We start from the raw sequence: 137,513 nt of genomic DNA, 5'->3' as shown, positions 1-137,513 counted from the left end.
ATTATTTATTAAGTGTGTACTATGTTGCTGTGGGGGTTCAGAAGGAGCCACCCCCAGATATGCCTCAGTGGTATGTGTTGTGGTGTGGAATTAACCCCTGGTCATTCACAAAAGTTGAAAGCATTCACAGACTCTACAAAGGAAGTTTGTATTAAAGTTGAGGCAGACAGAGAATGCCCATGGCAGTGTCCAAAGATGATGGCTGCCTCAGGTAATAAGGAGAGAAACACTGGTGGGGTGCGGGGGAGGGGGATAGGAGGTAAGAGTTGCTGGGGTAGAGTGGACAGCTGCACCTAACTTTAGGTTAGCTTTTTCTTATATAGGAAAGGAGGACTTGGTCAGGAAAGTCTGGGGATCTGGGGGCTGACATCCCTTCCTGGGGTCTGGTCTGTTTGAAGACTGATGTTATCTCCGGACTCTGGACTCAGACTTGGACTCGGCCATCGAGGCCTGTGCTTTAATGCATCACCAGTAAAAACGGCAAGAAGTTGTAAATTGGATTCCAGTGTCCGGGCACCTGAGAATTAATTGTTCTTTTTAGGTTAGGATTTGTAAATTAACGAGGTATGGGTAGCCTTGAGAAAGGGAACGAACAGAGTTCAGTTAATCAGCAAGGAGAGAAACAGAAAGAAAACAGATGAATATCAGGATGGATCAAACTGCAAACAAAGTCTCATTACAGGTGGCTAGATAGCAAGCCATGCAGTGAGTTAAACTGCAAACTAGCTAAGTCTAACTGCTTTATGGATTCCCTGGATTTCACCCTTACAGTATGCAGACTACTTTGACTTAAAGGCAATTTTAGCTTCTGACTCAATAGAAAATTCGGGTCCTTCCTTTAACTACTATCTATAGGGCAGGGCAAAGTTTTAAGGCCCCAAGGTGCATTACCTCATTCCTTGCTCAGGATGTCTTATGTACCTCAATCCCCCTTTCTATCGCCTGACATGCATGCGGGGGTTCCCATACATATGTGTATATGTATTAAATTTGGTTATTTTTCTCTTGTTAATCTGTCTCAGGTCTATTTGTTTATTAGACCAGCCAAAAGAACCTTAGGGGTAGGGGAAAGCTTGTTCCTTCCCCAAACTGCAGACACTAAAACATGCTGAGAACACAAAGACAAAAATAGATGCCTTCACTGCACTCTAGGGCCTTATAATTCATCAAGAGAGTCGGAAGTCAAGGGTTCTCCAATATCCCTGTACATAAGAATAATCCAGAAAGTTTTTACTTTTTAACTTTTTGTTGAAAATAATATACACACAGAAATGTATACATATCCTAAGGTTGAGCTCAATGAATTTTGCACAAATGAACACCCCGTGTAACCACAGCACCTGATCAAGAAACAGAACGTTATCTAGGGAATTTTTTTTAAGAACAGATTCTGGGCCCAGGTCCATAGACTGATGCCATAGGTTTGGAGCATAGGCATCTGCATAGTGATGAGGGTGATGATAATAAATATACTTTAAATTAAAGAAATGAAACAGTAACAATTTTTAATGGGATTATGATGCACATGGTCTTTGCTTGGAGAAACAATGAACGAAGCAAAGTGTGCCACCTGTGCCATGGGAGGTGTGGATGAAAAGGGGGCTATGTAATAAATCTAACCAAAGTAACCACACAGAATGGTCTGATCATAAATTCCTAACTGAGTAGGTTGTGGTAGGCAGTGATGCTCCTGGCCTATAAAGGTTTTATCTTTTAGCAGACCTTGGGAATGCCTCTTTTTCAGATGCCTCCAAGGCATGACCACCCTCAAGGGGGCACATAGTCTTGTTAATTATCCTGTCCTTTGCTGTCTCCCACCTTCATGTAATCTTCCTTACATTCCCTCCCTAATTCTAAATGTTTAAAAGAAAACTGCAAAACTGTCATTCTCCAGAGCATTTCAGATCTCCTGGCATGTTGTCAGTTTGGCTTAACTAAATTTATAAAAATTAACTAAACTTATAAAAATTCTCTACAGGTTTGGACATTACTTATACAAGTAACTCCAGAGGACTCTCGAGTAAGCAATGATGGAGGAGGAAGGTGGTGCTGAGATAGATGTTAAAACAGACTTCAGGGAGGAAACGACATTTAAACGGAATTATCAATAACAACCAGATTTCTTCAGAGAAGAAATCTTCCTTCACAGAAGGAAATCCATTCAGAACTGGAGGGGCTAAAGACTCTGCAGGTGGGATTGAAACCTTGTGGAATGTTTGGGAAACTGCCAAGCATTCAACAAGGCTGAAGAACAGCTTATAAAGGGAGGAGGTGAGCAACGGTCCAAATCTCAGCTGGCTTTCTGTGCCAAAGGAAAGAGTTTATAGACTTTTTCCTGAGGGCCAGGGGAAACCACTGAAGAATTTTAGGCTGTGGAAAAACTACTGGATTTGCATTCTAGAAGGATCTCTGGTAGCAGCCTGGAGAATAGACTTGGGGAGGAGATCCCTAGTTGGGAGAGATCAGATAGGAGATTATTGGGAAAGACGAGATAACAAGTGATAAGGGGCTGAGTGAAGGACACCGCATTCAGAATATCATCAGGTGGATTTAAGAATTAGTTAAAGGTAGAATCTGTAGGACTTGGTGGCCAGTTGCAGTATGAGGGAGAGGTAAGGCAGGATGATTTCCATGTTTCCAGTTTGTGCAACAGGGAACATAGTGGTTTCAACATGCAAGATAAAATATGCAGAAAAGGAGCAAGACCTATCTATATTTTCTCTGGGTCTTACACTTTATAAAGAATGAGCCTTTGAAAATATAGTTCTGATCATGATATTCTTGTAGCAAAAACAGACGAAGTTCTTGCCCTTATCTAGATTACAGAAAAGACACAGGCCTTACGCACAAAATCACCACAAAAGCAAAGGTGTAAGTGCATTCTACAAAGTGCAAAAAGGTAAAGACTAGCAGTGCCATGAGGACACATACCGGGGTGACCTGGCCTAGTCTTCAGCAGACAAAACAGACAAAATGACATTTAAGCTGAATTCTGAATATTGAATAGAAGTTAGCCAAGGTGGAAGTGTGTGTGGAGGAGGTGTTCTTAGTCTACCCTTTATCATAAATATTTAGGCACTTCCTAAATACTTGCTGAAAGAAAGAATGAATTGCCCCTGTCCCTCTCAATAGGGCAAATCAAATGTAAGGAAAATTATTCACTGGAATGAACCATTGCAGACTAATTAGGCCAATCTCTTTCTCTTTCCTTTTCTTCTATATTGGTTGCTTTTCTCTCTGGTGATGGAGTATTTTCTACTCAATACTTTTGTTGCCTATTTAAGGTTCTTTTGTGTTTTTTTTTGTTTTTTTTTCCAGTCAACAGAGATAGAAAAATTTAGCATCAGCAGCTGCTACTACCAGTAATAACTGTGTGTACAGGAGTGAAACACAGCCCACATGAACAAACTTCTTGTCAGTCACTAATCTTTTTTGAGCACCTATTAATTATGATTTGGTGAAGGGGGAGGGAGTGTGGCTACCTAGAAAGCTAATAAGGTATAATCAGCGTGACCCCAGTATTGGGCATAATTTCAGGAATGGAGCTGGATTTAGCAAAAATTTAATAGTTTTATTATCTAACATTTATTGAGTCCTTACATGCTATACACTGCACTAAGCATACTCTAAGCACACTTTTTAATCAACACATGTGAATTGGCAACTATTATTAACCTCATATTCCAGATGAGGGAACCGAAGCTTAGAGAGGCTCGTTAACTTGCCCAAGTTCACACAGCAGACAATGCATAACTGACATTTGAACTCAGCTCTGGGCAGCCCTAGAAGCTGCACAATTCATAACTCAACTGTAGTGCCTCCCAAAAGGCAGTGTATTTCCCATTACCTGCAGACTTTGCACCATGATTGTAAACACCTGATCCAATATTCCACCCTATAGCATTGCCTTTCATAACAATTATTGGGTCCCTTTATTTCTCACGAAAATATTTTTGCAGTCTAGTATCTCAGATTCTTGTTTCCAAAAAAGTCTATTTTCCCTTTGTAAAAATTTCCTAGCTATAACAATCTCTACTATAGCAATCTCTATTTTGTGTCTTTATTCAACAAATATTTTTAAATGATGCTACCATATACAAGCCACTGTTCAAAGTACTGAGGTTATAGAGACGAGCAAGGCAAAAAAGGGTCCCTTCCATCATGGAGCATATGTTTTTCGGGGGTGGGTGGTGGGGTGAGCAGGGGAAGACAGAAAATGAACAAGTACAAGTAAATGAATAAATACAGATTGGGTTAAGTGATACAAAATTAAACAGAATGAAGTGAAAGAGACTAACTGGAAGTGGGGGCCAGTTTAGATGGGGTAACATTGGTTAATATCATTACATAAATTTCAGGTGTACACTTTACAATATGACATCTGTATACTCTATTGTGTGCTCACCATCTGAAGTCTAGTCTCCTTCCATCACCATATGTTTGATCCCTTTTACCCTCTTCTTCCTCCTCCCACCCCTCTAGTAACCACCATTCTGTTGTCTGTATCTATGAGTTTACTTATTTTTGAAACCACTATATTGAGGTATGATTGACATACAAAAAGCTGTTATATTTAATGCATACAACTTGATGAGTTTGGAGATAAGTATACACCATGAAACCATGACCACAATCTATACCATAAAACTATCCATCACTTCCAAAAGGTTCCTTCTGCTATCTTTATTATTTATTATTATTATTATGATAAGAACACTTAACATAAGATCTATCTTCTTAGCAAATTTTTAAGTATGCAATACAGTATTATTAACTACAGGCATACAGTACAGTAGGTCTCTGGGACTTTATTTATCTTTCATAGACATGTGACTTTGGATCAAAGTCAATGCCAATGGTGAGCAACTGCTTTTTACACAGGAGCCAATTTAACAACTAGGGTAGAGACATCACTTATTTTCAGCCAGTGTTTATCATTCAAATATCTTTTTAAAATCCCATAATGAATAAGGAAAGGTTTTTGTTTGTGTAGTGGCACTAAACAACATTTTTTTTTTTTTAAAGATTTTATTGGAGAAGGGGAACAGGACTTTATTGGGGAACACTGTGTACTTCCAGGACTTTTTTCCAAGTCAAGTTGTTGTCCTTTCAATCTTAGTTGTGGAGGGTGCCATTCAGCTTCAAGTTGTTGTCCTTTCAGTCTTAGTTGTGGAGGGCACAGCTCAGCTCCAGGTCCAGTTGCCATTGCTAATTTCAGGGGGCACAGCCCACCATCCCTTGCGAGAGTCAAACCGGCAACCTTGTGGTTGAGAGCCCGCACTCCAACCAACTGAGCCATCCGGGAGCTCAGCTCAAGGTGCCATGTTCAATCTTAGCTGCAGGGGGCACAGCCCACCATCCCTTGTGGGACTCAAGGAATTGAACTGGCAACCTTGTGGTTGAGAGCCCACTGGCTCATGTGGGAATCGAACCGGCAGCCTTTGGAGTTAGGAGCATGGAGCTCTAACCGCCTGAGCCACCGGGCCGGCCCCAAACAACATTTTTTTTATGCTCCTTATTTTGTGTATCTGGAATTTAGACAGGGCTCAGGGGAAATAACTTGTCTATTTCATGATGACGGGATAGCTGGGATGGCTGAAATGGCTATAGATATATGGAATGGTTCAACTAGGGCCGCGTATCTGAAGGTTTAATTCTGGCTGCAGTTTGATCCCAGTGTTTCTCCACATCATGTCTACTAGAGGTAAAATGTCCAAGATGGCTTCTTCATTTCATGTCAGCACCTTGGTTGGAATGGGTGGAGCTCCTTCTGTATACCAATATTTTCCTTGGGCTGGCTGGTCATCATTCTCTTTCCATATGCTATCTCTGTCTGTTGGGCTAGTCTGGGCTTCCTCGCAACATGGCATTCTCAGGGTAGTAAGGCTTATGTGGTGGTTGGCTTTAAAATGTGTATTCAGACTGCTTAGATTAATCTCCTTTATGGCATAAAAGACTGTTATTGAGAAGACTGTAATTTAGCCACTAAATTATTAAAGCTTGGACATTTTTGAGAAGAAGGAACATAGAAGTGTTTTCCATTCTTTCATCCTAAAATTAGATCAAAAGCTGTATTGTGAAGTTAGGCCAACTGCTGGCCAAGGCTTGTTCATACCAGCTTGCACCTTCTTGCACTTGTCCTGCCGTTATCCTTATTCTTCAGAGTACTTGACCCAATCAGCCTGATCACGTATCAACTGGCATGGCTGCTGGTCTTGACACTTTCACCTCTTTGGCACAAGCTACATCATGTTTAGTAAAATTGTAAGTGGACATATGAAGATTCATAAAAATGGACTCAGCTTGTACTGCATCTTTAAATTCTACTCATGGCAATTTATAGCAATTTATTTTAATCCAAGTTCAAAAGAAGGAAAATAAGCTATATATATACAATTGTGTTACAGTGCCATCTGAGAGAGAGAGAGAGAGAGAGAGAGAGAGAGAGAGAGAGAGAGAAGAGAGATTGGTTACAAGTAACCAATGTATTCAGCAATAAAGGGGAATGGTTTACTTTCTTTGTTTAAGAGGTTGTACAGTGTAGTGATGATTAAGATTATGGACTCCAGAGTCAGAGTCACACTACATAAGTTCAAATCCTGGTCCTGCCAATTATTAGCTGTGTAATTTTGAGCAAGTTACTTAACTTCTCTGTACCTCAGTGTCTCATCTTTAAAATGGTAATAATAGTACCTACCTTACAGGGTTGTTTAGAGGATTAAGTGAAGTAATATGTGAAAAGCAATTTAAATAGTGTCTGGAAAATAATGCCGAATTAGCACAGTAGTTATAATTATTAAGTTATTGAAATATATTTACTGGGACTTACTATGTGCCAGATGCTGGCATGCTGGAAATAATACATTGAATAGGACATAATTCCTATCCTGGTGAGAGATAAGTATGAAGCACGCATGAGAAGTACAATATAAAATGAAGAAAAGTATAAGGGTGTCTAGGAATGTGGAAGTGGGAGCATCTTCCTCCTTATGGAGAGGACAGGAGATGCTTCCTAGAGGAGGCAACGTTTACATCAACCCTAAAGGAGATGTAGTAGTTTGCGAAGTAGACAGGAGAGGAGAGGGGTAGTAGGTGAGTTATTCTAGACTGAGTAACCCCCATACACTAGGCCGTGTGCTTTTCAGGGAACACAGGCAATATGGATTGGAGGGGTAAGTGAGGCTGAAAATGTAGGCAAGAGCCCAAACCAGTCAGGAAACATTTGCAGTAATCTAGGCAATGAGTAGGCTGTTCCGAACTAGAGTAATGGCAGGAGCAACCCAGGTGTAGCTCAGGTTTCTGGCTTGGGTGTCTGAGTGGATGGAGGAATGTGGTCAATTAGATAGAATGTCATATAGTCTTTAAAATGATCATTATGAAGACTATGTAGCAAGATGAAAAAATGTTCCTGTTGTAACAGTAACTGATGAAAGCAACCTACTAATCATGTCTGTACCATGTATGACTATGAACCAAGCAAATATATTCAAAGATGAGGTGAGGAAGGGACAAGAAATTATCAAAATAGTTTGATTTCTTAGGATATTAAAATTGTGGATGATCTGTTTTAATTTATATAAATGCTCTTGTAACTTTGAAGAAAAAAATAGTACACAAAAATTAAAATAAAATATTGTTTGAGATTTTGCCGTTGTTTTAGATTTCCTTTAACTCCTAACTTTTCTTTTGCTAACAATTGAATGGAGATACAATTCATAGACCATAGAATTCACCCATTTAAAGGGTACAATTCAATGGTTTTTAATATATTCACAGAATTGTGCAACCATCACCAAAATCAATTTTAGAACATTTTCATCATCCCAGCATGAAACCCCATACTCATTAGCGGTCAATCCCCATTTCCCCTTAAACCCTAGCTCTAGGCAAACAGCAATCTACTTTCTGTTTCTATAGATTGCCTATTCTAGACATTTTACATAAATGAAATCATACTGGCTTTTTTTACTTAACATAATGTTTTCAAGTTTCACCTACTAGTATTGTAGCCTGCATCAATACTTAATTTCTTTCCATGGCTGAGTAATATTCCACTGCATGGATATACCATTTGCTTACCCATTCTTCAGTCGATGGACATTTGGGTCGGTTTCACTTTTGGGCTATTACGAATAATAGTGGTATGAATATTTGTGTACAAGTTTTTGTGTGGCTGTATGTTTTCATTTATCCTGGGTATACATTAACTTTTAAAATATGAAAATGCAAAGGGACATGAGGGATACTTTGGGGGCAATGGATAGATTATATCATGATTGTGATAGTGGTTACGTATCTCTTTATATTGATCAAAACTCACTGAATTGTACACTTACATTGATGGAATTAATTCTATTTAGGTTATATCTCAGTAAAGATGACCCCCTTCCCCCCCAAAAAATAAAGGATGGGATTGATTTGGAGGCATATTAATATATATAAAATGTTTTAAAATGACATAATGCTTTTCTGTATACCAATATTTTCACATATATTGTCTCACTAAAACGAACAAAAACTATGATCATTTCAATAAGCCAGTGAGATTAGTAAGAAGGTATTATTGTGTCCATTTTAGATATGAGGAAAATAGACCTACAGAAGTTGGTTAAGCAGTTTGTCCACTGTAATAGAACTGATAAGTAGCAGAGACAGAATTTATTCCACCTTTCACCTCTGCAGTTTTCAAATGCTTAATCATAATTGCTTAATCACAATTGCTTAATCAAATGTTTACAAGGAGAAAGAAGCTACACTTGCACAGATTTCATATTTGGACACAAGAATAAAGAAGTTGCACCATAAGCTGGCTCTTCCATGACCTAGAATAAAAATGAAAAGGTGATGACTTAAAATCACAGTAACTAGAACAGAAACTCTGAAAAGCAAGAAAATGTTAAAATACTCCACCTTTGATCACAATGCTCTTTTAAGTTTCTTTAACACTTGAACTTTGACTTTTTTGCTTCTGTGGGTCCTACATTTATGTGTGCTCAAATCCTTTGCCTGCTGTCCCTCTGCCATGCTCAGTAGGGCCATCTGTCCCCTGCCTTTCTCAGGTTTCAGTCGTCGTCCAGCTGGCTTTGTCCATGGGAGGTACTGGTAAGAGAATGGCAGGGTCCACTTCTCCTTCGCTCATTGCCTTGGGTGACATCTCCAAAACTGCTGCTCCTCTTCTGGGGTCTCCAAATACCTACGGGATATGTCTGCCTTGATTCTGTCTTCTGCTGGGTGATCTTAACTCCTGGGCTCCAATTATACCACCTATTCCCTGTGTTTCGTCAGCCTAAGGGTGGTGGTGGCTTTGTGCATTTCCTCACGGTCCTCTAATTAGCTTCTCTGCCTCTTTCTTCTGAACACCCAGGGTGATTTCTCTTCTCTTGGTTGGACTTTGAATAATAGACAGTCTGTGATATTGACTCAGGATTTGACCCAGGACCATACCTAAACCCAGTTTTAAGGCTTTAACCACTTCGCATCTTTTTCTGTCTCACTCCTCAGGCACATTTAGAGATGACATCCATTATTCCATTGTGGGTGGGTCAGAAATTCCGTTGTATTTGTATCAGAAAAGCAACTCTTAGAAAATTAAAAATGTATTTATCAAATTGGCTGGTCTGCCGTCATCCAACAGCTGAAACAATGTCTATAGCAGGTCTGGAATCCCTGAATAAACCTTCAGTTGCCTATTTGTCATATAACATTTAGCATGTTAAATTAATATAGTGGAGATTTTATTAGTCAGTATAATTAACACTAGTTTCTGTAATACATAATTCTAAAATCTGAGTGGCTTAATAAACATTTATTTGTAGCTCACAAAGAGTTCAAAGGGGTCAGCTGGGGCTTTTCTGCTCATGCAGTCATTTAGGAGCCTAGTATTGCCCTAGATGTTGACATCCAGCTAGCAGATGAGGGATGAAAGCGAGCATAGAGGATTGTGGGAGATGTTTTAGGGACTAGGCCTGGAAGCAACATACATCAACTTGGTCCATGTATCATTGGCCAGAACTCAATCACGTGCCCCCACCTAATTGCAGGAGAGGCTGAAAAATTAAGTTTAACTTAATGCCTAGGAGGAAAAAAGAAATGAGCTTAGAAAACACATGGTCGGTTTCTGCCATTATTTGCCCTTCTGGTCAATAAATTTCTGTTTCACTCTTCTTCCCATATATAAAATAAACTCCTCCAACTCCCATCCTGCAGAAAATTATCCAAAGCCACTATATCCAGCTAAAAGCCCTGGGTGATTGCTCACTCATCTCCATCTGGTTCACATGTGGTTCTTTTTGGTTGAGTAATTTAAAAACTGAAAAGAAGAGCCATCTGCCCCCTGCTCCTTTCTCATCCCCAAATATACAACGGCTAGCAGAGACAACTTCAGTGTCCCATTTGGAAAGAGAAGAAATGAAAGATACAAAGCCAACATCAGTTTAAAGCAGTACGGCAGGCATTGTAACATTTCGCTGACCAGGAAACTTTGGGAAATGTCTTTGCTTGGACTCTATTTCTCCTTTACGATAGGAATTATTGTGTTCATATTTCTCTTTGACACTTCATTCCACACTTTGGGAATTCTCTTCACTGTTCGTTATCCTCTATGTCAATATCTGAAGTGGGTGATTAGGAGTAAGTTATCTCTGGGGCTATGCAGATTTTGAAGTCTGCTTCCTTATCATGGAAAGCTGGGAGTCCAAGGCTAGTTGTTGTTTTAGGCCTTTGTCCCAGACTTTTGTTTTCTTTAGAAATACTATTTCCTCAGGAACTTAACAGGCTTCTCATTGATTTCCTTCTATACGTTTCCTATCCACAAACTACATCCCAAATACTTTCCTAGACATAGTTCTCAATCTTCTTTATGTCTTTCTTTTCCTTATGCTTATGTCTTTTTCAACTTAATGGCTGCCATCTTGATGCTGTCAGGTTTGAGTGGGAAGGCCACAACTGTAATGCCATCTTTGCTATAAGGTGGTGACTTAGACGGCCTTTGTTGCTAACAGTTTTCTCAATCTTATTTCCTACTATTTGGGGTCTAGAAGACTTCAAGACTTCAAATTTATACAGTTTTCCTATTTTCTTTTATTTCTTCCTTCAAACTGCCCAAACTTGCCAACCAATAGTGGCTAATATACACTAACAGTTTGGTTCTTTCTAGCTGTTTCTTTTGGAGCTGACAGGTTAGTAAGCATATGGCCTACCTCCTAAGTTATTACAAGCGAGAATTTTTGCCAAATGTTTTGCCATTGCACAACATGGATTGCTACCTTTTCTGCCTCTGGAATCAGTTTCCTTTCTTCCCACAACTGATATGCTAAGCCAGTGCCACTTACTTTATATTTTTGTTTTAGGAGCATTCTGCTTTAACGTCTCATTTGGGGTTTTCATCATAGTATTAATGCTAGTTGCATAAAATGAACTTCCAAATCTCAAATCTCAGAGGCTTAACACAAAAAACACAATAACACAATAAAGTTCATTTCTCACTCTACAATCCAATGTAGGGGGACGTGGTTGAGAGGAAACTGCTTCATGCAGTCAAGCTAACAGAGGCTCCACCATCTTCAATGCATGAGTCCCAGGTTTTCACTGAGCATGAATATCCAGTTAGCAGCTGGGAGAGGACAGAGAGCATGGATGGTCAGATAGGATGTTTAAGAAGCCAGGTCTGTGAGTGGCATATATATATATTCAATATTCTCAGAAAAAGCGTTCAGGGATCAGCTCTGATTGGTCCTGTTGGCTCATCGCCTTCCTTTAAATGATCCATGTAACTAGGGGAATTCAGACTTTTCTTACCAGGACTGTGTTTGTCACATGCTTAATCCTAGAGCTAGAGGCCAGGATCAACTCCATCTGAAGTTACACTGAGAGATACACAAAGTGGTTTCCCCCAAAGAAACCACCAGAAGAGGGGAAAAGAGATACTGGAAAATCAAACCAACAAATATTTATTATGTAAGCTAAAAATCTGACTGACTTCTCTAGGGGCAATTCCCAAACACAGCCTCATGTCACAGTGACTATCAAATAAAGCAGGAGAGAGTAAAAATGCAGGTAGCAGGTGGGAAATAGGGAAGGGTGATAACAGCAATTCAACTAAGGGAAACATGGGGTTCCCAGAAAACCTTACTACATCATTTACACTTTTTCCCTGTTATTAAATTGCCCCTCCAATCTGCCAAAGACAGGGGAATCTTGGGCATTACTTTTAGCATGAATCAGATGCCACAAGGCCATATAAGTTGAGTAAATGAGTTGAGTAGGAAGCAGGATGAATCCAGGAAGTGCATGCTCTTTGCAAAGTGAACAGTAGCTATTCAACTCCAACTAACTATTGTCAAGTGGGAATGCAGGCCTGGGGTTGCCAGATCTGGTTTTTCAAGAGAAGTCAGAAATCCAGATTTTTAAATGAAATCTTACGATGTTTACCTGTACATGTGGTAGTCAGTCTCTGAGACTGCCTCCAGTGATCCTCTGCCCATGGTATTGAAATACTTGTGTAGTCACCTAACAAGGTGTATCACTATATCAGGGTTGGTCTGAGTGATTAATAAAACATGGCAAAACTGATGATACACGACCTACTTCCAAGGGTAGGTTATAAAAGATAAGAAAGACTGCCTTGCTTCTCTAGGATTAGGTACTTAGGGAAACCAGCCACTCTGAAATGAGGGTACTCAGGCAGCCTGTTAAGAAGCCCACGTGGGGAGTAACTGGGGTCTCCCAGAGACAGCCCGTACCACCTTGCCCGCCCTGTGAGTGAGCCAATCCCCAGTCAAGCCTTCAGATGATGCAGCCCCAGCCACCATCACATCTGAAAACTCATTGTTGACCCTGAGCCAGTGAAGACACTGAGATAATAGATGTTCACTATTGTTTTAAGTCACTAAGTTTAAAGATACATTGTCATACAGCAACAGGGAACTATTAATGGTCATAGTAAATTTAAAATTTTTCAAAAATTTTAAAAGCCATGCGAGTGAAAAAAAAATAAAAAAATTCCTTGGGCTGAATTCAGAGTGCCAGTTGATAATATCCATAGACAGGAAAGCAAGAAACCAAAGCTGCCTGTTTTCTGATTCTTGTTTGCTTTGAATTGAATTTTTCAACCACAATGAATCCAAAAGGAAAACTGATTTAATAAACGGAATTATTTTTCAGATGCAGTTAGGTTTGTGTTCAAATATGATTACACCACTTACTGGTTATTAAGACCTTGGAAAAAAATTTACTTGAACTCTTTTTGCTACAATTTCCTCATTTGTAAGAGGGGAGTAACAATAGAAGCACGTCTGAGGAAAAATTGTGAAGTACTTTGAAACGATAATAAAAAAAGATTAGTATGCATTCTAGCTAGTTTTTCCATTCAGATTATCTCTGCATTTTACTGTCTTTGAGCTATTTTACAGATTTATAAGTTGTAGGAAACAGGGTAATGCATAGACATATAAATTGTGCCTAGTGGTGTGTGACTGATTATTGTCCTGTGACTATAGACCACTTTGTCCCTATAAAGTTCATTTTAGCATTCCTGATGAGTCAATGTATTTGTATGCTTTTTGGATTCTCGTTTGAACTGGTTGTAATGGCTTCCTTATTTCATCATTAACTGATATGGTAAATAAAATCACAGACACACGTTCATTTTATATTTGTATGTGAATCATGATTCAACTTAAAAATTATCCTTGAACAGACTTCAGAGTGCTGTTATGATGATTAAATTAATTAGTGCAGGTAAAGCCCTTAGCATAGTGCCAGGTACATAGTGCTCAGTACTATAGCTCATTTTACAAGGATAAAAAAAGGGCGGTGAAGAAGCAATGATGCGAGGTCACCAATTTAGGTCAGAAAAAGGTCTACACATTCCTGTTTTCTGAAAAAGAGTACTCAGAGACAACAATTTTGTAAATCAAACAGCAGTCAAAATTCTAACATAGTAATTACATAACTACAAGATCTCAGACAAGTCTTGTAACCTCCCATCCCAATGAGAACAGTAAAACTTCCTTCAACAGTTGTGGTGAGGGCTTACAAAAGTGACGTACATGCAGAGAGGGTACTGTGAATGTGCTAGAAAGGTTGTTGATCTACAAACAGATTTAGAACGCACATGTCTGAGTGTTCTTTAAAATTCTGTGCCGTCTGGCAAGTAACTGAAATGCCTTAAGTGGGCTAGGTATGTGTAACAGCCAGCTATCCATTTGTTTTTGTTTTAGATAGAGATTAAATATTTGATAGAAATAATTTTTTTTATTATAAGATCAATAGAACAAACCTGATGATCATTGGAAATAGATACTGTGGTCTGGCATGAGAAGCAGAATGGAATGGAATGTTACACTGGATGGGTAGCTCCAGTTAATTGCTGCCACCCAGGAATTCATACCTAGAGTTTTATAAGACCAGCGAGAAATCTCAATTATTACATGATATTTATTAGTTCAAGCAATTTATTAAACATCCATGCCAGCCAATCTGAACACAGCTACCATCCTTGTGTGACCTTTGCCTTAGGTCATGATGTTTTGGATGTGCTCTTTGGGTGGCAACGATTTGTTGGTGATACTCACCAGGAGTTGCTTATCACTGTTTGAAGCCTTTTGTTACTGGTGTGAGTAGAAGATGAAGTGCCAGAGAACTGCCTGGCCATTTTTGCCAATCAAGCTGGAGTTGTTAGTAGTCAACTAATATTTGTGGCTCTGCTGATAAAGACATTGAACACTTTGTTTCATCCTTCACACTTAGCTTTGTCCATCACAATGTGTAAATGTGAGGAGACAGCATTCTAAATATGTTAATCCTTTTAGGAAGCTTTGTAGTACAGTAGAAAGTAGATGACTTTGGAGTCATACAAACATAGATTTGAATCCCAACTGTACTGCTTAAGAGCTAACCGACCATGAATATTCTGTTTATGTCTCCAGGCCTCAGTTTCCTCACGTATAAAAAGAGATTAAGAGCTGCACATGGAACCAGGATCCTTTCATCTTCTTGCTCTACCATCTTTTGTGTGCAGTTTTTATTATAGTTCTTTGGTTACAAGGTGGCTGCTGCATCTGTAAGCATGGCTTTTGAGTTCCAGGCAGGAAGAAGGAAGGAGAGTGAAGGTTAAAAAGCACATGTCGGGTGAGTAGGTCTCTTTTATGAAAATTCAGTAGCTTTCCTAGGTGTCATACCTAGCAGACTTTTGCTTATTGGCTTTATTAGCAACCCTTGGTTGCAGGGAAACTTGGCAAATAAAGATTTTTTTTAGCTGGGCACATTTCCATTTACATATACAGTAGAGTTCTACTACTGCAGGTGGAAGATCTGCTACTAAGTAAAAACAACAACAAAAACAGCAAAAACCCAAAAAAAACCCCAGCAATATCTGCCAAAGTGCTCAACATTTCTAGATATTATGTTTATATTAATTTTATGTCAGCTAGTCTCTCTCTTTTGTTATCATATCCAAAATGCTAGGCATAGGGGTGTGTGTGTGTGTGTGTGTGTGTGTGTGTGTGTGTGTCCATTCTGTTTTCTTGACTATATAGCTGGTACATCAGAAGTACATTCCCTTTTGCCACATAAGGACACAGAGAGGAGATGGCCATCTATGAGTCAGGAGACAGGTTCTCACCAGTTGCTGAATCTGCTGCACCTTGATCTTGGACTCTTCAGCCTTCAGAACTAGGAGAAATAAATTTTTGTTGTTTAAGCCAAAATTTAAAAAAGTACATGCTTTTCAAGTAGATTTCAAAAAGGCTTAATTTGTTTTAAAGAAGAAATTTTTTATATAAGTAACTATGCCAAGAAAGTACCTTAGGGTTTTCTTTCTGCTAAAAGTTGCTACAATAACAAGAACTATTTTCATTCAAATAATAGCTAAAATTTAGTGAGCATTTATTGTGCGCCAGACACAGTGCAAAGTGCTTTATGTTTATTATATTCATCATAAAATCTCTGTAAGGCACACTCCATAATCACTACTTTACTAATATGAGAACTGATGCTCAAAGAAGTTAATTTACATAAGATCATACAGCTAATACATAATGGAGCCAATATTTGAATTTGGATCTCTCTGATTGCAAAACTCCTGCTCTTAGTCACCAGATTATAATCAGACTACGAGACATTTCTCACTTACTTTTGGGGAGTCATTCCAAACTTAATTCTAAAGATCGAATATTGACCTCACCATTTGGTCAATGCCACATTGATGATTGTTGTAGGTATGAATTATCATAGGACGGTAAAATTACTGGGATAAAGTGTGATGAGAAATAGGATATATGCATATTTTCAAAATCTCCACATAACATACTTATTAATTATAAAGGCATAAGAGTAACTTTACAGTGGAGAAAGCAGGCACACCCCACTGTAACCAAGTAATCAAAGATAACATCATTAGTAAGGAGACATATCAACATCACATGACTCCTGAAAGGATGTACTGAGAAGGGCACAGCATCACTTCTGTGTACTTTTGCTAAAAATGCATAACCAGAATTTAATCATGAGGACATCAGACACACCTAACTTGAAGGACATTCTACAAAATAACTGTCCAGCATTCCAAAGTGTCAATGTCATATAGGACAAAGAAACATTGAAGAACTATCTCAGATTGAAGCAGACTGAAAAAACATGAGGACTAAATGTAATGTATGATCCTGGATTGGATCCAGGACAATAAAAAAAAAAATAGTGTGACAATTAGTGAAATTTGAGTAAAACTTGTATATTAGTTAATAGGATAATATTAACGTTAATTTCCTGATTTTCATAGTTGCATTATCATTACGTAAATTGTGAACATTTGGGAAGCTGGATGAAAGATATATAAGAACTGATTTTTGAGTTTTATGGTGAGTTTTCTTTTTCATCTTTTTTGCAAGTCTAAAATTATTTTAAAATGAAAAGTTTAAAAATACCCTTATCTCCCCTCTTTACTTATTAAAATGGTTTACTTATCAAAATTATGTCAGAACAAAAAGTAAATGGACTATAAGTATGTGTCCACCAGCTTTCTCATCCACTCTGTATTTTGTGTTCTGTCTCTAATAGGCTGCCACGGTCCTTTGTCCAGATGGTGCCACGCTCAAAGTTTCCAGATCTCAGAGAGAGCTATTTATACCCTAGATAGCGTACACTTACATAGTCATTATGACAATTTTCTGGCAAATGAAAGAACAATGTTTTGTGCTAACAAAAATCAATGTATTATGACAGTTTACCATCATATGGAAGTAAAGTGTCTTGGGAAGGGCATATTTTTTTATCTTCTAATTCACATAAAAGCACAGAATTGGCTAGCAATGCCCTGAGCACCATCACGTCCAAAGCCACAAAAAGGTACAACCTATCCTCCTGTAGACTGGATCTAGTCACAGGCCATCTCCTGGCAGGAGGGATAATCCTTTTCTTAATCCAACCTTCAGCAAGAGAATGGAAACTTCCTGTAAGATTTTAAAATGTCCTGAGGCAGACGTCCCCAGGTTGGTTGTGAGAAGACTACATTGACTCCCAATGTGTAAAGAGGAAATGCAGCAGGAGCAGGTGTTAGACCTCAGAGTTGTAAGATAAATAGGTGATTCTCAAATTGCCCCCAAAAGTTCCTAAACAGTAGAGGAGAATTCTATCAGATAGGATGTTTTGGGCTGCAAGTAATGGAGAACCCAGCTCAAAGTAGTTTAAACAATGAATATGTTTATTAACAGGCAGTACAGAGCTCAGAAGTGCCCCACGGCAAGTACCATAAGGCTTCCACTTCATTACTTTGGCATTCTCTTGCTTCAGTCTTCCTTTGTGTATCTGTCTTGTCTCGAGACCAGGGCACTCATGGTTACTAAGTGGCTTACAGGAGGAAATGGAGACACATGTATGTTTGTTCATGTTCTATAGGAGAAAAAGAAAACTTTCTACCCAACTATACTACAGAAATCTTTCCCTTCAGTCTGATTGGGCCAACTTAGGTATATGCCCAGTCCTCTGCCAATAATACTCCTAAGGGAAAGCTGTACTCTTAATGACTGAAGTCTGAGTTCCTACACCATCCAGCGGCAAGATAGTGGAATTACTTTCAGTGGCTTAAAGTAAGCAAGATACACTCCCAAAGCTGGGGATGAGGTTAAAATCCTTTGAGTCATGAGACTTCTGAAGGAAGAGTAAACACCTGAACAAAATCAGGGCTTTGTCAGGGAAAGGAATGGGGACAGTGGAAGCTGGGGAAGTGAATTCCTGCCCCTTGTGAATCTAAGTTGCTGGTCTAAAGCGATTCTCTATAAGCAGGATATTTGCCAGTTCTTCTTTTTAAAAAAATGGGTTATACCACTATGGAAAATAGTATGAGGTTCCTCAAAAAATTAAAAATAGAACCATCATATGACCCAGCAACCCACTACTGGTTATATATCCAAAGGAATTGAAAACAGGATTTCAAAGAGATATATGCACCCATGTTCATAGCAGCATTATTCACAATAACCGATAGGTAGAAGTAATCCAAATGTCCACCAACAGATGAATGGATAAAACTTGGTATATATATACATATACATATATATACATATATATATGTATATATATATATGTATATATACATATATATGTATATATACATATATATATGTATATATATATGTATATGTATATATATGTATATTCAACCTTAAAAAGGAAGGAAATCTTGTCACAAGCTACAACATGGATAAACCTTGAGGACATTATGCTAAATGAAATAAGTCAGTCACAAGGAGATAAATATTATATGCTTCTATTTATATGAGGTGTCTAAAGTAGTCAAATTCACCAAAAAAGAAAGTAGAATGGTGGTTACCAGAGGCTAGGAGGGGAGAAAAGAAAAGTTGTTTAATGGGTACAGAGTTTCAGATTTGTAATATCAAAGAGTTCTGGAGATCTGTTTCAGAACAATGGAAATATACTTAACACTACTGAATTGTACCTTAGAAATAATTAAGATGGTAAATTTTATGTTACATGTTTTTTAAATCACAATACATTTTAATCAATTTTTAAACATAAAATGTTTCCAATAAAAGAGAAATAGATCCAGAAAAGGAATAAAACTCACTTTAAATGATGTAAAAAGAAAAATAAGAAAAACTGCCAAAATGTTGAATAATAAAGGGCTCTTTTCTTGTTTTATTATATAAAATATAAGCAAAAGATACACATTCTTAAAATGTAGGACGGGAGTGATACACAGTCCTAGAAATTCTTCAACAAAAGGTTTGGTTTCATTTGTTTTCTTATAAATCCATACAGACACTGCTTTCTTATGTGTAGATCCAGAAGATGTAAAAGTAAGTATTATAAAAGTCCATCACATCGTTCTACTAATGCAGGCCGCATCTATAATTCACAAACACGTCAACAAAATCATTTTCTTTTCAACCCCATTTTAATTTGTAAAATCCTTTTCCGACTTCATCTTAAAAATTCATATACATTTCTAGCTCTATTTCATAATATATCTGGGTTGGGTTTATTTTAGAGCGAATCACCTCTTTCAATTTTGTGGAAAATTGATTACTCTAAGAATATATTTATCCTGTGGCACCTAGAAACCCCTGGCACTTGGCCATGTACACCAATGTGAGTTTGAGAGGCAAGGTATGGCATCCAGAGGAACAGATTTTCTGGAAGACAATCCCTCTGTCTAATAATAGGGAACTAGTTAAGGGACTTGCAATGCCGTTGCATGACAGGCTATTAGCTAGCCATTAAAAGGCTTAGGAAGAGCCTGTTTTTTAAATGCAGAAAAAGCTTACTTTTAATAAGTAAAAAATAAAAAGAGAATATAATGTTGACCCTGACTATAAAAGAAACTGGCAACACTAACCATAATGGAAATTTGAAACACATGTACGTGGAAATACCCCAAAAGAAATAGATGAAAATGTTAACAGTAGTATTCTTTTGGGAAAATGTTAACAATAGTATTCTTCAGGAGAGTTTTTCTGTGTACTTTCAATTTTCTTGGATATTTTTTCATTATTTATATGATATCTGAAATATTTAGTAAGGGAAAAGTGAACTGGGGTAAACACACAGACTGTGGGCCCAAGGGCCTCACTTATGAAAACCTGAACATTACAACCCCTATTTAGGCTGCTCAGAGGACTCCCACCACCTCCAACATCCCTGCTGTTTTATTTTTAATGTGTTTTTGACAGTTGAGGTCACTATAAAAATACCACTGTAAACACAAAAATAAAGATAGATCCAAAATTAAAAGATGGATCAGTTTTCTGAGTGATTTAACTCCTTAGCTATATAGAAGTTTATTTCTGAGTAATAAAAAAATCCTGTAAACAAATACAAAGATAGACCCCAAATTAGAAGATGAGTCAGTTTTTCTCAGCTATTTAACTCCTTAGCTATTTAAATTTTTATTCTGAGTAATAACAAAAAATTCCTACTAGTATTGCAAGTAAGCTAATTTAGAACACAATGAAATTCTCGGTTGTTTGAAATAGGATTAAAATAAAAGTCTTCCACCTGGAAATATGAAATTGCTGTTCAAAGGGATATAATTCAAAAATCTCCTGAAAGCACATCTATGTGTGAAAAGTCATTTCATTTTACCCTTCCCTTACATAACGCATGTATTACAAATTGAGAAGGTGCCAGGGTTTGTTCCATTTAAATGCTCTTTAGTAGTGTTGTCATTCTGTTTCTGGCAAACGCAGTTTTACACAAGCATAAACCATATGGATATTCTGAGATTAGAATAATTTAGATTCTGTCCTTTGGACACAATGTGTATATCTAGCGTAAGACGAGGGAATGTCTGTTTGTAGGTAAGACAGTTATGGGTTTGGATTATAAACTGTGTTAAGACTCAAGTCCCCGGACCTTGTCCACTTGCGAGAAAATCAAACAACAAACATTTCTTTCACGTTTGAAATGTTCACCTGAGCCTCTATTTCTTCATACTGGAAGATCAAAACACCTGCCTCATACGGTCCTTCTGAGGATTAAGTAAGGTTCACCTGTGAGGCCTGGGAGAGTGCTTAGGCATATTTACTAGGTGTTCAGTTGCTGTTGATTCTTTTACTTTTTTTTTTCTGATAATTTCTTTTTCTCCAAGATGGGACTGCTAGAATGAATGGCAGAAGCTGGTATCAGCACCTATGGAAGGCTTTGGGCTAGGGAAGTTCAAGGGGCAATGTTTCTCATAGCAACAATAATAACAACGATAATGTCTGCTACCATTAAGACCCTATTATAAGCCAGACACTCCTGGACAATAAACTATGTCAGTGGTGTGGTTGTTTTTTTTTTTTTTTTTTAAACTTGAGTTGTTTTTTTAAAATTTTTATTGGGGGAGTATTGGGGAACAGTGTGTTTTTCCAGGGCCCATCAACTCTAAGTCCATGTCCTTCAATCTAGTAATGGAGGGCGCTGCTCACTGGCCCATGTGGAAATCCAACTGGCAACCTTGTTGTTCAGAGCTCGCACTCTAACCAACTGAGCCACCCGGCTGCCCCATGTCAGTGGTTTTTAAACTGTTCTGTGGAGTTCTAAGATTCCATAGAGGGGCTCAGGGGCTGCAGTGGAGAGCAAAAGGGAGACCTAGGAGTTCTCCTTCAAGACTGTTTCCTCTGCTTCAACTAGAACAGTTTTGCTTTTACCTGTTTAATATTTGATCCTCTACACAAGATTTTGTTGGAACCGTAGTATGTCTGTTAAGATATGTTTGAAAACTTCTACAGAGATATTGAATCAAGCTGGCAACATAAACAAACACATGTTCATCTAGCTTTCGTCTCCTGATTTAAATTCTAAAACTAACTCAAAGGATATACATAAGTAAGTAAATAGATATTTTAAGATCATGCTGACTTACAAGATGAATTACTCTGGACCAAAAATCCTGGGGGAACTGCTGGAAGACAGAAAGTAGAATTGGGGTAACACTGAAGGAGGGAACAATCACTGTCCCCACATAATGAAGACGGCACCTGTAAATTGTGAGACAAGCTTAGGTGTTGCTCCAACGTTCAGTATGAGTTTTGAACCACTATAGCGGTAGGAAGAAGCAGGCCGCTTCGCTCCTCCATGCCTCCTTCCACCTGTGCTATGCAACCAACAGCAAAGGCAATTCCAGTAAATGGGACTAGTTGGGCATTACAAGCAGGGTAGTACTCGAGAGGTGTTTGTACCCCACAAGAAAGCAGAGCTCCCATGCCCAGAAGATGAGCTATTGATCCACTCAGTTTGGTGGTATGTCCTACCTCTCCCTTACAACCACAGGAAACAGAAAACAATAAACAGATAAGCACTCACAGACCTTCAGGCACGCTAACAGTAGTAGAAAATGCAAACATAAGGATAAAACCAAGGATCAGCAAACATTTGAAGAAAATCTAAAAGGAGTTTCCCAGGAGAGAATGGTAGGAATGGAGGATAGGAAATATTTGAAGAAACAGCAGAACAAAATATCTCATTGCCAATGAAAGACATAAAACTTCCAATGAAAGAGCCCGTGAGTGCTGCATAGAATGAATAGAAAAATGCATTTAAAAAAAACCCAGATCACACCTACACACTGGATGATAAATTTCAGAAAATTAAGGATACATGACACTTTTCATTATCCCTAGATAAAGAAATTAAGAGCTAACTAACATAAAGTATATTATTTGGGAGAGGAGGGAGAACATTATAATTAGAGTTTTGTAAAAATTACAGAAAAAGTTTGATATACATAGAAATAGGGTCCAAAAATTCAGTCACATGAGGCCAAGGGACACAAAGTTTAGTGTCAGCTGCTGGTTGGTTTGTTCACTCTGGCTTCAATGTCAGTGGTGCAGACTTTTAATCAGGTGCCTGGCTGAGATTCCCAGGGCAGCACAACGACTCCAGGCGCCTGCTGGTTAGTTCACACCTGTCTCAATGACTGCCTGTGAGACTGGAGTGGATAAGACTGCAGTCACAGGACCCACCCTCCACATCCCTTCTTACCACGATGGAGTTGCTGCTATTTCTCTCCCTGCTGAGACTCTCTCCCTTCCATGTTATGCTTCTCCCACACAACTTGAGCTCAATCCAAACCAAGAGCAGTACTCAGGGGAGAATGGGAACCAATCGCCACTCAGTTTATACATGAGTTCACGTGACATGAGGGTATACCATACCTTATAAGAGTAGCTAGCAGAGAGCTGGGGCTTGAGCTAATGTGAAATAAGAGGGGCGGCAGTGAGGACAATAAAGAAAGACTGGTCCGGCAGAGGGGCTGCAAGATAATGTTTGTCTAGAGTCTGGGTGTAGTAAGCCCCAGAGGTAAAGAGGATAATGTGAAAACAGTATAGAAAATTGGATTTTGTTAGATCAAAAAAGATTGTTGAGAAAAAATGCGCACAATATAGTGTCAACTAAAAATAAGATGGCCCCAAAAACCCTGTAAATATAGTTTGATCCTTGAGTGTGTACTTAAATCTATGCCTGCTGCTGTGAAATGCTGAAAGCAGGGTAGAGAAAAAGAACGAATGGACATGGTTTCTACCTTCATAGGGCTCAGAATTTAGCACAATAGACAGCTTTGAAAGTAAGCAAATATTAAGAGTGATTATCACTGATTGTAAGATTACAGGTGAGTTTTCTTTTTCATAAATCATATTTTCCATGTTTTCTACAATAACTACATATGCCTTTTATAAGAGAAAAGCAATAAATCATTTTTTTTTACATTTTTTGTCTTAAAAAGTATTTTTTCTAAATCTTATATTTTTAAATGAATAAATGCTACAAAGAAACCAAAGCACAGGAGGCCAGGTGATAAAGAATCAAATCACATTCCTAAAGTTAACAATAGCTTTATTTATAAAGCAGAATACCAATTTTATTTATTCAGCTCTGTTCAAGGCCTTATGATAAGCACTTGAGGTTATACACAAAGGCTCAATAATAAATTCTTGCTCACAAGCAAGATTAAATTATTATTTATGTGGTACTTATGTTAGAGGGAGCTGAGGGAATGGTCAGCAGACAGATAAGAAATTAATTATATTCTTTGATAAGGGCTAACTGAAGGTGTATGTATTTTATAAACACACAATGTAGCTTGTTGTAGTGTAACATTTTTCTATCCTCCAATTTGAAAAATACTTCCATCTCTTGGATGAAGATTTAGGAGATACTCTAGCACATATTATCAGCAGCACATTGCCAAAGCATCTCTTAGTGTGATAAAATTTAAAAAAATGTTTATTACTACCTATGCTAAGTCAACTTATTAACTTCAAAAAGACCTTGTCTTAATTTTACTCTTAAGAGTAGGGGAACGGAATAATAAAAATTACACTTAATGGGCTTTTCCTTTGTGCCAGGCATTTTATACATTATCTCATTGGAGCTTCACAACAAAACTGTAAGGTAAATATTACAGGTCCACAATCTCTTATCCAAAACCCTAGGGACCAAATGTGCTTTGGAAATGAGACTTTTTCTGGAATTTAAAAAGAAATTGGAATTCTTTGGAATATGGTATATATACCATAGACTCTGTAACACTCCAAATAGACAGGAAACACAAGATTTCTGCAGAGAAATATTTGAAAACTCACACTAAGTGGAAAAAAGACCATAAATAATACTACAACTTATATACATAAACAAATTAGCAAGTTTATGGGTAAATGAAATAGCAGGATAAATATAGACCTTATTTAAGCATGTAATTTCTTTTGTCACTTCTGATAAAGCTTATTTTTAAGAATAATTTTGAGTAAACTTTTAAATTTATACTGATGAAAACTAACCCGTAAGACATGCAATAAATATTTGTCCTTTCTGGTTGCTTGAGAATCTTGGAGAAGATTACCGTTGTCTCTGAAACCACGTTGGAGCTGGATATCTAATGATGAGCCAGAAGCAGGATTCTCAAGTGATGAATAGGCATTACCACAGAGGGCCTTTTTAAAGCCTTTCCTCACTGTCACTGATCTCAACACATGTTTCTGCCTAAGCAGTTTCTCTTTAATTGAATGAATTGACGTGATCTCTTGCTCACTGATAAATGTACATTGTTCAAGGCTAGCAATTAATCAGTCACACATTTTCACCATCTGGCCTGTAGAGATTTTTTTCACGTATTCTCTTAATGTCATTACCACGTACTGCCACTATCTTCATACTGATCTGTCCTGAACACCAATGTTATCTTGCATGTGCCTGTGGCACTAGCCCACTCAGGAACAATCAACCTTTGCTTGGCGTCCTTGAAATCTGTTGGTGCCCTTTCATCAGCCATTGTTAAGGTTTATCTAGGAACGTAGCACCAGTACAGAACTGTTTCATCAGCCTTGAAAATGTGTTCAGGGCTAAAGTTTTCATCATATTCTTAGCAAATTCATCAATGTAATTTTCAACGGTTTCATGATCAGCAGAAGCTTTTTCACCACAGATTTTAAGATACTTGATCCCATAACACTTCTTAAATTTCTGCAGCCAGGCTTCTGAATAATCATACTCACCTTCAATGTACCGTTCTTCATGGTATATTCTGGCTTGTTTCATGACCAATAAACCAGTCAGTGGCGTATCTTTACTTCTTTGTTGTTGAATCCATTCAATCAATACACAGCCAAGGTCTGCATTTTTGGCCTCATGCAATGTTTTTCTATTTTTCATTAGTTCTTGGTTGTCACTGTCACAGCAAAATTTCAACAACTTATCGTTCTGTTTTTTAAAGTCATATATGATAGTGGTTCCCACACCAAATTCTTCAGTAAGACACCTCAAAGACACACCACCATCAAGCTTCAGCAGAACTCTACTTTCTGAGCTATTGATAAAGACAGACGCTTCCTTTTCTTCTTCTCACTGTTACCTATAGGCTTGTTTTTAACTCTTTTGGGCATTTGCACAGTGCAATTAATCCCCAAGTCACAAAATGTCAGCAAACAGCAAAAAGAGTGTAACTGATGGATATGAGTGCTGAGACATAACCGAGGTTTCACTTTTGTCCACAGCGGATTTTGCTGCCAAATAGTCCTAATGCTAAACTTACAAAAACACTTTCAGGTTTCAGAGAGTTTTTTTTGTTGTTGTTGTTGTCTTATTTTGGAATTGTGCAATAGAGATTGTGGACCTATGTGAAAAATATCACTTTAATGATGAAAAGATTGAGACTCAATTAGCAGCTTGCCCAGCTATTACTTACTTGTCTTCTCTGCTCTATTCAGTCTCCTAAAATTTACTTTACTGGATAAAGAAATTTGGAGGGTGGTGTTATTGCCTGCCAAGAAAATTTGAGTTGGAATATTTTTAGCAAAGGAACCTGATACTCTGAGCTGTTAGATCGATACAGTCAGTAGCTGAGCCCCGTGCTGCCTAACATGAAGATGCCTTGGCAAGAAGAGGTTGGAGACGCTAAATATATAGTCATTGAAAATAGATGTTTCTTTTGTTTTTTCAGTTACAGGTGACATTAAATATTCAGAATTATTTTACATTCGTTTCAGGTATACAATATAGTGGTTATATAATTTACATAATTTACATAATTTACAAAGTGATTCCCCCAATTAGTTAGTACCCACCTGGCACTATACGTAGTTATTGCAATATTATTGACTATATTCCCTATGCTGTACTTTACACCCCCTTGATTATTTCATGACTACCAATTTGTACTTCTTAATCCCCTCACCTTTTCCACCCATCCCTCCTATCCCTCTCCCATCCAGCAACCACCAGTTTGTTCTCTGTCATAGATGTTTCTTTTTGTACCAAATTATGTTTGGTACTCATCTGCCTAGTTACATATTGCTCCACAATGAGTAATCAGAAAAAAATGAAAGAAAACAGCTAATTTCAAATATGTCCCAAACATTCCCACGAATTTCCCCTAAATATCCATTTATTGGAAAGGTTTTCTGTTTGTCTGTTAACTGTTCTACAAATTTTACATCCCAACTGTGACTCACAATTATTGTTGATCAAGTCCAGAATTAAAATATATTTTAGGCATCCTCCTAAAATATTTCCTTCAACTTAGAAAGAACTCATTAGAATTTTGAATGACTTTCAAGCTTCTGTGGTTTGGGGCCCTATTTCATGTTCTATATTCTGAGTTCTTTTTGGAGAGCCAGCTTTTCTTTCTCACTCTCATCACCCTCATATTTGTTTAGATCTTCATCAAACATCTAATAATATGAACTATTGTAAAAGACTTAAGACTGTTGATTCAGTCCCAAGTCTTCCTCTTTTTTCCTGTTAGGTGCAAGAGTAGTCCTTTGGGCTGAGGGGCTTACAAAAATGAGTAAAGCACAGGTCCTGTAATTCCAAAAGGGTTTAAAACCTAGCAAATAAGTACAAGAAATATATAAAATCCAATGGAGATTTTCTCCTTTAGGAGAGGAAGAGATTATATTTATTAGGTGGGGCTAGATCATTCTTATTATTTGTCTACACTGGACTCTCCTGTTAGATTGGAATAGTAACAACCCTTTACTGGATGTCTTCTGTACCTAAGAGAAGCTGGCACTTAGGCATCAGACTCAGAAAGGTCCATTGACCTTACTCCGTGTCACAAGCTTTCTAAGTGACAGGCCTGGGAATCACACATCTATTTGACTATGTGGCCCTGTTTATTTGCCTCCCCCTTTCTTCAACATACTCTTTCCTTTGCCTTGAGCAAACATTCTGTATTCCCACCTCTCTGTTCATTTTATCATTATAGCCCATTCCCCTACATTTTTTTTTGGAGGGAGAATTTTTATAAGAGTTTATTTGAGCCAAACTGATGACATGCTGGGTAGCAAGACCTCAAATACTCCCTCTTCTACTTTATAAAAGAAAGGCAATTCCTCACTCATCTGGAATCTTCTTATGGTTCATTGTTCCAAGGAGTGAAAATCTCCTGACTGACCAACAAAGGGACAATTCAAATGATTGGTTTTGGGGAAGCTTCCTTGAATAATTAATCAAAGTACAAAAAAAATCTGTCTAATGCTTGTCTTTCTTATTCATATTTCTATTAAGGGCAAAGTGTTGATTTGGAACCAGGGTATTTTGGCCAGTGTAGGGATATTCTGAATTAAATTAGAATCAGCAGTGGGGTGACCCTACCTCTACCCCTTTTGGACTACTATCAAAGAATGCAACGCTCTTGAGAGAGAGTTCTATGAGAGCAAAGCAAAGATAGCTAAAAAAAACCACAACTTTTTTATGGAAAGCAGTTCTTTTCAGCTATTTAAAAAATATTCATTGTAGCATTTGTCATTAGTTGGAAAGAAAAGCACTCTAAATAGCCTAAATAGCAGTGGTAGCAACGTTGATTATTTTTTAGGCTAAGTGGAATAATTTTTAGGAATACCAACTTTGGTTACCAACTACAGATGAAATTTTTATAAAATTTCTTTCAGATTAATTGTACATTATCCAATAAAGTAGTTAAACTCTATTTTATCAAATCGGATCATGCAATATTTATTCTGATTATGGTCGATTCCCATTTTATCTTCTGAATTATTTAACTTTTACTACCGCCCAATAATAACACATGAATTTGCTAGACCAATTAGTTATTAGCTATGTGAGAGAGACTGGCTATATGCTTAGCAACAGGGTTTCCTCTTCCTCAGGGTGCAGGAAAACCACATTTCCATTCTTCCTTGCAGTTAGGTTAGGGCATCATGCCTGGTTTCCTACCAAAGGAATATGAGTAGAAGTAACGTACACCACGTCCAGGCCTAGTATTAAACCCCTCTGCACCATTATTCAAACTCTCTCCTTTCTGTCTACTAGGTCCATGGAGGTCAATACTGCAGGTTACCAGATGAAAAGAACCAAGCCATTGTTCTGAAGGCAGTTGCCAGGACAGTCCCTGTACTCGTACTGGGGCTATGAAATGCATGAGAAAAAATACAGCGTGGAGTTGTTTTTTACAGTAGCTAGCTTTACTTACCCTGATTAATATAAACAGTATTTCTTTATCTTTTATTAAACATGTAAGAAAAGTTTGGTTATGATGTCTAATGTAGTTAGTGACTTAAAATCTCTGATTTTTAAGTATGCTTTTAATTATTGTCAAAAATTTAACATCAGGGGTGGGGATAAGGGGGAAGGTGAGGGGATTAGAAAACAGTCGGTAACCACAAGATGGCCACGGGGTTTTGAAAATTAATTTGGGGAACGTAATCAATAATGTAAAGATTTTGTAGGGTATCCGATGGACACTTGTCCCATTTGGGAGACCACCTCAGGGATGATGTAGATGCCTGATCTCTGCACTGTACACCTGAAGCTGAACAATAATGAATACCAACTATAATTTTATATATATATATATATATATATATATATATATATATATATATATACTTACAAGAAGCCGAGTACAGCATTAGGAATAGACAGTGGAAATGTAATGGCTCTGTGCGATGTCAGAGGGATAGTGGATGGAGGGAGGGGGGTTCACACAGTGTGAGGGATATAAATTATAAATGTCTAAGTATTACTTTGTCTTGTGCACCTGAAACTAATAAAAAAAAAGGAAATAAATAAATAAAATCTTAAATAATATAAAAAATTCCTGAGAAAAAGGAATTAATATCAGCGTTCAAATCATACACATGTACATTTCCTAAAGAATACCATACATACTGTCATAGGTCTTGCTTCATACATAACTTCTACTTTTAATTGGATAGTATACTGCATTACCACAAATTAAGTAATGAAAAATGTATTCCTTTGTTTTAATCAACTAATGTAAAATTAATTATATTAGAGCTATATCATTTTAAGCTTGACTCCTTTTAGAAATATTTTGTATAACACAGATTCTAACTTTTTTCTCAGTGTTTTTATACTATTCCTTAAAACAAACATTAACAAATTTATTTGAACTGAAAAAAATATCAGAGTTTTTCCTGACAGAAAATGAGTCTTATCTGACTGATTAGTTTGACAATGAAGACTGGCTTTGTCAATTAGATTACATGGCAACATTTTTCTATACATTCAATAAACAGGAATTTTCAGATTTTGACAAATATTTTTAAAACAAGTGATAAAAGTTTTATAAAAAATAGTGTATTAGCACAGATATTGAAATTAATATTTTCAATTTTTACTGAGTTTTTTGGTTTAAATAAAGTACTGCTGAGTGAAAGAGTAAAAGGTATAATCGTCACTTTATAAAAATTAAGAAAGCCTTTTTTGGTGTAGTTGCAGGGATTGAGACTCTAACGTCTGTGTAATAAAACGCTTTATAAGTTAGATGTTTTCCAATTCATAGCTTTCAACAAAATTAAAAAGAGAATCTAATGGAATTGTGATAAATCTTTAAAAATAATTTTGGATAATATATAACTTATTTTTGGCATCTAATTCAAAAGAAGTTCAAAGAATTGTGTGATTGCTGTTATAAAATTGTTTCTATTCCTATATTTTTCTGTGTATAAGGTAATTTAACATTTACATCTATAAAAATCAAAACCACCAATAGAGTAGAAGTGGTATTCTGTGCCATTTTAGACATAATTAATATTCTTCCACGAGTATGTGAACTAATGAAAAAATAAATCCCAGTTAATCACAATAAGAGGTACACTTCTGAAAATGTAGATGTTTGGTAATTTAAAAATATTTAATATATTGTTTTAACTACTTGGGTAATAATAATTGTCATGATAACTACAGAAGTGTTTTTTAAAAGCCTTTTGAGCACAAACATTTCTACATTAGAGTAAAAAACTTATATTAGGGTAAAATTTTGGGGGAAATGGGATGAAAAGGAATTCAGGAAGGAAAAAGAAGCAATGCTAATTTTCTGATTGCTAAAGAAGAGCTTACTTATGTATTTTTAAAAACTGTGCTAGTCTCTAAATTGCTCATGAGATCATACTATACTAATTATTTATAACTTGATATTTTTTTACTGTGTATCTATTTTTTAGAAATTGATTATGTTCTGTGTATTTATATTCTGGCTCTGCCACTCACTAATGATGAATGGTTGAGCGGGTCACTTACTATTTTTCAAGGCCCTGGCTTTTGCCCCATATAAAATGAGAAGGTTGAACCAGATCATTTGTAAGCCCTTTAATGTTCCTAACATTCTATTACCTCTATAAGAAAGACTCAGAAATATTCCTTTAGATGAATAAAAACAAATAAGTATCTAAAAATGCATTTATTTTCCTTTTCTTTCTTCATTTTCCTTCTTCCTTCTTCCCTCCCTCCTCTCATCCTTTTTTCCTCCCAATATCACTAAGGTCTTGCTGGCGTACAGCAAAGATTGTATTCTTTGAGGAATTTACTGAAATTGCTCTCATCATTTATCAATTAATTACTGTAATTCAATCATTTCCCTTAACCAAAAATAATTGTTTCATGACATCATTCTTTTCCCTAGTAATTGAAATTTGAAAAGCATACAATAAAGACAACATTTTCTAAAATGAAAAGATCATACTGGCATGATCCTATTTCTTCCTTCCAAAGAAGCTAGAATCTTGAAATAGCTCACCAGAAATAAAACTCTTTGGAAAAGACAAAATCACCAGAACGTCTATAACTGGTGCTGAAGAATATATATGTGAGATTTACTGGCACCACCTTCTGCTATTCTCAAAACAATGCAAGATATGATCTGCAAATAGTGCCATTTTGGTTTTAAGCAGTTCCATTTTGGTAATGGAATGTTGTGGTTTTTCATATTTGCTATGTTATGAGCAGGGAGCAAAGGTCTTAAAATATTAGTGCTGTGGGTGGCCAGTTGGCTCAGTTCGTTAGAGCCTGGGGCTAATATGAAAATAGAATTGAACCTGCAGATAAAAAAAGAGGGCCCACTTGAGATAAGATGTTTTCTCTAAGGAGCTAATATTTTAGATGAGATCTAGAGGAGGAAGTGAAGGGAGCCAAAGGATGAAGGGGGAAGAGTGAACTCAGGTGGAGGGAATAAATTATGCAAAGGTTCATACACTGGAAAGAACCCGGTGTATTTGTGGTACACAGAGCAGGTCAACTTACTGCATGAAGTTAGGGAGTGAGGTTGGCCGGTGCCTGATCCTGCAGGGCCTGGTTGGCCACTACAAAGAACTAGACATTTTTTCCCCCTCTACTTTTCATGTTAGAAAATCTCAAAGTTATTTTAACAAGTTGAAAGAGTGGCACAATGTACACTGGTATACCTTTTATCTAGACCCACCAATTATTAATTTTTTGCCACGTTTGCTTTCTTTGTTCTATTCTCTGTTCTTATTTTTTTATTCATATTCTCTGTAGTTTTTATTTTTATGTTTTGCCAAAGTCTTTTGAAGGTAAGTTGCAGGTATTGTGACACTTTGCTGCTAAATAATGAAGCAAGTATCTTTAAAAAATAAAGACATTCCACATAATCACAAATCATCACATGCAAAAAATTTAATATTGATTCAGTATCCTGTAATATGTAGTCCATATTTAAATTCCTTCAACTGTCCACAAAATGTCCTTCGTACTTACTTTTTTGAAATCTATGAGCCAATCAAGATTCATGAATTTCATTTAGCAATGTTTCTTTGTCTCCTGACTACAGTAATCCTCAACCTGTTTTTGTTTTCCTTTTTCCCTAACCGTGACGTTTTTGTCTTATAAAATGTTATACATTCTTTTTTTTCATACTTATTACCACTAGCAATTTATATTTGTCTGGTGCTGTCTTTGTTGTTCCCTCACCTCCTAAAATGTAAAATTCTATGAGTCTAAGAACTCTGTGGGACCATGGGGAGGGATGGCAGGGAGTGAGTTTGGAGGGATGGGCGAAGGCCAGATTCTATACACGATTTAGCTAAGTGACTGACTTGGGTCCTTATTCTAGGAACAAGGAGAAACCACTGGACTAAGCCTAAACATAGTACAATCCAGTTTGCCTCTGTTTTAAAAACGTTCATCTCCTGGAGCAAAGAATGGAGGCAGCTGAGGAAGATGCCGTTAAGCCAGTTATGAGGCTGCTGCAGCCATCCCAGCAAGACGTGATGATAATTTGGACTTGGGAGATGGCAGAGCAGATGCAGAAAACTGGATGGATTTTGGAGGTATTTTTTCCTACATTTTCATTTCGGGACCAGTCACTAAGTGTCCCCTTAGGAAAACAGAGCCAACTTGATTGGGAGATGCTTAAGATTCAGCCCCCCTTTGAAATAATTCCATCTATGCTCTTGAAATGAGCATAAGATGAAAATATTAAGTTACATCAAGCAGGTTTTCTGCTCTGGTCACACCTTTACTGGTAGTAATGGCTAAATTTTGATGTGGCAGGTACTATTCTAAGCACTTTATACTCATTTAATCCTAACAGTAATCCTATGAGATATTTTGTTATTGTCCCCATTTAACAGAGGAGGAAACTGAGGCATGGAGCTATTCAGGAATGGTAAAGGTATCTACTGCATAAAGGTGTTAAAAAGTCTGAATCAGGTAATATTTGTAAAATATTTATAAAAATACCTGGCATGTGTTAAATAACTTCTTAAATTTGTATAATAAATAAACAGTAGAATTGGAATTGGAATCTGTGTAGTCTGGCTCCAGAGTCTGTGCAGTTCTGCTGCCTCTCAAAGTGTGGACCCAACACCCCTGGAATTCCATTAAAAGAACACTGAGTATATATAACTCCTGGGAATTGCAAAATGGAGATTTTCTATTTATTATTCCTTTTGTGCTCATTAGCTGATATTTTTGTGTAATGAAGAGCTTTGCATTTTTATTCCCTTTCCCCCTCTCTCTCAGGGAGAGGACTTAAAAAGATTTAAATCAGTCTTAATCTATTATTATCATTATTCTTGCTGATGCTCAAATTGTTCAGAACATGGTCAGTGGAAGTCCTTTTAAGCCAGGTCCAATGTCTTTTTGAAACGATCCCATTAATCTTTAAGGACTTCTTTGTTTTTTGACAATAACGCTCCAGGCTCACTTTGTAATTTTCCTGCCCCCGACCTAAAATCAGCCTTCTCTTCAAGGAGAACTGGTTCCTTTTAGTGACTTAGAAATCATTTGGGTAGTTTGGTGCTAGGTAAGCTCGTTGTTACTGGGGTGTCAGGGCTCAATTCCTCTAGGCCCTCTCAAAGGATCCAATTAAGATTAAAAAACAAACAAAAAAAATCATGACCTCATTCTACTGCCTCCAATTCAAATCCAACACTATGGGGTTCTTCCTTACCTTCTATCACTCCATGTTTGTTATCTCCCTTTCCCATAGTGAGAACCCTGGTTCTAAACAACATGAATATATTTATTCATTTACTTTTTCCTCTGACACGTGAATAATGGTTTCAAAATTACTACCCCAATACCCCTTTCAAAATCAAACCTGTTAAGCAAAATCATTGATTTCTTGGCACTCGTTTTTGCTCTTACACTCTTACAACTCCTAACTGCCGTACATAAGAGTACTGTGCTCAAGTTAATTGAACAAAATTTTTCTCTGTATAGTTTCGCTCGCAATTTGATATACAGGTAGGTTTTCTTTCTTTGTATTAAAATTTAAAGCTTGCTTTTATTTCCATTACTTTAAATTTTTTGAAAAAGTGAAACTATATTTAAAAAATAAGTTACTCAGAGAAACCACACTCCCATTACTAATCCTTGCAAAACATTCTCACCCCCACCCCGTCCCCTATAGGTAACCATTTTCAACTAATTTTCTGATTTATAATTTTTGTATTTATCGTTTCAAAAATATGGTAAAATGTGATATATTATATTCTCATTTCTTACAGAAGTTAGTGTACTTTGTGTATTCTTTTGCACCTTTTTTCTTCACTTAACAATATAAATACAATTTTATTCTAAAAAGTCATGAAAGGACTTTAGGCCAGCGAGTGACATAATCATTTTCGTTTTCAGAAGATTAGTTTGGTGACTCTATAAAAAATGGTGTGGAGGAGAGCAGGACCTGAAGCAGGAAGATATGTCGGGTGGTTGTGGTGGTCTGGGCAATGAAAAAGTTAAGGAGTATTTATTTCACTTATAACACCAAAGTACAACATATATTTGTTTATGAACTGGATGAGAGTGGGGAGGGAAAAGGAGGACTCAGAGATGATTCTTTTATTTGTCTCGTGTAACTGGGTAGATACCTGGTGGTGTCATTTCCTGAGATGGAGATTAGGGAGGAGAGGATTTGGGTTTTCGAGTGAAAAATCAGGTCCCACATTGAACATGTTAAGTTAGAGATGCACGTTGTACATCCAAGTGGAGATGTTAACTGGGTACTTAGATATCTGCATCTGGTTGGAGCTCAGAGGACGGGTCTGGAGAGGATGAGGAATTTAGGCTTCACCTATATAAAGATATTGAAATCCATGGGAGTTGATGAGGTTGACAAGAGGAAGACTGTACAGGAGAGAAAAAATGGGAACTCAGAACCAAGCTCTGAGGACTCCCACAATGTAGAGTTTAGACAGAAGAGATAGAAAAGTAGACTAAGATGGGTGGCCAATGATGTTAGGAATAAACAAGGAGAGGGTGAACTTTTGCTGACCCAGAAGCCAAATGAAGAGTGTTTCGAGGCTGAAACATTTAACTGTGGATAAAACATTCAACTGTGTGGAATGCTTCCATGAGCTAGAATGAAATGACAGGGAATCCATTGGAGTTTGTATTTATCTTTCCCCCAGGCCTGGTGTTACATTCCCTGTTCCCTTTGCCTGGAATGGTTCTCTCTCTCTTTCTCCCCCCTCCCCTTTTTTTTTGAAAAAACACAAACCTAGTTAAATCCTAATGACCCTTGGAAATCTAGACCAAACATAATTTGCCCAGGTTCTCTGTCACATAGTCTTATAGCTCTAAGCACATTTCAAACTGCTCCCTACAGTTGTAATTTCTCAATTATTTGTATTTTTTAACTAGTTGCCTCTCCCACTAGACTGTAAGCTTCTGGAGTGTTAATGTCTGCTTTGCTCACTCTCCTCCAGTTTCCCTAACTCCTAACCTAGTGTTTGGCACATAGCAGGTTTTCAGTAAGTATTTGTCAAACTATAAATAAATGTAATTCCTGGAGGGTTCAAGAGCTGGGAATCAGTTAACAGCTAGTGAAAGCACTGAAGGCATTATAAGGTATGCCAGGAAGGCCATCTGATTATAGCTGATGGCCATCTAATAACCGAGCTAGCACCTTTCCAGGTGAGGCAGAGAGCCTGGAAATTGCTCTCTGGGACCCTGTCCCCACAGACGGCCTAAGTAGTAAATGCTTTAGGGGTAGACTTGCCTGAAGGAACAATGGATACTTTGATATTGAGCCTACTAGTAAATACTTGAGTTCCAGCCTGAACAGGAAGTTTTTCTTTCATCTTTCCTCCTTTCTTCATTTTCACATATACCTTTTCTCATTTTTACTCCTGGCCTTGGATTCTCTTCTGTACTCCAAACTGGCTCACCTCAGATATGATTATTTTGTGGAGAAAGCAGGCACACCAAATGAAGAGACAATGGGAAGTTAGTGAGGGAAGGGGTAAGTTATGGGAGAAATAAATAATAGAACAATAAGGAAAGGAAGACAGTAAGCTCATCAAACTAGGTATGCTAATAATGCTACTAACAAGTAAAGTAATTGAAAATAAGACCACATGAAAGAGGGTGGGTCTTAAAGTCAATCAGCTGAGTTTAAAGCCCAGCTCCACCATTAATACCTATATGCCTTTGAGCAAATTACTTAACCATATGAACTCAGTTTCCTCCAAATCTGTAAAATGGGTTTAACAGTACCTACCTCAAAGGGCTGCTGTCAGGATCAGTAAGACAATCCATTTTACATGCATAGCACCATGACTGGCACAGGCTAAACGCTCAATTAACGTCAGCGGTTTTCTTTAAAATGAAGTACAGCAGGGCAGAGATGGTGTAACGTAGGGTCTCAGCTCCTGCTCCCCACACAAGAATGCAGGATATGGTGAGGCCCAAAAGGAACACCAATGGAGCCATAGATAGGGGAGTCATACCGCTATATTCTTGCTGGTGGCTGGGTTGGAGACACAGGAAGCAGGATCCACACCATGGGCAATCCACCCACTGCTTCTCTGCCAATCAACAACCCCCAAGCACAGCCACAGCAGTTATATTAGTGGCTAATGGCTAACAGGTAACAGCTGATGGCCACCCAGCCACAGCGGATGACCATCTGATTATAGCTGATGGCCATCTAATAACCGAGCTAGCACCTTTCCAGGTGAGGCAGAGAGCCTGGAAATTGCTCTCTGGGACTGTCCCCACAGATGGCCTAAGTAGTAAATGCTTGTCATATGAATGTCATAGCAGCATTCAAGAGAAGACGATCGCTTTAACAGCTGGAAAGGACGTTGCTCGCACTGCAAAGACCTTGCCTATGCATGGACTTTAGATTGTCACAGTACAGCGCCTCGCAGTGGTAGCTGCTTTCTATTTTCAGAAAGGAAAAAAAAAAAAAAGGGAGAAAGATAATGCTTGTAAGAATTTATTCTGGGAAAAACTTATTTCGTCCATTACGGCCGCAGCGGACGACAGGGAGGGTCATGCAGCGCGGGAAGTGACCCCCGGGATGGTGGCGGCGCTCACTGACTTTCCGGATGCGGAGCCCGTTCTGGGACAGGGCCGGGAAGTTACTAGCCCGCCATTCCTCGGCCCGTTCCTAAGAGAGTCGCGGGGCGAAGTGTGGCTGCAGCGGCCTCACATCCGGGCCTTCGCCACGTCTCTATTGTCTCCAGGATGGTATCCAAGATCCACCTACGTCCCCGCCAACAGGAGGGCGGCACACGCCACAGCCACGAGGCAACGCCGTTCCCATCACTTTGCGCCCAGCTCCGCGGGAAGCTCCGACTCTCCGCGCGGGACGCCCACCAGCCTCCGCCCATTGGTAGCCTGACGTTCCGAGATCCGCCCCCAGCTTGAAAGCATCGGCGGGGAGCCGGTGGGAAACCTGCAGCGCGAGCCTGCGGCGCTCCTTGGCGTCGTTCTGGAAGCTCCGCCCACTCCCAGCGTTCAGTGCGGTGTCCTGGCCGCCATTGTTTGAATTTGAAAACCAAAACTTCGCGGTGCTGCTCGCAGGTTGGGCAGGCCGGCAACGTTGGCAGGTGAGGAGGTGGCCCGGGTGATGGTGAGACGAAGGAGGTGGGTGACTGCGCACTTATTAGGCCAGAGGCGGGGAAACGGCTCTGGCCGTGAGATCGTCTTCCCACGGGGCTCTTGACGACCCTGAGGTTACTCCCAGGAACTGGGCTGTGGGAAGATGGGGGTGCGTCTACCGCGCCTGGTGCGCGTCGGAGGGTTGAGTCTCATTTCTTGGATTAGGGTTTAAATTTCGTCCCCACCGCCTGTTAGCTGAGTGACGCAAGACAACGTATTTAATCTTTGTGGGGCTCAGTTTTCTTATTTGTTAAAAAGGGGTGATGATAATAGTACCTCCCTTTTCCAGTTTTGTGAAGATAAAATGTGTAAAGTTGTTAGAAACATAATGATATGTAGTAGGTACTAAGTGTTGGCAGTCAATATTTTTATTATTGTTGCTGCTGTTATTGTTGAGGCGTAGGCCTCTATTGCCACACCTATTTTGCGAAATCCCCGAGGTGAGTACTTTGCTTGTCAGGTACATGGCCTCTTTTTTGGGGGGGCCAAGGGGAGCCCGGTTATGGCCGTCTGTGCATTTATTACCAGGCTGCTGACGATCCTGGGGCATGTCCTTCTTGGGCTTTGCTGTTGCCCAGCGTAAGTGGGTGTGTGTGGCGAGTGCAATGACCGCTGTCATCCCGCAGTTTAGAGTTCCCTCAACTCATTTCACCTCCTGCTTCGGTGATTCCTGCTGGCACAACCCTTATATTCTTTGTTGAAGAACTAATTGACACATGTTCATGCCTTCCGCAATCCTTGCTGAAGATGATCAAATTCAGATTTATGTGCTTTAAAACAAAGTAGCATGTTTACCCAGAAGCCGCATAGCGGTGTATATATTTTATTAGCTATCGAAGACCCAACATTTCAAGTTGCAAAATAATATCAAGGACTCATCAATTAGTTATGGAGACTTTTTTTTGAGGCTATGGTTTGTTGATGAGATTCATAAACCTCATTCAGTAGCAGATTTTTTTGTTTTTTCATTGGTCTTCAACCATGGAATCTCACTGGAGAGAAGGTAAAGATTAAGTTTCTCAGTCATGGCAACAGCCTTCTGAAATGAGAAATGAGGTCTTGAACCCTGCTGTTGCTAAAGGTAATATCACCAAACAAAGTAGGAACTTTTTTTTTTTTTGAATGAGGATTTTATTATTGAAGTCACTAGATGGAATTTTTATCACTCATACATCTTTGAATTTGTAGTAGGGGATACAAAGTAGTATAAAACAGTCCTCGTCCTCAAGAAATTTCTGGTCTAGTTAGGGAGGCCACACATAAGTAGTGTTTAACTAAAAGTACAGGGTGACAGTACACCTCAACAATTTTATAATTGTGAAGAGACAATTTATTCATTGAAAACAGAGCATATGAACAAGTAGAATCTATAATCTTTTAAAAAAGAGGTACAGATGTTTCTATTATAATTCACTAATTTTATAAAAGATTTATCAACACTTTTGAGGGGAGGTGAAACAAAAATTAACTGAGGGCAAAGAATGAAGCTTGCCTTCCAGTTTCCTCGGCATTTCCATGAAATCTGAGTCATGAAATGTCAAGCCAGTACTTTCATGTTTTTGCACGTGTTTCCCCTATGTTCTAGATCAGTGGTTATTTTTTACTCTATCAGATACCCTTTTTCTTAATTTTCACCCATAAATTACATGTTTGAAATATTTCATCAAACTGCATTTAAGTAACTTCCCCATTTTCATTAAATCACTGATTATACAATAAAAACAAAAGCAGTAAAGATATTAAACTTGTTTAATTGTATGGTTGGTTGATCATGTACTTTATTGGGCCTTGTTCAAGGTAAATGTATAATTTCCTTAGTCCTTTTTCAATTTAGGAAAAACAAAAACAACCTGTTGAATTGCATTTGGGGATTTCAAGGCTTATCAAGGAAAAAGATATGACCACAAAGTGGCAGGAGCACACAAGGAGCTTTACTGGGGTAGCATTTTGACAGGGTTGCATGCAAAAGTCCCACAGCATGAAACCTTCCAGAGACTAGAGTTAGAAGGGTAAGGGCACTGGAATTAGGGGCAGGGAGAGAAGAATCAGAAAGGGGACTTACTGTGTCTAAGTGATGTTGTCAGCAGCACAGCATGGAGTCCCTGGGTTAGAACTCCAAAGGGCAGAGTGGCTTGGGGTCTTTATAGTCCTGGGTTTTACCTGTGGCTAGCAGGATGCAGTTTCATGGGGTGTGCAAAGGAGTTAAGCTTTAAATGGCTAAAAATCAGCTTATTTGAGCTATATTAAAAGCAATCGATGTGTAAAATGGGAGTTAGCACCTTAGTGGGGTATTGAACTAATACCCTGACCTGCTGTGAAGAAGTAAACAACGTAGTACCAATATACAGGTGCCATGTTTGGCTCATTTATAGAACACCTGTGGATGCCTGTTACTACTTTCCTGACCCAGGAAGCCAAGTTTGGGAGTCACTGTTCTGGATATTTCATAATACTGTCAAAGAACGGCAGGGCAGGGAGCACTCTTTCTCCCTGGTTTTATGGCATCTAGTAGCGTCTCAGTGAATATTTGAATAGTTAATATTTTTTCTGTTAAGATTACCCCTAAGTTTAACTTTAAGTTTGGTAACTTGATGTTTCATTTAGTTCTAGTAGTTTACTGATGATGCATTATTCCATATTCACCTTTAATTTTTAAGACCTATGATGTGTCAGGTACTGTTTTGAATATGTTCACATACATTAAATTTCCTTTTGAACTTGCATTATTTAGAAGAATTCAGTTGAAAGTGTCTAGGTAACTAAATTTAACTCCTAAATGCTAAAACATTATGAAGTGTGTAAGTAACATTTTTCAGCAGACACGAAATAACTAAAGTAACACAAGGTTATTTACTCCACCCTTCCTGTATGATTCCTGAGAGGATTTCAGGCAGACATATAAATGTTTTATATTGCCTTACTTTTTGGGATTACCTTTACTCATGAAGTCTCTCGATAAATCCATCCATAGGTTGGATCATCTGAAGAACAGTGGTAGGCTGTGTCCAGTAGTATTTGTTTTAGAATCTATGTAATATGATCTTTTGTCTTTTCCATGGATCACCATGTTATATATAGATGAAGCAGTCTAATGTTTTCCTTCTCTGGAAATCTAGTGGTATGGGGGGAAGTACTGAGTTGGACTAAGACTTTTTAAAGTATGGGTGGCTTACATGCTGATTTATTAAGGCTGTCTAAAGAAAGTGCTGTTATTCTTGCAGAATGGAATGTAATTTAAATCAAGATGGAGTGCCTAGACCATCGTATGTTGTTAGTGCTGACCCAGTTGCAAGGCCTTTGGAAGTAAATTTTGACAGCATTAAGCTTGATCTTTCTCGTGAATTTTCCTTAGTTGCTTCAAGCACGGAGGTAAGTACAAGAAAAGTATTATGTTGATTACCATGATTGAGTGGAAATTTGTGTGGCACACACTTACTTGCAGGCAGGTACGACTAGAGCAGAGCTTTCCAAATTTTGTGGGCTTAAGGCAACACTCTGAGGGGGACCAAAGTCTTGCCACTTCAAGATGAACCTTTTGGGCAATTGATTTTAAGCTGGTTATTAAGAAACAAAAGCTAAGAATGGCTTTTACATTTTTAAGTGGTTGAAGAAAAATCAAAAGAACCTTTGACCCTCTTCCTTTCAAGCCTGAGGTAATTCAGATGGAGAGGCCTGCTTTAGGAAGGGAATCTTAACATACTCACCTTAAGGATTTTCACCTTAATCTAATTTGAATTAAGTATGGTAGATAGTAAGGATCCAAGCAGGGGCCTGTTAGCTACATCCTCCTGTGTCCCATCCTTCTGTGTTGTCTAGCAGGAATTTGTTTGCTGCAGTCTACTTCCCCTTTGAAATACTTGTCCCCTTTTCCTTTTTCTATAATGACTGAACTGCCCAGTGCCTCTTTAGGGTTTTCATATTCTTATGGACCTTCAAATATACATTCATATAATAAACTTTGGACATTTTCTCCTGTCAATTTGTCTCTGTTAAGTTGATTTTTAGCCCAGTTAGAAGAACTTAGAAGGTGGGAGGAAAATTTTCTTTTTAGCCCCCACACTTCTTATCTCAGTAATTTTTTCATAATGCCCTAAATACATAGTTCCTTTTCAAATAATAGGTCCAAACAACTTAAAAACTAACTCTGACCTAACCTAGTAGCCATTTAAAAAAAATTAAGTAAAAAAGAAAACAAATTTTAACTTCGTTCTTCTATTATCACAGTTATTTATTAATGGGATATGTGTACCTTTTGGGCACTGCACAATTTCTCAAGCTTTGGAATCAGATTAAACATTGACAGCCTTATTTCTTGTTTCTGCATTATTTTGGGGGAGTACTTTTTATCACAGTAACTACTGAAAAATCCTCTTCAAAAAGATATGATATCAAAAAAAATAGTGTGATCTAATATTGAAATTGAACTACTTTGAGCTAGTAGTTCCTGGTATTCAACATATGTCAGGTAGTATTGTTATTGTCTTAAAAATGTAAAACACTCCACTATGCCCCTAGGAATTTTAGGCCTTAGTTTAAAACATAATACAGATTTTTATAAGTTAAAATAATTCAGTAGTATTTAAGAAGTGAAAGTCCTTCCACCACCATTCCTACTACTGTAATGTTTGCTGTGTGTCTTTGTAGACTTTTTCTTGTACATTTACTTTGCAGTCCATTTTTATTCTGTTACCTTTTAGATTGTTAATTTTGATGCTTTAGAAAGATGGACTAACCCAGTTTATGAAGAATGATGGGAGGGGAAAGAGGAGTATAGGAAATATAGGAGTATAGGAAGAAAGAGTAATATTTAATACCCATCATGTGCCAGGCTCTTTAACTTTGGCTCATTTAGTAAATAAAGAATCATAAATAAAGAAAAGAAGGGAGGAAGGGATGCCTCTTGGAATATAATGGAATCATGCTTTATGTAGTGCAGGTTTTTGTGTGGCCATAAGTTTTCAGTTCCTTAGGGTAAATACCAAGGAACATGATTGCTGGATCATATGGCAAGATTATGTTTAGTTTTGTACGAAACTGCTAACGTGTCTTCCAAAGTGGCTGCACTGTTTTACATTCCCACCAGCAATGAATGACAGTTCCTATTGTTCCACACCCTCATCAGCGTTTGGGGTCAGTGTTCTAGATTTTGATCATTCTAGTAGGCATGCAGTATATCTCTTTAATTTACATTTCTCTGATGACCTGTGTTGTGGAACATCTTTTCATATGCCTATTTACCATCTGTATATATCTTATTTGGTAAGGTATCTGTTAAAGTCTTTGGCCCGTTTTTAAATCGGGTTGTTTGTGTTCTTATTGTTGAATTTCAAGAGTTCTTCGTGTATTTTAGATAGCAGTCCTTTATTTTATATATCTTTTGCACATATTTTCTCCCAAGTCTGAGGCTTGTTTTTTTCATTCTCTTAATAGTGTATTTCACAGAGCAGAAGTTTTTATTTTAGTGAAGCCCAGCTTATCAATTATTTATTTCATGGATTGTGTGCCTTTCAGTTTGAATCTAAAAACTCATTGCCAGACCCAAGGTCATTTAGGTTTTCTAGGACTTTAATAGTTTTGCATTTTACGTTTAGGTTTGTATCCATTGTGAGTTAATTTTTGTGAAGAGTCTGTCTAGATTTTCTTGCACATGGATGTCCAGTTGTTCCAGCACCATTTGTTGAAAAGACTGTCTGCTCCACTGTATTGCCTTTGCTTTTGCAAAGGTCAGTTGACTATATGCATGGGGACCTATTTCTGGGCTCTCCATTGTGTTCCATTGATTGATTCTGTTCTTTTGCCGTTACCACACCATCTTGAGTACTGTAGCTTTATAATATACCTTGAAGTCAGGTAATGTCAGTCCTTCAACTATGTTTTTCTCTGCAATTTTATGTTGGCCATTCTGGGCAGTCTTTATTTTTAGCCATTCTAATAGGTATGTATTGGTATGAAATTGGTATTTGCATTTACCTAATAACTGATGATGTTAAATATGTTTTCATGTGCTTATCTGCCATTTGTGTATCTTTGGTGAAGTGTCAATTTAAATATTTTGCCCATTTAAAAAAATTGGGTTGGCTGTTTTCTTATTATTGAATTTTAAGTGTTCTTTATATTTTCCTGATACAACTGTTTATCAGATAGGTCCTTTGCAAATTTTTTTCCCCAGTCTATGGCTCATTTTTCATCTCTTGTGTTTCTGAAGAGAAGTTTTTAATTTTGCAGAAGTCCAATTTATCAGTTTGTTCTATTAGGAATTGTGCTTGGGTGTTGTATCTAAGAAATCTTTGCCTAACTCAAGACTACAAAGATTTTCTTCTGTATTTTCTTTTAGAAGTTTTACATTTAGTAGGTCTATGATCCATTTTGAATTACAATATACAGTGTGAGGTGCTTAATTGATTTTGCATTCCTGCAATAAACCATATTTGGTTAGGATATATTATCTTAATTTACATATCGGTAAATATTTTAATAGGGGCTTTTTGTACTATTTTAATTAGGGATATTGTGTAATTTATCTGATGACATCTTTATCAGGTTGTGGTTTCAAAGTATGTCACACTCAAAATTAGTTCAAGAAGTGTCCTTTATTTTCTTAAAGAGATTATCTACTATTTATTTGTATTATAACCTTAAATGTTTGAGGGAATTTAACAGTGAATTTCCAGGGCTTGGAGTTTTTTTGTGGAATTATTTTATTTGAATGTAAATTGAATTTCTTTAATAAAGGGTTATTCAGATTTTCTGGTTCTTGTGTCTTTTTGCTAAGTTGTGTTTTTCAAATAATTGTTTCCTTTTTACTTTTAAAAATAATTTTAAACATTTCTTTAACATTATTTAAAAAAATGAACGAGGTTCATTTCCTCCCCAAAGGAGGCAGTAAAGACAATGCTATATAGCAAAAATTTCTCAATGCATGATGGAATTGAGCATTTGTGTTAATAGACTATTCTGGTTACTTGTGATTTATTCTAGAGCTCTATGTTTTAGTGACTTTGAGCCCTGTTTGTATTTAATTATAAAGGTTAGGATTTTATAGGGAAAAAAAGGCTTACTCTAAACATCAAGAAGGTTGAGGAAATTGAATCTTATATTTTTAAAAAAAACATTTGTTTTTCTTTAAACAAAATTGTTAAAAACAGGAGAATCACTGCTTAAAGTTTCTGTATAATCTCAGATTGTTATCTAACAATAAGCCACTTTGAAGAAAGATAATCTCTGAAAAGCCGTGTTTTGTATTTTTAAAATACAGTTTTTTTTTTTGTTCTTCATTTTTTAGGCAAGCAGTTTGGAATCCAAAGACTATCTCCAGGTTTATCTTCGAATACGACCATTCACACAGTCCGAAAAAGAACATGAGTCTGAGGTTTGTGTTGAATTTAATTGGGTTTTACCATTTTACTTTCATTAAATGGACAAAATACCATAGTTTTTATTTATTTATTAGAGAAATTTTTGTTTGTTTATTCTAGGGCTGTGTGCATATGCTGGACTCACAGACTGTTCTGCTGAAAGATCCTCAGAGTACCCTCACTCGGTTAAGTGAGAAAAGCTCTGGACAGATGGCACAGAAATTCAGTTATTCCAAGGTGAGTACCCATGTCAAACTAAAGATTTTTCTTTTAGGGAAAGGAGACGTGGCTTAGGCTAAGTTGCTATGTAATTGTGTATAATTAAATATATGCATCTTGTACTTACGGAATTTAGATCTTAGGCATTAGTATTTTTTTCTCAAGGGTAAGACTGAAATTTCAGATCTATAAGTATATATATTGGAAGTGAATAAATCACAATATAATTCATATATATTTTAAGAAAGGTTCTTTTCAGAATTTAGATGAAAACTTGTTTGGCTGGGTCAGATTTATATCTTGAGAACTCTGTGAGACTAGGTAATCTATCAAGTGTATTTGTGGGAGTTGGGGATATGGCACTTATTTTAAGAGTGAATCTCATAAAATTATTTTAAAAGTTTTTAAAACGTGAGCTATAGGGTATATTTATTAACCTGAATTTTCTAAAAAGATTTGTTTTAAAAAATGCTCATTTAGGTTTTTGGTCCAGAAACTACACAGAAGGAATTCTTCCATGGTTGCATTATGCAGCCAGTAAAAGACCTCTTGAATGGACAGAGTCGGCTGATTTTTACTTATGGGCTAACCAATTCAGGAAAAACATATACATTTCAAGGTAAAATGTTTTATTTTTTCTGGAAAGGAAAAAAGCACTAATAGTCACTCATTTTTATAATACTTGCATGCAGTTATGTTTCCATTACCTAGTACATTTGCTCCGTTTTTAATAGTCATAGCATAATTGAGTATGTATTGTTGGTAGCTTTTAATTCAGATTGATTTAATTCATTTGCAAAACTACTTTACCTGTATGCTAGAGAATTAGATGATAAAAATTCAGAAAAAGGATTGATGTGACATAGTGAATTAAGCATGGATAACTAAGGAAACACTTCATATTCATTTTATTTTTATACTTTGTGATTATAGGTGATTGCAAATCTATGGCCTGATCTGAATGTAAAATTTCAGGTTTTGCATCAGAATAATAGTTGATAAAACATCCATGTTACAGTGAAGACCAAAGTGATAAATTGAGTAATCCTTCAACTTCTCTCACTTTTGTTTTAGCTGTTTATTCCTGCATTATTGGTGGTATAAAAGGAGCCTTGGTAATCGAAGGACGTTTTTCACTGAGAGAGTATTAAAACAAAAATTCTTTTCACAGGCACAGAAGAAAATATAGGCATTCTGCCTCGAACTTTGAATGTATTATTTGATAGTCTTCAGGAAAGACTATATACAAAAATGAACCTTAAACCACATAGATCCAGAGAATACTTACGGTTATCACCAGACCAAGAGAAAGAAGAAGTTGCTAACAAAAGTGCATTGCTTCGGCAAGTTAAAGAGGTATGGAAGTATTTTAGTATGGAAAATATATATAAACATGACCTTTTATAAGCTCTTTAGTTTGTTTCAGCCTGTATTGGAATGTTTGGTGGTGTTGGTGGTGGTTTTCTTTTTGACAAAAGTATTAAAAACTTGTTTGAAGGCATCCTTCTTATTTTATATTGTACAAACAGCAGAAATGTTTAAAACAAATGTAAATGCTTCTGAAATCTGTTTGTACTGTTGAAACAGCTGTTGAAAATGCTGTTGAAACAGCATTGCACTTTTTATGTAATGATTTTTTAAAATTCTTCTTTTAATTGTAAAACAAATATGTATACACAAAATCGAAACAAAGGAATGTGAAAAATAAAAAGTGAAAACTTCTGATAGTTTCATTTCTGAAGAGAAAACCACCATTAACAGATTGGAAAGTATCTTTTATGATATTTTTCTCTATATACAAAATTTATGTACAGAGCCTTCTGTATATGTCTGTCTATACACACAAACACAGTCATATACACATATATAGTTGCACATATTTTCTATATATGTAGGATATAGTCTTTTTTAAACAAAAATGAGATTTTACTATACATACGTTCTATAACTTGCTCTTTCATTTAACACATTTTAAGTTTCTTACCAGCTTAATTCTTATGTGTCTTACCTGTTAGGTTATGTGTTTACCTCTTTTCTTTTTTAAATTACCGTATTTTGCCGTGTATAATGCACATTTTTTGGGTCCAACTGTGTCAGGGAAAAATAAGGATGCGCATTAAAAATGTGTAGTATTAATTCTGTATCTATAGAAATTTTTTTAATTCTTTTATTTATGCTTATGAGTTAAAAATGTAACTCTAGAAATCAATAATGATATCGTATGCAAAATAATACCCTGGAATATGATAATCAATTTTGTTGAACTGACAACGAACTTGCAACAACGAAGAATTCTTGGCTTTCTATGGTGCGTAAATATCGTAAATTTGTTACCGGTACATAAAATTTCTTTTTTTCTTGTATCTGTTCCTGTGTTTCGTAGTTATTTGTTAACATAAAATTTCTTGTACTGTAATGTGTTAAAAAGTAAATGCTGAAATTCCTTTATACTACAAAAAAACAAGTACCTAAATGTAAACAAATACAAATTTGAATTAAAAAATTAAAATGAAAGATTTTTTTCCCTGAAAATTTGAGCCAAAAACGTGGGTGTGCATTGTACATGGCAAAATATGGTAGTTTTTAATGAAAAAAATTGTAAATAAAGTTATACTTGTCTATTTATTCCTCCTGTTCCTCCTGGGTTTTGTGTTATGTTTTCAGATATTTATCCTATTCAAGATGGTTAAAAATTATTAATGGTTTTTATAAATTTTTCAAAATATTGTTGGGGATTTTCTTTTTTAACACATTTGGAAATCAGGGTTTCAAGGTAATAAAAAGTTGTTGATTAGTGGAGTTCAAAGTTCAGAGTCCATAATTATGGTTGGTGAAAGTGAAATAAGTATTTCAACAAAATTATGGAGATTGGTGGATAATTCATAGAGAAAATTAGTCATTTATAATGAAAAAAAGTTCCGCAACAAATTATCCAGTTAAAATATTATTTGGCCTATGAAATGTAAAATGTTATATATTGATTTAAAGTGTGTGTCCAGAAAGCAGTTTGGCAAACTATTAAGATTGAGAACTTAAAAAAAAGTTTTTAATCTTTTCTACTACCAGTCAAGATTTAGGTATATATCCTAAGGAAATAATTAGAATGCAGAAGAATAAAATAATATATTAAGATGTTTATCTTAGTATTATTTTCTACTGACAAACCCTTGTAAATAAATGTTCAATAATATGGAATAATTAAGTCATTTTACATTTATTTAGTTATGTAGCCACCAAATGTTTACAAATAAATTTTATATAGAGAAAAAGCTTATAATAAGTGTGGAGAAAAGAATAGAACGGAATAGATTGAAATATTAATAACAGTTGCCTCTGAGTGGCAAGAATTATATATGATGAAATTCTTTTTAATACTCTTCTGTAGTTTCCCACATTTTTTTAACTAGAGAATGTATTATTTAACTAGGAAAGAAATTAATAGACAGGGATCATTGAATTGAGTAGATGAAAGTTGTGATTTAGTTGGTGACTGATTTGGATAGGTAATTAATATGTTGGTTATTTAACTTGTTATAGCTAAAGGAAAGCAAACTAGAAATTGAAGAATTTGTTACTAGTTATAAAACATGGTTTTTAACTTTAAAAAAATCTTTCTTTTTTAGGTTGTTATGCAAAATGACAGTTCTGATACTCTTTATGGTAAGATTTCTTATCTTTAAAAAGTTAACTGCATGAAATATGTTTGAAAAGCTTTTAATTTTTGAATCACTCCTTGTGATTTAATTTCTTTAATGGCATAATAATACTTGGAAAATGGTACATGACTATATGAAATGTCAGTTACTATAAGGTTTATTTAAGTTTAAGATCACAGATACCCCTTTCACTGGTTGTAACTTTCATGTTAAATTCATGTTGAATTAAATGTCTTTTACATTTAATTTCAGTTTAGTTCATTAGTATATTTTCAAAAAGAAAAGATAAGAAGAAGCAAAATTTTGGTTAATATAGATAGATGTTATTTACATCTGCTTTGCTTCAAAAGATATTTAACATTACTGGTCAAAAGCTCAAGGATATTTAGTTTTTCAAGTCTAGGAGTCTTGATCTGTTCTGTTGTTTCATTGTTTTAGTCAGTTGCTTAATTTTGTGATTATCCTTTTTTATTTTTTGTAGGAAGCTTAACAAACTCTTTGAATATCCCAGAGTTTGAAGAATCCATGAAAGATTGTGAACAAGCTAGCTTGAATATGGATAATAACATAAAATTTTCTCTGTGGGTTTCTTTCTTTGAGATTTATAATGAATGTATTTATGACTTGTTTGTTCCTGTGTCGTCCAAGTTCCAAAAGAGAAAGATGCTACGCCTTTCCCAAGATATAAAGGGCTATTCTTTTGTAAAAGGTATGCTAATATGTTTTCTTTTAATTGCTGTGAAGTTCCTTTTTAGGCTTTGTTATAGCTATAGGAAAGCAAACTAGAAATTGAAAATTTTATTACTAATTATTAACATCAAGATAATAAGTGAAGTTTGTGCTTCGGAAGTACTTCTTGCTATGTTAATTAAACCTGATTGTTAAGGGGTCTATTTTAGTACCCATTGTGTTTACTTATCACTGACTGAATTTTAAGGGATGGGAAAAGCTGTGTGTGTTGATACATTTTGCTGCTGCTTTGTAACAGTGTTCAAACTTTGGAGTTATGGAACTGTTTCTGTTCTTTCACAATGGTATCTTTCCAATGTTTTTAAACCACTAATCACAGTAGGAGATACATAATAACATTGTAACGCAGTACCTATGTGTGTATATATACTTATAACTCAAAAGTTTCATTAATTATACTTACCCTTACTATAAGGAATGTACTTTGATGTTTTTTGTATTCTACTTCAGTTTTACAAAATGCTGGTTTTGACTAAATAAAATTGGATTTCTTAATTCACTAATGAATTGTAATCTGCAATGTCTCACAGATAGGTAATTGTGTAGGTTTAATCTGTACTGTTTTTTGTGGTTTTTTTTTTTTTCCTGGATGTCTAATTCTGAGGAATCTTACCTGTTTTTTAATTTTCCCTTTGGCTGACTCTATAGAAGAATTTTTACTTTGTGTGTTTGTATAACATAAATACTGGAAAATTATTAAAAATATCCTTCTTTTGTGTGCCTCTTTTCTAGTGGAATATGGAATAGCTGAGTTGACTCCATTTAGGGCATGTTATTAAAAGAAAGATTTCATTGTGTGTCTTTGGGAAAAGAGATCATAAATCTTCAGCAAGATTGCATTGTATGGCAAATACTGTGTTAATGTAAATTGATATGTGTTCTTTTCATTTTTTAAAGATTTACAATGGATTCAAGTATCTGATTCCAAAGAAGCATATAGACTATTAAAACTAGGAATAAAGCACCAGAGTGTTGCCTTCACAAAACTGAACAATGTTTCTAGTAGAAGGTAAGGAGAAAACCCTATGGTGTAAGCCTGAAGCACCAAGGTATTGTGTGCTAATTTAAATACAACTAATTTAAGATTAAAGTGTGCAGTAGGTTTTCTGTTATGTTAAGTGAATCCATAGGGATAAAGTCGTTCTATAAATTGAGAGGACTAACCACACATGACTGTCAGGACTACTGTTCTAAGAAAAGATTTACTAATTTGCATGAAGACTCTGAGGTATTTTTATTCTTTCTTTATGTGACTATCTAACCTCAATATGCTGAGTTGTCTCACCCCACACATAGGCCAGGTAATGGTGGACTTTCTGTTCTTTTCCACTTATTCCGTGAACACAAGACTATATGCACACTCTTAAGACAGAATCTAAAGGGTTAAGAAAAGGATGTTTTTATAGAAGGGGTTGGGGGATGAGAGACAAAAGGAAATAAGTTTAATGAGATATTTAAAACAGGTTTTCTTTTAATGGACCCTGTCCCCCATGAAGGTATGAAGATAATATATGATTCAGATAAGCTTCTGTTTAGGTCAGATGTATATTTTGCTTTAGGTGTATATTGAAGGATCAGCTGTACATAATATTTTAACTAATAATATGATCTTTGCAAGGAAACGAGACTATTATAAACAATTCCATTAGTAGAAATTGGAATGTTAAGAGAAGGAGTAGGTTTGAGGGATTTAAGGCTAAGTAAAAAATAAGACATTTGGTTTTAGATGTTGGAAATATAGGTGAGAGTGGAACAGTGGAGCTAGTTGGCAAATGCAGTGCTGGAGGTATGGCTAGTATTAGGATATAGATGTTGATTTAGATGCTTGCGTCTCCTATTTAGAATGTAAAAATTAAAAACGAAAGATAATATTTGATGCTTGTGTATTTTTTTTAGTCACAGCGTATTCACTGTTAGAATATTACAGATTGAAGATTCTGAAACACCTCGTGTAATGCGAGTCAGTGAGTAAGTTGAGCATTCTTCAAATTGTAATTATTTTGAATTGTTTTGTTTTGAAGAACTTTTAAAGTTTGTTAATTTGTTTATTCAGATTGTCTTTATGTGATCTTGCTGGTTCAGAACGAAGCATGAAGACACAGAATGAAGGTGAAAGGTTAAGAGAGACTGGGAACATCAATAGTTCTTTATTGACTCTGGGAAAGTGTATTAATGTTTTGAAGAACAGTGAAAAGTCAAAGTAAGGGTTGCTGAAAGTGTTGTTTACATATTAAGTATTATAATATTTAAACTTGCAACTTTGCTTGCTTTAGAAAGTTCTTTTTCATTTTTATCCTGCTTCTAATGTAATGACTATGTATGGATTACAATTGAAATACTCAGAGATCATGGATTTTAAAAAATGATAAAAATAAAAAGTGTCGGTCAATGTCAGTGAATCATCAAGTAATCGCAATATTTTCCATAGCAAATATATATCGACAGACACTTAATATAGTAAGCTTCTCATGATGCTGATTTAGCATCTAAAATCACTTTATTCTTACTAGTGCATTGTGTTCTAGATGTGATAGATTTCCGCATTAATTAGCATTTTAGGCTGAGTAAATTATAAATCAGCCTTCATTTCTAGTTAAGGTGTTTCATGGCATATATTGTATAATTGCTCTATACTAAATAACACAGCCCAGTTCAGTGAGATTTTCTTAGCATTTTGCTTAATGGGTTATTGTATTATTAGTAGTAGTAGTATTAAAAAAAAACAACATAAATAAACAGAAAATGACTATTACAGGTGGAATGAATCACTAACTTAGAATTTAAGTCTATGATAGCTAGATTAATTTTTTTTTTTTTTTTGGTAAAAATTTATCAGCATCCTTACTTCATGACTTCATTTAACTTACAATTATTTTAATATTTTTTCCATAGGTTTCAACAGCATGTGCCTTTCCGGGAAAGTAAACTGACCCACTATTTTCAAAGTTTTTTTAATGGTAAAGGGAAAATATGTATGATTGTCAACATCAGCCAATGTTGTTTTGCCTATGATGAAACACTCAATGTATTGAAGTTCTCAGCCATTGCACAAAAGGTAAATCTATTCAAACTTCTGCAGAATCTGTTAAGCCTCTTATTATTAGAATATTAATGATTTTTTTCTTGGAATAGATAATACATTTTGCACTTATAACTGTAAACCTAAGGAATAATTGAAAATTAAAATGTAAATATTTGACCAAACAGGAGGACATGGGAAAAGATTCAAAGTTACCCCTGCTAGGATTAAAATGACCTCATATTAAGTGTTAATAATAGACACCCATTACAAATTATGAATAATATTCTTCCAACGAATTATCTGCTTTTCCATTCTGGTTCATTTAGTGATTAATCGGTTAGCCCCCCTGCTAGGGATAGTACTAAGAACTTAACCCAGTAAATTTACCTGTAGTATACATGGGTAATTAGCTTTTTTGTTAATGAATGTTCATTTAAGGATGCTAATTTCTTCTTGAATATTTGTTTGCCTAGGTTTTAAACACTTGAGTTGTCATTTGAATTAAATTTATAAAATTATTTTTTGGTGGACAGTTCTTGCCTGTTCTAAAAGTTATATTGAATATTTTAATAGGTTTGTGTTCCAGACATTTTAAATTCCTCTCAAGAGAAATCATTTGGACCTGTCAAATCTTCTCAAGATGTATCACTGAACATTAATAATTCAGATAATAAAATATTAAATGTGAAAAGATCTACGATTTCATGGGAAAGTAGTCTGGAAGATTTGGTGGAAAATGAAGATTTGGTTGAGGAGCTAGAAGAAACTGAAGGAAACCAAAATGTGGAAAGTGAACCTACTGATGAGGATCTAGATACAACATTAGAGGAAGATAAGGCTTTCATTAGCCATGCGGAGAAGAGAGTATGTATTAAGAACTCATACTTCTAAGCTTGGCTTATTCTGAAATTAGGGTTAACAATTCTTAAGGCTCCCTCTCTTCCAAGTGTTTTCAACAATACACTAAACTTTTTATATCTCAACTTTATATTTTGAAAAATTTCAAACCTACAGGAAGACTAGCTCAGTAAATACCCATTTACTCTTCACCTGGAGTTGCCATTTGTTAACATTTTACCATATTTAATTCTCTTTCGATGAGTATTTGCACATTGTTTTTCTCTGTACCATTTGAAAACAAGATGCAGACATCATGACACCTTATATCTACTTGAGCATAGTATATTTCCTAAGAACATGGACATTTTCCTCACGATCACAGGCCTTTTTCATACCTAAGCAATTTACCATTGTTACAATAATCTATTATACTTTCCACATTGAGATTTCTCCAGTTGTTCCAATATGTCCTTTACAGTTACTTTGTTTTTGATCTACAACTAGTTTACACATTGCTTTTGCTTGTCATGTTTCTTTAGTTACCTCTAACATAGCATAGATATTTTGAAAAAGTTGAGGCTAGTTGTCTTATCGAATACCCCCAATCTGGATTTGTCTGATTATTTCCTCATGATTCAGGTTTAACACTATTATGTAAGTGAAGTTGTGAATGTTGTATCATATCAGGAGACAATGCTGTCTGATTTCCTTCCCCATTCTTGGTGATGCTAACTTTTGCTCACTTTAAGGTATTGTGTTTAAGGTATTGTGTTTCAGTTCTGTCTCCCTTGTAAAAGCATTATCTGTGGGATGATACTTGGAGACTACGTGAATATCTTGTTCCCCAGTATCTTTTCATCCAGTGATTTTGTATATTCCACCAAACTTTTACTTTGCAGTCTTAAGTACAAATGCTCATAATGTCTATCTAGTACCAATTACTCTCTTCCTTCAAAAACATGAATTGCTTGTCGTCTTACATTTATGGTAAATAAATAAGATTTTATAGTCTCTGTCTAAATACAGTTCACACATATGTTTAAGTTGAATTCTGAAATTTAGATCATGTCCACATTAATTGATAACTACTACATATGTATACATGGAGTCTTCTTACCAGAGTCCCAGGAACACTGATGACCTTGTGCTCATGGATGTGCTGTAATAGTGTTGAAATGTCTCACATCATGGTATTCTTTTGGACTGTAGAATCCAAGTAGATGGACAATGTATTGGGTTAAATACTCGTTTCAATAATTTACTTCAGTGTCCCTGAAAGCCATCATTGCACCTGTGTTGATTGGAAATGAGCATGAAAACTTCACATGCTCATTGGACCTCCTTTACCTTGGGCTTCTGTAATGTAGTATTTCCCTCCGTGACAAAAGGAGCCATTAATAGTCCTATTTTAGTTTGTACTGATCTTAAAGCTGAAATTTATATATAATGTTGATTAAACTTGAAATGTTAGAAACATTTCTGAATTTACTAGGAAAAAATGATGCTACAGTTTATAATAGTGTAAATGCATATCTTATCGATTATATACTTTAAAAATTACATCAAAATTTTTTCTAATATTTAACTTTTAAAAATGAAAATGAATAGGCTTTGCATGCATGTTTTATATTAGCATTTAATTGGAGGATTGGGAGTATTAAAAGTAGTATGAAATATATTGATACTAGCATATTTATACTTATAGTTCATTTAACTAGAATAACCAACCAGAATTTTTTCAACAAGAACTTTTATCAGATGCTAGCAATGATAAAAAATTAAACATTGAGAAATATTAAAATAAACCAATTTCCCAAGGTATTCCCACATATATGCAGATCACTCTTAAGTCTCCCACCTTTCTTCTTCAGTAGTTATTATTTATTGTTTTAAACAGTGGGAAGGTGTGTGGTTGTTTAAAATTATAAAAGTATTATATAATCATGGTAGAATCTGGGGGAAAAAAGAGGGAAAAAATTAAACATAAAGATCTCTAATCTACCACTTATGTTAATGGGTTTTTACCATACATCTGTTTTGTAACCTTATTTTCTTTATTTAAAAATGAATTGTGAAAAGTATAAATTGATAAAAATGTAAGCCACCATTATTCATTACAATAGTTGATGGTACCATAATTGAACCAATCTCTTACATGTAATTATTGAGTTGGGTTTCACTATTTTTACTTTAAATACAACCACTACTACAAAATAACACTAATAACCATTCTTACAGCCAAAATACTAGGTCCTGTTGTATAATTATTTTCTCAGTATAAGTTCTTTGAAGTCGAACTTCAAAGTCAGGATATCTATAGAAATATTTTCAAAACTAAAATTTTTGAGACATTGAAAAATCTATAGCTTTGAGAGAGTTAATTGGTTAATTTTTTGTTGAGAAATTTTAATCAGAAACCTTAAAAAAGAATATCAGGCTGTTACCTTAATTTTATAATTTATTACAAATCTATATTGGCCATGTCATGTGTTTAATTGCTTTATTTATTCATTGACCATATTGCATGATTATATACACTTTTTCAAAGACTATATAGAGTTTTTGCTCACACTTGGATAGTTATAAAAGCCCAGTAAGATAACTTTAAGTAACACTTCTCTGTTTGCCATTTGGAGAGTGTTTTGGGGTACTTAGTAACTATTCTCTATAACATTTAGGCTTTAGATTTTGACAGACCAAATTTTAAACCAAACCTTAAGCATTTACCACATACCTTGTCCTTATTCCCCCACATATGAAATGTAAATGCTGCTACCAAGCTCACAGAAGGTTGTGTGGATTGAATGAAATCAAGTAGAAATTCCCCAAAGTAGTTGCTGGTGGATAATAGGTGCTCAAATTTTCATTTCCTTTCTTTCTTACTGTAGCTAGACAGTGAAGAGATTTCAGTTACTATAAGTCTATTTCTAAAATGTGGAGAGGCCCACCTGATTTTTCAGATTAATGAATCTCTGCAAATATGTAATTTTCAATGAGATTAATATCACTATTAAAAGGACGCATAATTATAATCAACTAAATGAAAAGTTTTATATCTCTTGGTACATATTTGTTCTTTTATTAGAATTTTAATATTTATATGTTTTAGAAATTGTTGGATTTAATAGAAGACTTGAAAAAAAAACTGATAAAGGAAAGAAAAGAAAAGTTAACATTGGAATTTAGAATTCGTGAAGAGGTTACACAGGAGTTTACTCAATATTTGGCTCAACGGGAAGCTGACTTTAAGTAAGTTATTTCTTTCATGGCCTGATGAAAATGGAGAATTTTATTTACTTGTTTAAATTTTTTTTTAAACTTAGGTAGCTTCTGAATTCTGACCTCTATATAAGCTTGAAAATAGTTGTTAACTAATCTCCATGGTGATTCTGAGTTACACACAAATAGTTATTTGAATCTTTTAGTTTATACTGTACTTAATTTTAGAAATTTAAAACAGAAACAGAGTAGTGCTTTTTCTCAATGGGATTCATTTGTGTTATGCAGGGAAACACTCCTTCAGGAACGGGAGATATTAGAAGAAAATGCTGAATGTCGTTTGGCTATCTTCAAAGATTTGGTTGGTAAAAGTGACACTCAAGAAGAACCAGTGAATCAAGATTGTACCATGAAAGTTCAAACCAAAGTATGTCAACTGAAATATTAAATCCATTGAGGTTTTTGGTACAGGATTTAGTGTAAACATCAATGATAAGAAACATTAATACTTTAGAATTAAAAAACTTACTATTTAGCTTTATTATAATTAAGCATGCTTTGTTAGGAATGTAAGCACACAGTTTAAATATAACAATTGGACTTGAAAAATTTATTTCTCTATTACATTTGTATCTCATTTTGGTGTTGCTTTAGTCATAGTATTGATTGTAGGTAGATAGGTTCCTTTTTGTCTGATTATGAAATATCCCTCTCAGATTTATTCAAACTTAAACAAGTTTAAAGGTATAAGGGACCCAATGGGTCATTTACTTGCTGCTCTGGTTAAAACAAAAAAGTTTATATATAAAAAGGATTGTTTTTTCTGGCCAACTGACCATTCCCTACAATTGAAGAAACATTCCTTTCTGCTACTTACACTGAGGTTGAAGTTGATCACATCCTTTTGTGTTTTTTTTGTTACTGTTTTATTTTTTAATTACTCAGTTCAGGGACCCGAGATGGTGATGTTCGGGCTCTTGTTGTCAAACCATCATTATGTGTCCCTGACATGATTTGGGTCTTGGTCTGAGTTGTGAAAATGGAGGTTTGTTTTCTCGGCTGTCCCAACCAAAGCTTTTTAAAGACTTGTTATGTAACTGAAAGTATATCTGAATTAGATAATCACAATTGTTCTATAAGGACTTACCACAGTTTACAGCATTGTTTTTATGGGGAAATATGTCTTCCATAAAACAGAAAATGAGTAATGGAACATAACTTTTTCATAATTGGAGATACTTCGATATAATATTTTAAAAGTGCAAGTTGTGAATTTTTTGCTGTGTGTTTTTAAAACTTTGTAAATCAGGTGGTACCACACTGTAAGAGTGAAAGCCACTGTTAACATTAGGCATGTGGTTTTTGCTATTTTTAGGAAGCACGTAATTATATAGGAATTGAAGATGTTATTGATTCTCTTCAAGATGATGTCACTGATATTAAGAAACAGACTGAAATTGCTCACTTATATATTGCATCTCTTGCTGACCCCCAGGAAGCTATTGCTTGTTTAGAAATAAAGTTTAATCAAGTTAAAGCTGAATTAGCTAAAACCAAGGAAGAATTAATCAAAATGCAGGAAGAGTTAGAAAAGAGAAAAAACGGTAAGTAGATGTACTTTACTCATATTTAGATGATAAAAATGCATAAAAAGAAAGCTGGTTAGTATAAGAGCTTTATGCAGCTTATTTGCCTTAATGACCAGAAAATTACTTGATTTGGGTAACATAGTTCATGTTTTACCATTTTTATGGCTTTACTGTAATTTACTACTAAAAATATTTTTTGCCTTCATTTATTTTTAGACTAATATTATAAAATGGACTTCTCAAAAAAGGGGAAAGAACTAAGTATTAACTTCATAAGCAAATTAAGAAATCTCATAGGAAATTGTAAAGCTGTAAATTTTGTTCTTCTATATTCTTTATGAACTCTCATGCTATAGTAGTAGATTCTGCTCTTGGCTTGCCAGTTTGGGATAGAGTGACTCCTGTGGAGTGATCGTAAGAGGTTTTTTAGATTGGTGCTTCATTCTAGATTTGAGAGCAGAGTGTGTGTATGGGTGTGTGTTTGTAAGGGGGGGGGAGTCACATCTAGGTTTTAAGAGACTTAGATGAAATACTCTGCCCTTTTATTTGTGAAGCAAGATGGGTAGAAAATAGCAGTAAGTGGTTCCTCTACATTATGACGTAGACAGGAAGATACTAGTTCCTTCACTTCCCTGAAGTTAGGCCAGAAATTTTTCACCATTTAGCACATGTCATTCATTTTTATTCTGAGTGTTGAAAGTGGCCTATTCAGAAACATTACCCTCTGATGGAAGAATTAGTAACTGAGTGCTGTGTGTTTCTAGTGTTGTCAAAAACCCTTTTTCGTGAATATAACACTAAAGTCTACCATAGCAGCTTACATTTTGTGATTATTCAGTGACATGTTGTTTTAGATGCTTAGATTTTTAAAAAAATATCTTTATTTCTTTTCAGAATCAGAAACTAACTTAAATTCATTGGTTGAAGAACTTGAGAAATCTAATGAGGTAATACTTAAAGCTTTATTTTTGTCTTGATAAGGAACTTAATTAATTGAAGGGGCATGAATTATGACAAGGTTCATTTATTTTAAAAATAATTAAAGTAAGTGATAAAAACAATTGAAAAATGTATATCTTCACCCTCATACCTCTTTTAAGCGACTGGAAAATTTCTTCAGTCCTTCCAGAAAATATTTACTTATATATATAGAACACACATACATACATTTAAAAAATTTTTACACAAAGTGGGATTGTGGTTCTGTGTCTTGCTTTTTTCCCCCATAAAAGATGTTTTGGAGTTAATTCTACATCAACACGTATAGATCTATGTCATTTCTTTTTTTTACTGGGTGCTCGGTGTTGATTAGATTATTTTAAACTGTTTGTTTTGTCTGAAATAACTGAGTGTTTTAAATTATGGAATGTGGAATGAGCAGTGTGTAGCATTGGAATACTGAAGATCTCTGGCCCCTGGTACCTTCAGATTAGATAATCATTCCAAATGGTTGTAGATAGATTTGGCATTGATAGATCTACATGTGAAATTACAGGTATACATGGAGGTGAAGTACATTTAGAGCTCTAATTTTACTATTTTTCCTGACCTTCTCTGGTATGGGTCTTCTTATTTTAACTTACATTTATCCTTCTAAAGAACTAAATATTTTAAGATATGATCAGATACAAATAATTCAAGATCTTTGTATCTACTATCCGGTATTTAAAGAAATAATCACAGCAATGTACTTAGCAGAAGACTTTGCAGCTACTGTCTAGACAGTTCCTAATCTTTTCCTTTATTTTTTCTAGTTATAAAAATGGTAGATGCTCGTTGTAAAAACTCAGTTATATTAAACTGTGCAAGACAGAAAATAAAATCTGTCATCTTTCTCCTAAATTACAAAAAAAAGAGAGGAAACCAATAAGTTGGTTGGTAGCACTTTTAGACTTTTACTTTATATTTATTTTTATAGAACACTTACTATGTACTTTTTAAGTGTTTTACATATATTAATTCATTTAAGTCTCAACAAATTTATGATGTAGATAGTATTATTTTTTTATTTTTACAGAGACATTAAATTACTTTCTCAAGTTCCCACAACTAGAAGGTAGAGAAGCTAGGATTCAAACCAAGACAGTCTGATTCCAGATTCTTCTTACCCAACATGCTATATCGCTTCTGTTTCCTTTGTTTATATAAGTACATACTATTTTTTAAATAAAAATAAGTTCATGCTATGCATAGTGTATTGTCCCTGGTATTTTTGCTTAGTCTAAAATTTTGAAGGAATTCTAAAACTGCATCAAATTTTCATTTTAGTTATATTTACTAAACATTGCTACTTCTTTTCAAAGAAAATAATTATGCAGAATCAAAGAATTCAAGAATTGAAAGATATAATTTATCAAAAAGAGGATACTATTAACAACTTTCAGAACCTGAAGTTTCATTTGGAAGACACATTTAAAAGCAGTGTAAGAACTTAACTTTATTTGTCTGCATTATAAATTACATTAAAAAGTGTGTTTTGCTTCAAAATAATTTAAAATAGCTTAAATAACTAAGATTGATTTTCTAAGAATGTTGAATTGTTTATTCTGATGTTTAATTCAGTTTACTGTTGTGCAAAGGAGATAATTTGAACCTGTCATGGAGTTGAAAATTCTCATGCTCTGTCAGAGGTGTGATCTGTTTATCCCAGGATTTTGTTATTTATCATTGACAACAAGGTACTAATAGTGAGAACAAGATACTAATAGTGAGCTTTTTTCTCCCATAAATAACCCATTACTATGATTTAAAAAATCCATTTCTATCTCCTAAGAATAAAATGTTTTCTGATTTTATAATGTAAAATGGCATTTTGTTTTTTCATACACTTCCCCCCCCCCCCCCCCAAATGGACTGCTACCGGTATATAGGAATTTAAGTAATCTCTACATTAAAAAAAAAACAAAAAAAACCCTGCCTTTACCATACCGTTGATTACTTTATAGACGTGCACTTAACTGCTGAGTTTCGCCCTTCCTCTTTCCAGATAAGACTGGATTATACCTCTTTCCTCCTAGCCTTTTAGGAAGGCATAGTATTCACCTTACAAAATAAAAATCTAAATGATTTTTATCACTTAGATAAACTAGGAACTCAATTTTAAAGCTGTATGTAGACTATATGTTTGAATATGATAGGCTACAGGCTAAGGTGAGAACCTTTACTGGGAGTTCTTAAAGTGTAAGAAAATGCTACTTATCTTTGAGAGGCTTTGATTACAAAATAAAACAATTGTTGAGTCTAGAGTGGGACCTCAAAATTTTACATAAAAGTATCTATAAGAAACAGTTTTGTCACAATGTTTTTGTATTTTGCTTTTCAAAGCACATTACGAATATGACTTCAGGGTAAGTGTTTTAGGGTTCTATAGTTATCCCCAAATAAGTCTAACCCACCTTATCACCTTAGGAAATCTAAAGATGAACTTGTTTTTTGGTATCAGGGTAAAACTGTGTTTAACTGATTTTAAGACAAGTATTTTTGTCTTCCTCGGTGAGTGTACACATTAGTTAATATTACTCATTTGCCAGAGCCATCAGTTATTTTAGAGTAAGACTTAAGAAATAACTTAGAAAATGTTTTAACAAATTTGAAAATAAAATTTTTATGGTACACTATTGAAACATAATTTGTATAGTTTTTATGTTTATTATAACTTTCTACACATAAACTAATCTGAATTTATTTTACTTTAGGACAAGGCTGGTACATCTTTAATAATAAAAAATGACTTGTGTTGTAATGAAACCGTTGAAATGCCTAAGGACAACAAAACTAAAACTTACTCAGGAAGAAAAAGATTAAATGAAAATGAACTTGAACAAGATGAACCACCAACAAAGAAAGGTACTACTTCATTTGCCAACAAGAGGCCTTTAAGAAAGCTAATTCCTAAACCAGTAAACAGAAAGGTTGCAAATGGAAAAAAGTATACTTGTCTAAGGAAAACAACCTGAGGAAATCTAAATGTCACTAATATTTACGCTAACGTTATGAACTGTCTAGAGGATGGGTGTATTTAAAGCTGTCTTTATTATATTTTTAGATATTTTGCTTTTATCACTTTTGCATGCCTACAATTCTTTTACTTCTATGGTTATAATAGTTAAAACATATCATTTCCATTTTGATAGTTATAGTACTTTTTTTGCCAAAATCTCTCCACATTGTTTTCTTTCTTTGCATTCTTTATTCATTTGGAGAACAGGACGTTTGACAGGAAGACGGAGCTAAATGTTACTAAAGACAAATGTTCTTGTATTATTTACTATAGAATTACTAAAAAAGTGGGTGAATACTTACTCTGCTATATCTCCCTATTTATGTGCAAGAACATATCAACTTTTACATTCTCTCTAAGCTATTCATTCTTTTGGAAAACTTTTGTAGTATGATACAGGGAGTTACAGCTCTCTAAGAGAAAGTGCATTAGCTTTAGAAAACTGACTAGCTGCTTCACCTTGAGAAAAATGGGTAAGTTAAATCTTCTTTGGTCATTAGTAAAATACTACCTGCCTCCCGAGGTTGTCTAGGATGAAAACAATTGGGCAATACATCAACATAATAAACACCTCATAGAACCTTAGTAAAATGAATATTTTCAGAAGGATGTACCTTAAAGGATAATATTGCATTAGATACATGGTTTATAGGATATACAGTACTTGTGTGAGCTAATAGATCAACACTAATATGCATACACCTTCTTATCCATTGAAGGAAGGCTGCTTTGTGATTGGGAATAACCTTGCTATGATTTCCATAGCACCATTCTTCTCTTTCGTTCACCTTGGTCAATGCCATAGACTAGTTGAGAATGTAGGATCAATAAATAGATACCTAGGAAGTGGAAGTGGCCAGAAGCAAGTATCCTGGTTCTTAGAATATATATAGTCAAATTTGACCTTTCCGCCCCACCCCCTCATATATAACTGATACCATGCAGTAGTTGTCTTTCTCTGTTTTGCTTATTTCACATAGCATAATGTCCTCCAGGTTTATCTATGTTGTTGCAAATGGCAGGAGTTTTAAAAATCTGAATAATATTCCACTGTGTGTGTGAGTGATGCACATATAACACCACATTTTTTTTTCTTTCATTTATTGGACACTTAGGTTCTTTTCATGTCTTGGCTATTGTAAATAATGCTTCCGTGAACATGTGGGTGCAGATATCTCTTTGAGATAGGGATTTCATTTCCTTTGGATATATACCCAGAAGTGGGATTGTTGGATCATATGGTAGTTCTATGTTTAATTTTTTGAGCAACTTCTATACTGTTTTCATAGTAGCTATACTAGTTTACATTCCCACCAACAATGCAAAAGTGTTCTCTTTTCTTCACATCTATGCCAGCATTTATCATCTCTTGTCTTTTTGATAATAGCCATTCTAATGGGTGTGAGCTGATACCTTATTGTGGTTTTGATATACATTTCCCTGATGATTAGTGACATTGAACATCTTTTCATGTATCTGTTTGTATGTCTTTGGAAAAATGTATGCTCAGGTCCTTTGTCCAGTTTTTAATTGGGTCATGTGTCTTTTTGCTGTGTTGTATGAGTTCTTTGTATATTTTGGGTGTTAACCTGTTATTGGATATATGGTTTACAAGTATTTTCTGCCATTCTGTAGGTTGCCTTTTCATTTCGTTGATGGTATCCTTTGCTGTGCAGAGCTTTTTAGCTTGATGTAATCCCACTTGTTTGTTTTTGCTTGTATTGCCTTTGCCTTTGGTGTCAAATCTAATAAATTGCCAAGACCAATGTCAAGGACGTTGCCACCTATGTTTTCTTCTAGGAACTTTAAGATTGTTTTTTCTATTTCTACAAAAAATACCATTGGAATTTTGATAGGGATTGCAATGAATCGCAGATTGCTTTGGGTAGTATAGATATTTTAACAATATTAATTCTTCCAATCCATGAACATGGAATATCCATTTATTTGTGTCCTTTTCAATTTCTTTCACCAGTGTTTTATTGTTTTCAATGTACAGATCTTTCACCTCCTTGGTTAAGTTTATTCCTGTTTTATTCTTTTTGATGGGATTGTTTTCTTAATTTCTCTTTCCAACAGTTTGTTAATATATAGAAATGCAGCAGGTTTTTATATATTGATTTGATATCTTGAAACTTTACTGAATTCTTTTTTTTTTTGTTTAACTGAATTCTTTTATGAGTTTTACCATTTTTTTTTTTTGTGGGGTCTTTGGGATTTTCTGTATATAAGTTCATGTTGTCGGCAAATGGACAATTTTCTTTCTTTTCAATTTGGATGACTTGTTTTTCTTACCTAACTGTTCTGGCTCGGACTTCCAGTACTTTGTTGAGTAGAAGTGTTGAGAGTGGGCATTCTTGCCTTGTTCCTGATCTTAGAGGAAAAGCTTTCATCTTTTCTCTGTTTAGTATGCTGTTAACTGTGTTCTTGTCCTTTATTCTGTTGAGTTACATTTCCTCTTTCTCTGCACAGTTTTTTGAGAGGTTTTATCACGAAGGATGTTGAATTTTGTTAAATGCTTTTTCTGTGTCTATTGAGGTGATGATGTGATTTTTATCCTTCAGTTTGTTAATGTGCCATATCACATTTTGTATCACATTTATTGACTTGAATATGTTGAAGCATGTTTACATTCCTGGTATAAATCCCACTTCATCTTGGTGTAGTGTCTTTTAATGTACTGTTCAATTTGGTTTGCTGATACCTGTTGAGGATTTTTGCATTTAAGATACTCAGTTTTGAAATCAATAATTTAGATCTGTTGTGTAATTGTACTTTAAAACTGTTCTTTAGGATGTCAGATGTCTGCCTTGGGGTGTCTCATTATGTGATCTCTTTCCCTCTCCCATATTATAATGATAATGAAGATTTGTGGTAGAAAATTTAATGATACAGAAAGTTATTAAAAAAGTATAAATAACTGGTAAACCAGCTCAGAGGTAGCTACGGTCATTTTGGTGTACTTCCTTTGCTAACTCTGCACTAAAACTTACAGAACTGTAATTTTTACATAGATGGGCTTATACCGTGTATGTTTTGCAACTGTTATTTGTTTTTCACTCAGTAGCTTACTTATATTTTTCATTAAAAGTTTGCTTTCATATGTTTGAATAATGGCTTCTCTGGTAACTTTTTGGTTTTATTAAAATTTGCCAGATTAATAACAATTTTTCTCTTTTTAAAGGACCTACATATGTTAGTCCAACTATCACAGAAAACCAAAAGAAAAGTGAAGAAATGCAACAGAGCATTTCAGAAGATGAGGAAAACATTAGAGTTTTACCAGAAGATAAAGATAATGAAGAGCTGAGGACACGATTACTTATTGTTGAGAATGAACTTAGAAATGAGAAGGAAGAAAAAGTAGAATTAAATAAACAGATTGTTAGTTTGCAGCAGGAACTTGCTTTTTCTGAGAAAAAGAGCTTTTCTTTAAGTACAGAGGTCCAACAAATTCAGTCAAATTATGACAACGCAATGTCTGAATTACATGTGCAGAGAGGTATAAATCACAAACAGGAAGAAAAGATCATGAAATTGTCAAAGGAGATAGAAACCACTAGAAGAAACATCACAAATAATATTTCACAAATACAATTAATGCAAGCAAAAATAGATGAACTACGAACACTTGATTCGGTTTCTCAGATTTCAAACATAGATGTACTCAATCTCCAGGATCTGTCAAGTGGTTCTCAAGAGGATAATTTGTCAAATACACAGTTACACCTTTTGGATAATGATGATTTGGTAAGTAAGCAGGTTAAAGAATATCAAGAACTCAGTAGGGAAAGTTCTTTCCACCGTAGTGTTGAAGCCCTTTGGGAAGAATGTAAGGAAATTGTAAAGGCCTCCTCCAAAAAAAGTCATCATATCCAGGAACTCGAACAACAAATTGAAAACTTGCAAGCAGAAGTAAAAGGCTATGAGGATGAAAACAAGAGATTAAAAACAGAGGCAAGAAAGAATAAAAATCATGATGACCTATTAAAAGGAAAAGAAAGTCTTATTCAGCAGCTGACAAAAGAACTGCAAGAAAAAAACGTTCATCTTGATGTTCAAGTACAGCATGTAGTTGAAGGAAAGCGAGCACTCTCAGAGCTTACACAAGCTGTTACTGGCTATAAAGTGAGAATAACGGAACTTGAAGCACTCTTAGAAACTCAGAAAGATGAATGTAGTCGTTCAGCCAAGTTAGAACAAGAAATTTTGGAAAAGGAATCTGTCATCTTAGAGCAGGAAAAAAATCTGAAGGAATTGCAAACAAATCTTCAGGATTGTATCAAAAACATCAAAGATTTAAATGAAAGGGAAGTCAAGTTGAAAGAAGAAATCACACAATTAACAAATAATTTACAAGATGCAAAACATTCTCTTCAATTAAAGGAAGAAGAAAAAGAAACGAACTGGCGACAAACAGAAAAGTAAGCTAATGTTAAAATATTTAAAATATGCAAAGCATCCATTTTACTGATTTTCTTATGTGACTTTTAAATAATTTAGGTGGGCATAACTTAACCTGGTCAAGTATAGCATGTATGATGAGTGAACTTTGTTTATATAAATCTTTGGAACCAAAAGTTCTATGCAAAGATCTTATAAAATCTGAAATCTTCTCTGAAGTACTCACTCATGGTATGGACATTCCACATTTGTGAAAAGATGTGATTTTGTAGATTGCTCCTAGCTCACATGTATTAGTGGTTAGTAGTAGTTTGTGTAAAAAAGTGGTTTGTGTTTTTTAGGTTGAAAGAGGAGCTTTCTGCAAGCTCTGCTCTTACTCAGAATCTGAAAGCAGATCTTCAGAGGAAGGAAGAAGATAATGCTGAGCTGAAAGAAAAACTGGCCGATGCCAAAAAACAGATTGAACAAGTACAGAAGGAGGTAGGCTATTTGAAAAATTGTGTGTCCAATTTAAAATGATACAGATGGTTTTCCCTATATATCAAGTTTAGACACTAATTTTAGGATTGAACAAAACATTTATCAACTCCATAATTTTTCTTAAAATGATGAGAGCAGTTATTTCACAAAAGAAAATTTAGTTTAATTAAACTGAAGAATGTCCAACATTAAAAAATATGTGCCTAGCTGGGTGGTGAACACACAATGCAATATATAGATGATGTATTATAGAAATGTACTCTTGAAACCTGTATAATTTTATTAACTGATGTCACTCTGATAAATTTAATTAAAAAAAAAAAAGAATAGTAAAAATAAATATGTGCCTCATGTAGGATTATAATCTTTTGGGTTTATTTTAAGAGCTGCTAAAATTCAAGTTGCCCCAAAATGTAAAAAGCACACTTATGTTTGCAGATAGTATATAGGAGAGTATGCAGTGCAGGTGTAACAAGTTTTTATTATATGTTAATTTAAAAATAGGAACTACAATCACGTGATTCCAAATTCAAAATATACAAAAGTAAAATACAGTGAGGAAAAATAACTCCCTTCCACACCTTTCAGCCTCAAGTTTCTCTCCAAGGTATTAAATGTTGCCAATTACTTTTCTCCTACATTCTATCCTTTCTTTCTCTTCTTATAAAAATGAAAGCAGCCTATATGTGCTGTTGTACACCTTGTTTTTATCACCTTATAGTATCTTTTGACTGTCATTTCATGTCAGGATGTAAAAAGTCTCCAAAGAAACTTTTTGTGACTACAAAATGTATTTATTGATTAATTGGTCCACTATTGTTGAACAATTCAGATAGTTTCTACTCTTCTGCTGATTCAAATTATGCAGCAATGTCATTCTGAACATTTGCAAGTCTTTCTGTGGTATAATTCCTAAAAGTGGAATTTATGGGTCACTGGTTTGGACATTTGTAATTTTTATATTTATTATGCTTTTTATAGAATATGCCAATTTACACACCAGAAGTAATGTATGAGAGAGAATGAGAGTATGTTTTTCTCTATACTCTTATCCACAAAGTAGTATTTTATCATACTTTTTTGATACTTGCTAATTTGACAGGTAAATAGTGTATCTCACTCTAATTTTAATTTTAATTTCTCTAATTATGAGTGAGCATCTTTTTGTTTAAAAGCCGTTTGTACATATATTTTTTCTGTGAACTCTATATCCTTTGCCTTCTTAATTTGAGTTGTTGCTTCTATTATTGCTTATTACATATTCAGGAAATAATAGCATTTTAAGGATATGAATTGCGTATACCCGCACCTCCTTGCCATTTTTCTTGATTTTGATTATGGTTACTTTTTGTCTAGGAGCAAATTTTGATTTTTATAAATTTAAATTTATTAATTTTCACTTATGACTGATTTTTTTGTGTTGTACTTAGATTTCTTTTTTAAAAGCGGAAACAGTTTTAAAGAATTGTTATTTCTTTACTTTGAGGTAGTTACAAAAGAATACTTAAATATGTATGGTCTAAAGAAATTGATAAAACAAATGCTTGTGGGTCCCATTACTATTCTGTTTCCTACCCCTAAAGAAGTTAACTATACTGAATGTTTTATGTTCTATTTCTTAACTATTAAAAATATAATTCTATATTTTTAAAATCTCTAAACAGTATATTGTATTTTTCTGAGACTTATTTTTCACAATATTCCTTAGATTCATTTATGTATAGTTGTAATTAATCACTTTCACTGCTGTATGATACTCTATTGTATGACTTAACTACAATTTATCCATTATCCTGTTGAACATTTAGATTGTTTCCTTCCCTTTGCCCTTAGGAACAGTGTTTCTGTCTTATACATTACAGTGGTACACTTTTGCAAGGTATATAAATATACCCCTTTATATTCCAAGGGGTAGAATTGCTGTGTTAAAAGATGTGAAGGGGTATCTCATTGTGGTTTGAAATTGCATTCCTGTGATTATAAATGAAGTGCAGCATCAATTATGTTTTTACTGGCTATTTGTCTATTCTAGTTTTCACTGTGTGAAATCCACGTGTTCCTATTTTTTTTAAACGTGCTGTCCTTTTATTTTTTCTATCAGTGTGTAGGATTTCTTTATTCTTGATTCTAATTCTTTGTCAGTTAAATATGGTGCAAATATCTTCTAGTTCGCCTGTTGTCATTCAATGGTTGAAGTTCTTTATTTTAATAGCATTATTTTTTTTTACCATTCTTTTGAAAATCAGACCACCTCATTCTGCAAATATACTCAAAACAAAAGCCAGCATCAGACAGCATCAGTTCCACTTATTTCTCTGATTCTTTTTTCACCTTAGGTTTTTGTTAGCTCAGTATATCTTGCTTTTTTTGCTAGCTCCTCAGTGTATTTAAAAAGATTTGAACAGTTTTTTTTAAATTTATCATTTTATGCTGTTTTCAACAGAGGATTAGTTTCTTCTAAACTGCTAGGAATTAAAGTTCTGGAACAATTTTTCATTGAACATTAAGAGAACTCCCACAATAATATAATATTAATATAAATTAAAAGTGAATGAAAACATAATTGATACGGACTTTCTGATTAAATAAATACTCATTTTCATGACTATTGGGCCTTTAGTAGGTAAGAAGAGGACCTAGTAACTTCTGCATTACTGTAAGCAGAGGTTCTTTTTTTCCCCCCCTCCTAGCCTTTTAAGCACTTTGAATCCTGGAAGTTTTGGCCTAAGTTCTAGTGCTTTATTTATAATGACGTGTAGAGATATTTAGTGGTTAAGTTCCCAGATTCATCGTCAATATATTTAGCAGGCTTCTGATTTAAGTACAGTAATTAAATACTAAGTTTTTATGATAACATGGGGAAATGCTTGTGTTATAATGTTAAGTAATAGAAACTGCACTTATTTTTATCTACATAGTAGGATTAAAACTGAACAATTTGTATAATATAGACTGCAAGAAACTATATCAAAATTATAATTATGTGTTTTGATTATCTTAGGTAATGGCATTATAGGTAATTTTTTTTAAAGCTCTGTTCTTTGCATGTATTAATTTCTTATAATGAATATGTATGCATTCATACTAAGGGAAATGTAATAAAGTTTTTAGGCAGTGCAAGAAAAAGGCAAACGACACCATCACGAGTAATACACAAACTCTTGTGTTTTTAAAAATTGTACACAGAAAGTTTCCAGGCCATGTGACCAATATTTCGAAGGTAGATTAGATTAGAAATGTAAGGCAGTGAAGGTGACCTAAACTGTAACTGGGCAGTAGGAGAATTTTTAGTCAAATGAGCAAATTCAAAGCTGTGTGGCGTAATTTGGAAAAGCACTTATTTGTCACTCTGACCACTTCGATTTTTTGCTTCCTAAGCAGGTAACCTCCTGGCTTAAGATAGTATTTCTGAGCACGTGATTATCAGGAAGCGTTATCAAGCATGGTGTAATGACTTGTGTTTACATGGAACTCGTTACTCAGATCTTAAAAAACAGCTGCTTTTTCCAATTAAAACTTTTTATTGTAATATATTATTAGTAAATATTTTTTAAGAAATGAAGATACGCGTGAAATCCCTCTCCCCAGTCTTATTTCTCTCTTCTTTTTACATATGACAATCCATGTGTTCTTCTGGATCTTTTTGTATGTATTTGACATAATATATAAATAATTATTATATGTACTGGTATGTTTTCACTTTTGTAAATGGGATCATCAACTATATATAAATATTGCTTTTCAATTTATTCTGTTTTTAAGATTTTTTTTTCTTACCACTATTTATAGAGGTGTCTCTTTTTTAAGTAATGTTTTACTGTATAGATGCCTGTGTAATGGTACTCTAATGATGGGTATTAAGAATGTTTCCTATTGTCCAAAATAAACAAGGTGTAGTGCCAATACTGCTGCTAATGGTAATTATTAATTCTTATTCTACGTCTGCATATATCATTTCATTTAATTCTCAAATATTAGGGATAGACACTGTTTTGAACTTCCATTGTATAGATAAGGAAAACTCATTGTCCAAGTTCACTTAGCTAGTAAGCGGTAAAGCCAGGATGGAAGCGGAGGAAGTCCTATGTGTATCTTGAGGCAACGCAGTCTCTATTTATTATTGGCTGACAGTTTATATCTATTAAATCAATGAGAATTGTGTTTATTACTGGACGTCCCATATTTTTAAACAAAATAATCAGATAAAAGCAAATATTGATATATGATTATAAAAAATTATGTATTTATTGTAGTATATTTGGAACATATACAAATCCTAAATAGGAATGTGAAAAATCCCTCGAAGTCAAACCACAAAAAAGCCATTATTATGGCATCTCTGTGCTTTTTATGATGGGGGGGAGCTTTTTAAAATTAATTACCTTCAATATTTGAGATTGCTAGGATTGGCATGATGGAAATTGGCTTAAAGATGTACATAGATTACCTTTGTTTCCTCTCTTTGACTTTTTGCTTGAAGGTTTTCATGCTAGTTCATAGTGTTTTTGATTTCTTTAACAGTTTTATAGAATTAGGAACCAGTAACACCAAAAATCAGTTGAACTTCTCTTGCATGGGTACCTTTTGATCACATAATTGTTCCATTTTCATCCTGTACGTGCCATTATGAGTTTTTAATGTATTTCTTGTTTCGTGTATTACTGGATCACACTACTCAATAAACCTTGGAGATGTGAGCCAGTATTTTTCCCCTAGAATGTCTCTGTTGATTTTTCCATGATGATTTTGCTGTTGCATTGCAAGGTGCTATGTTGATTCTTTTTTGAGAGCATTTACAGTTTTATAGTCTTAAAATACATATAAAGAAAATGGTTTCTTTGTATGTATTCTGATAATTTGAAGCTGTATCATGTAGTATGTTAGAATATGTAATTTTTCTAATGGGATTTTAAGGACATGAATTTTTGAACCAGTAGCCATGAATTTTAAACAACAAAATGCAAACAGTATTTTTTAAAAAATACTTAATTTGTTTTATAAACATTACTTTGTAGGTGTCTGTAATGCGTGATGAGGAGAAATTACTGAGGATTAAATTTAATGAACTGGAGAAAAAGAAAAACCAGTGTTCTCAGGAAATAGATATGAAACAGCGAACTATTCAGCAACTCAAGGTAACAGTTTTGTTTTTAAAGTTAAGGCCATAGTGATTTGCTTTTAGTAAAGAGAGCGTGGAAAGGAAAAAACAATAACTTTACATGGAGAAACCTGGCAGACACTACCTTAACCAAGTGTTCAAGGATAGCGTCACCAGTGGTAAGTCATATTGGTAACATGTATTTCCTGATTGATGTGACAGGAAGGGCACATCTTTTCTGCGGTGTTCCTCCCCCAAATCCATTACCTTCGTCTGATCGTGAGAAAACATCATACAAACCCAAACTGAGGATGTCCTACAAAACACACGATTCACAAAGTGTCAAGGTCATTAAAGAAAAGTTACTGAGGAACTATCACAGATTGGAGAGTAAGGAGATGTGATGACTAAATGCAGTGTTGTGTATTCCGTATGGGATCCTAGAACTGAAAAAGGACATCAGTGGAGAAACTAGTGAAATCCAGTTAAAGTCTGTAGTGTTAATAGTTTTAATAATACAGATGCGAATTTTTTTTCCATACAAAAATGATTGTTTGCATGTTCTAAATAGCAGTTTCGAGACTCAACTGCTTATTTTTCTGTCCAATGTTTTGGTTTTTAAATAAATATACCATGGTAACATTAGGGGAAGCTAACTGGAGGTTAGTTATATAGGAAATCTGCTATCTTTACAACTCTTTTATAAATCTAAAATTATTTCAAAACAAAAAGTAAAAAGAAAATAAAGCTCAGGTCTTGTAAAAAATATTTTTTGAAAGGACACTTAAGCAAAATCCCTTTACAAATGGTTATATTTTACTTGACACCAATTAATTGGATGCAACAATAAAAAAAAGTTGTTTTCTTTGCATGTTGCTTTTCAGTGAAGCAAACTAATGAATATTCAGGTGTAAATTTGTCATTTAAATTTTTAACTGAATATAATCCTAATAAAGCAGTCTGTACTTTCATAATAGGACTCAGCGATTTCCAGGTTCTGTAATGATTCTAAGATTTACAAAATGAGGAGATAGTGCTGAAGTTATAATAGATAAGGACAGGTTGGATTGCCTGACAGGTAAAACTAGAATTGGAGAGTTTCCAGTACCCATAATTTAATCTTGCCTCTTAGGGCTCTGATTACTTTTCAAACCTTCCATTACTTTATACCTAGAGGGGTGGAGGGCCGTAATTTTCTGCATTTTGAATGTACTGATAGGGAACTTTATAAATGATTTGTCTTGTTCCTCTTCTGTTAAATACATAGAAACCTACATTTCCCTGTTTTTGCTTTTTGTGGTATGTAAGAGAACACAGTAGCTTAAAATGTTAAGGAAAACAACTGGGCAGTAACTTTGAGGTAGGTTAAAGGTATAGTTATTATTATTATTATTTTCTTACTACGCTTTCACCCTGCCCTTGTCTCCAAGGTGAAAGAAACTTGGAAGCTTGAGACTAGTAGTCAGCCTGTGGGAGACGGATTTCAAACCTAATATCGAACCCTGTTTTCAAGTCCCACTATTAAATATTGTGTTTGTTACATTTGCACTTAATTCATGTTCTTTCATTTTATAGGAGCAGTTAAGTAATCAGAAAGTGGAAGAAGCTATACAGCAATATGAGAAAGTATGCAAAGGTCAGGAACAAACCTCTACTTCTAGTACTAAAATGACTGGCAAAATATTTAGCTATAATACAATTGGTTTAGCATTTTCCTTTGAAAATTCTAAGGTAACATACGCTGTAACTTTGTCAAAAGAGAAAAGCATTAATTCTGATGAGTAATTTATCAATGTAAAGTTTATTCTTGGAAAAATAAAACATTAAGAAATATTCAGTTAAAGGTAGGTAATGACCAGTATTTTGTGAAAAATAGAGACAGCCAAAGTTGCATAGGTCACAATAAATGGAATAGATTTTTAGAGAAAATCATGTAAAGAATATACCTCAAGTAAAATATCTTTAAAATTTAAAAATGAGTTTTATAAAGTTTTAAAGAACGATTTAATACTTTAGGTTCAAGTTGTATGTGCTGAATTATGCTTTCTAAACTTAAATTGTATTTATTTGTTATTTGAAATGTTATAAAAATAACTTTGTAGATGGTATATACATATTTATGTTCATAAAACTATGCTGATTCCGCTCTTTCCTGTCACTTACCCCTTAACAAAAAATTGCATTTTCATTTCTTGAAACTTTCCCGGGCTTCTACATTTCTGTTTAAATACTGAATGCCATTCACTTAGCTATCTTAGTAAATTTTTTTTCAAAAAAATTGAGATATAATAATATGTAGTATATAATTTACCCTTTAGAAGTATACATTTTGGTGGATTTTAGTATATTCACAAGGTTGTACAATCATTCCTACTGTCTAATTCCAGAACATTTTCATTACCCCAAAAAGAAGCTCTATACCCATTACTCAGTCTCTGTCAACCACCAGTCTACTTTCTGTCTCTATGGATTTGCCTATTGTAGACATTTCATGCAAGTGAATTCATACAATATATGCCCTTTTTTTTTTCTAACTTCTTTGACTTGGCATGTTTTTAAATGTCATCCATATTGTAGCATGTGTCAGCACTTCATTGTTTTTCATGACCAATTAATATTTTGCTGTATGGATAGACCACGTTTTATATATCACTTGATGGATATTTGGATTGTCCAATTTTTTACTTTAATGAATATTTGTGTACAGGTTTTTTGGTGAATATATGTTTTCAATGCTCTTGGCATTATCTGTCTAGTAATGGAACTACTACTGGGTCATATGGTAACTCGATTGTGTTTCACTTTTTGAGGAACTGTCCAATTTTTCTACAGTGGCTATTCCTACCAGCATTTGATGAGGGCTCCACTTTCTCCACATTGTTACCAACACTTGTTATTTTTTCAGTTTTAAAGTTATAGCTATCTTTATTAGTTTCCTAGGACTGGTGTAACAAAGTACCACAAACTGGCTAGAAATTTATTCTCTCACAGTCCAGAGAGACGGAAATCCAAAATAAAGATATTGATATCCTCCTTTTGAAGGTTCTAGGGAAGAATTTTTACTCGTCTTTTCTAGCTTCTAGTGGTTGACAGCAGTCCTTTGTATTCCTTGGTTTGTATCAGCATAACTCCTGTCTGCCTCTTTTGTAACATGGCCATCTTTCCTCTGGCTGTGTCTGTATCGGTATCTTTTCCTTATGTGTGTCTGTCTAAATGTCTCTCTTCTTATAAGGACACCAGTCATGTTGGACTTAGGCCCCACCCTCATCCAGTAGGACTTTATGCTTAACTTGATTACATCTGCAGAAACCCTCTTTCCAAATAAGGTCGTATTCATAGTGTGTGGACAGGAATTTTTGGGGAACTCTATTTAACCTAACATTCTGGTGAGTACAAAGTAGTATGTAATTGTGGTATTGATTTGGATTTCCCTAATGACTAATGATATAGAGAGTCTAGTCTTCAGCTCTTGGCCATTTGTATATCTTTGGAGAAATGTCTGTTAAGTCCTTTGCCCATTTGAAAACAGGGTTATTTGTCTTTTTATTATGGAGTTATAAAGGTTCTTTATATATTGTGGATACTAGACCCTTATCAGATAAATGATTTGTACATGTTTTCTCCTATTCTTTGATAGTGTCCTTTGATGTGTTAAAATTTTTAATTTTGATGCAGTCCAATTTACCTATTTTGTTTTGATTGCTTGTGCTTTAGGTGTCATGTTTAAGAAACTGTTGCCTATTCTGAAGACCTGTAGAGTTTATTCTAAGAGTCTTATAGTTTCAGCTCTTATATTTAGGTCTTTGATCCATTTTGAGTTAATCCATTTGAGTATAACTTTGTATATTGTGGGAGGTAGGTGTCTACCTTAATTCTTTAAAGCATATGGCAAACCAGTTGTCCCAGCACCATTTATTGAAAAGACTATTCGTTCCTCCGTTGCATTATCTTTGTACCTTTGTAGAAAATCAGTTGACCATGAATGCAAGGGTTTATTTCTGAACTCTCATTTTGTTTCATTGATCTGTATGTCTGTCCTTATGCTGGTGACACACTGTATTGTTACTGTGGCTTTATATAAGTTTGAAATGCGATGTGGGAATTCTCCCACTTTTGTTTTTCTTTTGCCAGATTGTTTTGACTATTTTGGGTTCCTTGCATTTCAACATGAATTTTTGGATCAACTTGTCAGTTTCTGCAAATGAGCCAGCTGGAATTTTGATGGGGATTGTGTTAATCTGAGGACCTATTTGGGGAAATTGCCAACCTAACAATATTAATCATGAACGTGGGAGATCGTTTCATTTAGCTAGACCTTGCATAATTCTTTTCAGTGTATAAGTTTTGCACATCTTTTGTTAATTTATTTCAAAGTATATTATTTTTGTAATGCTTTTGAAAATGGAATTACTTCTTTAATACCATTTTTGGATTGTTCATCACTGATATATAAAAATAGAATTGGTTTGATTATATTGATCTTGTATCCTGCAACTTTGCTGAACTAGTTTATGAGCTCTAATAAGGTTTTCTTTTTGTGTGTATGTGGATTCCTTGGGATCGTCTACAAATAGAGATAGTTTTACTTCTCCTTTTCCATTCTGTTTGCCTTTTATTTCTCATTCTTGCCTAATTTCCTGGTGAAACCTCCAAACGATGTTGAATAGAATTGGTGAAAGGGGACCTCCTTGTCTTGTTTCTGATATTAGGGGAAATTGTCATTCTCTCACCGTTATGTATAATATTAGGTATGGGGTTTTGTAGATGCCTTTTATCAGGTTGAAGAAATTAATTCCCTTCTGTTCTTAGTTTGTTGAGTATTTTTATCATGAAAGGGTGTTGAATTTTGTCAGATGCTTTCTTCTGCATCTGTTGAGATGATCATGTGGTTTTATTCTTTATTCTATTAATACTGTGTGTTGCAGTGATTGATTTTCATATGTTCAACCAAATTTGCATTCCTGGGATGAATTTCACTTGGTCATGGTGTATAATGCTGGTTATATGTTGCTGGATTCAGTTTTCTAGTATTTTGTTGAGGTTTTGCATCTATATTCATGAGGGATATTGGTCTATAGTTTTCTTATGCTGAGTAGTTTTGTAGTCTTACTAAATTCTGAAACTGAATGTCTCTTTCTGCCCAAACTGTCTTAACTTTCTTATCTTTATTTCTATTACTGTTTCCAATGTGTGGACCAGGGGTCAGGGGTTAGCAAATGGCAGCCCTTTGACTAAATCCAGCTCACTGCCTAATTTTGTAAATAAAGTTTTATTGCAACTTACTCTCTTTTGTATTGTCTGTGGCTGCTGTCACATTATAGTGGCAGAGGTAAATAGTTGTGACAGACCGTAAAATAGTTACTATCTGACCCTTCACAGAAAATGTTTGCCCACCCCTGGTTTCTACTTTAAGTGATATCACTTCCCCTCACCCTCAGATCTAGTAAATTCTGTTACTTTTTCTTAGTGACTCTTCATATTTATCCTATCTCTTTGCCAGGCCTTATGTCAAACTCACTCTCTTGTATAGCCAAACAGCTAGATTAAATTTTTCTAAAACTCTGTGTGTCATTTTCCTATTAAAAGTTTTCAATCATTTCCTATTGCCCACAAAATAAACATTCACCCTCGAACTTGACATTCCATCCATCCTGCCTTTCTATAATCTGGTATTGTATAACTTTTCTGTTCTATCCAGCATAATTTATTTTATTTCCTTATCTTGCCCTGCTCCATTTTGCCCCTATTTCTATAATAAAGAATCCAAATAAAAGACACCATTTCCTTTGGAAATGTAGGATTTCAAGACAAAGACCCAAGAAGAAATCACTAACTAAAACAGTGAGTTTCTGTAGATTTGGGAAATTTCAAGAAACCATACCATATAACCATACGTAGATCTATCTTTTTTCTTTCCTTTTTACCTCTTTTTTTTTTTTAAGGCTACATAGTATTCCATTTTACTAATATTAATATGTCATTTAATATGACCTCTTTTTTTTAGTGTGAGAAAAAAATCTCTTAAAGCCTTAAGTACTGTGAAAAAATTGATTAGGCTAGAGATAAAATTGATTATAATATGCACAGAAGAAAACACTATTGCAAGGAATAGAGTCCTTCCTTTGACCAAAGACATGGTGTTGCTCATAAATGAAATATAATTTCAAAGTTCAATAAAGGAAATATTACCTGCTAATTTTGGTTGCTTGTAAAGTTGGGGTGATTCCAACTTTCTAAATTTTCGCAAATTTTAATTAAAAAAATAAACATTTCCAAAGAAGTCAGAAGGTCAATATAAAGAACACCTGAATGCTGTTTATTAGTCATTTTTCAATATTTTGCTTTATTTACATCTCTCTCTCTCATATATACATGCATATATTAAATTGAGCAACTTGAAACGTATTTACATGCATCAATGATACTTTATGCATAAATAGTTTATTATGAAATTTGTAAGGTAAAGACATTGTCTTACATAATCACAATATCATCATATCTAAGAAAATAACATGTTATAATCTATTCTGGTAATATGACTTCTTTTTGTGAAAAAATTTTAAGACATTATTTTTTTTGTTATAGACATTATCATGAATATTTTTGTACCAAAGTCTTTGTGTACGCATATAAATATAGTTATAGAGAAAATTTCTAGCAATTGTTGGCGCAAATGATGTATATTTGAAATTTTGATGAATATTTCTATTCTGATCCCCAAAGTGGTACCAGTTTATATTTAGAGTAATAGTATATGAAGTGCCCATTTCCCCACTTTTGCCAATATTAGTTGCTACCAACTTTAAACTTATTGCCAGTGTAATAAGTGAAACATGGTATCACATGGTTTTAAACTTTTGTACTTGTTTTGTACATATCTGGTGTACTGGTATTCTGAAATAAATTTGAACCATCATTATGCTAGTATTTCTAGTCGGGGGTTTTCTGTGACATTTATGTGTCCTTTTTGTCCCTAGCTTGTATCATGTTTCTTCTTTCCTCTTCCTACCTTTTCTCAAGTGTTATGCTTAAGGCTTTTTTCCTTGGATCCTCCCCAGGACATTATTAACTCCCAGTAATCCTCTGCCCTGAATGTTAAGCGCTTGGTTGCTTGTTCATTTGACAGTCATTTATTTAGCTGTGATTAGAGATCTAACTTAATAGTTGTCTTTATGATGCTTTATTTTCTGGTTTGTTTGTTGCATATTTCTGGATTCTTTCCTGAAATAAAATGTAAATCATTGGAGGCAGTGACTGATAAAGTAATTCTCTTTTTTCTTTTACTGCTGTTGCCTTTCAAATAATAACTGGATAGCCATTGGTGAGGTTATTGGTGTCCTGAGACTTTCCTAATTGATAACTAGATACTTAAACTCTTTAGTAGAAGAGGAAAGGGATTCTTTGAGTAAATTTATAATTAATTAATTGTAATATAAATGTTTGCAAATCATGCTTTTTTTTTTTTTTTAATGTTTTATTGGGGAACAGTGTTTTTCCAGGACCCATCAGCCCCACGTCAAGTCGTTCTTTTCAAGCTAGTTGGTGGGGGGCACAGCTCAGCTCCAAGTCAAGTTGTCGTTTTCAATGTAGTTGTGGAGTCTTTGTTTTCAATGTAGTTGTGGAGGGCGCAGCTCACTGGTCCATATAGGAATTGAACCAGCGATCTTAGTGTTATGAGCACTGCGCTTTAACCACTGAGTGACCGGCTGCCCCCAGAAGAGAGTATATTAGGTTGGTGCAAAAGTAATTGCAGTTTGCATAATTATTTTTAACCTTTTAAACCTCAATTACTTCTGCACCAACCTAATATGGTAATACCAAGACTCCTTTAATTGTAGGAGGAATTCTGTTTTATTAGCACACCTGGCAGCTTACAGCAATGGAGCAATATACTGAAAATTACTCGTAATTTTTTCTTACTGTTTTATTTATTTCAAACTTGCTTTATGTGCACTTTGAGGGAGCCATCTTCTGATATTTTGTCATTTTTTATGTCACTTTTAGTGACCTGAGGTTGAGTTATATGCATTTATAGGTTTATCACCGCTGACATCAGTAATAGTTTTGGTAAGAGGTATCTGAAATGAACTCTGTACTATGTGGGCATCACTGGAGGCAACAACGTAATCTTTCCTCTATAAGTCTTTCTAGCAGACAAGATTAAAGTAAAATTGTTTATAAGTCATTACTGTCATTTTTCAAGGGCTGGGAACAATTTTGGGAAGGCTAGTTGTGCAGTCATTTCTTGAAGAAAGAGCTGGTTTAAAAAACACTAGAAATAAATGTTTGGTTTGAAAATTTTTTTCCATAAAAAATAATTAGTTGAGATTTAAAAACATAAGTCATATTGGGATTGAACCTTTATTGTTTTTAGGAGGTAAAAATTTGGTTTGAGAATATTAACACTAAAAATAAATGCTTTGCTAAATAATATTTTTTCCCTAAATCTCAAGATTTGTGCTTATTAATAAGTATTAATAGTTTAATATTATAAAATTTTGTTAATTTTGCCTGAAATGATTTCATTCATTCTTCAAATCATCCAAGCATCCATCTGTACATCAGCTATTTATTTGGTGTTTCATGCACGTCAGTGCCCTTCTAGCATTGAGGATATAGCAGTGAGCAAGACAAACTTTCTGTCTATATGGAACTCCTATTCTAGTTAATAAAAGTGTACTTTAATTTTAGAAGAACTCAAGAAAAATTGGATATCTGATGTAGATGTTAGTAATATCTAAAATGTCCACCCCACATTTTTAGATCTAAATGTTAAAGATAAAATAATTAAAGACATGCGAATGACACTGGAAGAACAAGAACAAACTCAGATAGAACAAGATCAAGTGCTCGAAGCTAAATTGGAGGAAGCTGAAAGACTAGCCACAGGTAAAACAAGATTGCTTAAATATCTCAACACATATGCTTCCATTTTCTTAGTTTCCGATTTTTCTAGATTTCTTTCCTATTAAAGTAGTGTAGTATTTATAATTTATAATGACAAAGTAGTTGTGTTTTGGAAATGTCCTGTCACTTGCCATTTTCTAATGTGATAAAAATTGTTTTATCTATGTAAAATGACATATAGTAAAGAAGGAATAAGGACATGTTCATAATAACTGGATAACTGGCAGTGTTTCCCAGACTTTAAGAATAAACCTTCAACTGAGTTTTAATCTCTGACTAGAAGTTAGTATCACCTTGTATGTTTATCTCAATAAATATTCTGATTCCATTTTTCAGAATACCATCAGTTTTTCTTTTATTTTTGAGAACTACATTGTTTTCTATAAAATTAATACTGAAATGCATTTATTCTGTATACTTTGAACACTATTCCGTGGGTTCCCTAGAGGTCCTTGTAGATCCTTTTCTCTAAGAATTTGGTAAAACTCTTAAAAATGCAGCTCCTAGTGTAGTCTTTGTTTTGTCTTGGTCTGTGTTCTTCTTCTGGGCTCTGTTGATTCTTGTCTGTATCCCGTGCCACATATATCTCTAAATGGTATAACTTTGCCATGTGTTTTTAAAAATAATTTTGTATTTTCGAATCAGAATTGGAAAAATTGAAGGAAAAATGCAAAGATTTGGAAACCAAAAGTAATCAAAGGTCAAGTAAAGAACTTGAGGATAACACAGACATACTTAGTAAAAAGCTCAGTAAGCTTCAAGATGAGTTTCAGGTATGATTTTATGTATGTTTGTATGTCTGTCTGTCTGTATACTCACTATATTTCTTGTGAGAGGAGAATTCAGTAAATATTTTATAATTAATTTAGATATAGGTAAAATAATTCCTAGGAAGTGTTAATATATTACTATTTTTCAGTATACATTGAAATGACATGGGGAGGAAATTCCCAAGGTATAAACTACAATTGCCAATGAAAATACAGTGGTCGAGTCTGCAATTTTGTAATTTATATATTTAATACTTAAATCACCACGTCTTGCGTCTTTGTACCTATTTTTCTACTTCTTAAACATCTTCCTCATGAAATACTGCTGTGGAGAAGATGACTTAGAAAAATTATTTTGATTATTGTAAATTTCTTCAATGTAATTATTAAATTGGAAAAGAATATAGTTGTATATCTGGACACTGGAATATATTTGAAACCATACTATATAGAAGATACTCTGTTTTGTGTTTATATTATTTTTCATGTTCAACTTGAGTATACCATGTATAGAATATAGCATATGGGGAAAATTAGTTTTTAATGGGATGTACCAAATACTACTTAAAATTTTGTACATTAAAAGTTGAATTCATAACTGGATTTGAGATAGAAGAAAAAGATTTTGAAAAGTTAGCTGCATCTAAATTATTTTCTTAAATTCAGGCTGTATGTAATCAGATACTGAACAAACACAAAAAATTAGTTACTTTCTTTTATAACTGTTAATTATATATTCTAGAATTTACCCTTTCTGTAGTGAAAACCCAAAAGCAGCTAGAGCAAAGTAAATACTCCATTAATTATGAAAAAAATACATTAACTATATTGAAAATGTCATATTAAGGATATTGGTATGTTTTGCATTGTCCTCAACTGATACAATTACACATCTTAGATGATAACCTTTGTAGTCCTAGAATGTATTGACATAGTTCATCAAGTACAGTGGTTTTAGAAGTTTTTAAAACAGTGGAATATATCTATGGAAGCCACTTTGAAAATTACTGATTCACTGTAGTCTCTGTCGAGCTGTTCTAATGAATGTTTGTCCTGTTGCACAAGTTATTCTTTATTTGGCATCCTGTGTACCCAGGAATATTTTGTTTTTGGAACCATACAATTAGAAATGACCATCAGAAACCAAGTCTTTTTTTTCTGACATTTAGGAAGACTTGGGTCTCTGTAACTTGCAGAAATTTAATTTGTTTATTTCTTCTTATACTCACTGATGAAGGAAAATCTTAAAAAATGGATTCCATAGCAAAATAAAGTTTATAAAGAAAATACTGTTTAGGAAAGCAAACCAGCCGTGTTCATTTTGTAATCTGAAATAAACTCTGATATTGTCATTGTTTAAAGAAAATCACTTTTAAGTTTTTGAAAAGGTAAAAAGTAATGGAGTATATGAAAATGGTATAAAAATAGATTTATTGACTACTTAAATGTGATAGTTATTTGTACTTCTTATATATGTATATAGGAATCTGAACAGAAATATAAATCTGATAAAAAGAAATGGTTAGATGAAAAAATGATGCTGATCACCCAAGCAAAAGAAGCTGAGAATCTACGAAACAAAGAGATGAAAAAATATGCTGAAGACAGAGAGCGTTGTTTAAAGCAACAAACTGAAGTGGTTGGTATCAATTATATTTTCTCTTTGATGTTTGCTTTGTTAAATTTATTCCTGGGATTCTTATCAATCTCTAATATGGTTGACTGCTTTTCTTTTCTGTTTGTATTGTGAACGTAAAGGGGACAAGCTCATGGGGCCACATGGCAGCCCTGACAAGCTCAGTGACCAAAAGAACCACACAGGATGGTCTGAACACAGATTCCTAACTGGGCAGGTCATGGCGGGTAGTCACTTCTCAGGCCTAACAGCTTCCTTAGCTAAGGTCTTCACCCTAAGTGAACCCTGTTCATTGCTCTTATGCATCTAGGATAACATACCTTTGAAATGTTAGTAATTTTCTTTCCTAGACCCCTCTAAGGCACAATTGCAGGCACCAGAGCATAAGACCACAGAAGCCTTCATTGTTATCTTGTTCCCCGCATACCACCTCAGTGTGCTGTAAATGTTAACTATTAACTATCCTGTACCTACCAGTGTAAAAGAAGTATGTGTTTCTCATGCTTTTTGTCCAATCCTAGAGATTTCCCCTTTGCTTCCTCCCTCTCCCTTAATCTACCACCAATGGATTTCATGTACCTGTGTTTTCTTCTTGATTCTAATGCATAAAAAGGAACTGCAGAACTGCCTTTCTCATTTTCTTAATCCTTTGAGATCTTGCTTCCAGACATGTCCTCAAAAATTCAGCTCAAACAAACTCTTATAAAACTTCTCTATAGGTTTAGACATTCTTTCGTTGACAATAAGAAGACTCTTCTGTCCCAATATATCTTGAAGTTCACTTAATGTTCTTATTTTAACTTTTTTCATTGTATTAAGCAAGTTGGGAAGATACCTAATTGCATTTCTGTCTAGATACAGAACTTAAAAGTCTCTTCCTTTTGGTTCCCACAGGTTTATCCCTACTGTATTGTAAAACTTTTTTTGCATTTTGAATTGTAGATTCTACTAACGTGGTGTGTATATTTTACTTCATATGCTAGTTTTATCAGGACTTTTTTCTTTTAAAGTCAACTAAATGGTTTCTAGAAGACTATAGGTAGAAATAACCTTCAGTTTTACATCAACTAGCTTTGTGTCCTACCGCAATTCTATCATAGCTTGTTTTATTTCTTCCTGTTTTAACTGACAACTTAGTCTGATACCCAGTGTTGCCAAACAGAAAAAAGAAGTTAAAAGGCATCATTGATCCTAGGAAAACTATTGAGCAGCACATTAACATTATCTTTAAATGAAAAACTGGTTCTCTGTTTACAATAATACCATGTTTCCCCAAAAATAAGACCTAACCGGACCATCAGCTCTAATGTGTCTTTTGGAGCAAAAATTAATATAAGACCCGGTCTTATATAAGACCCGGTATTATATTATATCTATATTATATTATATTATATTATATTATATTATATTATATTATATTATATTATATTATATTTTACATTATATTGTATCCGGTCTTATATAAGACCAGGTCTTATAGTAAAATAAGAATGGGTCTTATATTAATTTTTGCTCTGAAAGACTCACTAGAGCTGATGGTCCGGCTAGGTCTTATTTTTGGGGAAACACGGTAGTAACTTGGCAGTATCACATTGTCGTCTGTTGGTATTGCCTTTGTTTCTGAAAGAATTTTACTGATAACAACCAAACTTGATATTGAAAACAGAAATGCTAATTTTCAGTAAGTTCAGGATAATTTTCCCACTGACTTTTAAAAACATTTAACCTTTTTATTTTGAAATAATTGTATTTACAGAAAAGTTACAAAACTAATACAGAGTTCTTGCATACTCATCACCCAACTTCTGATGCTAGCCTAGCATCTTACATAACAGTAGCACAGTGATCAAAACCAACAGATAAATATTATAATACAGTTAGCTAAATTATGCACCACATTAGAATTTCACCCATTTTCCCACTAATGTTTTTTTCTGTGTCTAGGATCTAATCCAGGATCCTACACATTTATTTGTCATATTTCCTTAGTATCTTGACTCTTTTTTTGTCATATGCCAAATCATATGAGATTAATATTTGTCATTACTCTAGCTCCAAGATGGCAGTATGTTTCATTACATGTGCCAACTACACTTGACTGGAGGTGTACCTTCAGGAAGTTTTGGGTTGAGTGGAATTCTGACGCTGCATCAATCCTAACAGGAGAGGTTCTTGTTGGGTTCTCTGTGCCTGTCCCACAGCCCAACAAACTGCTCTGGGCAATAGTAAGATGAAAGAAGTCAAACCAGAAGTGTTGGCTGTCAGTCACTCCAATTTCAATCCAGGAATAGGGTCACTTTTCTTTTCCTAGTCAGTGGTCCCTGTGGCAGCAATGTCAGCAAATAAAGTTGCTTTGAGTTTTTAATCCTAGAGATAGCTAGCTTTCTCCTTTCCCCCATATATTTCTTTACAATCATACCTGCGATATCTGTGCCTGCCGTATTTAAGAAATAAGTTGTCGATTTTTAAGCTTTTAAAATTGTAATATATAACAGTAGGTTAACAAAACAAACATAGTTCAGTGAAGTATTGTAAAGCCAACACCCACTTACCTATCACCCAGTTCAAGAAATAGAACATTACCGGCACTACTTCTTTCCCACTGGTAATAACTGTCTTTTTAATGTGTTAGCTTAATGCTTTAGTTTTGACCATTTTTGAATTTTGTATAAAAATGGAAATATACACAATGCATTTGTTTGTACCGATCTTTTCGCACTCAGTTATTTTTGTGAAAATCAAGTTGTTGCATGTAGCTGGAGTTAGTCCATTTCCATTGCCGACTATTTCAGCGTATTACAGTACCACAGTCTATTCATTTTAATGTTGAAGATATGTGGATTAGTTCCTATTTGGGGCTGCTCAGTAAATTCTATACACGTTGTACACATTTCTCTTAGTGCACATGTGCATGTATTTCTGTGGCATATTTAGCTAAGAATAGAACTGCTAGATATAGGATGTATGTATGTGGAACTCTAGTAGAATGCCACACTGACTTTAAAAGTAGTTGTACCAATGTATGCTCCAACTAGTGTTGTAGTTGTTATATATTCCCACCAATATATGGTGTTGTCAGTCATTTTTTATGGCTTTGATATGCTTTTCCCTAATTACTGATGAGGTTGGAGATAGTCTCATGTGTTCATTGGCTCTGCTTAAAAACGACCCTTTGCCCATTTTCTCGTGGATTGTCTAGCTTTTTCTTGTTGGTGTAGGAGTTGCTTATAAAACTTTCTGGATAGGATCCCTTTGTCCTTAATGTGTTGCAAGTACCTTCTTTCAATCTCTGGGTTACTTTTTTACTCTTATTACCTTTATGAAGAATATAATAAGTTCTTGGACTTATTTTGGTTTGTTTTCCCAATCTTTTCCTTAATGAACCCCAAGGACACGAAGATGTTTTCTTATTTCCTGTTCAGGGTTTTAGCTTTCATATTTAGAGCCTAGAAACGCTTTTTGTGTTGGAGTGAGATGGAGTGAAGGGGAGCAGAGGTTGCTATCCCAAAATATGCCTCTTTGGGATATTGATTATTTTAGGCTTGTCAATTTTAAGAAACATCGGACCTGAAAGAAGCTCTGAAACCAAGTAGAAGTTACCCTTTGTAAAAGCACATTTACATTTATGAGGGATATTTCCCTTTGTAAGGTGCTTTCCTCACTGTACTTGGCCTGCTATCTCTATGGATGGAAAGAAAAGGCAGGACTTAAATCTGCATAATAATCTTAACACTGTTCACTGTGTTTTTCCTGGTAAGCTCCCTGAACTGACTTTCCACCCCAACAGCTTTTGTCTTTAGCTGAAAGGAGGTACTTAAGGTGATGGCTTCCACCATTTTGGCAAGTTAGTATTCCTGGGCCTCTCTCACATATGCAGGAGGTAATGCGTGTTAGTAAATTTTAATTGATTTTTCTCTCCTGCTTATCTGTCTTGCATTAATTTAATTATTAGTCTAGTCAAAAGAACTTGAATGGTAGAGGGTACATTTTACCTCCCTGACATGGGTGAAGGCTAGGTTTTTTTGTTTGTTTGTTTTGTTTTTAATGTGGCTTACCAATTTTCTTGGTAGTATTTATTGCAAATCTTTGTTCCCACTACTCTGCAACTTTTGTCATAAATCGGTTGTCCAAGGATTAATTTTTATATATGGTTTGAGATTAGGGTTGGGGGTTATTTTCTTTCATTTGGCTTTTCATTTGTTCCAGCACCCTTTGTTGAAAATGCTGTCCTTTCTTCCATTGAATTTCTTAGATATTATAGTAGAATGTCAGTTGACCATACATTTGGACCCTTTCATCTATTCCGCTGATCTATATCCTTGTACCAATATCACACTGTCTTGATTATTATAGTAGGCTTAAAATGACAGGGTGAGGTTGCTCCTAGTTTGTTTTTCATTTTCAAAATAATTTTGACCGTCCCAGATCATTTACATATAACTTTTAGAGCCAGCTTTTTCATTTCTACACACACACACACACACACACACACCTGCCCAGATGTTGATTAAAATTTCCTTGACTATGACAAAAAAAAAGTTCTGAAATGTTCTAAATTAAAATTACAGCTGCCGGAGAGTGAAAGAGACAGAACAGTTATAGCCTGTTAATAATAGCTGTGGGCCAGCTCTGACAGAAGACTGCTCACATTCCTGTATATCTGTTGGAATTAATTTCCAGGTGCCTCTTTTCACAGTTATCCAAAAGAGAATAGCCAGATGGCCCTAGCACTCCACCAGCCTCTGCCATCCTGACCCCAGGAGACTCTGCTTATTTACACATGAACTTTCCAATCTGCTTCCCATAGCTAATCTACAGGAGCCAACAGTGCTTCCTTGCTGACTCTGTGCTTGTCCCAGAGCGGGGCCCACTTCAGTTTTTCCTACCTCCTTTGTCTATAGGTAATATAGTCCTTTCAGAACGGCCTAGCCACCTCCCACCCCCACCTTGACGTATAAAAACACTCAACTCTAGGACTGCAGACAGGCTGTCTTTTCACCAAGCCGTGCTGCTGCTGGTTCAGACTTCATGCCCCGTGACCAGTCTTTCTTAGCTAGCTATGGCCTATTAAACCCTTTCTTTTAAAAAAGACTTAGAGCTGTGGAAGTTAAAAAGTTTTAACAACTCTAAAGATCTATTTGGGGAGAATTGACATCTTAACAATATTGAGTCTTTTGATCCTTGAACAGATTATCTTCATTTATTTGTGTGTTTTAAAAAATTTCTTTCAGCAGTGTTTTATAGTTTTTCATGTGTAGGTCTTACACATATTTTAATTCAGCGCTATTTAATGGTGCAATGCAGGGACTCAGCTCCTGCTCCCCGCACAAGAAGGCAGGATATGGTGAGGCCAAAAAGGAGCACCAATGGAGCCATGGATAGGGGAATCATATCACTATATTCTTGTTGGCTGCTGGTCGAGACATAAAAGCAAACATCCTCCAGTACCCCAACGCGGGGTCTTCCTGTACCCCTGTCTCGCTGTCGACTTGGTGAGACACAGGAAGTAGGATCTACACGATCCGCAGTCCACAATCTGCTCGCTAACTGCACCTCCTATCCGCAATCCACTGCCCACTTCTCTGCCAACCAACCAACCCCACTTGGTAGCTGCAATCCGCAGTCCACTTCTCTGCCAACCAACAACCCCCTAGCATAGCCTCAGCAGTTATATGAGTGGCTAATGACTAACAGGTAACAGCTGATGACCATCTAATAAACGAGCCAGCACCTTTCCACATGAGGCTGAGAGCCTGGAAACTGCTCTCTGGGACTCTGTCCCCACACGATTTGTTAACCCATTGAAAAGGGTATTTTTTATTTTCATTTCTCTGTTGTTCCTATTATTTTTGTCATTTGTTTCACTATAATTTTACCCTCTTGTTTCCCAAGTATTGGGGGAAATGCTGGTATTTAAGGGCTATAATTTTTTATTGAAAGAAGTAATCAACAAGCTGATGTTTGGAATGAGGTGGGCATGTGGACATTAAATATATACAAAGGCACGTATTTTGTTTTACAAGTACAGTAAACATCTAGACTTGACTATGTAATCTACTTTGAATCTTGTTCACAGTTGTATTGTTATTGATAATAAAAATTTCAAATAATTCTTAGATGCATGTTTCAAGATTTATTTTATCATGTTCTCTATTATTAGGAAATACTTACAGCACAGCTGGCAGAGAAAGATAGTAACCTTCAAAAGTGGCGAGAAGAACGGGATCAGCTGGTTGCAGCTTTAGAAATACAGCTGAAAGCACTGATCTCCAGTAACTTACAGAAAGATAATGAAATTGAACAGTTAAAAAAGATCACTTCAGAGGCTTCTAAAACAGTCAGTAGAATCTTGTTCTTTCTATGCCTTTTTAAAAATTGAACATGGAAAATTTTCAAAATTATTTGATTAACTTTTAAAGGCTAAAAAAAAAGTTTCAGTAGATTAGAGGGGAATCAATTAAAAAATGTATTTGGATATTTTTCATGGATTTTGAGTTCTCAGAGTTTATCTTATGATCGGTTCAGAGATAATAATGTCTTCCTAATAGAGTTTTGAAAATTAATTGCGAGCATTTGTAAAGCAGCACAGTTTTTACCACAGTGAAAGTCAATACATGCTATTATCAACCCATTATGGATTCAGTAGAATCTTATTTGGTGATAATGGATAGGTGACATACTAGATATATTTGACTTTTGATGAGAAGGCCCACGTTGGAGTTTATCAAGTCTAAAAACGTAATCTGATATTTCTTTATAGATCCCTTATGTAGGGTTTAGAAATAGAACATACCCTATGTCTGACAAAGTGGGATGAATAATGTGCAGCAGGAAAAGGTTTAGTTATCAATATGGTCTTTTCTACTCTAATGCTCTGCTTGCATTTCCAAGACTCCTCTAGTTTTTCAAAATTGTGGTACCAAAATTCAAATTCCAACTCAATACAGACATCGCTGGTTCTCTTTCGTCATCTGGGAAATAGGAATAATGATTTTTTGTTGTTGTTTTCAGTTTTTTACTGGGGAATATTGGGGAACAGTGTGTTTCTCCAGGGCCCATCAGCTCCAAGTCGTTGTCCTTCAATCTAGTTGTGGAGGACACAGCTCAGCTCCAAGTCCAGTCACTGTTTTCAATCTTAGTTGCAGGGAGCATAGCCCACAATCCTGTGGGGGAATTGAACCGGCAACATTGTTGTTGAGAGCTCGCACTCTAACCAACTGAGTCATCCATTAGCTCCAGGAATAATGATTTTTGGCATATCTAACTCTGAGTTACAACGAAAGAAAATGAGAGAATATATGTAAAACACCTTGGCAGTTGAAAGTAATCTTTCAAATTCTCTTTATATCAGTCTCAGAAGAGGCTAGAAATTTGCCCAGTCTTTCCTGAGTCTGAGGATGAAAGAGAGGAGCAAAGAGAGTTACATGGTCATTGAAGAAGTCTTTGATTACTTCCCCTATTCACCCAAATCTTGATTTTATATTCTTTTTGTGAAGTATTTTAATTTAGTTTCTGTTACAGTGACTTACTACTTTAATATTTCCTTACTTTAGGAAAAAGAAACCATGGAGAATATCAGACCCAGACTTACGAGTTCCACAGATCCTGGCGGAGTTGAAACTGAACCTCAAACAACAAGTTTTGAAATTTCCAGGAATGAAGTAGAGGTGGGCATTTGGTGACACAGTCCACTTCTTTACCCTCTTTATTAGTGACCATTAGTTACCAGATAACACACGCAAATATAATTTAATCAATTGTAGGTACCTTGCTGTACAATTAGTTATATGTGCTCTTGGCTATGGGAAAGAAAACTAGAGGCTTTCGGGGAGAGATGAAATTATTTTGGGAGATTAGTTCTCCGAATATTCATCTCCTCTCAAAATGATACTGATCTCAAATTACAGATCTGTTAATATAAATGGACTTGTTGGTCAGAAATCGGAAATCCCACAAAAGATAAAATACAGATGATTATTTACCCTCATAAGAGGTCCCTTTAATTAGCATTCTGTGAAATAGTATTTTTTTGAAATCATACCCATTTAATAGCTCACCGTATCTCAATAACTCACAATGAATTTCCTTAATTTATAGTGGGCATCGGGTTCTCAATATAGAGATTCTCAGGTTACTTATGAAGTAGATAAAAATTCTATGTCACTTAAAGTTTTGAAGATAAAATTACTTAAAAAAAATTTAACACATTTATTGGAATCCATGTCGGGAATCTTGCTAAATACTAAGAATACAAACATAAATAACACATGATCGCCATCCTCAAGAAGTAAAGAATCTATTTAGTAAGACAGATACGTAAATGACAGCCTTGTTTGACCTTACTTTATGGGCTAAGTGGTAGGAAGAAAGTGCTAAGAAGAAACACTGACTGAGGAATACCATGAGTTTTGCCTGAGTGGTTGTGGATGTGGATTAGAGAAAATAACATCATCGTGGATCTTGAAGGTGAATAGAATTTTACCAAGCAGAGAACAGGAAGAGGACATTTTAATCGGGAAATAACATGTGCCATTCCTTTTCTCTTGGCCTTTGATAGTTTTTGGTAGTTTCTAATAATTAGCATTGACCTTAGGGACAAATATAAACCATATCATTTATAGAAAAGATTGAAGTTGATCTGTAAACAAGATTAATTCTTGATTGCCTAGGCAATCACATGTGGAACATTTCTTTCTCTATAAATTTATATATGCTGTCCTAAAACGTCATGATTCAAATTTCCTATTAAGAATTCCAGCAGTTATTGTATATTCCACAGTTTTAGAGAATGGTGTTTTTAGGCTATTTTGTACATATATTTTTGCCTTCATGAAATCATTATGCTCCACTGGACTGAAAGTCCAAAATGATTCATTCACATAGCTGATAGTTGATTCTGGGAGCTCAGCTGGACCTATATGTGGCTTCTCTTTGTGGCTTGGGCTTCTCACAGCACAGCTAGTTTCTGAGTTGGGGCATATTGAGAGAGAGTGTCCTGTAAGTTAGTGTTCCAAGAGTACAGGGTTGAAGTTACAAGGCTTCTTATGGTTGAGCCTCAGAAGAACCATGAGGGTACTTCCAGCATATCCTGTTGGTCATGGAAGTTGTTGAGACCCCCACCAGATTCAAGGAAGGTGAATGAAACTCCATCTCTCAGTGGGAAGAGTAGCAGAGAATTTGTGGTAAACTTTACTATAAACTGGGTGCTTACTAAAAATTCTAGACTCTTTCCTGGGAGAGTTCTGACTTAGTGGGTTTGAAGTAGGGTCCAAGAATCTTTTAAACAAATTCTCTAGATAAGTATTATGATCATACAAGTTTGGGAAGTACTAAGTTTCCCTCAATTTTAACATACCATGTATCAACCTAGAGAGGGTAGATGGTAACTCAGTCTGTCTGTTCTTGTCTAACAAATTTGACCCAAGCACACTTTTTATCTTTTCCAATTCAATGTCTTTAAGAGGTATTTAAGAGAGTAAATTCTTTGCGATTTATAAATTCATATATGCAAATAAGATTTGTTTTCCTTTTTAATTCTGTTGTAGAATGAATCTGTAGTCCTTGACTCTTGTGAAGTGTCAACAGAAAATAATCAGACTACTCGATTTCCAAAACCTGAGTTAGAGATTCAATTTACACCTTTACGGCCAAACAAAATGGCAGTGAAACACCCTGGGTGTACCTTACCTGTGATGGTTAAGATTTCCAAGGCTCGGAAGAGGAAGAGTAATGAAATGGAAGAGGTAAATACTTAACTGATGAATGAATTTAACAAGCAAACAGAGTTTATTATTAAGCTAAGTTATAATATATAGTTAAACTTTGTTATACTGCCCAAATCATAATTTATGGCATATTCTATACTCTTTAAGAATATCACTGTAGTTTAATAGTTCTCAAACAAAAAGCTTATGGATATTAAAATATATAGCTTATCCCTTATTTCAGTGAAGTTGTGATAGGTCAAATGATGGGGAGTTTTATTGGAAAGCTTTTTTAATATACTAGTCCTGTTCAAACTTAGTCACTTTCCCTCCAGTGAAAAAGAAAAATGGTTGATAAAGAAATTAGAGAAATTGAAATGGCTAACTTGCTTGAGTATAGTCTTTGTTAATTAACTAAAATCTTAGGTCTCTATGGTCATAACTCTATGGTCTCTTAGAAGAGAAGTTCTTTTTCTAATAGCCAGTATATTAAAATTTGAACCTCTGTTTAGTGGTAAGCTAAAAACTATTTACTTTTTACTTCAGCTTTCTGATTGTTGGTTTATGAAACCTTCTACCATATCACATAAGCTTTCTGATCCTCAGTTTCCTCCTTTTGGAAATAAAGATTAGATATAATATGTTTAAAACACTTAGTTTTTGCTCCACATGGTAGATACATAATAAATGGTAATAATTTATTTTGAAAATAACTTGTTTTCAGTTTAAAACTAAGTATAAGCTCTCCAGCACAATGATCTTATCGCCAACATTTTTCTTTTTTTTACTCCTTTAAAGAGTAGTATATTTTCAAGCTGGTGGAAGAGCAGAAATAGTATTAACCATACTCCTGAGGCTCTCTGTCAGGTAATAAATTTGCTGAATGAATATTATTTAGTGTATTTCCTGCTACACCCAGAACACCTGTAGAGATTGTTTTGTAGAGCCTTCGTTAATTTTATTCTATAGTTACTTTATATTTAATACATTTTAAAACACGATTTTTTTTTATCATCTATGTTGACTTTTCCTTGATTTATTTTTTCAAGGGAAAAGGAAAATTTGTTGTGTACTCAGAGGGTTAAAATACAGTATTTTATTCATCTTACTATTGATACATATTCCCCATGTATATGTCAGAATAGATACACAGATTGTATCATGTAAAACTTAAAAAGTTTTAACTGATTTTGCCAGCTCTTCACTGCTGTAATAAACTGAGGGTTGTAAGGTCTTCATGAAAACCATATATCCCATACAGTGCTGTATTATACTCCAGTGGAGACTCCAAACAGCTCTTTATTGAACGCTCCAAGTGTGATGGAGTTATAGTCTTTCTGTGTTTGCTTCCCACAATTGCCATCTCTCTATCCCCGTAAAGAAGTCTGCTTCTTATGACCTTATGGCTTCTACTTTGTAACTCGAATTCTGAGGTTTAGGCATGATCTTCACTCTGCTTCTCTTCTTGCCTTTTCTTTCTTTTTAGTTTATGATCTTTGATACAGCTAGGATTTATACCAGTTCAGTTCAGTTAATATCCTACAAAAGGCTTTTCTTAAGATGTCATTATGCCTATTTAGTAAGGAAGATGGAGTATGTATCTTAATTTTCACATTTTACCAGTGCTTATACTGAAGATTTTTATTTGTTTTTGTTTTTGATGCTGCCAGATTTCAGTTAGAGGTAGATGCTTAGATATAGATGCTTTGCAGGATTTGGGAGTTGGGGAAAGGGCAGGTGTATTGCTGTGCTGTATTTTAAAGATGGGATTCAGATAAAAGATGTTATTCTTTTTCATGTATTTCTCATATAATTTCATTATATTTGGTGTGTGTGAAAAACTCATACCTTCAATTATTTCGCAGTATATATGTGTATTAAATCATTACAATTGTACACCTTAAACTTACATATATTATGTAACAATAGTATCTCAGTAAAGTTGGGGGAAAAATTCATGGTTTCAGTCAGGGTTTCTGAACTTCAACACAATTGACATTTTGTATTGAATTTCTCTTTCTGTTGGAAGGCTATCCTGGGCATCATAGGTGTGTTAGCAGTATTCTGGCTTCTACCCTCTAGTTGCCAATAAAACCCACCTTCCCCCAGCAATGACATCCAAAAATATCTCCAGACAGTGCCAGTGTCCCCTGGGGTCAAAATTGAGAACCATTTTCTTCTCTTTCCTTTTTATTTATGTTTTATTTTTTTGAGTCTAGAGAAAGAAAACGTTGTCAGGAAATTAACCAGTGCTGAAATATATTATTTTTAGGACTTGGTGAAATGTGAAAATAAGAAGAATGCTACACCCAGAACTAATTTGCAGTCCCCTGTTTCGGAGCATAGCAATTCTTCTGGCAAAAAGCAACAAAAGGTTTGTCTTTTAATTTGTCCAACTTTGACCATTTTTATAACTTACATTTATAGAGTAGAAGATAAAAATAAAGATGCCAAATTTGATTAGTAATTATCCAGAAATCCACTTTTGTCCAATTATAACTCATTTATCTTCCATTTCCTATTCATGGAATTCAGCTTAGAGTATAAGCTTTAGCTTTGGGCCAGTAGCAAGCACTTCTTGACATGTTCACTTCTGACTTAGCACTCGGCCTGTCAGCGCTCACTTTGCCATCCTCTGGCCCTTTCATCCCTCTCCTCATGTACTTGATCCCAAGTTCCCTGCCTGTAAATTCATAACCTATGTCTGGCCTCTTTAATTCAACTGTGCTGTAACTATTTCCTTCTAACATTCCCCGTCAACAATAACAAAAAAAATTGTTTGTTTATTAGGTTTCCATACGTCCATCATCTCAGAAAACATATTCTTTACGGAGTCAGGCATCTGCAATTAATATAAACTTGGCCACTAAGAAAAAAGAAGGAACACTACAGAAATTTGGAGACTTCTTACAACATTCTCCAATAATTCTTCAATCAAAAGGTTTGCAGAAAATTAATTCAGTGACCTTTTATGTTAGGTATAGGGTGTTTTCTGATTGGTAGAAACTCAGTAACAGTGATTATTATATTTCAAATAGACATTGTCTTGTGGTAGGTGGTGGGAGGAAACATGAAAGGATGATATAAGCCTGGGTGTTCACTGTGTAGTGGAGAAAGACCTGTATTTAAATAATTGATCCAGAGCAGGCTGCTTAATGTAGTTAGAGAGATACAAGCGAAGTGCTATGGTGATATTGGTGGGAAGCGAGCTGTTCTGATAAGGGGGCTATGGAAAGACTTTATAGAAGAGATGGGATTTAACGTGGGTATTGAAATGTTGGCAGGATTACACCTTCTGAGGTAAGCACTGTTAGTATTGTGGTATATAGTCTGCTAGTGTTTTTATCCTATGCATAGATAAACATTACCTATTTATATATATATAAAAACATATGCTTCTATCAATATCTGTTGAGTTTAGTTGCTTAACACTGTTTTCTTCATAATATAATATAGCCATGTTAACACCAATGTATTAATACCTGTATGCTCATATATACACTCCATTTACATATGTATACATAAACAAAAACATACATATATATGTATGTACACACATATAGGAACACACACATCTGCCATAGGGAACAGTTTTAGCACAGGTAGGATACCAGGAAAGTATAGGGAATGTCCAGGCAATTCTAGGTAGCAATATGCAACCAGCATGTAGAAGGTAGAGAGATTATTGGAGGGAGGGGGCAGGTGGAGGAGTAGTTTCATGAGATTACTTGAGTGGTATCAATAGAATAAATTGGAGACTAGAAGCGAGAAGATTAGGGAGGGAACTGGACTGAAAGCAGGGGACAGTTGAATTGTCAGATAGGGTGTATAAAAGTGCTTTCTGTAAAAATTTACCATAGAGGTTCCCAAACTTTCTTGGTTCACAGTGCCCGTAATAACTCAGTAATTTTTTTCAGTGCGCTCCTGCACCCAAAGAAACACCTCATTGTTCCATCCACTAGTACTTAAGGCCAAACTACCACTGAAAATTCAGCTTCTGAAAATCCTGGTTGCAAAGATTGGTCATCATCAAAAGGAATAGAACACATATTATTTTGAAGCTGAACTACCTTGAGCTGTTATTACTGTAGTATCCAGAGCAGGCTGCCTAATGTAATTGTTGAGATACATGGTAGACCTGTGCTCCTGTGAGTTTGCTGCAGCACGTCTCAGGGCACAGTTTGGGAACTTCAGACTTACCAGACCCATTTGTATATATTTTTTGAAAAAGATACACATCTTTTTAAGGTATAGTTTACATAAGCATAGAAATAATCTGGAGGGACAAAGAACAAACTGTTAAATGTCTAAATTTGGAGAGGCAGGACTTGTTATTTTAGATACATGTGTATTTTATTAAATTATACTAACACATGTTAAAAGGAAATGTGTTTTCAAGGACAGGGAGGTATCCATATGCTAATGGACTCCCTTACTTGGTTGACTCAGCTTCTTTACAGCTCTCCTACCTGTACACCTGGCATGGTGTTTTTCAAAACTTATTTCTAGGAATATAAGATATCCCTATGTTTGGATTATAACTACAGTGCATGTCTGTTGTTGGTTACTTGGAAATATAGGGAAAAAAGAAGAAAATTGAGATTAGCTCTTAAAACCTGTTGCTCTGACAACCAGTTAACTCATTTCTTGTTATCACTGGTCTTCCTTTTGCCTGTCTTCTATCCGTTCAATACATGGCAGACAGTGATCTCTCAGACTGCAAGTTGAATTATTTAATTTTTTGTTTTCTTATCTTTTTCACTAGAATGTAAGCTCCAAAAGTGCAAAATGTCTGCTAGTTCACATCCTCAGCTCTTAGAATGTAGCTGGCACAGAGTAGTGAGGAGTTTGGTGGCTTCAGGCCAAAATTCGGTGTATGATTTTTTTCAGGCTGACCCTGGGCAGCTTTACCTGTTAGGCCTCATGGGGGGAAGCTGCCCTCCCCACAGCAAACTTGGTACACAGCCAATGCATTGCAATGTCTGAAGTCAGTTACACTCAAGGACGCAGGCCCCTGGCCAGCCATGCTCTTACGCGTAACATACCTGCATTCCCAGCCTAGGTAACTTCATTTGCAGCCTCTTTACTGAGGGACTTCCTCAGGTGCCTCTGCCCAAAACCGAATGACAGCAAAGTGGAGGGAACCTTGCAGACCCCTTTCTCCACTCTGACTCTGCTTTTCCACTCCCAGCCCTACCCCCAGCCTCCAGCCCCAGGGTCTATAAACCTGCAAATGCATGGGTTTCCTTGGCAATGAGATGACCCTCACTTCTGTGCTGATCCTCCTGACCTAGACCACACAGCATTCCATGGGGAGATGCTGTGTTTCCCTGAAAATAAGACCCGGTCTTAGAGTAAGGTTTGCTCCAAAAGACGCATTAGGGCTTATGTTCAAGGGATGTCATCCTGAAAAATCATGCTGGGTCTGATTTTCCGGTTAGGTCTTATTTTCGGGAAAACACTGTAGGGAAAAGTGGGTATAGGAGTTGGTGCTTTCTCAGGTTTAGCTTCTTGGTTAGTCTATTGTTGTAAGTGCTTAAAGGCTTGAGTGTTAACCTGTTTCCCCCGAAAATAGCTGATTGTCCGGCTAGATCTTATTTTCAAAGGAAACACGGTACTTCATTTTGACTTGTGTTAATTGGCTATTCTGACATCTGGCAGCTCAGCTCAGAAGCTCAGATCAGCTCTTGATGAGTAGACCCTCAACTTAGCATATGTCCTTAAATGTTTTTTGTATTTTAAAAAATGTAGTTGATAATCTATGTATATGGATTTTCTATCCTGGAATTTTTCCAAATAGAAATGTTTTCTATTAAAATGTGTGTGTCGGAAAAAATAAAACAAATGTACAAAGTAAGAAATTAAAAAATTCTATTCCACTTCCCAGAAGCAATCAACTATTAACGATTTGTGCTCTTTTAGTGTGTGTGCGCGCGTGTGTGTGTATTTGTGTTGACTATAGGTAAAGGGCTCACAGTTACAGACTACCTTTACTTACTATTAATTGTGGCATCTTTACATGTCAGTACTAAACTAGATCTACCATTCTATTTTTATTGCTGCCCAGTTCACTAGGTATGTATCCTGCTCTTTTGCTTAACATAGCATAAGCCTCTTTTAAGTCATTAATGATGCCTGAGTTTTACTGGTGATACTATAATTTACCAAATCTTTTCATTATTTTGAACATTAGTGAAATGATATTTTATTTATTTGCCTTTTTTTTTCTCTTAACCATCTATTCATGTGTTTATTAGGCATTTAATTTTTTTTCTTTGTGAATTGTTTATTCATGTCCTTTCACCATTTATAAATTACAGTGCTTTTTAGTTTGGTATGTTTTTTCTTTATTAAGGATTTTATACCTTGGCAGTTAGAAATTATTTATTTCAGGATTTAATGTTTGTTTTTTTTTCATAGCAAAGAAGATAATTGAAACGATGAGCTCTTCAAAGCCCTCAAATGTAGACGTAATTAAAGAAAATGTAACTCGACCAAAGCGGGCCAAACGGAAATTATACACAAATGAAATTTCATCTCCTATTGATATATCTGGCCAAGTGGTAAGCTACTGTTTTAGTTTTCTTAAAAGTAAAACTGTTCATGTTCTTTTTAATTCTGAAGTACTCATAACAATTTGAATTTTATAATAGTTTGAATTTTTCTACGTTAGACCAAATCTCTTAAAACATGCTTTAAATGTTATATTTTTGGTATCAGATGGGTTGATTTCATAGTAATTAAATACAAATGCTACATTAATGCATACGAATGTCATGCATTTACATTTATAATCTCATTAGAGGAATTTTAATTCCATCGATAGAATTATCACTATTTAGTAATTTATTTGCTTCTAACATCTATTTTTGTTTTTATCACAAGAGTTGTACAAATCTGTGCCTAAGTGTGTCTGGTAAAAATATAGAATTGACATTCAATCATTTCCTCCCACTTTTCCTCTAAGCCTTCCAGGTTCTATTAAGAAAAAACTAGTTTGTCACCCTGATTCTATGACTCATTCTCCTCACTCAGAACAGGCTGTGCTATTACAGGGAAAGTTCTAATTTTCTATCATGCTTACATTTGCCTAGTGGATGAAAGTGAAAATAGAAAAGTGATTAAAGGAAAAGCCTTGAACAGGAAGTGGCCAAGAAAAATCAGGGGAGAGTCCTTTTACAACAGTAGCTATTAGATGTAAGATAGACACTTAAAGGCAAGTGTAAAGCATAAGGGTCAATTAGGACATGCTGTTGGAACTACGATTGTCTTGGTCACTTTTCACCATCTGTCTGATTAGTACATAATTTCCTCCCTTGGCTGAAATTCTTTCTTGTTTAATTGCAATATAATGCTCTTTCTGTTTTCTAAGTTATATGCTTGTTGCTGCAAAAGCTCATTTCTTAAAAATGATGAGTCACATGTCTCTGAGTATTTCAGTAATTATTTCAAGCTATATATGTCCTGAATTTAATAAAGAATGTAAATTATTTTAATTATAGAATTATGTAGTATTCAAAGAATCTTTTACAAAATCTATTATTTTAGGCATGCTTTTTTTGGTAGAAGATAATATACCTATCGTCCAAGAAGACAAAAAATATGTATCTGTTATTTCAATATTAAGCACATTACATATCTCACTAATTATAAATAACATTTTTATTTATTTAAAAATTGTGAAATTGTTAATTTCAGATTTTAATGGACCATAAAGTAAGGGAAAGTGATCATCAGATTCTCAAACGACGACTTCGAACTAAAACAGCCAAATAAATCACCATGGAGAATATCTTAATATAAATTTTATATTCATAATCATTGTAACTTGCATCCTGCCTTTAAAGATAATTGTATATATGATGGTATTAAATCCCTTTGTATATACATTGCTATTTTATACATAGTATAATTTTAATTCAATAAAGAAAATAATAAATTTACTTGTCTACTTTTCTAAGGCTTTTTAATAATAGCTTCTTTTCAAACTGTATGTATTTTCCTATATCCCATGCCTGGGAAAGATGGTATTATTTTCGTTTGTTTTTCTATGCATAGATGCCATAGGTCAGAGAATTGGTTTACTTATATTTAACAATGTCTTATGAGTTGTTTTTACTCTTCTGTTAGGAAATACAACTGATTTTCACAAATCTGGATTATAGCTAAGATCCAGGGATTAAGTGTGTACAGATCTGTTGCCAAAATATGTACAGTAGTCCCACCTTAATTGTGGTTTTGCTTTCCTTGGTTTCAGTTACTAAGGTCAACTGCGGTCTGAAAATATTAAGTCAAAAGTTTCAGAAATAAACAATTCATTAAGTTGTAAATTGTGAACCATTCTGAGTAGCATCACACAATCTCCATGGTCTGGCTTTGTCCGCCCTCCATCCCAAATCGTCCTACCTGGCTGTGAATCATCCCTTTATCCATCGTATTCAAACTGTATATGCTCCCTGCCCCCATAATCACTTAGTAGCCACCTTGGTTATCAGATCAGCTGTTGCAGAATCACAGTTTATGTTCAAATAACCCTTGTTTTACTTAATAATGGCTCCAAAGTGCAAGAATTGTGATGCTGGCAATTCAGATATGCCAAATAGAAGCTGTAAAGTGCTTTCTTTGTTTAAAGGTGAAAGTCTTGACTGAATAAAGAAAGAAAAAAGTATGCTGAGGTTGTTAAGATCTAGGGTAAGAAGGACTCTTCTATTGAAATTATGAAAAAGGAATTGCTAGTTCTGCCGTCACACCTCAAACTGCAAAAGTTTCAGCCACAATGTGTGGTAAGTGCCTGGTTAAGATGGAAACAACATTAAATTTGTGTGTTGAAGACACGAACAGAAAAACCATAATTACTTTTGCACCAACCTGATACCTAAAGCCTTAGTGGTTTCATTGGGTTTTAGTATTGTTTACTTTATTATAATGATGACCCTAAGTCAGGAGGAAAAGTTACCTTTGGTATCTTGTTTAGGAGACACTGAATACCATGTTTAGGGAAAATTTCCATCAAAATAGGTAATCAAAACATAACCTCTTTAACCACTAAAATGTTTTTATGCTACTTGGTTTTGTTATGCTAAAAATATATAGTTGATCCTTGTTATTCATAGTCTGTATTTGCACATTTGCTTACTTGCCAAAATTTATTTGTAACCCAAAATCATTACCCTAGGCACTTTTGTAGTCATTTTCAGACATGCACAGAGTGACAAAAATATTGAGTGGCCAACATGCATATTCTCAGCTAAGGCTGAACATGGTGACACTCCCTTTTTGTTTCAGCTCTCAGATTGTAAACAAGTGTCCACATCCCTGAATATAGACTGAAATCCACACCTCAACAAGATCTGCGCTGGAGACAGTTTGCCAAGTTAGAAGGGTTTGAGAAACACCTTGGGCTTCCACAGATACATACTAACAAAGCATAAAACCAAGCACACATAAGTTGAAAGTAGTAATCAAAATGCCCACTGGCGTAAAAATTAACACTTTTCAGAGGAAGATACAATACAGATTCTCTACCTGTTTTATAATGTGTGATATGCAGTCAAAATTAGTACGTATAGAAAGAAACAGCAGAAGAGTACCATGTTAAAAAAAAAAAAAAGATTAATAAACGATGTTACATGGCCCAAATGTTGAATTTTGCAAAAACTTTTTAAAGTGGCTATTAAGTGCATGTTCAAGGATTTAAAAGAAATGTCTTCTCGATGAGTAGAGAATCTACATAGGGAATCAGCAGAGAAATGGAACATTGCAAAGAAAATCAAATGGAATTGTTACAACAGAAAAGTAGAATAACAAAAATCTGGATACATTTAACAGCAGATAAGAGATGATGTCAGAAGAAAGTGAACTTAAAATGGATCAATTTAAATATAATCTGAAGAAAAGAAAGATTAAGGAAAGAATAGAGCCCCAGGGACATATGAAACAATATCAGATGGACTAGCACACATGTAATTGGAGGTCGAGAAAGATAAAAGAATGAAAATAGGGTAGAAAAAATATATTTGAAGAAATAATGGCCAACTATTTTACCTATTTTACAAGTTTTATGAAGAAAGATTAAAGCTGTGTAAATCCAATTAAAATAAACCAAAGAAAACTACACCTACGAAGATAACCTACTGAAAACCAACAATAAAGAATGATTTGAAAGCAGAAAAGTTAGGAAAATCTTGAGAACACATTGCAAACAAGCTGCTTACTGGGAGAAAATATTGCAGTACATAAATCAGACAAAGGACTTAATATATAAGAAACTCAAAATTGTAATGAGAACACAGCCATCCCCATAAAAATTTGGTAAAGAATGTTATGTTTCAGTACAGAAGATATAGGCAGTGGTCAGTATACATATGAAAAGATACTCAAGGTCATTAGTTATCATGGGAAGGCACATAAAAGCCACAAGTAGAGGCAAAACTATAGTGAAAGAATGTTCTGGTTGCCCTAATCTACCTATCAAGTTGTGCTTCACCTCCCAGCTGCCTGGCTTCCCTAATCATCTACACCACTTGGGAGCAAGATAAAAGCACGTTAGCTATTTGAACTCAGCTTACAACCGCCACTGCAGGTATAATTGTTATGACTGTAGTTTGATCAAGATGGGCATTTTTTCCCCCTTCCCTTCTATATATTTTGTAAAATATAGAGCTTATCAATATATCTGCTTTGGCAAAATCCCAAACGGTGACCAGACTGGGCACTAGACTGGAATTTTACTAATTTGGTTTTTCAGAGCTCTTCGTTTATTATAGGTGACCAGTACCTTTGGACCAGTATTTGAATTTCACATACACTACAAAGTCCGTAGTTTCTTAAAACATGGAACTCGTTAAGGAAATTTAGGCTTTCCTTAGACCTATTTCATGGCCATATGGGCTAAACTAATGTAAATGGGAGCCTTCATTTTGGCTTTCTGAACCTAAGGCTTGAGCTAGCATAGCCTAATCTAATTAATGGTAACACAAAAATTATTTCCTTTTGGCCATAATTAGCAAAAAGTTTGGTCAGTTTGGTCTCTTGGTTCTAAAGCTCACTTTTTATTTTCTCTATACCTTCCATGTGTATCAACAAATCCATGTAAAATAGCAAGTGGGCTTCATGGTGACTCGGTATGATTAGGTTCTCTGTACAATCTAAATGCAGATACGTCATTTCTGTTCAGTTTGTACACCAATTTAGCAATATAATGAGTGATGTTCGCTAGTCCTATAAAACCTAGTGCAGATACGCCAGTGGCCTAAGCAAGTGTGTCGTTCAAGAATGCAATTTATATACTACTACTTAACTCCCTGTATTTATCACTCCATATATCATGTATTTTGGGACTCTCCTTAATCTTAGATGACCATTTAAAAAACGTATTTGGCAGTGAATAACCATGAATAACCATTTACAACATCAAATGTCGTGAGATAAAATAAGTACATAGCTTACTGAAGGCCAAAGTTAAAACTAATTTGAAATTTTTAATAGAAAACAAATGAGATTTCGAATGTTTTCTCAAAAAAACATCATTTGGGAATTTTATGAAAAGATACATGTCATTGATTCAGTAGGCCAGGGGTCTATTTATTAGACCACAGCCATGCCCTTTGCTTAAGTGTTATCTGTAGCTGCATTTGTGCTATGAAGAGTTGAATGGTTGTAACAGAGACCCGGTGGTTGCAAAGACTAAATTACTTACCATCTGGCCCTATACAGGAAAAAGTCAGGACTTGCATAGCTATGCCAGCGGCACTGGTGTCCTTTTCAATAACTAAATTTTATACCAATAATCTATGTGTCATGATGAAAACTGAGCCGCTATTAGTGGGAATTATTTTTAGAAGCTGTTTATAAAGATAGTGACCAGTTTGAACCTATTTATCTTCATTTGAATATCTTCTATAAAAAAGTGATAAATAAATGTAACTTTCATGCTACATGTATAATAAGAGCTTCTATAATTGTATATATGCCTTTGATGTATATTCCTCAAGATTATCAACTGTGCTCGACAAGTGCATATTAAATAAGTCTCTAAGCAGTTGAGAAAAGCAGATCTTGGCAAAGTAAGTTTTTAAAAAATGTTTTTAAAAAACTTTATTTGTAAATAACTTCAAAATTACAGAGATGTTAAAAGAATAAAAATATTACATGGAATACTAATAATCTTTACCCAGATTCCTCTATTCTCTTTTTAGATTTATTGAGGTATAATTGACAAAATTGTAAGATATTTAAAAGGTACAAAATGATAATTTGATACATGTATACATTGTAAAAAGACTTTCCCTCCACCCCATCAAGTTAACACATCCATCACCTCACATATTTGCCTTTTTTGTGTGTGAGAAAATTTATGTTCTAGCAAATTTCAATTATACAATATGGTGTTATTCAGCAAAGGAAATTTTAATAAGATGAAGGGTAAAGCGGGATCTTAGTGGACACCTAAAATACTCTAGGGCTCTGTGTTCTTAGATGAACTGACACCGGTGGGAAGAAGAAATACCCACCTTAATAGGTTCATCAGAGAATTAAATGAGAAAATATGTAACTGGTCTGTAAACATATAAATCAAAATCAGGTTGAAACTACTTGACAGTTTTGCCCAGGGACAAGGCTGATTCTGTGTGTGATTGAGAGAGAGAGAGGTGGGGGGGGGGGGGGGGGGAGAGGAGAGGAGAGGAGAGAATGAGAAGTCTACAGGAAGTGATTTAGATTTCTTATATTCTTAGCAACTCCTTAATGATCTCCCCTTTGGAAGTTGTAAAAGGGCCTCTGGAAGGTTATAGAATTTACCCGCTTAGCTTTGTTTCCTTTATGGCAATCTTGGAAGAATCATTGTCCAGTATTCATTGAATAAGAGTTTCTGACTAAGTGGTTCTTAGCCCTAATTGCACATTAAAATTAAGCTACAGGTATTAAAGTACTGATTGATGCCTGGTCCTATTGAAGACCTGATTGAATTAGTCTGGGGAGAGGCCTGAGTACTGGGGTTGTTTATGAGGACCAGTGGTGAAACTCAGTGCCTCCAGGTCTGAGAACTGCTGTGGCTGAGATAAGGTTGTCCACCAGATGGAGACAAAGCACTTCTCCGTGAAAAAGGCTCCTCACAAAACCGGTTCTGACTTCATAGCTGCAGTAACTCCAATTTATGTAATGTACCAAGCAGGGCAAACACGTGGGAAGATAGGTAAAATTATCTTTGGTACTGTTGCTTGCCAACCAAAGATATTCTTGCCACCACTGGGGAAAATTCCAGGAACTAATTTAAAAAATAATGCGGCTAAAAATATATCTGATTCACCCAATTACCTGAACTAGCATCTAGAAATATTTTCAATCCTTTTCCTAGCTCACTTTGATAAAATAGACCATATAGAAAAGAAGGGTTATGTCTTCATATAGAGTGGAAGATTCTGACGTAAGATCACTCCAAGAACTATGCAAACAGAAATCAACATCAGCCCAAGTAAGTTAGCTTAAGATACGCTCTCAAGATTTTTCGAAACACGCAGATATAATAATGTGACTTAGATTTATTTTTTTTAGTGTAAAGTACTTGATTGGCAGCTCTCCACTTTCATTTCTCCCACCTCTTGCCCAGCTCTGTCACAGAAGCTGTAAAAGCTGCAAACTTGACCTCTGTCCCCTTGTAGCTGGAGATGATCAATGAAGTGTAGGGAACAAACCATTGGAGAGGGCTTCCCTTCCAGAATGAAATGACAGAAAAACAAAACAGAACCAAAAAAAACTTTCCCCCACTCCCCTTCTCCCATCTTCTGGGGGACATGAAACTTGTAGGTGAAGCAACCATCACTGTCCATGAGATGACAGTGTGAGGACAAAGCCAGTATAACTATGGACGGCAGAGAGGGCAGTCAGGAGGATCCTGCATCTTGACGGGTCCCTCGGACAGCTACTTCACCATTCAGGGACTGCCTATCTCTTAACATTTTCGCTGTGACGTTCATCTATAGTTGAATGAGATTTCCCTGCCACTGACTGTGGCATTCGACTTTACCCCACCAGCTCAGTGTTCCAGAAAGGAAGTGTAGGAAAGCAGACGTACATTTTTCTGTATTTTTGTGTTTTTCAAGAATGAATAACAATAGGGAATTCTTATACTTTAATCAATTGATTTTGATAAAATGTAGCACCTATTAACTGTATTTACTGAAAAATATAAAAACTGTAATTATTTTCTGTCGATTTTTGACACATTTTGGAGAAGAAACTTGAAATCAATTAACGCAGTGAAAAGGTTAACTCGTTATGGGGGGGGAAAGGCTTCCTGTGTTTTGAATCTAAATTTAGTCCTAACTGATCCATCACTGAAAAGTTATTATGTTGGCACATAGACATAAACATATTTATCATATTGACCTTAGAGATTCTTTTCTAGTTATTGTTTTTTAAAATGTTGTAGTTAAATAACAAAATCCTGTGGGCTTTAAACAAAATTAGGAATTTAGAAGCTCGACTATCTTTTTAGGTTGTTATTTCTAAAAAGCATTTATTAAGTGTTTAATTGTAAATATAAGGCAATCTACCAATCATTCCTGTCCTAACCACGTTTCCCAAGCCAAAATGCATAGTTTGACGTATCACCTGGTTATAGGGTGAGTACTTTCAACAGAACGGTGCAAGAAAAAGCCAGGATGTCCCATCACCCTACCTGACACAGCCCGTGATTCCACCTGGGTACACACCAGGTCAAAGCACACACCCTGCTAGGGCCAGATGCACAGACCCTGAATATAAGCAGTAAACCCAGTAGCAATAGACAGCAGCGTTTATATCAACACAGGCCTGACTTGATCTTAAGGGTAGAGGACACACAAAGGGATCTCATTGGAAAAAGAACTGGGAAAGGGTAAGATTTCTACATTTTGATTAAGCAGAGCGACTATCTGCAATGTAATAGCTAGGATATTCAGGATAATTGCTATTCTGTAGGCTCGCAAAGATTTCGTGGAAGATGATTTCACAGAATTCCGGGGCTGTTTAAAGGACTCGGGAGAACTGAGTTGGCAAAATGGGGGGAAGATATGATTGGCGTATAATGCCTCCTTGGCAAGGTCATAAAGGCATAGCTGGGCCCTCTCTTGAGCACAGCATAGAAATGTGTCTCCTGGAGTCATGTCATATGCCAGCTCTGTGAGCAGCCCAGGGGACAGTGACAGTGGACTTGTAGCAGGCAAAGGTAATTGACTAGGAAGTAGGAGGAAGTTTAAGTCCCTTTAGGTGTTGAACTCCATTAGGGCTGTCCTGATGCCCCCTCACTGTCATGATTTTATCACATGCTGGTAACTCTCAAATCTTTATTTCCAAACCTAACCTCTCCCCGGGTTTCCGACTCATTTCCAGCTGCCTCCTGGTTATCTTCACCTGGGGATTTGCACAGCCATTTCAAAACCACCATAACTTGCTCAAGTGTCTTTTCTTTCTGTATATTCCCTTCCTTCATTCTGAATTTTTTGGCAACTATGTATTTATTTTATTATTCAGGTATAGTTGACAAATAATATTGTAAGGTATTTAAAGTGTACAATGTGATGATTTGATACACGTATACACTGACAGGCTTCCTGCCATCAAATTAATGAACACGTCCATCACCTCACATATTTACCATTTTTTTTTCAATATAGTGTTATCAACCATAGTCACCATGTTATACATTAGCACCTCAGACCTTGTTTATTTTATAACTTAACATTTGTGTACTGTTCCCAGCTTCTCCCTATAACTTCAATCCCCCAACTCCCTGGCAACTACTTTTCTGCTCTCTCTCTTTCTAGTTCAATCTTTTTTTAAAAAAAAAAATCCAGATATATGTGATACTATGCAGTATTTGGTATTTGTCTTTCTCTTTGACAACTATTTATTGATGCTGCCTCTATCACTTACTATGCTGGTGCTGATGAGACAGGATTCGCGACACCAGGCCTGGTTCTCCCAACTGCGTTTTCAGTCTGGAGGGGCCGAAGGCCATTACACAAGCAAGCCCACAAATAGTGACGTATTTCAATCTGTGATGATGAAGAATGGACACAGGTGCTATCTGAGAGTCAACATGGGAACTTGTCTAATTAGGCAGAATATTACCTACCTGGTCACCCAAATTAGAAAACTGAGCGTCACCCTTTCTTTTCCTTCTCTTACCATTGAAGGGAACCAAAGTTTTGCCACCCTGAAGCTGCCTTTTAGGATATCGATTTTAAGCTGTTTATTACAAAACAAGACTCAGAGGAACTTTCGGTCCTCCCTCCTTTCCTACCCAAGAGATTCAGACAGAAAAACCTGCTTCAGGAAGGAAATCTTAGGATGCTGCCTTAGCCTAACTTGAATTAATATGGTAAGTGGGGGTGTCGGGGTTTGATTCAGGCAGGTGCCTGTTAGCTAGGTACCCCACGTCACACTGGTTCTGAGTTGCCTGGCAAGAATTTGCCCGCCATGTGTGTTTCCTCCTCTTCACCTACATGTAAATTGCCCATTCTCACTTCTGAAATCTAAGACCTCATTTCCACCTTTTCTCCTTTGTCCAAAAGTAGTATATACCCAATGTTGTCTCACTGGTTTTGGAATTTTCATGCTTATGTGAATTCCCCATGTGCATGTATTGAAATTTGATTTTCTCCTGTCAGTCTGTCTCTGTCAATTTGATTATTAGCCCAGCTAGAAGAACTGAAAAGCTGGGGAGAAAGTATTAATTTTTTTTAGCTCCCATACCATTTATATACAACCAACTACCAAATCTTGCCTATTGGACCTCCTAGATATTTTTCAAGCCCATCTCCTCTTTCTCTTCCTCCTTACCCTAATTGAGACTGTCCTTATCATCTACAAGGACCATGTGTTACTCTTCGATGCCAGGATTTTTACACTTTCCACCTTGCCCATCATTCCACCCTGGATCACTTTCTGTACTGCCTCTAGACAGCTTTATCCAAAACCTATATCTGACCATGTTACTTTCCTGCCTAAAGCTGTTCCAGTGTTTTTCCATTTTATTTTATTTTTTTAAAGATTTTATTGGGGAAGGGGAACAGGACTTTATTGGGGAACAGTGTTTGCTTCCAGGCCTTTTTTTCCAAGTCAAGTTGTTGTCCTTTCAGTCTTAGTTGTGGAGGGCGCAGCTCAGCTCCAGGTCCAGTTGCCATTGCTAGTTGCAGGGGGCGCAGCCCACCATCCCTTGCGGGACTCGAGGAATTGAACCGGCAATCTTGTGGTTGAGAGCCCACTGGCCCATGGGGGAATCGAACTGGCAGCCTTCGGAGTTAGGAGCACGGAGCTCCAACCATCTGAGCCACCGGGCCGGCCCCTAGCTCAGATTTTTAACCTCATTGTCATTTTTGTTCCCGTTGAACTTTACACTTGAGCAACACCAAGCTATTCATAGTTCCTTGAGCACACCATTGCGTCTCATGCCTCTGAGCCGGTGAGCATGCTGTCCCACCTCTATGGTTCCACCTCACCCTCTCATCTTTGTCAAACTTCCAATTTGCTTCTGTCTCGCATGCCCCTCCTGTGTTCATGGTTGTTCATACTTATTTACCCTCATTACAACACTCGGCATACTACATTGCATTTGTGTATTTCACATTTGCCTCCCTTTCTAGGATGTGGGCACATCAAAGATGGGGCCTTACTTTACTCATCTCTGTGTCCAGCAGTGTGATTGGAAAATGCAGTTTGTAATGGGGTGCATTATAAAATGGAACCTGAAGTGAGAGAGATTAGTTTACCTGGAAGACAGGTAATTTGATGCCTAAGACAAGGAAGCAGTCAATGATTTATGTTTTGATTATACAGTCGGCCCCTAAAGTCAACAGCACAGATGTTACAACTGCCTTACACAGACATGTATTCTTATCAATCCCAAGTGGGCACATCTACTTGAACCACTAAATTGTGAACGTGTGCAAGACGTATCTCTAGGGTAACACCGACCAATTATGCCTGCCACATTTTACCCCACTGAGTGGTTCGGGTTGTTGTGGTAATAGCTGCTTGCCCCTAACTCCGTCCATAATAGCACGCTGGAGAGTATGGTTTATAGCCTGGGTTTTTATCACTCAAACTGGGAGTTAAAGAATAGTTTCTTGATAGGGGAAGCAGAGTTTACCACCCCAAAATATGCCTTTTTGGATATTGATTATTTTTGAGAAACTTAAAAGACTCAGAAAGAACCTTTGACCTCTCCCCTCACCTTCTCCTTAGCTCAAGATAGTAGATGAGCCTTCACTGCCCAATCTGTCCTCGGGTCTCATGGTCTTCTGGAACCCTTGTGTGTACTAAATATATAATATGTAAATATGTAATTATGTAATATGCAAATATGTAATGAATTTGCTCATTTTCTCGTGTTAATCTGTCTTATATTAATTTGATTATTAGTCCAGCCAGAAGAATTTAGAAGGGTAGAAAGACAATTTGTTTTTTCTCCCCCACAATAGCAATACATTAAAAACCTTGGTGCTGCAGGTACTTCTAAGGTGGAACATTTACTGACCCTGTTGTTTGGACAGCTGGACAAGTGTAGCTGTGTTTGAGACATACTAAATTTTTTTTGTTGTTTATCAGATATTCAAATTTAATGAGCATCAGGTATTTTTTCTGGCAATTCTACATGGAAGTGGTTTGAAGAAACATACCCCTCATTAGGGTCTGATTGACATCAGGGCACTCACCAGGTACTCAGAGCCAGCCCCTCCTGGAAACGCAATTTGCATTATGCCTCACCTTTTTGGGGAAGAGAGATATGGAACATCTGAAGTAGAAATGGGGACTTTCTTCCAGGTTCCTGGTGGCTGGAAGAGGATGAGCTCCTTGGAGGGCATGTTGGTGAACACTAAGTTTCAGAGTTGGTACACAAAGGCTCTACCTTATGGAAAAGCTAGAGAACGCTTGCGGAAGTAGTGTTTTCTAGGGTTGCATAGATTAATTCCTGACTAAACTCTAGGGTCTGATGAAAAATATATGGCTTGTGCACTATATAGATTGACCCACCAGCTTCTCCATGCATCAGTCAATCTAGATAGAAATATCATTTATTCTTAAGCACTGTAAAAAGCAGAAGCATAGTGGGTGGGGACTCTTTAAGTGAATAACTCAGGTACAGAGAAACCACTTGAGAACCCTCTGGAAATAGCCAGCAGTGAAAACACCTAGGAGAGCACCTGGGAGGGCTAGGAAGAGACTGGCATTGGGCAAGGAGAAAATCACCCATGAGAACAGCAGTGTGGAGTCCCTGCCAGAGTCAGGAAACATCAGGGGCACAATGGGCTGCTTTTTGGGAGACAAAGTTGAGAGAGTGCCTGTGTCATGCAGGGTCTCTGGTCCCTCTCCCCGAATAAGAACGCAGGACATGGTGAGGCCAAAAAGGAACACCAACGGAGCCATAGATGGGGAAGTCATACCACTATATTCTCTCTGGTGGCTGGGTTGGAGACACAGGAAGCAGGAGCCACACGATCCGCAATCTGCCATCTGCTTCTCTACCAACCAACCCACCAACTTGCTAGCAACAATCCGCCTTGCTAACTGTAATGCACGCTTGCTAGCTCAGCCATGGCAGTTATATCAGTGGCCAGTGGTTAACTGGTTACAGCTGATGGCCACCCAACCACAGCTGATGGCCATCTAATAACTGAGCCAGCACATTTCCACGTGAGACTGAGAGCCTGGAAATTGCTCTCTGGGACTCTGTCCCCACAGCCTGCATGCTGTCCGTCTAAGAATGCAGGTGCTGCTCAGAGGATGTGACAGATTCTGGGAGCTTCTATTGGTGAAATCTGGATTTCAAAATGTGTCCTCCTTGCCTGCTTTGTGTTAAACTGAACATGGGAAAGGAGCAGGGGCCCTGTGGGGGAGAAGCAGAGCATCCCAGGTGAAGGAGAAGTTATTCCTCAGATTGTGCAGTCCAGTTCTGCCGATAGGATTTCTGTTCCATACCTTCTAGCTGTGTAACCTGGGCTATGCTACCTAAGTTCTCTGTTCATTGAGTTCCTAATTTGTCAAAGGGAATTGTAAATGCCTTCTTCCTAGGGTTGGTTTGAGGATGAAAAGAAATTGGGCTTTTAAAATAGTTATGGCAGGTCCTATTACATGGATGGTTCTCAGTGAATATTGGCTCATTTTCTTCCTCCCCGAGCAGAAAGTCACACTTTTTCTCTAGGCAAACTAGCAAGCCTGAGGTCCGAGGGACTGGACTCAATTGGAAGAAAAGGGATTTCACACTTAATCCTCTTTCTAATTCTTGATTTAACACAGGTCACAAGGAACAGAGCCGTTCTGTACAGGAGGCCTATCTTTTTGATTCTCTACAACCCTCCAAACCACAGGACTGAAGACACATAACTCTGAATTATCTGGAGCCAGAGACAGACAACACTTACAAACATGGACGGACACTGGTTTATTAATTGTTCTCCCCCTCTAAACAGTATGAGGATCATGTAAAACTTGGCATTTCCAAGCCTCTATAGGCAGCCACCAGCTAAAATTGACAAGAGCGTTTCAAATTCTGGTTAATAGCCTTGTTCTTGTTCCTGTTTCCATGGATCTAGGTGGAAGTTTGGTGGATGAAAACAAAAAGGTTTACAAATGGTTGGACTGCAGAAACCAGCTCCACTAGGAATCATCAACTCATTTTTTGGGGTCCTGACCTGCCATTCTAGCACTTCCAATGCACAACCGTTGCTTGAAAGCCAAGCTTCTTGTTCACATGACCAACCAATGCATCCTGGTCTACCTGGTGTTTTCCCAGATATATCACTAAAAATCAGAGTTCTTGTAAACCTCTCCATCCTGGGCCAACCAGGACAGTTGCTCCCCCTACTGGCAAGGAGCAAAACAAATCACTGAGAGACGGCCCCCATGAACTCTGGAGCTATTGTCTGGGTTCAGGGCAAGGGAAGTCTAGGTAGGGAGTTGGTCCCCAGAGTCACAAAACAGAACTCTTCAATTACTGGGAAAACCCAGAAGGGAGAAAGGTCACTGAGGCCACTTTGGATAACCAATCAGCAAACTAATCAAACGCTAGAAAAACACAGAAACAAAGAAAATTCACTCCTCATCCTGAATTGAAATGTGAGCTAGCCTCAGACAAAAGTCCTCTTTTGGGACTAAGGGCAGAGGAAATAAATGCGCTTCTGAGTGTTACCAGAGAGCAGGCCCTTCTCAGTGCAGCGTCCAGATTCTTGGCGTCTCGAGCAAAGAATTGAATGAGACACAGGGGTAAAGATGTGAAAGAAAAGTTTATTAGAAGAGATAGTACACTCCAAAGAAATAGGAGCAGACCCCAAGCAGTTGAGAGTGGCTGAAGGGCCATTATTAGAAGAGACAGTACACTCCAAAGAGTTTGAGCAGGCCGAGCAAAAGAATGTGCTCAAAAGTCTCAAAGGCCCTGACTGGCAAGGACTTGGAGTTTTTATCCCTCTTTTCTCTAGAATGGGCTGTTTCTTTCCAGGTGTGGGGCCACTTGATTGGCACCTGTGATTGACAAGAGGCTATTACCTAATCGTTTTAGATTGTGCATGTTCCTTCCCAGAGTTCAGTCTGTTATGATATTAATGAACTTCTGGGCATATGTATGATATTATAATGATGGTATAATGAGGCCCAGGTGGAATGAAGGTCATTGTGATCTTTACTGCGTAGGTGTGAGTGACTGGTTTAATCTAGTTGGGTATTTTGTACCCATTTGTTTCTTCATGGGGTAGATAATTATAGTGAAAAGGGGAAGTTTGGGAGGAGAGGGGAGATCTTTTGGGCACTTGCATTCTGTGGGTTGAGTTGGATGTGCAGGAATGCAGAGACCCAATGCCTGTCTCTAACTGCCTGCCTTGTCTTCCCCTTGAGAGATGTGATCTCTGTAAAATCTCTATGGGAAGTTGAGGGACAGGAGGTCTTTTCTTCTGTGTCTGCTTCCTGCTGGGTAGGGGTGTAGAGCTGTCCCTACCTACTGGGGATTCATGGAACTCTCGCACTCTCTGATCTTAGATGAGAGGAGAGAGTCTCAAGATCTGCCTGGAAGTCCGTGTTGGCTTCTTTGGTTGGGACTGGCAGTCTTGCTGGGGTATCATCTATATCCCCAAGACCCCTGAATGAGGAAAAATACATTTTAATTAATAAATTTAGAAGTATTGGCTTAAAAAGCAGAGCTCAAAGCGATTAATGTGAGGTGGCTACATGATGGAAAATCTGTCTGCTCTATGGAGCCTGTGGTCCCTTAACTGGTTATTCAGATGGCATTAATTGTCCAGGAGCTGGGCTCAGAATGGGTTGGAAAGAACATTAGGCTTTAATGATTACATTCCACAAGTATAAATCACAAGCTTTAGGGCAATTATCTAAAGCAGGGGGTAGGAGCTAAAAAGCTGGGAAAAAGGAAACTTTAAGGAGAAGGAAACTTAAAATTTCTATAGGAAAGGGGTGGCTGGTTGGCTCAGTTGGTTAGAGCGTGAGCTCTGAGTTGCCGGTTCAATTCCCACATGGGCCAGTGAGCTGCGCCCTCCACAACTAGATTGAAGACAATGAACTACCACTATCTTTTATATATATATAAAATTTAATATTCATGTATATATACATATGTATTTATTTATAAAGTTCTCTATCACGTATACTCATTCTTTTAAGTTTCACATCTTGAGAAATGGTTAAATCGGCTTGGTTTATGTTCTTAAAGTACCTTGGGTCTTTCTTTTCAGAACACACTCCAGTCTGCTGGACTGGAGTTTCATGAGGGCAAAGGACAAGTCTGTTTTATTCATCTTTATACTCGTAGTAGCACAGTGCTTGGCCCATAGTAGGTGTTCAATAAAATACTGGTTTGAATTGCATTTCAGACGACCCCTTAAAAGAGAAAGAGAACTTGTCCATGGAACAGTGCTGGTTAATGCTAACACTGTGTGTCCAAACTGCTTCATGTTTCCATGGAAACATAACCTGTAGTTCATGTAGGCACTTCTACCTGTCAGTGCCAGGTACCCAGAGAGACTTTAAAAATCCCATTTCCTGGTCTCCAGCTGGTTTTCTCCCGCTGTGGCAGAAATCCTGCAGCAGGAGAAAGGACCCTCCATTGAAAGAACAGTGGGAGACATCACTAAGAGGCTTTCAATCCAGAGAAGTAAGGAGGAAGGGTGTGGAACGGCTTCATTCTTCAAACAATACCTACCCTCAGATGACATGACTCAGGGGCAAGCCTTCTTGGACCGGGAGGTGAGAGAACAAATCCACCTCACTCTCTCTGAGGGCCTTATTGTTGAGTTCCAGCAATTGCCAACATCAATTATGCCATTACTACTTAATAGTACCTTTGAAAAGAGGGATTGCTGGCTTTGGAAGAACCGTGTCAGGTTTTTAAAATCTACTATTGATGGAAAAGATCAACACCAAAATGAAGATTGAAAGACAAGGAGCATTTTCATGGTTTTCTAATTGCTTCCAGGCCTGGGAGGCAGGTGCTGTGCATATTTCAGATAAATTGTAAAACTGGGGAATGTTGTAGCTGGATAGATCTCCCCGATTCTGACCCTCAATCTGCATCTTCACTGAGGTAGGTGTTGTGAAACGAACCAGGAGATTCTTTGGGGGCAAATGGAGTAAGTAGTTCTGAACGGTTAGAAGCTGCTCAGGGTTGTATGCTCCAGCTCACAACTTTCTACTGGATTATGATGGTTTTAGACCAAATCCTGCCACACATGCTCACATTTAGTAGTAAGCAGGCCCCAAAATGGTCAGATCTGACCTTTGTTAAAGGAAAAAAATTATTCATGACACTTGTTAAAACCGTAAGGCAGGCTTTATTCAGGACTATTGAGCTAGGTATAGGGACTAGTGCAACGGTGTTTTGCTGTAGGGGAGAGAGGTTGGACTCAACTCCTAATACAAGGAAAAGTGGAAATTTACAGCCAAGAAATAGTGTGGGTATGTGGGGAAAGGGGTTAGTGGATGGAAAATTATTAAGGAAACATCAAAAGTAACGGAGGGAATCTGTCTAAGTTGACCTGATAGGATTCTGGCTGAAGGCAGGCTAGCATGGTCAGCCATCACCTGGGGAATGATGGAGGATGAAAGCCCTGATTAGATAGTGAGAGGTGGAGGGTAGGGGATTCTGGCTAAGCAGACTTAGCAGAATTCTTACTAAAATTGGGCTCTTGAGGATGTGCCCAAGGTCAGGGTCCAGTTGAAAAAGAGCTCAGAGGAGCCTGTTTAGAGTTTGGTCAAGGAAAGAATCTTTGTCACTACACCTCCAGGAGAGGAAACGTGGCAATATTACAGAAGGCAGATTCAGCTAATTTTGAAGATGCATGCCGGCAGCAAGTGTGCCCTTGAATCAGTAGCTGTTCTGTCTAGAATCAAGCCTGGGCTACATTTCAAAAGATAGAGAGTATTATACCTATTAGATATGTTTGCTCTACTTGTATAAGACCATGAAGAGCCTTTGTAACACTTTTAGCCAAGCCACACATTTTGCAGAATATGAATACTAGTGAGAAACCATAGCTTATTATCATTACCTGGTGTTGCTAAAGATAGCTGGGACCTCTGAGGTGTGGCCTTCTGTCACAGTCTTTGACACACTAGCTACCAGCTGTGGAGTGCTGTTCCCCTTAGAAGAATGGGCCACTTTAGGAGTGTAACTTGGACAGCAGGCAGTCAATGGCAAGTATGAAATGTAAGTTACAGACCCATAGGTCCTCAGGATGAAAAATAAAATCTATAACGATAACCTCAAGAAGACAAGGCATCCATATGCTTTTTTCCTATGTAGTGCATAGGTTGTGTATAGGGATGATTTTAAGAAAACCCACTTCAGTAACAAAGGAGTATTAAAAAAAAGTGCTCCGTCCAATGAGGTGACAAAGAACATTCCTAATGTACAGTATAGCAAACCTTAAAATATTTGTTCCAATCATTACCCCTCTCAAAATATTCCTCATGGACAGACAGAAGTTGTTCCCAGAAGCTCTCATTTTCTCTCAATTGCCAATTTTAAATATTCTTCCAAACCCAGATTTTCCCCTCTCCCTCTCCCTCTCTCTGTCCTCTGACTCTTTCTCTCATAATTATTTTTTTTCCCACTTTCTTGTGGAAATCTAGGCTTTCTTACTGAATTTTCACCATTCTCACCATCTGCATAATAAAGCACAGAAGTGAGAGGTGGGTGGGAAGAATGCAGGGCCAGTTGCAGAATTGTGGAGGACCAGACGGGAGTGTGCATATTCACACCCCCTCCCACCTTATGTAACTTACTCAAATCCCAGGTTCATGGATGAGTATGGTATCTCTAGCAATGCATTATTCATTTTGGATCTCTCATTTCTCTGAATCAGTCCCTTCCCATTACTATTCATAATGCTACTACAATTAAAAATATATTTATATTTCAGATTTACTGAAGCATATATGCCAGTGAAATTATTACAAGTTTCAACCACTAATGGAATTGCTATTTTTCTTGTGCTTACAAATGATAGCAATAAAATTTATTCTCTAACATTATAGCTGTACCACTGCAATGTTTAAACACATAGAAAAATGATAAATAGAGCAACAAGAGGTCTGTACCAATATAAATATCCTCCTGGGAAAGGTTGGCATCGGTTCCTCTCACAGTGGGAGTCAGGTTATTTGACCTGGTAATTAGTGGGACATAAGTAATGAAAGATGGAGGATCCTTGGTCTCCTTCTACTTCTTCTCTGCCCTGATAAAGAAAAGAATATCCAGAGAATGGCATAGATTTTCCTAAGAATAATCCAGCTAGTTAGTGGCAGAATCAGAACCAGAGCCTGTGCTCTTTCCTCTCTTCCATGCTGTCTCTTTGCCAGATTTTGGCTGGCAGAAAACCGTTTGTTTGGACTAGGATGTAAGGACATAAAAACAGAGATTCACTTCTGTGCATACACAGAATTGAATTCTGGGTAACTGGAAAATTTTGGATGGAAAGTAATAAAGGAAAAGTATATCCTCATGTGGCATAATGTAATTTGGCATCTGTTCTCTGGTTTGTTTACTCATGAAGGAGGAACTCAAGTGCATCACCTAGTCTGTGACTGTTAGTTAGGTTGCAAAGTAGCAGTTGGGAATTTGCTGTGATTGAGACTTCCTTTGGCCGGCTGAGAACAGACTGGGCAATGCCCAGAGCCTCAAGCAGAGGAAGTCAATTTAAAAGAGAAGGGTTGCCACAGAAAAATTGCACTGGACGGAGTTAAGCAGGCAAAGAAGATGTTATTCAAGGCTATTGCAGTAGAGGTCCAGACTATTGCAATATGGGAGAGAGTGAACTCCACTGAAACAGAAGTCAGGAGGACTTTCATCGTTGAGGTGAGCTAGTGGAAAAGTACTGGAGGACCTTGGTCAATGTGATTAGGCCATCTGTGTGTGTTAACTGGCGCTTATTGAAGGGTGGGTCCTACCCTCCCACAGAGCCTGCAACATAGGGGCCCTATATGATCACGCTTCCAGGTCCTACAGAATGAGTCCTAGCTTGTAGAAGATGTACATCTGAAAGTGCCAAGAAAGAATTTACAATTGCAAAATTTGTAAAGTACATGCTCTGAGACAACGGAAGTCGATCAGGGGCCTATAGTCAGAAAGTAAGGGGTCTAAAGGTTAGTCAAGTGGAGGGGCAGGTGAGGAGGGCCCTCTTTGTCAGGAGCTTGAGCCTGTATAGGATGGGTTATACTGGAAAGAGTCCCAGTTCAAAAATTTCTCACCACAGGCAATCCACCAATACCTGAAGTCCCATTGAAAGTGATTCATTCTTCTGGTGTAATTTTATGCTCCCAGCTCAGTCCACTTTTAAAATGAAGCACTGGATAGACCTAAGGAAAGGTGGAGAAAGAGCCCCACAAACATGGCTACCTTAGGGGAGGTGGATGGGGAAGTATTCAAAGGGGTAAGGGAAGGTGGTTTTTAAACTTTTTTGTATGCTCTTCTGAAAATTTACTTTCGACTTAGTGAAATTTAGAACATTCCACTTTTGCACACCTGCATGCATATCCAGTGGACCCTTCCCCCTCCCCTCTCCTAGATGTAACTCCCTTATGTTTAACTCCCTTATGTTTAGGTATCTTTGCATGATACTCAGCACCTGGCAGTGCAGAGTCAGGGGCTGCTCCAAAGCTCTTCTGGTTTCCGGGGTCTGTTCGGAGTTTCAAGGGTCTGGGTCACACCACTTGTTGGATCAAAGGAGACCATTGCTTGGCTTTTCTGAGAGTTGCTGGCTGTGAGTGATCCTCTTCAAGGTAGCTGTACTGCTCACCTCAGGGACCTTGTATTGTGCTTAAGGGGCAGTGCTCTTAGAGTACAATGTGAATGGTACCTCCTGGAGTGTTTCAAGGTGAAGGTTGCAGCCCTTCGTTTCTCCCTCTTTCAAAGGCTGCTTCAACTTCCCCCTCGTCTTTGGCCAGTGGGTATGTTTCCTGCCTAGTCTAGAGTATGTGGAAGGCAGGCCTATGCTGTCCTGGTTTCTTGATCCCTGAGGTGGGTGGTCTTTCTGAATCCCAGGGTGACTGTCAAAAGCTGTTCCGGATGCTAGACTGGGCAGGTTACAAAAGGGCACCCTCTGTTCAAGAAATCTCTTTCTGGAGAATCTTGTTTTCCTCCACCTGGCAAACTCTATCCCTTATGATGCAGTTCGCATATCGCTTCCTCTTTGACATTTTTGCCACTTCCCCAGGCAGGGTTAGAAAGTTAGTAGGTTTGGTCCCCTTCCTCTGGGTCTCCTTAGTGCCATGCTTATCCTCTATAACAGCAAGGATCACATATATTGAGCACATCCTCTGTGTCAGGTCTCTTCCTGGGTGTTTTAAATTCATAATCTCCAGAATGCTCTGAAGCGCTGTTATTTGTCAGGTGAGGAGGCGGCCTCAGGAAGGTCAATTTGCCTGAGGCCACCCAGCTAGCAAGGAATGGCGCTAGGATTAAAACCGTGGGCTAATCCGGCTAATTGCCAGATGACATGGATGTGTTTCGTCTACTGTGCTTCACAGATCCAATGTGGCTTCTGCATCACTCTGCATTGTAATTGAGTGTTTGCAGTCAACACAAGATAGATCTGTGAAATTAGAGACCATGTCCTATTATTCTTGAATCTTTGAATCTTAGCATGCTGCCTGACCCACACAGAAGACACTCAGTAAATGCCCAAATTGTCCCTAATTAGTAATTCAGTCTCATTACTTAGCAAATACCCAGGGGAAGAATGGAGTCTCAGAGGACCCATTAATTTTCAGTTAGGGTGGAATGACTTCCGTGTTGCTAAATCAAACTGTTAATGTTCAGTCATCATCTTTTTTGACCCAATCACATTTCAATCACTTGAGGTTCCCCCTTTCCTCACTCCTTGACACTAAGCTCTCCTAATGTTTGGCCTTCCTCACCGTTCACATCTTGGTCAGCTTGATGGCTTCTCCTCTTCTCTCATGTCCTATTTCTGCAGTGCCCTGGGGCTCCATCCTTGGTCCTGTGTCCTCTTCTGGTTTGCTCACTCACTTGGGGGATCTCAACCCACCTCATGTCTTTAAACACCATCTACATATGGAAAAATATTACTTTTGAATTCATATTCCCAGCTCCAATCTATCTCCTGAATCCTGACATATATATATCTCCAACTGCTTGGTACACATCTCCCCTCAGATGTCTAATAGCCATCTCAGACATGGCATGCCCAAAGCTGAACTGATTCTACCTCCTGCCCCTCACATTCACTCCCCTCCTCAAGAAAAAGAAAAGCGCCTCCTCCACAGACTTCTTCATTCTTGAAGTCTTCCTCCGTTCCTCTCTTTTTTCTTATTCCTCACATCTGATCTATAGGGAATGCTGGTGGTTCAGCCTTTCGAATGTATCCAGAATCTGATCACTTCCAATCACCTTTCTGTCACCACGCCTCCATTACCTGCTGTCTAGATTAGGAGGCACTCGGCTCATAATTGCTTTCTGAGTTTCTCCTTGTAGACCACCACTCACACCTCCTTGAAGTTTTCTGACCGCAGTAGCTAGGGTGATCGTTTCTACCCCAACTTTACTGAGATATAATTTACACGTAACATTATATAAGCTTAAGTTGTGCAATGTGATGATTTCATACATATGATGTATCCTTGAGAATGTTCCATGTACACTTGAGAAGAATGTGCATTCTGCTGTTGTAGGACAGGATGTTCTGTATATGTTTGTTAGGTCTATTTGCTCTAAAGTATAGCTTAAGTTCAGTGTTTCCTTATTGCCTTTCTGTCTGGATGATCTGTCCATTGTTGAAAGTGGGGTATTGATGTCCCCTACTATTATTACACTATTATCTGTATCTGCCTGCAGATCTGTTAGTTTACTTAATATTTTTAGATGCTCCAATGTTGAGTGCATATATATTTACAATTGTTATATGCTCTTGATGAATTGACCTAATTTATAATTACATAAGAACCTTCTTTGTCTCTTGTTACATTTTTTGACTTAAAGTCAATTTGTCTGATACAACTACCACTAGTCTCTTTTGGTTTCCATTTGCATGGAATATTTCTTTTCCATCCCTTCACTTCGAATCCTTAAAGCTAAAGTGAGACTCTTGTAGGCAGTATTTGTTGGGTCTTAATTTTTATCTATCCAGACACTCCATGCCTTATGATTGGATCATTTACCCCATTTACATTTATTATTTTATTTATTTATATATTTATTTATTTGTTTGTTTATTTATTTTTAAAGATTTTTATTGGGGAAGGGGAACAGGACTTTATTGGGGAACAGTGTGTCCTTCCAGGACTTTTTTCCAAGTCACATTGTTGTCCTTTCAATAAGTTGTTGTCCTTTCAGTCTTAGTTGTGGATGGTGCAGCTCAGGTCCAGGTCCTGTTGCTGTTGTTAGTTGCAGGGGGCACAGCCCACCATCCCCTGCGGGAGTCAAACCGGCAACCTTGTGGTTGAGAGGAGGTGCTCCAACCAACTGAGCCATCTGGGAGCTCAGCAGCAGCTCAGCTCAAGGTGCCATGTTCAATCTTAGTTGCAGGGGGTGGAGCCCACCATCCCTTGCGGGAGTGGAGGAGTTGAACCGGCAACCTTGTGGTTGAGAGCCCACTGGCCCATGTGGGAATCGAACCGACAGCCTTCGGAGTTAGAAGCACAACCGCTTGAGCCACCGGGCCGGCCCCCCATTTACATTTAGAGTAATTATTGACAGGTAAAGACTTATTAATGCTGTCTTTTAATTGTTTTCTGACTGTTTTCTAGTTCCTTTGTTTCTTTTTTTCATCTTTTGCTATCTACCTTTTATTTTTATCTACCTTTGTGAATTGATGATTTTTTTGTAGTAGCATGCGTTAATTTCATATTCTTTATCTTTTGTTTATGTACTGTAGTTTTTTTGCTTTGTGGTTACCATGAGGTTTACATAAAACATCTTATAGACATAAAAGTCTATTTTACCCTGCCAATAACTTAATTTTGACGCATACAAAAATTCTACCCTTTTACTCCTCCCCTTTTATGTTTTTGATGTCACACATTTACCTGTTCTATATTGTGTGTTAATTAACAAATTGCAGCTATAGTCATTTTTAATACTTCTATCCTTTAACTTTTATACAAGAGTTAAGTGGTTAACACTCCACTATATTACAGCATGAGAGAATTTTGAATTTGACTATACACTTACCTTTACCAGTGTGTTGTATGTTTTCAGGTTATTAATTGGTATCCTTTCATTTCGGCTTCAAAAACTCCTGTCAGTGTTTCTTGTAAGACAGGTGTAGTTGTGATGAACTCCCTCAGGTTTTGTTTGTCTGGGAAAGTTTTTAATCTCGCTTTCATTTCTGAAAGACAACTTTGTTGGATAGAGTATTCTAGATTGAATATCTATCTATCTATCTATCTATCTATCTATCTATCTCTCTCTATATATATATCTATATCCATTTCATGTTGAAAACAATTTAATTTCAATACATAACAACTTTATCATTTTATTCCCCCTCTCCATATTTTATGTTTTGATGTCAAAATTGATCTTTTAAAACATAAGTCAGATCAAGTAATTCCTCTGTTTAAAATCCAGTTCAGTTATGCAAATAGTAAAAGCCAAAGGGCTTATAATAACCCACTGCCAGTGACCCACCTTCTTCCCTTACCTCTCTGACCTCATTTCCTACTATTCTTCCCATCTCTTTCTGCAGCCACACTGGCCTGTTACTACGTCTCCAGTCCAGGCTTGTCACAGCTGTGGCTCATTGCCTGTTTGTTTCCCTGCATCTTTTTATACCCAAGATATATACTTGGCTTATCCCTCACCTTCTTTGTGTCTTTATTCGAATATTGATTTCTCAGTAAGGCTTAACTGGACCATCCTATTTATTACAGTAAACTGCCTCCTTATCCCATCCTTAATCTCCCTTACCTGTTATTATTCTTTTTCCAGAGCACTTCCAGCTTTTTAACATATTGTATGATTTATTATGGGTTTTTCTTTAAACTTTTATTTATTTTAATTATGTTTTTCCAGGACCCATCAGCTCCAAGTCAAGTAGTTGTTTCAGTCCAGTTGTGGAGGGTGCAGCTCACAGTGGCCCTTGTGGAGATTGAACCGGCAACCTTGTTGTTAAGAGTACCACGCTCTAACCAACTGAGCTAATGGGCTGTCCCACTATGTTTGTTATTTATTTTCTGTTATCACCATCCACCATGGTAGTTCCCAGAGATCAGGTATCTTTTTCTGTTTTATTTACTGATAGATCTCAATAAGAACTTGTTTAATAATTGGATACAAGTCGGCTAGAAAATGTCCTAAAAGTGGGAGCTTTGATTTGGGTTGGGTAGGAGCCGTGAGAGAAAAGGGTACAAAGACATTCTGGTACCTAAACCACATTGGAGCTACAGTGAAGGCATGAGGTTGTGTTATGGACTGAATTGTGACCCCCAACCCTCCAAATTCATATGTTGAAACCCTAATCCCTGTTGTGACTGTATGTGGAGTTAGAGCCTTTAAAGAGATGACTAAGATTAAATGAGATCATAAGGGTGGTCTGATCCAATAGGACTGGTGCTCTTAGAAGAGGAAGGAACGTGGGGGATGTGTGCACACAGAGGAAAGGCGATGTGAGGACTCAGTGAAACGGTGGCCATCTGCAAGCCAAGAAGAGAGACAGGCCTCAGAGAAAGCAAACCTGCCAACACCTTGACCTTGGACTTCTCACCTTCCAAACTGTGAGAAATAAATTTCTTGTATTTAAGCAACCCAATCTATGGTATTTTATTATGGCAGCCCTAGCAGATGGGTAATATTTGGCATGAGATCCCTTGCTCCTATCTTGGGCAGCACCGTCAAGGGAAAAGGAGAAGTGACATAGGCAGGAAAAGGGGATTGGAAACTTAGTTCTGTGCTAATTTAGATTTTTGCCTAGGTCTGTGCTCTTTCCACTGTGCAGGAGTGAAATATATTGACTGCCTGAACAGGTTTCCTTAATAAGCCTTGCTCCCATTTCATGGCTCCCATTTTAAGTGAAGTGGTTATGCTGGGGATGGGCAAGACTGCTGTGTGGTTTGTTTATTCATTCTTTCAATCATTCATCAAATATGTGGTAGGTACCTACTATGTGCTAAACTCCTGTGATATAGAGATGAATATAACATGATCCCCACCCCAAAGGTTATGAACAGGAGTATCCGTTGAGTATGCCTGGGTGAATTCTGAAGCGTTAACAAATGTCAAATTTAGGTGCAAACTGAGCCAAAGAGAGTAATTTTAGTTCATGTATGTTAAGAATTTTAAGTACACATAGAGCCCTCCAATGTTTCCATAAAACAATGCATAAAGCCTTACTCCAAAGGAAGCAACATTCCTAAATGGGCATATCTTCATGCTAGTATCGTCATAATTCTGAAACCTCATCTTCTAAATAAATGCTCTTGATGAAATTGGGGTTTTGAATATTTCATTGCACCTCAGCAGACAATGTACATATTTGGCTGCAATCTGCACAAATATGTGCAAATCTGCTGGCCATCTGTTGTGCCTGAATTTCTATGGAGACAGCGTTTAACCTTTGGGTTAAATGGTTCTTAAGTGGCACAGTAAAGAGGATAATGTCCTATCAACACACTAAAAGTTGCCTCCATCCTTTCAGTGGCATTTTGTGTTTTGTGAGACCCCAAAGTACAGTTTAGTCGGAACTGTTTTCACCATAGGCCCAGTAAGGGTATTTTGTCTCAGATTCAGTACTGGCTTAGAGACAGGAAACATAATGAATAGGTAGAAATGCACATTTGTTTGGAAGAAAAAGGGTAAACACAGTGGGGCTCCTCAGGGTTTGGTCTGGGTCAGCCTCACTTAAAACTTTTGTAGATGATCCACAGAAAGGTTTTTTGATTTTGTTTCTCCCCCTTCTTCCGCCTCCCCCTCCCCACTCTGGTTCCAGTCATTGGTGGGCTGCTCACAGCAGCTCTCGCTGGCCAGAGCAGCTGGGGGCAGTACACAGCGGCACACAGAAGCACACAGCAGCTCACGCGGAGCTCACGCCCAGGTCGGGCTGCTCAGCGCCAGGGAGAGCTGTTGTTCACAATCTTAGCTGTAGAGGGAGCAGCTCACTGGCCCATGTGGGAATCAAACCCACGACCTTGGGTGTTGGGAGCACGGCATTCCAACCACCTGAGCCACTGGGCTGGCCCCCTAGAGAAAGGTTTGCACAGTGAAATCTCCAAGTCTGCAGTGAATGCTGAACTATTCTGAGTAAGGAAAAGCCAAGCTGTGAATACCAACTGCAGGGAAATAAATCTTAGGAAGCTGTGCTAATGGGTTGGAAAGTGGTCGATGAGTTGAAGTGTTGACATGTGCAGTGTAATGCATTTAGAACAGAAAAGTTCAAAATATTTCAAAAGGGTGATTCTACAAGATGACACAGGAAAACGACTTTGAAATCATGGTAAATTCTTGCCTAATGACATAAGCCCACATGCTTCTGCAGCCAAATATATGCATTATCAAGAGGGAAAGCAAGTACACATATTATCATAAGCATTGCATTAGCTTTTCTAACACTCTGGCTCTTGGCCATGCATTCATTTAATTTATGGGTTTCTGGAGCGCCTACTGTGTGAGTCATGTTGGTCAGGGTGCTGGATGGGGACAGGCCTCGGAGGGAGGTACCCTGATAAGTAGGCAGTGGAAGTGATGGGAGGAGACCAGTGAGGGTCCTTTAAGTGACAGGAAGGAGACTGGCGCAAGCAGCTTAGAGTGAGAAGCAACCAAGGACCTCAGCCACTGTTGAGAGCAGCAGTCGATGAGGACACTCCTAGTGATGGGGTCCTTTGAAGGGTAGCCTGGACTCTTCTGTTGATTCTAAACAATTGTTGCCACTTAGAAGTGCCTACTGTGTGCTTTTATTGTCTCTGCTAAATGCTTTACATCCTTTATTTTGACAATGTTGAACTTTATCTGAGCAGCACCAGTTGAGAAATTTTCCCACTCTTTTGTGTTCTAGGAAATGGCTAAGTGTAAAGGATCTTCTGCTCTCACATATGCCAAGGAGGACCAGTCTCCATCTGTCCTTATGACTCCATAAGACTACAGGATAACGCACTTGTTAACACAGACCCCCTTCCAGTTTGAAGGTAGAGAAGATGAATAAGATAGGTTTCCTCATATGATGTATAAACATGAGTTGATCTGGGTTTTTGATGTTTGGCAGAGGACACAAGGAACTTACTAATGGTCCATTTAGAAGACAGAAAAGACCTCTGAACCCAAACCCTTTAACAAGAAAGCATTAGAAATATTTCTTTTGATCCTATTTTATTTAATGGATTATCATGGCAAGGGCTATTGGAAAGACACAGTTCATTCTACTTACACATTTTTTTTTGTGTCTGAAAAATTCAGTCAGAATTGGGTTTGGTCTAGGACGGCCTGACTCCCAGAGTGTGCAGAGCTCAGTGTTTCAATATTTCCTAAGATTCTGGTGCCCAAATATTTTCTAAATTTTTAAAAGTTCCATCAGGACCTTGAAAGGGGCCATGGGAGGTAGAAACAGAGATCCTGGTTGCTGTGAAAATTTTATAATAACAGTAAATAATAATGTTTTTCAATAATGTTTACTATTATGATTATAAAAGTGATCGACATGAAAGTGATCAATTGTAAAAATGCAGAGAAAATAACAAGAATAAAATTTATTGACAGTCCCTCCCTTACCAGGTAGTTATTATCACCATTATTTTATACATGAATACACTAATAAACATAAGGTTGAACACCCAGGCCTGTCTGCCTCAAAATTCACACTCTTGAACCACTCTGTTATACTGTTTTAAATTCTTAACGTTGTCATGTGAATTCCCCATGGCTGTTACCTTAAACACTGACTTCTATAAAACAGAAGTTGCCCCAAACCTGGTGTGGGAAGGAATCTTTCCATATGATGTAATCTGCAACCTCCTTTCTGGGAAGAAATTAACATTCCCGATAAAATGCTTAAGTAATTTTCTGGTAAACACGAATGAAATAAAATCTTGTCTGGGAAACCAGTCACCTGTCCACCCTGGTGACTGACACTCAACAATGTAGTGACTTTTAACAAGCATTCTTTTTTTGTATTCTCCTACAACATTTTTGTGTGTGTAAAGAACGCATTTTGATTTCCTTACTAGAGGCGTTTGCCCTTGCAGCAAGATTGTAATAAACCTTGAAAGTGCTCCTTCGTACCTAAATAGTCTGAAGGGTTTTCCTGAATACACTAGACTCCATTCTCCACTGTGGAATCTAGCTTTGTTATAAATTCAATGGATGAGGGTCTCGTCAACTGCCTACTGCGTTACCAACCCCTCCCCACTTTTCTATCGTCTTCTCCAGCACTCAGTGATTTCTGCTCCTCATTGATCTGGACTGGAGACACTGAGATGGCTTAGTCCTCGCCTCTATTGGAGCCTTGTCTTGGAGCATCTTTTCCCTTAAATGATTATGAGCCACATTTCAAACGCCAAGTGCAGTTTTTCAGGAAAGATGTCATGGGAGGGATGCGTCATGAGGATAAGCTTAATTGTCCAAGATCTGGCCTGGAAAGACGAGAGGGGTGATAAACTCCCAGCTAATCTGTAAGGTCAACAGTCTGATCTGAATACCAATGGAGACTGTTTCACAAAATCCTGAACACAAAAGAGAGCACCATTCTTTGCAGCTTAAGTGAGGCATACTTAGGATAAATAAGATTCTACTGCCTGTGGTGGATAGTGAGCCAAGAGAACTATTAGGAAATTTAAATGGTTTTGATATATTCATGGATAAAAGAGCTACGATTAAAGGACCCTGAAATGCTTAGGAAATGTTGTTCCTGTTAAGATTGTAATCAGGGGCAACTTACATTCCAAATGTGTTGTTAAAGATGCTGCTGGGCTAAATGCACCATTGATCCAATCCAGAAAAATTATCATTTCTTGTTTTTATTTTGGCTGGAGTATTTTTGTTTTTTATCATTTTGATAAAAATTACAGAGAAAGAGGCATATCAGTTATATAGTATCCTGCTAAATTTCCCTATGATAAAGGGACAGGGGGCAGGTTGGCCATGAAGAGGGCTCAAGTAGTATTATGTACCATTCCCTAAGGTCTTCATCATCAAGGTTAAAGAGTGCAATGGCTCAGAGTTCAGATTTGAGAGTCTGAATCCCACCCAGCTCTGCTGTGTACCAGACATGAATTTTTCAGTAAGTCATTTAACCTCACCCAGCCTGTTTCCTCTTATAGAAAATAGGAGTACCTTCTCCATAGCATCTCTGAAATTACCTGCTCCTGTTTTGTTTTTGTTTTTCTTCACATCACTTTCTCCTTTCTTTGGTAATAATTTTCCTTTAGGGAATAACCTCTTCTTAACTTTGATCTAAATAGTTCAAGTTAGACTGATCTCAGCAGGTGACCCAGGCCTAGTAATAAGAGAATCTTCCACAGCGATTCGTTTAGTGATGGACATGTGACCAGACCAAGGCCAATCAGAATCAATTCTGGGACTTTTGCTGAAGTTGTTAGGTTGTGTATTAGTCAGCTGGGCTGTCATGACAAAATACCATAGACTGCTGGCTGGTTGAAACAATGGCCATTTATTTTTCACAGTTCTGGATGCTGAGAAGACTAAGATCAAGGTGCCAGGAGGGTCCATTTCTGGTAAGGACTCATCCTAACTTATAGGCAGCTGCCTCCTCATTGTGTCCCCACATGGTAAAGAGAGAGAGCTGTCTGGTGTCTTCTTCTCCTCTTATAAATTCACCAATTCCATCAGATTAAGGCCCCATATGTATACCCTCATTTAACTTTAATTACCTCCTAAAGGCTCTATTTTCAAATACAGTCACATTAGGGGTTAGGACTTCAATATGTGGATTTGGAGGTGGGCACAAGTCAGTCCACAGCAGATTGTTATGTTAATGGGATGTAAGCTTGGAGCTAATAACATTCATCTCATAATAATATAGGGATAACCTGTGAATAAAACAATTTAGAGGGACGTAGAGCTGAGAGAAAAGCAGTGTCATGATGACATTGTTGAGCCTGTCCATCCAGCCATGTCTTTAGCCAGCTATGTTTCAAAACCTCCAGGAACTCGATCCTATTCTTTTTTTTTTTTACTTAAAAATTGTTGAGCTGGATTTTGGCCATTTGAAACCAAAAGATTCTTGACTAATAGTGCATTATTGGGAAGATAAAATGAGATTACACATATAAATTGCTTAACATGGCACCTGGGGGAGAGTAAGTGCCCAATAAATACTAGCTGTTATTATTATCAGTGATTGCATCAATGACAGAGTCAAATGATTTTGGATTTTCTGAGACATTTAATGAAACATGGAACAACTTATCATCTGAAAACCACTGTGAGGATAATTTAGAGAACTTTGAGTTTTGTGGAAACTCATTTTTGAAGGGCATGGGGTTGTTGGACAGATAGCTCTCAGCAAAAAAGAAACAGACACAGCAGCACACAATTCATAACTTTTAGACAATGTGATTTGTCTTTCCAATGAGTTGGAGAAAAGGCCAGTGGAGATATTTTAAAATGGAGAGCTGAAGTTACAGAAGGTGATTGCTTTTGGTCTTTGAATCAATTCAACAAAGTATGATGAGTAGAAGAAAGGAAGAAAAACAGGAAAATATATAATGTTGCACCAAATCATTTAGCTATTTTATTTGAACAAACATAGAACAAAACTAGTGATTTGATGTTTTGGTTTTCATAATTGTTGAGATGTTATATTGCTGGAAAAATACCTCAGGACATCAGTTTTGTCCAATTTATGATCGACTTTCATTAACATCAGTGGATTTACTTTGTTTTAATGGCAGAAAATAAATATTCTTACTGTTTTGCTTATGGAAATATTTTCCAAACAGATCTTTTAAAAAATAAACTATTTATATTCCATTTAAAATTTCAAATTTGAACATTACATTTTAAGTTTAAGCTGATTTATCTCTCTTTGTCTCACTCTCTTTCTCTCTGTTAGCATAGGGGAACATTTAAAAAAGGATTCTAGTATTTGCATCTAGAGTTTAGATAACTCCGAAATATTTAGAGATATTAACAAGATTGCAGTCTTCACGAAGTGAAAAAAAAGTAACAAAATGTGTGTGTGTGTGTGTGTGTGTGTGTGTGTGTGTGTGTGTGAGATACGGTGGAATTAGAAATTTTCAAAGCAATGAAAATGTGTAATAATGTGTAGGGGTGGAGAACTTGGAACTTAATTTTTAGAAGTGACCCAGCACTCTGTCAAAATGTAGAAGGCCCAGGGCTTTAGAAGACTCTCTAGATTTTATAACTTCAACAATAAGAAAATGAATACAAATCGTAAAACTTTTGCCATTTCAAGGGATGAGGAAATATAAAACATAAAAGTAAGATATCTGGACAGTACCGGGACTTGTTATTCTGTACCTTCATTTTAAAATTACTGACATAGAGCAAAAAATTTCTCTTTTGCACTGAGCACCATGTTTGATGTGATAAAAATTTTCATTAATGTGGTCTGGATTTATTTTTGGTGTTGCCATTGGTAAGGGCAGAGTCTTTATAGAAACATATTTTGGAGAATCTTGAGTTTAAAAAGTCGATGGGGAGCTGGGGTCATCAACATCGAGGTGCCTACCTCCTGGAGAGCACAACTAAAATGTTTTGTATCCTTCCTTATAATGTTGAGGTAAAATGTTTTTGTATCCTTCTCAAAACTTCAAAAGTATAAATATATGATTTCATTTTCTATTTAGTCCATAAATAGAGAAGAAGGTGAAAGTTTTCTTTAAAGCCTGGAATCGTGTGCTAAATTTGTTCAAAATTTAGTGTGTAGTAATTGCCAAATAGAGGCTTCCCCACATTTATCTCTCTTAGAGTATCTGAAATTAAAATAAGGAAGAAAAAGTCTATTAGTAATGGTGGCAAGGGCAGTTCATTCATTGCCTTCAATCACTGGACAAGGATTTCTACAGCATGTTAATATGTTCCAAGATAGAAGGCATAGAATGATGTAGAAGGCAAGACATCTATCTTACCCTAATGGAACTTCTAGTTTAGCAGGGGAAATAGGCCAAAGATTCAAAGATTTAGAGGATAGAGGAAAGGGATCTAAGTCAGTGAAATGACGTGAATTGGTGGAACCTGTGACAAACCACAAAGAAGAAGAACTGACTAACTTTCTTCGACTTTAATAAAAAGAAAAATACTGTGTGGGCTATGGAATGCATCTGGAGGGACTTTAGACCTATAAATACATCATTTAAAACCTCTACATTAAAATAATAATTACCCAAATAATTGTGTAGGTGGAAATGAGATAAGGACTAGAAAGAATAGTGCAAGATGTCATGAGGAAGTGACTCCTCACTATAACTCCTGAGGAAGTTGCAATATATCAGTGATCTGAAAGATTAGTAGAAATTAGTTAGGAAGTGGAGATTAGGGAAAGAAGAGTTAAGCTGAATGCAACAGTCAAGGGAACAGAATATTTGAAGCTTTAATGATTTAGTGATTACAGGCCAGAAAGTGAGATGGGAAAATAGCAAGGGATGAGCCAGACAATGTGAGATTGAATAAGTCATCTTGAGAATTTTAAACTTGTCCTAAAATTAATGGCAATTCATTAAAGAATTGTAAACAAAGGAGTGATTTAATGATGTGTATATTTTTATGGGAATACTCTGGTTGCTGTGTGCAGAACTGAATGGAGACAGGTCAAGATTGGATGTGATGGCAACAGTCAGGATGCTGTTGCAGTAGTTCAAGTGAGATGGACTGAGCTTGGACCAAGGGGCTGATGGTTGAAATGGTGAGACATTTTATCATTTGAAATTAGGAGTAGCTGTGACATATTACAGTAGCTTGGACAGATAGATGTTTATTTCTCTCACACACAACTGAAGTCTGCGCATAGTCAGCCTAGAATTAGATTGGTGGCTTCACAATCACCAGGACCAGACCCTTGCATCTTGTTTTTCAACATGGGGCTTCCACCTCGCTGGTCCAAGATGGCCACTCTAACTCAAGCCACGTTGTTTTCATTATAGTCAACATGAATGAGGAAGGGAGGAAAAGGGTATGTCCCCTTCTTTTAAGGGCATTGCTAGAAATTACACATGGCACTTGTTACAGCTCTTTGGACAGAACATAGTCACATGACCCCATGTGTTTGCAAGGAGTATTGGGAAATAAAATGGTTATTCTTAGGACTACTGGTCGAGTTGAAGATCTGGGGTTTTATGACTAAAGATAAAAGGTAAAATGAACACTGGGGGACAACCAACACCTTCTGCCACAGAAATAGACAAAGTTGAGATATATTTTGGAGGTAAAATGAGCAGGATTTGATGATTGATTTAATGTGGAGAGGAGGGGGTGAAGAAAAGAGAAGGAAGAAACCTGATTTCCACTTTTCTGACGTAATTAATGGCATAAGTGGTAGTACCTTTTTGAAAATGAAGAAATGAAAGGAGGGGCAAATTTGAGGCAAAGAACGAGAATTAATTAGCTGCTGGGAGTTTGTCTACCCTGCAATTATAGGAGGCAATTTATCATTTTTGTTGTTATATCCTTCCAGAGGTGTTCTATGCCCAAAACAGGCATGTGGGTGTTAGTGTGTGTATCTGTGTGTATATACACTCACTCACACACGTACACATACACACACATTAAAAAAAATTTATGAAATGGTAGTGTTCAATCACACCATTATATACCTTGAATTTTCCACTTAATAGCTATATCTTGGAGATGTTTCCATATAAGAACTTGAAAAGGTGCCTTACTGTTTTTAACTATCATAGAATATTACATTGTATAGCTGTGCCATAATTTAACCAGTCCCTAAGTTATTTCTAGTTTTTTTCTTACTGTGAAAAATGCTGCAATGCATGTCCTTATATATGTGTCTTTACCATGTGATTGAATATAACTGTGGGATAAATTCCTTTAAGTAAAATTGTTGGGTTTAAAGGCACATACATTTAAAATTTTGATTAGTCTATTTCAATTCATGGAGGTTTTAGCAATTTATACTCCCACCAGCAATCCTCAGAGTGTCTCTTTTCCTATACTCTTGCCATCTCAAATGTGTTAAGCTTTCTGATCATTGCCAAGCCTATAGCTTAAAAAATGGTACTTAGATTTGGTTTCAATTTTCATTTTTTTTTTTTTTACTGTGAGTGAGATCAAACACTTTACATGTTTAAAAATCAGTTTTTTTCCTTTTCTAAATATATGTTCATTTTTGCTATTGGATTAATTCTTTTCTTATTGATTTGAAGGAATTGGTGATATATATGACATAGATTAGCTGTTATGTTTTGCAAATATTTTCCTGTTTGTTTATTCCTTTTTGTTTATTTTTCCTCACAATAAATTTCCTTCTGTAAATTAAATTTGATTGTAATAATTTTTTTAAATTTATTGTGGTGACTGTTATAATTTTTCTACTGAGATATAGTTGACATATAACATTATGTTAGTTTCAAGTGTATGACATGATTAAATACATGTATATATTGCAAAATGGTCACCACAATAAGTCTAATTAACATCCATCGCCATACATATTTACACATTTTTTTTCTTATGATGAGAACTTTCAAGATCTACTCTTTCAGTAACTTTCAAACAGACAGTACAATATTATTAACTATAGTTACCATGCTATACATTACATCCCCAGTATTTACTTGTTTTATAACTGGAAGTTTGTACCTTTTGATCCCCTTCATCCATTTCACCCTCCATCCCTTCCTGCCACTCACCAATCTGTTCTGTTATCTATGAGATTTAAAAAAAAAATTCCACATTTAAGAGAGATCATACATATTTGTCTTTCTTTGTTTGACTTATTTCACTTAACTTAATGCCCTCAAGGTCTATCTATATTGTCAAAAAATGGCAGGAATTCCTTCTTTATTATGGCTGAATAATATTCTAATTGATTATTATTAATGGCTTCATGTTATTATGTAGGTTCACTATAGGTACCTTGTTGGTACTTTCAACTTTTTTTTCCTTTGCATACATCATTTTACAAATTGTGCTTATACCATGCATATTAGGTTTCTGGTTATTCCCACTTAATAATGGAAATCTTTCCATGTCATTCAGTATTTTTTTAAAAAATAGTTTTTAATGGTTGCACGTATGGTTCTGTCAAGGCTTTTTAAATATTAATATCCTACCTAACATACATCATTTTAGCATACCATAATCTTTTATTAATAAATAATGTTTATAATAAAAATAATATTTATTAATAAACCATTGTAGTATTTATTGCTTAGCTCTTTCTTCAGTATCTTGTTATGGAGAGCCCATATTTATAACCTATTTTATATTACATTCTTCCATACTGACTGTAACATACTGACTGTTTCTGACACTTCTGTTTGCTTAGATTTAGAATTTTTCACTTTCCTCATTTTCAGTCATTGTTCTCTTTTTGAAGTATTTCTATTTATCTCCATCATGCTAGAATTTCAAGGTGGCCTCACAGTCTACTCAGTCGCTTTAATGGCATGTTAACACATCTTTCATGATTTCTAACATGCAATTTAGTCATTTTTGCACTTCTTAAACTTTTACAAATTTAATACATAAACACTTAGAAAAATAGAAAATTCTTCAAGTAAGTATATTAACACTCAGCAATGCTTATAGCTACTTCAATTTTAAATTTCGTTAAAGTAAGATATGTTCTCCTTTATAAAGTCAAAAGCTATGTAGGTCATCCAACGCAAATCAGCACCTTGTTCCAATCTTCACCATCGCTTACTCTCCTCCGTAAAGGCAACAACTTTCATCTCTTTTAACTGTTTCTTCTATTATGTACCTTCACATTTCTGTAACATGTCTCTAATACTATCTCTTAATTTTTCAATTTATTTCTTTTTTATTTCATTCCTACTATAGAAGATAAGGGGTTGGCTCTGTTACAACTAGGCACATATCCCCTTCCCCCATCTTCCTAATCTAGAAATATATATTTTATTACATCAATTTCAGTGTTTATTTAGGTAGCATGATTTTTCACAGCTGATCTTGTGTATATTAAGATTACATTTCTTATAAAGTTTTTCTATTGTTTTGAGTATTTTTTCTGTGTACTTACTGCTAATCCATGCTGCCAAATTCTGACTGAAGTCTAAATCACCTTTCCGTATGTTCAAATAAAGCGATCCAATTTTTTGCCCCTGAGGCCAGGCCCACATTATTACTTTTATAGGTCCTAAGCAGTTTTGCATTTG

General features: G+C 36.1%; 1 protein-coding gene across 7 annotated transcripts; it reads left to right on the top strand.

Annotated features, from left to right (window-relative positions):
- The first annotated feature begins 37,922 nt into the window (after positions 1-37,922).
- KIF20B (kinesin family member 20B) lies at positions 37,923-101,698 on the top strand. 7 transcript variants are annotated; one of them, XM_088791962.1, is made up of 34 exons: positions 37,923-38,054; positions 41,328-41,475; positions 45,389-45,475; positions 45,582-45,698; positions 46,161-46,299; positions 46,852-47,036; positions 49,304-49,340; positions 49,818-50,045; positions 50,984-51,095; positions 51,983-52,054; positions 52,140-52,286; positions 52,979-53,141; positions 53,682-53,972; positions 57,058-57,197; positions 57,456-57,594; positions 58,663-58,771; positions 59,651-59,703; positions 61,060-61,179; positions 62,452-62,602; positions 65,941-67,180; positions 67,502-67,640; positions 72,656-72,775; positions 74,314-74,374; positions 81,502-81,627; positions 82,291-82,418; positions 83,899-84,054; positions 90,212-90,388; positions 91,605-91,718; positions 93,597-93,794; positions 94,554-94,622; positions 96,028-96,129; positions 96,546-96,696; positions 100,176-100,318; positions 101,454-101,698. In XM_088791962.1, the coding sequence occupies exons 2-34, from the start codon at positions 41,329-41,331 to the stop codon at positions 101,529-101,531; spliced, it is 5,439 nt and encodes a 1,812-aa protein (XP_088648088.1). In that variant the 5' UTR covers positions 37,923-38,054; position 41,328; the 3' UTR covers positions 101,532-101,698. The 7 variants fall into 7 exon arrangements, with proteins under 7 accessions (XP_088648088.1, XP_088648086.1, XP_088648090.1 ...); XM_088791960.1 differs by having other exon boundaries at positions 58,543-58,771; XM_088791964.1 differs by lacking the exon at positions 94,554-94,622.
- The last annotated feature ends 35,815 nt before the right edge of the window (positions 101,699-137,513 follow it).

The sequence above is a fragment of the Rhinolophus sinicus genome, chromosome 15 (genome assembly GCF_057876585.1).
Source record: "Rhinolophus sinicus isolate RSI-liver-muscle chromosome 15, RSI-T2T, whole genome shotgun sequence".
Taxonomy (NCBI): domain Eukaryota; kingdom Metazoa; phylum Chordata; class Mammalia; order Chiroptera; family Rhinolophidae; genus Rhinolophus; species Rhinolophus sinicus.
Note: the sequence above shows the minus strand (reverse complement) of the source record. Positions and strands in the feature narration are given on the sequence as shown.

Coding starts and splice junctions, on each gene's coding strand:
- KIF20B (XM_088791960.1), top strand. CDS start 41,329: ATGGAATGTAATTTAAATCAAGATGGAGTGCCTAGACCATCGTATGTT. Junction 93,795..94,553: donor AGAGTAATGAAATGGAAGAG/GTAAATACTTAA, acceptor ACTCCTTTAAAG/AGTAGTATATTTTCAAGCTG. Junction 94,623..96,027: donor CTCCTGAGGCTCTCTGTCAG/GTAATAAATTTG, acceptor TATTATTTTTAG/GACTTGGTGAAATGTGAAAA.